We start from the raw sequence: 113,255 nt of genomic DNA, 5'->3' as shown, positions 1-113,255 counted from the left end.
TTGCCTTTGGAATTCTGGTGATTGTTAAAAGATATTCATGTTTGTTTTATGCAATGCAATTGCAACCTCTTTTTTTTTAGAGTTATATATTTTTTTTTCTTTCCATTTTTCCGAAAACTAAAAGGCTTGTAAAAAAAATTTCAAATTACATAATAAATTTGTGAGATTATCTCTGCCTTTATCGTATTATTCATGGAATTGCAAAGCTTCTTTTTGTCTTTTTGTGAGAACAAAGGCCATAAAAGAAAAAATATCAGCCTGCCTAAACAGCGTATTGTTCCACGTCATCGACCAGGGAGCTACTCGACTTTCAGACAATAAAATGTAATCACTCATTATATAATCAATTGCATATTAATCCTCAAAAAATTTCAAAATTAAATAACAACCTCCCTTTTTCGTCAGGAAACAGAAGCAGCAGAAACTCCCAACACTAAGCGCTCGCCAAGTGAAAAAACCAGAACAAGGTTTAAGGAGGGTTTAAGGCGGCTTCACCATCCCCATTTTATACTTTCTCTCTCTATGAATTCTATTCACTCTGCTGCTTTCTTCATCGACCCATTGAAGCTGATCCCACTGCCTTACAGATTACCAGTTTTCGATTTCTTAAAAATTCCACTGTAAAATTTTGATGTCCTGCGCCAAAACCCCATCAATCTCTGCCGATTTCAGCCAGGGAATTTACCATTCCTCCCAATATAGAAAACCCTCAATCGTCCGTACCATCCCATCAACCGTATCCACTCTGATGTGGAGGAACTTTGCCAGGCAAGCCTTTTCGAGAAACCTGAGGTTTCGCCCCGATTCCCACTCTTTTTCCCGTGCTTGTAGCTTTCTCGGAAAGACAGAGCATTCCGAGAAGTTAAAGTTTAGGTCTTTTGAGCTGAGTTCTTGTTCGAGTTACGGGTTTTCGGAGACGGGTTTTTGCCGAAATGGTGAAATTTCGTCCCACGATGACCCTGTGAGCAGACTAGGATATGGGTTTGTGAGAAATCAGGTGGCTGGGAATATTGGAATTTGTCCCAAAGGGTATGCGAGCGTGGCCGAGGCGGTTTCCTCCACGGAGGTTGAGGATGATATCTCGGCTGGTGAAGAAATTCAAGAATTGTTGCAGCAGATGAACAAAGAGGAGAAGAAGGAAATCTTAAATATGCGTAGAAACCATCAAAAGATGGTGAGGGGTATGGGGGAAAAGAAGTATCAGGTACTTAGAAGAAGGCAGGTGAAGATTGAGACTGAAGCATGGGAACAGGCATTGAAGGAGTACAAGGAGCTCTTGATGGACATGTGTGAGCAGAAGCTAGCACCCAATTTGCCATATATGAAGTCTTTGTTCCTTGGTTGGTTTGAGCCTTTGCGCAATGCAATAGCTAAGGAGCAAGAACTGTGCCGGCAGGGGAAGAACAAGCCTGCATATGCTCCTTATTTCGATCAATTACCGGCCGAAATGATGGCGGTTATAACAATGCATAAATTGATGGGGTTGTTGATGACAGGAGGTGAACATGGCACTGCCAGGGTTGTACCAGCCGCTTGCATCATTGGTGATGCCATTGAGCAGGAGGTGTGGAATTGTGAAATTGCTTTCCTCATTTTCTTCATAGTTGTTCTATTTCAAAACCAAACTACTTGGTTAAGTAATTGTAGATTTTTATTGGATTCTAGATGTGCATTAGTTTGTTTGATCTTCTACACATTGCAATGTAATCCTATCCTTAGCTTCTTCTCTTTTGCCTAGGATGAGAGCTGATACGTTGCTACTTGTTCAATGTGTCAGGTTAGAATACAGAGGTTCTTGGAGAAAACTAGAAAGAAAAAGCTTGGTAAAGACAAGGAAGATGAAGGATATGAGGACACCATGATCAAGGAACAGAAGTTGAAGAAAAAGGTCACTGATTTGATGAAAAAACAAAAATTGCGAGCGGTGAGACAAATAGTGAAGAGACAAGATGATTTAAAATCCTGGGGCCAGGATGCCAGGGCCAAGGTTTGCATAGTCTTTTGTGATTGCTAGTGAAAAAAGTTATTTGTTTCTTGTTTATATGCTTTTTTAAAGGGTCTCTTCCCCTCGTACTTCTCAGGTTGGGAGTCGTCTGATTGAATTGTTGACTGAAACCGCTCATATCCAGCCTCCTGCTGATCAGTCAGCAGATGGTCCACCTGATGTACGACCTGCATTTTTACACACATTTAGGACTGTTGTAAAAAATGCAAAGTAAGATTTACGTATATGTCTTAATGGTATGTTTGTATTTTACCCTAATCATCTTGAATAGCTTTTGTACTTTTCTTTCAACAGGAATACTGGCAGAAGGTATGGCGTCATTGAATGTGATCCACTAGTTCTTAAAGGCCTTGATAGAACTGTAAGTAAATTCCATCATTTTTCTATTATATTTTATTTAAATCTTCAGGTTTCTGGTTAGTGGTGTTTTTTTTTTTTTTTTTTTTTTTTGGGTTAAATTTACTGATATATAATTTTTTAAATTTTAGTGACAATATTAAAATTCAATTTGGTCAGCATTCTTGTTTATCTTTTCTGTCGGTGCTTCAGTGTTGTTGGTAGGAAATTAGCTTAGGTACTTATGTATAAGATATCACATGCCTTTCTGCCTAGGATCTTATGGAATTCCTGGAGAAGTTAATCCTTTTCTTTTGCCTATTCTTGAATTAATACTTATTATCTGTTTAAACAGGCAAGGCACATGGTGATTCCTTACATGCCTATGTTGGTACCCCCAGTTAATTGGACAGGGTATGATAATTTCAGCTCTGTTGCAACTGTTGCTGCTTTTGCTTTTTTATTTTTACTTTTTGTATGATTGGGTTCTATATTCAGAAAATTGGTGGATGGTGTGAGATGCATGAATGCTATTTTACATTTTTAGTTGATTGCAATTTTTTCTTTTTGTTGCTAAGATCATTCAGTTGAATGTAAATAAAACAACTCTGCAGTTCATAAACTGAAATGGGTATTAAAATAGCAGTATAATTCTATCGAAGCTTGAAGCTCAGGTAAATTTAAGCTGCTGAATCAGCAATGGAATAGAAAATTAATTCACTTTTTTGTGGGTATGAACTAGTAAATGGGAAATAAGGATTTGAAGAATGGGAAATTTTAGTTCGATTCTCTGTTCCATTTGTGATATTGGAAACCAACGCATTAAAAAGGCAAACCAACACATTCAAAAGGCAAATGGTCCTTTGAGGGTGTTAACTGCTGCTTAAATATTTATGGAAACAAGACTACAGATTTGTTTATTTCTGGTTTTCTCTGGTTGAAAAAATTTATTTATCTTTTGAGATTTGTTTGTTTACTTTTGCAGTTATGACAAAGGAGGGCACTTGTACTTACCGTCCTATGTAATGCGCACTCATGGAGCAAGACAACAGCGTGAAGCTGTTAAAAGGGCTCCAAGAGAGCAACTCGAACCAGTTTTTGAGGTTTGTAAATATGATTGTTGCTGTATGATTCTATTCTTTTCCAGAAACCTCTAAGGGACTCCATGCGGTTAAAAGAATGCGTCCTAGCCTTGTATTAAATTCTCATGTCTAAATTTTCTGTTCTATTGGCTAGGCTCTGGATGCCCTTGGAAATACCAAATGGAGGATTAATAAGAGGATACTTAGTATTGTGGATAGAATATGGGTCAGCGGTGGCCGTCTTGCTGATTTGGTGGATCGTGATGACGTGAGTTGCTTTATGAATTGTTATAACGAACCTGCATTGTATAATAACCTTCCAAGACCTCTGTATCACTTGCAAAATGTTCCTTAGCCTGTTCTGTTTCAGTTTAATTTGATACATTGAAAATGATTGGAAACTTTTCTTATTTAATTTGCAGGTTCCTCTTCCTGAGATGCCAGACACTGAAGATGAAACACTGCTCAAGAAATGGAAATGGAAAGTTAAGAATGTCAAGAAAGAGAATAGGGAGAGACATTCACAGCGGTGTGACACAGAACTTAAACTTGCGGTAAGAATCCTTCACCTTCTTGTAAAGGCAGTAACATTTATGAATGTGCTAAAAGAATGATTAAAAACCTTTCACTGGTGAGCAGGTTGCACGGAAAATGAAGGATGAAGAAGGTTTTTACTATCCGCACAACCTTGATTTTAGAGGACGTGCATACCCTATGCACCCATACTTAAATCATCTTGGTTCAGATCTATGCCGGGGTATTTTGGAGTTTGCAGAGGGACGTCCTCTTGGAAAGTCAGGCTTGCGCTGGCTTAAAATACATTTGGCTAATCTGTATGCTGGTGGTGTTGACAAACTATCTCTTGAAGGTCGAATAGCATTTACTGAGAACCATTTAGATGAAATATTTGATTCTGCAGACAGTCCACTTGAAGGAAAGCGTTGGTGGTTGAATGCAGAAGATCCATTTCAGTGCTTAGCAGTGTGCATTAATCTTACTGAAGCTTTAAGAAGCTCTTCCCCTGAAACATTTATTTCACATATCCCTGTACATCAGGTACTTCCATAGCAGTGAGTAGATAAATCCTCTTCTTATTAACCTCCTAAGATTAGGTCTTTCTATCAGTTATCTGTCTATGATATCTCAAGGTTGGTGAACTAGGTTGGTTATGAGGAATAATTCAGATGTATTAGTTCCCTTTGTAAATTCTGAATAAAAATTCTTTGTTGCTATGGACATACTTTTGAAGGAATTCTTTGGATTCTTTTAGTCAGTTTTTATCTGTATGTTAGAGTTCAATCATATAGGAAAATAGAAGGAAAAAATAAAGGTTCAAAGCCAGCCACTTCTAGTGGGCTAGAATAGTTCATGCATTCAATTTCTAATGTGCATAAACCTGTTCTTCAATGGTGGTCATGCACATATGGCTTTTCTTGAGCTTTTTATGTCTAAACTCTAATGTTACTTATTTGTTATGGCCTTTGCCTCCTGTTGTGTAAAAACAAAGAAAAATGCAACTTAGGAGTGACTTTATTTGTATTGTTCAAGTAGCTAATACCGTTAGTGTTGTTTGAAGTCTACAAAGCATCTATCACGTGACTGCTATTTGCACAGATTAGGAAGCATAAATTTCGAAATGTGAATATTTCGTTTGCTTGATTGTTTCCTTACTCATGTAGCATGATATTGAGTGGTATATCATGTTTTAATTTCTTTTTTGAACTTCTGTTTATCTAGGATGGCTCTTGCAATGGTTTACAACATTATGCTGCCCTTGGAAGGGACAAGGTAATAAATACTCTTTCTATTTATATGGTAAGAGTAGATGCTAAAAGGTTCATTTGGTTAACCAAACCTCGGTTCCACTCTGTTGATCCTCTTTGTTATAAAATAATAATAATAATAATAATAAATAAAAAAATAAAAAAAAAAAACTTTGACACTAAAGTAGACTCCTTATCTTTTGGGAATATCTCTCTTGCCCTTTTGTTTCTAGAAGAAATTCTATGCCAATCTTTCAGATATTTCTGTGCTGTTTTCTCATTAAAATGTCTTCATTCAGTCAGGTGCAGCTGCCGTTAATTTAGTTGCTGGAGAGAAACCTGCAGATGTTTACTCGGGAATAGCTGCTAGGTAAGCCTTTCATAAGTAAGCAAAAGGTTTGCAGTAGGTAGTGGGCACAGATACTCTTCAATTTTACATATAAAGTTATTTCTGATACTGCAATACCCATTTCATTTTCTAAGAAGCTGTCAAAGTAAACAATTCTATAATGGGAGTGACAAACTTTGGTTGCAGTGTTTTGAAGATTATGAAAAGGGATGCAGAGAGAGATCCTGCAATTTTTCCAGATGCATTGCGTGCAAAAGTCTTAATCAATCAGGTTTTACGGCACCTTCCATTGCGGTTTTGGATGCGAATATTTGATAAGAAATATTAGATATTCTTGGAGTTGATACTGTCCAATTGCCATTATCAAATTTATTCATATTCTAGTTGGTTAAGAAACAAAACATGTTCAAAATTTATTCTCATGAATAATTCAAACAACGATTTCCTGTGGGTTGCTGCTTGTCATGTAACTGATAGTTGACTGTGGTGTCTGGATGTCTTTGTGTCACAGGTTGATAGGAAATTGGTTAAGCAGACTGTGATGACATCAGTGTATGGTGTCACTTATATTGGTGCCCGCGATCAAATTAAGAGAAGGTTGAAGGAACGTGGTGGCATTACAGATGATTCTGAGCTCTTTGGTTGTGCTTGTTATGCTGCGAAGGTAAGAAAGAGATGATTCATATTATCGTGCCTCGGTTTTTTAAAGTTTGTAATCGGAAACACTTACTCTCATGTCTCATTTGCGCGTGTCTTAGTATTCTTTACCTGTGTTTGAAGATTTTAACTCTACTAAGACTGCATATTCTGCAGACCACTTTAACTGCTCTAGGGCAGATGTTTGAAGCTGCACGCAACATCATGAACTGGCTTGGTGATTGTGCAAAAGTTTGTACCACATTCCTCGTATTCTATTTGAAGTTCTTTCAATGTTTCATTAATATCGTTTAGTCAAGATTAGTTCTGTGGCTGTTTTATCAAATAGTGTGAATAAAGAGCTTTAATGAACAGATAATTGCATCTGAAAATCAACCAGTGCGGTGGACGACTCCTCTGGGACTTCCTGTTGTGCAACCTTATCGAAAATTGGGAAGGCATCTTGTGAGTGTTTAAACTTTTGCTGCATCAACAAGGATCTCCAATATTTTTATAACATTCATAGAACCAAAAAGCTATTTCGACTCATTAAACTTCTTGTTTGTTGCTTGATGCAGATCAAAACTTCTCTTCAAGTTTTGACATTACAACGCGAAACAGAAAAGGTATGTGCTTAATTTTTTTGATCTAATATATATGCATATATAGTCACTCTCTCATCATAACAAGGACACCAATGTCACGCAACATGTTGCGTATTCCCATTTCCATCAAGGTCCGTCATGAGAGATGCTCTGTATATATATATGTATATATATATGTATATATAAGAATTCTCTAATCAAGGTTCCCCAATTTTAATAAGAAATGATGGTGTGCCAAGTTCTAAGGGTTGCCACATCTCATCTACAGTTTTAAGATTTGAATTCAAATACTAATTATAACTATATTTAATGGTTAAACATTTGCCACATAAGCATCCTAGATTTAACTAAATTGGAGATTCCTTGATAAGTGACTTACTCTCTATATTTATACAGTTAGGCTCAAGTAGTGTGCACTTTACTCTTTAAAGGAAGGTCCAGTCTTCATGGCCATTGGATTATTCAATTGGACTGGACTTTATCATTGAAATGGAAATCAAATGGGCATGAAGGGTGGACCTCACTTAAAAAAGAATAAGGTGCACGTTCTTTGAGCCTATTCCTATACCTTTTTCTTTCTGTTTTTTGTTTTGCCGGATTCTTACATTCTTCTTATGTATTTAATTGGTTGACCTAATGATGACCAACAAGGGAAGAAAATTAGCATTAGACATTGTTAAAATTGTCTGGGCCTCAAAAGTAAAATGTAATTCTTTGCATGTTATAGGTTATGGTCAAAAGGCAAAGGACAGCTTTCCCTCCAAATTTTGTTCACTCCCTTGATGGCTCTCATATGATGATGACTGCAGTTGCCTGCAAAAAGGCAGGCTTGAACTTTGCAGGTTTTGTTTCTTGTGGCCCATCTAGTCTGCTGCACCTTTTCTTTTTGGTCTCACTTCTAATTACACCATGTATTGGTGCATTATACAGGAGTTCATGATTCATACTGGACACATGCTTGTGATGTGGATTTAATGAACACGATACTAAGAGAAAAGTTCGTTGAACTGTATGAGACTCCAATACTGGAGAATGTACAGTATCTTTCTCTTCCTAAATGCTTATTTAAAGTTTCGACTTGTATTGAAATTTATATTTATGCCATTTTGAAGAATTAAGTCCATAATCCTGCCAGACATGAACGTATAAGCTTTATGAGAGCTAATATCATTGATCTAATCCGCCCTATATTCTGTTTCCAGTTACTGGAGAGCTTCCAGCAATCTTTCCCTACGTTGACTTTCCCCTCCTTGCCTGAACGAGGCAACTTTGATTTGAAGGAAGTATTAGAGTCACCTTATTTCTTTAATTGATGAAGTATTGCCTTTGCATGCCACCAACAGTTCCACCTCTGGCAGTTCAATCTACTGCCATCTACAAGAATGTCAAGGAAGGACATCCCTGGTAAAGACTTTTTGTGTCATCTTGTGTATATCTTCGAAGATGATATGACATTCAGCTTTGAGAAAGTCCATAGAGAGTATGGTGCCTTTTCGCTTCATCAGCCTTGAACACAATGCCATTTGCACCTTTTTATAGCATTACAGTCTCTGAATATTGGTACGCCATGTGGGAGTAGAAGTTAGTCTAACGATGACAAAGCAAATCTTCTATAGAGACAGAATCTATCTTCTATAGAGAAAGAATCTTTTTCCTTTTGTTTTTTTTTTTAGGAACCAACTATAGAGAAAGTTTTAAGAAAGAAAGTTAGGACTCTTTAGTGTTTGAATATTGTATGATCGAGCAAGCTTCTATAAGGGAAGTTGAGGAAGTTAAAATTTTACAATGCTTAACATAGAGCCTAAGGACTAATGGTTCTCTATAGGTTTTATGTGTGAAGAATAAAAAGCTTAGGCATGACGCAAAGGTTGGTTATTGATGCAGAATTTTAGCAGGCATTGAGCGCAACCTATTGAGGAGATGTTACATATGATGTTGCCAAGGTTGTCTTATAAATATTTCCATTTTGTATAGACGTGCAGTAAATATTATTGTAATATGTAATTGTTCTGGACACTTTTTGTAGTGAGTTTATATATAATGGCTCAGATTCAATTTTATTTTTTATTTTTTATTTTTTTCCATTGAAAGACCACCATTTTCTTCTTCTCCCTGTCGCACTCTCTCATCCCTTTTTCCCCCTCCCTTCTGCAAAAGAATCTGTGGGAAAAATAGCCAACCTACTTTTGTATGTCTCAATTTAATTCCATCGACTGCCAGACTAACCTCATCAACCTTGCAAAAAACAGAGTGAAAGGAAAAATATTCCAATTTATAACCTGTAAAGTTCTACAGTGCGTCCATTCTTATACGCATCAAAGCCGATGTTTTTAAGGAAAAGTTTTGGCTTTGCTCTGTGTACATAATAGGAAAATCGACGTTTTTTTGAAAAACATGGACTTTGGTACGGTTCACATGTGGAAGATTCATACCATAACTTCACCCTGTAGATATATATATATATATAGAGAGAGAGAGAGAGTGCAATTTGGTTGGCTAAGTTGCTGAGAGAAGGATTCCATTCTTGTCACAAAATAGTGGAATTTCGCGTGCTCAGCATTTGAGTTCCATTTGGTTATCAGGCAAAATGAGGAAAAAGTCAGGCAAAATGAGGAAAAAGTCAGTTCAGGTTTATATAAAAATAAAAATAAAATAAGACGCCACTCCCTACAAATGGTCAAAGAATACACCTTTTCTCTTCTTCCAAATTCAGGTATATACAAAATTGTACATTAGCTCTTACTAAGCTTATGTATATTAATACATGAATCATTGAAAACAATTTGGTCTCCAACTTCAATTTATGGGTTTGTCACTTCTTCCTTGCCACATGAATTTGGGATTAATAGCCATAGCGATCATTCAAGGCCGTTCGTCCATCACCAGATTGTCCTGCATCAAATATACATAAAAAAATGAATTCACAAAATTAAAGGATATACAACAAAAACTTAAAATATTGAAGAACAATGAAATGCTGGGTACATGGAAAAAGAAATAGCTAACCTTCAGGAGGTACCCATGTTTCATAATCTGAATTACTATCAACAAGAAAAGAAGGTTTCTCTGGACCAAGTACTCGTTTAGGCTTCTTATCCTTCCTCGTTTGATGTCCCTCATCAAGGGTTTCTGTTATATTTTCTTCATCCATCCCATGATACCCCTTTTTGTGTTTTAGAAGCAGAGATACAGCATCCTCTGCCATTAACTCAGCTGCAGAAGGGGAAGATGTCATCTGTGGTTTAGCATCATTGCTCTTACCTTCAAATTCATGAACTTGTTTCCGCTTCCTGACAATCAAACCTGGGGCAGCATTTTCAAGCCCAGATTCCATTTTAGTATCTGCATCATTGCCATCATCCAAAACCTTTTTCCTGTCTTTATAGTCAACAAATTCATCAGCGTCATGCACATGTGAAGGCGCTGGTTGTGGATTACTCTCCTCTGCTACCCTGTCATGTACAGCCCCAAGCCATTGTGGCTTTGCAACAGTATATACAGCAGTTTTGCCCTCGGTTGTATCAAGTATGACCTCACCAGCTTCTGGATTCTTACTTAATTTTGCAGTTTCATCTGTAGATCCCTCTTTCTGCATGAATCCATTTTCTGGTTTTCCAGTCCCATTGTTATCCTTTGCTTCTACCGAAGGTTGCTTCTTGATGACACTGGGAATTACAGATCTGTTAGATTTTGGCTCTTTTTCTTTCAAATCCCTTTTCTGTGTGGCTTCACCTACTTGATCAGTTGTCTTCAAATTTCTTTTCTTAGCAGCTTCACCCGTTGGGTCAGCAATCTTCAAAAGGTAGAGTATCCTATCCAGTTCAGACTGGAGAGCTGATATATCCTTCTCGAGTTGCTGAGTTTTATCAAGCACTGACAACAAAGCAAGCAAATCATCGACAGAAAGTGGTAGTATGAAAATATCTTGTGGTCACTGACTACAGAAAAATGAGAAACCAATACAAGGAATATGAGATTGCATAACACAAGATTAAGAAAAATGTTTTATATTGGGCATAAAGGGAGGCGAAGATGCACATGCACCTCCAAGTTAACAATCTTGACAAATTCTTGTACAGAACACACAACGATTTATAAAATGTAGAATTAATATTTGAAGGTACAAATGCATTTGAAGGCCTCGAACTGTGCTAAAGAAACATATAAAAAGGAGCCATAAATATTAAAGCAGCATGGAATTATCTTATGTGACTATTTATTTCAATAATACTAGGCCTCTGTTGCTTTCTGCCCTAGCCAATCACAGCTGCATCTGAACACAAACATGAAGCAGGCATATAGAAAACAAAATAAAATAATTTTCTTTGTCTACGTTGGTAGTGCCATTATTGCCCCCTTTTTTTTTTTTAAGCCTTGCAAGACAATAAATTCAAAACCAAACATGTATAAGATCAAAAAAGAAAATTATCTTCATAGAGGATTCTCCCCACCTAGCTGAGATGAAAGCCCTGACATATAAGCATCAAGTGCATCACCCCCTACAGCTTCCTCTGTAGTTTCAGATGTAATTTTGTTCTTCTCCTTCAAAAGCAACTCTTTCTTGTCTCCAATTTCTCTTTTGATGGCATCTCTCTTATCAATAAGGGTATCAGCAGTTTCAATTGATTGGTTCTCACCAGCCTTTTTACCAGAAGATTTCTTCTTAGTCCGGTCATAAAAATCATCATCATCACTGAACAATGAGAAACAATTATAAGCATTAAGAGCAAATTTAATAGGTATGCTAATTAATTCTTTGGGATAAAAGCATAAGGTTATCATCTTAACAAACTAACAAGGGTAATTCTTAGTCACCCAAAAAAAAGGGAAAAAAACTAACAAGGGGAATAAATCCTTGCAGTAACACATAAACCAACAGTCAATCACAACAATCAGGATTATCAATGCAAATGGCAATCCAACCAAAAAGGAAGATAATCTAAGGTTCAGTTGAACCTTCTATTTTCAGACAACTAATGAATCTGAAAGTATTTTGCTTTCATGAATATTTGCCACTGAAAGGGTACCTCAAAAATTCATCATCATCTTCAGTTGCTCCTTTCTTCTTACCATGAGATATCTTCCCAATGCGTGCACCAAGACTTTCTCGAATGCTCTCGTTTAGTGTCTCTTCTAAATTCTCAAGTTCTTCCATGATCTATTAGTGAAAGGAAGCTGATAAGTTTGTTTTATTATTTTTGTTTTTCCAAAAAAAGAAACAGAAAAGTTTGGCATGGAGGGAGGAAACGTATGCAATTATGCATAACATCTCATCGATCAGAGTATGAAGGAAAACAAGGACAAAACCATACACCTAATTGACCCAACCAATACCTGTGTCATTCTTTGTTCATTTCGAGCAATCTGGGTTTGTTGCCCTTGTGTCAAGCCACCTTGAGATATGTCTTTAGCACGAATAGCGTCTATTTCTTTCTTCATATGAGCTATCTACAAGCAAACCAGATTATCAGTTATATTAAAAAAAAAAAAAAAAAAAATGAACAGAAAAATTGAAAACAAGAACACAGAAAAATTGAAAACAAGAACAATTTTTTAGTTAGTTGGCTCAATCATTTTTACATGGAAAAATTTTCCCGGCTTTTAGGATTTGATTTATGGGACTCAAAAATTTTAAAAAATAATCAAGAAAAAAGCAGGTCAATCAAAATTTGAAGAAACCAGGAATTTGTCATATGCATTAACATGATATAACTAATACAGCCAAGAAATAATGTGAAAAGAACTATAGCATATGAGAGTGATATTGCTGGTATGTTCAGCTAGTTTCTGGACAATAGTGGATAATATATGTAAAAGAATGTGCTTATCCCTTGCTAGGCAGTAATACAAGCCCTAATTAACATATCTTCACGACAGATAGCAAACTTTCCATTTGGCATAGATCATACCGTGCCTTACATGAGGCAACTGGTACTAACCTATCCCCTCCTTCCCCATCCAAAAGAAAGGAAACAAGATTAAGAGAAATACTAATTTCTAGCCTCAACCGTTGTACACTGGAGTTCTTATTTCGTCCAGAGCTTTCTCTTAGAAAATGTTAACCTTTAAAGGAATGCAAATACCACTCATATGTTAACAGATATAATAGCCAAATCCAAGAATACAAGATAGAGATACAATAAAACTAATAAAGCACCATCGATTCAAGCTGTCACTAAAGAATAAAATTAAAAATTTGAAAGAGCACATGCAGCAGGTAAGGTTATTAAGGGTTAAATCTTGAGGAAACTAAAACAATTGGAAACAAAGTGATTTAATGTACAAGGTAAATTATATTACACTGATAGAAAGCAGGTAAAAATAAATCAAACAACTTGCCTTTTCCATTCTTTTAATTACTTTTTCACGGGTTTTTTCCTGCTTCTCTGTTAGTTGTCCTTTGTAGGTTTGCCAAGTTATTTCATCCACATCATCCTACACATCCAAAACCTCATCCATCACTATGTGATCAAAATGAAATAGATTTTCAAGTTAAAAAAAAAAAAAAGAAAAAAGAAGAAAAGGAGGAGGAGAGAAGGGGGGGCGGGGTGTGGTGGTGCAGGGTAATTAAAGGAAAACTTATATCCAAATCACATCCCACTAGGAAATGGCCATAAATCCCAACAAACCTCAGCTTCTTCAATAGCATCCTCTCCCATGCCCCATGAGATACCATCAGCAAGAGATGCTTCCATCCTTGCGCGGCGAAGGGAAGCTTCCCGATCCAGATTCTCTTCGTACATCTTAGCTTTTCTTATAGCCTTCAAGTCAGTTTCCTATTATACAGAATCACATCATTTTTTTAGTCAGAACTACAGAACCACATGATAAAACAAAACTTTTGTTACACCTAACTCAGGATAAGCGAAAAATAGTTAAATAACTACACAGCAAATTACATATCAGATAACAAAATCATTTTACCATGTCTTCCTTAATTTTCCCAAACAAGTAAAGGGTCCTTTTAAATTATGATCAAAGAAGGACACGCTAATGGAAGCAGTAGAGTAGTATCATTTCTATCCATATTAGTTATTTGAGTAAAAATATTATGACAGGAATAAGGAGTAAAATTGAAAAAATAACTAAATAAATTATTTTTTAGTTATTTATTTATTTTTTGGTAAAAAAAATAAAAATAAGCCTTACCGATGGCATCAACTCAGTTGGTCCTTGGAAAATGTATAAACGAGATGAACTGTAACAATAAAAAACATGAAGTGTTAATCAGAAATATTATAAATAAGTCCAGCAATAAAAATATAAAACCTTTATCTTACTGCTCAAAAAAATTCCAACAATATTATACATATAACATTAAAATAAATAAAAATTCATTTTATACGTAAAGCCAAATAATCAAGAAGAAAGATACTAACTGTCCAAAGCGAATGACATCACCAACATGTAAGTCCACATAGACCTTTTTATCCACCTGTTTCACCAATGGCAAGAGAAAATGGTTAGGCAAACAATATCACAATTTCAACAATTTTGGTAACAGAAACAGTGAAAAGATTTACCAAAGAGTCTTATGTTAATATGCGAATGCACGTTTTTGCAATATAATTTAAGATGTTCTAATAAATAATAAATCCACTATCGCAGGTTCAGCTCATTAGCAAGTTACCACAAGCTGAACAAAAACAAAATATAATAACAAGAATCAGTTGCATATTTATACCTGATTCTTGTTAATGAAAGTACCGTGAGTACTGCTGAGATCATAAATATAAGCATCTCCACTTCTTTTGAACTGAAGAACTGGAAAAGTGAACAAAGTTATAAGATCATAGCTCCATGGAAAAATAAATAAAATTAGCAACATATACAAAAGAATTTGGAAAATTTGCATCACATTCTAATACTTCAGGGTTCTCACATCCTATGGAACAACCAAATGCATGTTTTCCAAATAGTATTTGCAGGAAATGGCGAATTCATTTTTTTGCTTCTGATTTCCCTTCATGCACTTCCATACCATATCTGAACCTTTAACGTAGTTTTCATGGTGTTTTTATTATTCTTTTTTAGCTCTCTCATCTGAACCCAAATCCATTTATAATGCCACCTCCATCCTCGGCAGAGCTTTACACTCTCAAGACCAACAAAGCTGCTTAATTAATTCGGAGTTGGAACCAAAATAAATAAAAAATAAAAAATAAAAAAATTTAAATTTTTTTTCTAATCGACATGATAAAGGAAAGAGAAGATAAAAGTACCAGCATGGAAGCGAGAAATGGTAGGATGGTCGAGCACAAAGTCACAGAGATCCACACGACCAAACATGTAAGCCCCTTTCTCATATCTGAATACCCAAAAAAATAAAAAATAAAAAACCAAAGCCATATAAATAAATGCAATTCAATCATAATAAACAAGACAAGACAAGACAAGAAAGAGAGAGAAAGAGAAGAGTGAGTTTACACATCAAATTGATCAATGATAGAGCCATCCTTGAGAACCTCCAGAGAGAACTTGTGGATAGGTGGTCCACTCCAAGGGGGTTTGGTGTACGGAACCGCGATGTTGTGGGGACGAGAGACCTGCTCGGCACTAGTACGTTCAGCAGGCTCGGCAACCACATCGGAGTCGGTGGTGGAGCTCGATTGGAGTTGCTCCTCCGGAGCGGTGCTTTCGGGCTGTGATGGGCCTGCTTCTGGAGGAGGAAGAGGAGGAGGAGGAGAAGGAGGACCCATGAGAGTCTTCTCTGTCATATCTGAAGAAGAAGAAGAAGAGGAAGGCTGGTCTAGGGTTTGGGGTGGAGGGTCCGTGGGAGGTTTAGGACTTGTAGGAGGCGGAGGAGGAGGAGGACCCATTGCCGTCGTCATTGCAAACACACCAAAACCACAGAAATCACAACACAGAGAGAGACAAGAGAGAGATTGAAAAAGTGCTGAACACGGCTCAAGAAAATCACAATAGCTTCGGCGGTGGTCTGGACCAGGCGCGGCGAGTTTAATCGGACTGGACTGGGCTTCTTAGGGAGTGTTCGGCCCGGCTTATAAGCCCACATTAGTGGAATTTAAGAAAGAGAAAACAAAAAAGAAAATAATAAAAATATTTTAAAAATTGGGGACAAAAGTTAACGTTTTTAGAAGGGAAGAGCGTTGGTTTTGTATCCAATTTTTTTTTTTTTTTTAATTTTGTAATTTTTAATTGATTTTTAATTTTTTTTGTTAAATTTAGATTTTATTATTTTGAATAATATTTGTAAAAATATAAAAAAATTAATAAAAAATTTTAAAATATTAGCAGACCAAAACCAACGTTTTTAGGATGTAAGAATGTTGATTTTGGTTTTTCAATTTTTTTTTGTTATTTTTTCAATTTTATAATTTTCAATTGGTCCTTAAATTTTTTTTAAGATTAAGTTTGAATTTTATTATTTTGAATGATATTTATAAAAATATAAAAAAATTACAGAAGAATTAAAAAATAAAAAATAAAATAATAAAAAAGTTTAAAAAATTGGGAGACCAAAGCCAACGTTTTTAGGATGTAAGAGCGTTGGCTTTAGGTCCCACAATTTTTTTTGTTATCTTTTTAATTTTGTAATTTTGAATTGGTTCTCAATTTTTTTATTAAGTTTGAATTTTATTATTTTGAATGATACTTGTAAAAATATAAAAAAAAATTACAAAGGACCCGTATCTGTTCTTGTTGTTATACTCTACATTTCTTTCTCCTTGTTGGTATCAGAGTCATAAGTGTTTCGATCTATGGTTGCTTCTTCTTTTAGCACCCGTAGAGTGTTATATCTATATAATTGTTTCATATTCTAATTTTTAATTCTTAAACCTTTATACCGTAGATTTATTCTGAGTCTTGTCTGCCTTCTAGTTTGCTATAACTATCTTTTGTTTTTTCTTTCCTGCCAATTGTTCTACCATAACTATCTTTGACCCTAGGCTGAACAGTAAGACCGTGGGACTGAACAGTAAGACCCGAGGTGAGGGCGTGAGAGGAGCGGCGTGAGAGGTCTAGTTTTAAGAGAAAAGACGGGGTAGAATAAGAAGTAGTTAGAGGAAAGATAAAAAGAAAAGACAGTAGTGAGTGAAAAGGTTAAATTAAGGTAAAGAATAGATTTATTTTATAAAGATTTAAATTTAAAAATTTGAAAATGGATAGATTATTTAGGTCTAATTCTTCTTCGAGTTCTAGATTAAGTACTAGCTCTAGGTTGTCATCACTTAGTGGTAATAATACCTTAGGAATAGGTAATGAAGAACATATTAATTATCCCTCTTGTAGTGAGTCTTTCTATAGTGAGTCTGTCCTTAGTAAGTCTATTAATATTAAGTCTAGTACATCTTTAGGTTCATCTAGTAATAATCAAAAAATTAGATCTACACCAAAATTAAATAATCAAGATGAAAGCTGCCAACAAATCAACACTAATCAATTAAATACATTAAGCACACCATTTAGACCTAGCTGGACTAAACTATATAAAGAAAGTAAATCTATAAAAAATTTAGATAACATGCTTAATTATCATGAAACATACAATAAAGAACAAAAAGCTAGTATCTTAGCTAGTTGGAAACAAACAATGATCACACTTAAAAAAGACATATTATTCTTTGAATATTTAGAAAAATACCATTATCATCCTTTAAATCAATTTAATATCATAAAAAATGCACCAGTTAAACAATCAAAAAATAAATCAACAGTTGTGTCAAACCACCCTCTAGATACAAACATAATCACACCTTCTCCTTAAGAATCATCCTATAATCATTCTGGTCTAAATACCTTAGATAAAACATCACAAGCTAATCAAAAACCACTCTCTAGTGCCAACCCTGTAGACATTAGAGAATCAAAAAAGAAAAAGATCAAATGCACCAAATGCAAAGAATTTGGTCATTATCCTAATAAATGTACAAACCCATATTCAAATCAAAATTTAAAACATTTTGCTGAACTCCTTTTTCATAATCAACTTTTAGATACAATCACCAGTTCTCAACCAAAACCTCATAAAATCATTCCTATTACCCTCCGAGATCTACAATCTGAGTCAAATCAATCCACTCTAGATAACCAAATCACTAGGTTACAAACTAATCAACCTAAACCAAAATTCACCACTCTTAGTAAACCTTTACCTCCTGAATTTCAAGAATCAAATCCTAAAAATCAATTCTCTGTTAGTTCTGATAAACTATACGAATGGAATATCGATAGTTTAAAAGAACAAGACATATTAAACAAATTGCATCATATGTCTATGATTGCAAATAGTTACTTCACTAATCAAAACATTAATCAATCCGAAATAGTTGAATTACTAGTCACAGGTTTTATCGGTACTTTACACTACTGGTGGCAAAAACATTTAACAGATCAATCTAAATCAGAAATCATTCATGCAGTTAAATTGGATGAAGAAGGATTCCCCATATTTGACGAATCAATAGGTCAAGGTGTCCCAGACGATGTCAATACCTTGTTAGCCACAATAATTAGACACTTTATAGGTACCCCTACAGCTGTCACAGAAAGAATTCATAGTCAATTAACCAATTTACACTGTCCAACTCTTAGTGATTTCGAATGGTATGTACAAACATTCACCACTGGTATCATGATGAGAGATGATAGTAATCAACCCTTTTGGAAAGAAAAATTTATTAATGGTCTACCCCAATTATTTGCTAGAAAAATCAGAAATGTCCTAAGTAATGATAGTGGTCACATAGACTACGATTCATTAACCTATGGAGATATAGTCTCAATAATCAAAAAAGAAGGATTAAAAATGTGCACTGATATGAAAATAGCTAATCAACTAAATAATGATAAAAAGAAAACTAAATACGAATTAGGAAACTTTTGTCAACAATATGGTCTATCTACTATAGCACCCTCTAGGCAAAACAAAATAAAAAACAAACCACATAGGAATACTTTTAGAAACAATAAATATTCAAATCATAAAACTTATTACAAAAACCATAAGTCTAATAAACCCAATTCTGACAAATTCTATAAATCAAATAAACATAAAAAAGATTCAAAAGACAAAGCTAAAATCAAATGCTTTAAATGTAATAAATTTGGTCATTTTTCTAATCAATGCCACGTTAAGCAAACAATCAAACAATTAGAAATACCAGAAGATCAAAAACAAAATTTAATCAATGTTTTAGGTATACACAACACAGATAGTGAACATAGTGAAAACAATATTTATACTGAATCAAGTTCTGACGAATCAAGTATTCACACTGAATCCACTAGTGACACAGATAAGCCTAAAATTACTCTAGGATGTTTAGATGCTTGTTGTCTAGATACCTGTTGTAATCAATCCCTTAGTGTCCTAACTAATTCTACAGAAGATGAAGATATAATTTTAGAATTACTTAGTTTAAAAGAACAAGACATATTAAACAAATTGCATCATATGTCTATGATTGCAAATAGTTACTTCACTAATCAAAACATTAATCAATCCGAAATAGTTGAATTACTAGTAACAGGTTTTACTGGTACTTTACACTATTGGTGGGAAAAACATTTAACAGATCAATCTAAATCCGAAAAATCACATAGGTACACTCCTAGAAATAATCATCAATATTATTCCAAACCTAATGGGATTAATAAACCTAATCCTGAAAAATTTCACAAATCAAATAAATTCAAAAAAGATTTAACAGATAAATCAAAAATTCAATGTTACAAATGTAAAAAGTTTGGTCACTTGCTAATGACTGCAAAGTTAAACAAACCATTAATCAATTAGAAATATCAGAAAATCAAAATTTAATCAATGTGTTAGGATTACACAATACAGATAGTGAACATAGTGAAAACAACATTTATACTGAATCAAGTTCTGACGAATCAAGTATTCACACTGAATCCACTAGTGACACAGATAAGCCTAAAATTACTCTAGGATGTTTAGATGCTTGTTGTCTAGATACCTGTTGTAATCAATCCCTTAGTGTCCTAACTAATTCTACAGAAGATGAAGATATAATTTTAGAATTACTTAGTAAATTAGAAAATCCTGATGAAAGAATAGAATACATGAAAAAATATAAAAAGATAATAACTGATAATCACAAAGAAACAACCCAACATAATAAAAGTACTCAAAAAATCTGTTTAACAGAAGCCTTACAAACATTTAATAAATCCAAAAATAAAACTATAACTGTTCAAGATTTACAAACAGAAATTAAAACAATCAAGTCTGAAATTAAAGAGTTAAAAATGGAAAATCATTTAATCAAACATCGCTTACAATTTATTCAAGATAACACTCATAATCTTAGTCCTAATCTACCTGATGAACAGGAAGAAGGATCTTCCCGTGATAATTGTCTAGCTTCCATTCACAAAATCAAACTTAGAAAATGGCATATCAAAATCACTATAATTATTAAAGATTTTCAACTAACAACAATTGCACTTTTAGATTCCGGTGCAGATTTAAATTGCATTCATGAAAGTCTTATCCCTAATCAATATTACACCAAAACAAAAGAAAAATTAAATTCAGCCAATGGTAGTAAAATGGATTTGCAATATGAAATTAATCAAGTACAAATTTGTCATAATCAAATCTGTTATACAACCTCTTTTGTCCTTATTAAAAATATGACAGATCAAGTCATCCTAGGAATCCCTTTCCTTTCTCTATTGTACCCATTCATCACAAACAATGATGGAATCATCAGTCACCCTTTAGGTGAAAAAATCAAATTTGATTTCTTGCTTCAATCAAATAATGTCCAGACTCTTCAAGATCAATCCATTTCAAAACAGCTTAATTGCATCCAAATCAATCATCCTCCTTTCCTTTATTCTTCTTATCTTACCTTGTCTCAGTCCTTCATTCATATATTTCAAACAATTAAAAATTTATTTTTTGCATATTTCTCCAATATCTGCATTTTTTCAAAATATCTTTTCTCTAATCATCCTCATTACAGCATGTCTCGCCCCAGCGGCTACATGATAATCAACAGCAATTCTGTTCCTATTTGGAGTGGAGAAAATTCTGAAAAGAATTTCCCAACCCAATTTGAACTAGATACCCCCCAAAGAGCCTTAATCAATTCCATTTGGAATAAAACCCATTTTGAATCACTAGAAGAGAAAACAGATTTCATTCAAACCCTTGATAACCTTTGTTTTTATTTACAATCAATCAAACAAAAACCCGATAGTAAATACTATTCCCATTATATCCTATTCACAGGTCCAAACCTTGGCCTTTATAAAACATGGTCCCAAATAGCCCATGAAATAGCAGGCCAAATCAACACCCAATACCGAGGCTATTACAGTCTCAATGAAGCCCTTGAAATCACCCATAGAGAAATAGGGCCAAAAGCGTTTATTCACCCTTGGGTCCGCATGGATCCAGAGTTTTCCAAAACTCTCCGATCTATTCAAAAAATCATCTCTAATCAAGCCTCTAGTTCTCAATCAGCCCAGAAAATGCAACATAATCATCCTCGCCCAATCACTGGCTTTGTCAACCCACAACATCCCAATAATCAACTTATTCAACTCCAAGATCCACTTGATATACTCAACATAGATCATCCTTTAGAATTCCGAGTTCATGAACTCAAACATAAGAATCAATGTCTTGAACACCAAATCCAAACTTACCCAGTGATATTATTTCCCGCATTTGGAAAATCAAAAGAAAACAATTTTATGATGAATTTAACTTTCTTCAAAAAATGTTACGATCCTTTATTCAATCACCCAATACCTGTCCCCGTGGTATGTATGTATATACGGAAGCTGCTTTGCATCCTTCCAATATCAAATGTACCACATGTGACCCTGAAAATATACCCCTCAATCATGTTGGCTGTCCTCACCAAATCAGTTATTATATTTACCGTGTTGGCCTATATGCCCCAACATTCCACAATTTTATTTTCCAAAATAAAACAATCACTTGGGCCACTCTTTTTGACTGGGGATTAGTTGGTACCATTATATTCACCCACACCGATCAAGCCCAAAACTGTACTGAACTAATCAAAATGGCCATTACCTGCCTCTTTTTACCTCACCATTTAGCACCATTAAAACAACAAGGATATATTGCTGTTCACATCACATCCACTCCACCAGAATGGATCCATGGATGGGAACCAGCACGCCACCTAATCACTTTTGAAAAATCAAAATATGCTACTAATCATTTCCGCCAAGACGAACAGGTACGACGATGTTCCAATCCAATCACACGACAATTACGCCACTGGAGAGCTGCAGTGTATGGAGACAACTTTAATCTCCAACACATTACTCAAAAATATTTTTTAGCAAAAGAAAATCAATACACAAAAATATATTTACATCATGGATTCCGTTATGTATGGAATGATGTATTCACATCCTTTCATTACAAAACCATGTATCCAGACCTTGCTGCTATTTATTATAAAATGTTCAAAAATCAGAGAATCATTAATACAGACAATAATCAAGAATCAGAAGAAGACATTGACATTGATTCAAACGAAGACGACACTTACCAGTTTGGTGATGAAGAAGATCACAACATCAACAACATGCTGGAAGCCTGAATCATAATCAACATCAGGAATCTTTGATAGTACAAAGTTGCTTTCAAAATTCCACTCACAAAAGCAGATCACGAGACTTACTGTTCAATCACTATTCATGAACAGTAAAAGGAGCCGAAAGCAGATCACTGTTCAATCAACTGTTCCCGACAGAGCACTGTTCAATCAACTGTTCATCAACAGGAATCGAGTCCTCCTTTGCCTATTTAAAGGAGCCCCATTCCCATTCCAAAATCAAGTTTTTTCTTTGGAAGTTTTTCTCCCAAGAGTTTTTTACTACTGAAGATAGAGAGAGCTTAGAGAGTTTCTGGCAGATTTCTCCTCTTTTCTCAATCTTTTTCTATCCCAAAAAACTCTGTAATCAATTTATTTATTCTGAGTGTATTCTGAGTGTTGAGTGCTTGTAACACTTTGGTTCTTCCTAATCAAGTAAGCATTCATACATTTCATTTCATTATTTTCAATTATTTATTTTAATCTTCATATATATTGGTTGGCTGGTTATACCGCATTCAATATTATTATTTTCATTTAATCATTTATTTTATTTATTTTCATTTCATTTATTTTATTTTCATTTCATATTCTTGGCTGGCTTTGCCGCCTCTATCCTTTATTTTGTCATTTTCATTTCCTTCCGCATCTATATTCATACTCTGCTCTTATCTTTGTTCTTCTTGTTCATAATCTACTGTCTTTCCTTACCCTGTTGGTATCAGAGCCTAACCCCGGTCGGTGTGCCAGGACGGACTCTGGGCCCCAGGAGGGGGAAGGATGGGTGTGTAATATCCCAATATCCCACATCGATTGGAAAGGAGAGTTAAGCACGCCTTATAAGCGTGGGGCTCCCTTTCCCTTCAAGACGCGTTTTGACTATAAAACCTTGAGGCCCGACGGACTGGACCAAAGAGGACAATATCTTGATGCAGGTTGAGCCTGGGCTAGAAATGGTATTGTAAGAGCGTTGACTTTGGTCCCCCAAATTTATTGTTTTGGTATCTTTTCAATTTTATAATTTTCAATTGGTTCTCAATTTTTTTTGTTAAGTTTGAATTTTATTATTTTGAATGATACTTGTAAAAATATAAAAAAAACATTACAAAGGAATTAAAAAAAAATTAAATTAAAAAATTAAAAAAATTTAGAAAAGCGTTAAAACTTCCATAACACTACGTCCTCAAACCTCTTTCTTTGCAGTATTCATTTCAACCCATAACACCATCATCTCAATTTATGTTCTCTGAAACCCCACCACTGTAACTCCTCTATGATCACCTGCTCGTCCCTCACATCTCAATCGAAACTCTCCTAGTAGAAACTCCTCAACCTCATATTCGATAAAGATTGGGGACTCAAGACTCAAAAGAATCCAGCCAAATGAGACTCTCTTATCAAGGCCATAGACGCCATTTCTGCTCTTGGCAGTGTTACAGTCACCATCAAAACTGCTCTCGGCCATGTCGAGACTACTCTGAACCACCGAGAAAGAGCAGCTTTTAATCTAGAGGAAAATGCCCACTTGTTTGGTACATAAGCTGGTGACGTTTTGCAGGTTATTGATGTCATGGTTTTTTTTTTTTTTTTTTGTTCACACTTAAAAAAAAAAAAAAACCAACAGCTCACAAAAAAAAAAAAAAAACAATGGCTCACAAACACTAACCTTTAACCCAAGCTCTAAATGAATTTTGGATTGTCGAGGAAAAGGCCTGGGGCAGTAGAAGCAATAGAAGAATATTTGAGTCCGGAACAGTGGAGATGAGGGATTTTATTTGGGAGTTTTAAAACGATGAGAAATTGTGGATTTTATTTGAGAATTTTAAAATGGCAAAATCTGTGTGAAACAGTGGTGCGAGTGGGAAAGGAAATGATATTTTGAAGCCAGAAGGTTGAAGGAAATTTTTTTTAAAGTTGCAATTTTCTCATGCGTGACAAATAAGTATCTGAGCCGTTCATTAGATAAGTTAAAATCTAATGCCTGGTCATTTTTCCATGTTTTTTAACTGCACTATTTTGATCAGGTCAGACCTAAACTCTATATATATATATATATATATATATATTAGCTTTAAGTTTTAGGAAAATAATTAAAAAAAAATGTTCTTGAAACTAACAGCGTAGCTTTTTCAGAACAATGATGAGAGAAGCCAAATTACTATATGCTATGAAGAAAGACAAAAGTTAAAGAATTATGATGATAACTTTGTGTAACTTATAGTCCGTTCCCTTTTTTCCATTTTGTTTTTCTTGCATATTATCGTTAATTTTAGAATTTCCAAATCTATAAATGTAAAAAGAGGGAAAAGAAGATAAAATGGTTTAATCTAATTAATTTAGCATGGTTTAATCTAATTAGAAATAGCTAGAAGTAATGTTTCTCCACATACTTACATGTTATATATAGCCATGGAAAGGGTTCATAAATAGAGTCCTATTTGTTAATAGCTGTCAACAACACAAGGAAATTGTCCTTTTAAAGACAATTTAGTTCATATAGACTTGTGGTGTGAACCTGTAGATTCTGAATTGGATGAAACCTGAAAATGGACATGTACTGAGCTGCAATAATTAGTGATAGAAAGTGAAGCAGTGGACAAAATTTTTATTGTGCTCACAGTTGCATTGCTTGGATTTTGGTGATGGCTAATTATTAGTGTTTTTTTTTTTTTTTCCGGATGCATTTTCTTTTCTACTATTTTTCTTTTAACATTATATCGTACAAGAAAAAATAGATCGTGTGTCTTTTTGAACCAGTGGTCCATCTAGAGGTAAACTGCTTGGAATTTGATTACTTACAAAGGACATCAAATTTTCTATTCCTTTTTTCTTCTCACTTCCATTTTGTTTTATTTGATTTTCAAATGCTCCATTTTTTCTTTTCTATTTAAAATGATATTTACATGCATAAAAATGATTTTGTGGTGGTCCAATATATAGTCTCTTTCATTTAGCCCAACTTAAATTCTGTGGACAATTTTTACTTCACTTCTAAAAATTCAAAAATATTGTTTTTTGTACAACTAAGTAATTTGATACAAAGATAGGCACTGCTAGTATATGTATATATGTACTTAGCTCCTATGTACTTACCTCTTATTTTTGTACTTAGCTCTTGACTTATATTTTATTTTTTATTTTTTTATTAGATTCTTCATACCCCAACAACTTCAAGGATCATTTTTGAGCAACTTATGTCTCTGCATCTCACAACAGTGAGTGCAGATTCCACTTGGATAGCAACTACTATGTCAATAATAGCAGCTGCACCAAATTTGGTTGATCTCTCTGTTCGGGTAAGTTGTTTTGGGTTTTGGCAATTTTATTTTTTCATCTAGTAGACATTAATATTTTTATGTCTTTTATAGGTGAGTGATGGTAACCAAATTGCACTCGATACCCTCAGAGAAAACTTAATAGGAGCTGAAAACAGAGTGTTGAACATCATACACTAGTGCAGATACTGAGATTGGTGTTAAACATTTTCTGATATAGTGAGGTGATTGATTACTATGATTGGTAGCTTCAAGAAGCTAGCATAGCTAAATCAAGCTAGCTTCAAAAACAGAAGGCGCATGGTACACTATGCGTTTGGTATTAGAGGTGATAATTTGGGTCATGACACGAGGATACGACTTGAAAATAACACGGAATAAATGGGTTTTGGTTTATCATAAATGAATTCGGGTAATAATCAGGTCAATCAGTTTAACATGATTATTAATCGTGGCATTTTGGATTGACCCATTCCTTTATGACACATTTATTAAATGTGTCAGTTTCAACTTGACATGATTATATAACTATCACAACCAATTTAAATTTAACTTCAAATTATAATTTTACCTATAATATATTATTTAATAAATAAAAAATATTATAAATTAAAAAAATTTATAAAAGTAATTTTTTATAAAAGCACATGTATTGAGATTTATGTATTGTGGATTAAGATTTGCAAATATAATTTTAGGGTATATTACTGTAAAATTTAAATATTGTATTTTAATTTTTTAATGTTTAAATTTTTTTTATATAGTTTTTTTAATTATTATTTTAAAATTATTTTCAAATAGGAAACTTGATTTTCAAATTAGTAAAATAGATATATTAATAAACAAGTTAATTTTCAATAAATATGTTACTTTTCAATAAATAGGTTAATTTTTAGGTTAATAGGTCAATATTCAGGTTACTAGGTTAACACATAACCGGTTAAAGTAATCATGCTAAACGAGCCGTGTCGGGTTGATCTGTTTATAAACAGGTTAGATTAATGTTTTAAATATCTGACACGATTAATAAATGGATCGGATTAGGGTTGGATATTTTTTACACGATTATTAAACGGGTTGACACGAACCCGATACATGGACACGAATTGCCACCCCTATTTGGTGTTATCTTTTTTCTATTATATTAATGACACACAAAACAAATACATGGAGTGCTTGTTTGCTTGCTGAGAATTCGGGACAATTGTCTTTGTGTATAAAAAAGTTCATAACCCTTATCTTTGTTTACAAAAAAATTCACATAATAGGAAGAATAATAGAATTGATCTCTTTGAACCAGATTTTCATATGAAAACAACTATAGTGAACTAAGTCTTGAACTAGGCTCTTTGAACCAGATTTTCACTTACAATACACACAGTACAGGTAATTTTTCTTGAGTTTTATTCTAGTTTGCGCTTTAACGGTCATGCGCACATATCTTGTATCATGAGTATTTTTAGGGAATAGCCTGATTTCCCACGGTAGCAACCACACTGCAACCACACTGCAATACTCACTTAGGTGAAACCTCCAAATAACGTCTGTGATCAACTCCCTGCATATGTACATGCCTTGGTTTCATTCAGAGTTATACTCTTCCTATACCATCACAATTTTAGGTACTATCACCATAGGAATGGAGCCAGGAAATTCTCCTCAATTATAAAATAGTGTTTCATAGTCACATTCTTGTTTTGTTTTTACCCATTGAACCTTCTTCATGGGATCTCCAATCACAAAGGTTGAGTGTCCATTGTGGGGACTATATTTGTAGGCTTCAGTCCCATTTCCTCTATGATTCAATAACTCGCCCGCATGCTAAGCTTTTTGTAAGTGGGTCCGCAATATTCTTTTCAGATATAACAAAATCAAGAGAAATAACTCCATGTGTTAGTAATTGTTTGATAGTTTTATGTCGAATGAAATAACACCATATGTTAGTAATTATTTAATACTTTTATGTCGAATCCTTATATGTCTCCTCTTCTCATTATTATTTTTACTCTTTGCCTTTGCAATAGTTACTTGACGATCACAATGCAAAGGTATAGTAGGAATTGGATGAGGCAGAATTGGTATGTCTGCTAGAAGACTTCTCAAACCATTCAGCTTCATTACATGAATTCAGCTTCCATAGTTAACCTAGAAATTATAGTTTACTTTGTTGACTTCCAGGCTACTGCACCACCACCCAGTAAAATATAACCACTGGTTGCCTTAGTTTCATTTGAATTTGAAATTCAGTTAGCATCACAAAAACCTTCCAAGACTGTAGGAAAACCAGTATAGTTAATAGCGTAATTAATTGTACCTTTAAGATATTCAAAGATCCTTTCTATACCAATCCAATGATTACTACTAGGATTACTAGTATACTTGCTTAATCTATTAACAATATAAGAAATATCAGGTTTGATGTAGTTAGATAAATACATAAAAAAACCAATAACTTGAGAATATATATCAGGTTTGATGTAGTTAGATAAATACATAAAAAAACCAATAACTTGAGAATATACTTCACATCAAAAAATTTAAACTTCTTTAATAAATTTTCAACATAATATCTTTGTGTCAAAGTAATACCTGCATCACACTTTATTAGTCTCATGCCTAAAATTATATTAGCAATACCAAAATCTTTCATATCAAAATTCTTAGACAAAAATAATTTTGTATCATTAATGACATTGAAATTTGTACAAAAATGAGAATATCATCTACATATAAACAAAGAATTATACATACATTTTCTAACAATTTAATATAAACACATTGATCAGCATCATTGATAACAAAACCATTAGAAAGAATTATACTATCAAACTTTTTATTCCATTGTTTTGGTATTTGTTTTAAACCATAAAAATATTTAACTAATTCACCGATTTGGGATTTGGGGTGGAGGGTCCATGGGAGGTTGAGGACTTGTAGGAGGCGGAGGACGAGGACCCATTGCCGTCGTCATTACAAACACACCAAAAGCACAGAAATCACAACACAGAGAGAGACAAGAGTGGGATTGAAAAAGTGCTGAACGCGGCACAAAAATAATCACAACAGCTTCGGCGGTGGACCAGGGGCGGCGAGTTTAATCTTACTGGACTGGGCTTCTTAGGGAGTGTTCGGCCCGGCTTAAAAGCCTATATTAGTGTAAATGGGCTTAAGCGGTTAGGATAAGGTTAATATCCACACCCGACCAAACACCCTTCCCATCCATCCACGACTCATTTCCCGACTAGCATCTTACTTTCTACCTCACCGCCAACCTCCTCTCGCCGTCGCTGCTTACCCGCCGTCCGGCTGCCGGCGACTCAGATCTCCGAATATTCTATCGTATTTTAAAGCCATATTTCACTCAATTTTTTACCAATTATATATCTGCAATACCAATACGAATAAGTTTTGGAGCTCCTGTGAGGAAGAAGAAGAAACTAATGGTATTCTTTTTTCTTTTCTTTTTTTAATGATTAATTTATTATTATTATAATTTTTTTTGTTTGGGAACTTGAATTCAATCCTTCTGTGCACAAAAGTTTTGATGGTTTGAGCTAGCTAGTAAGTATTAAAACTTTTTTTTTTTTTTTTTTTTTTTTTGGTTGGGTTCTTGAACTAGGTGGGTTTTCATTTTGCTAAAGCAGGGTTGACTGTTAGCTTCATATTCTGGACGATTATACTAAAACTCCTCCAACCGGTTCATCCTACCAAGGTCTCTTCTTTTTTCTCAAGCGACTTCGTTTCATTGAAGAGCATGCAACCTCATTAGCTTTATGTGTTTAATTAGTATGCTCAACTTGTTTTCAGGTTTTGGAGAAATTATAATGCAGACCTCAGTTTCTATTATGATTCTACCAAATGGGTCCCCACCCCATTCATATAGCTCCTTTAGTTGTGAGCATAGATTTCACTTCCACCGTCTTCATTGCTGTTTGCGTGTTAATTCAGCTCTTAATGCTGGTAAAAAGTATGCCATTTTCAATGCCTTTGGTATGGTTTCCATTTTCTTACCAAAGATGTCCCCTATGAGTTTGATAACCGGGTTCAAAAAGGTGGAAAATCCACTGATTGTTCCAAACATGGTTGCTACTGTTGAATATGGGCTATTTTGTGAAGAAGGGGAAGAAGATGAATTGGGTCAAATAGAGAAAGTGAGATTTCAAAGTCATATTGTTGAGCAAGCATTGCCTCCTTGGGGGAATTTGGCTCTCTGCAATGGCTCAGATTCGGAACCTGTGGTTGTTAACCAGCCCCAGTCTGGTCCTAAAGATAAGGTTATATCAGATGTAAATACCATTCATTATTTGGAGGAAAGGGATGAAGAGATGTTATCGAAGAGGATTTTGGTGCTTAGTAGAAGAAACAAGTTCAGAAGCGCAATGGAATTGCTCAAGTCTATGGAATTGTTGGGTCTTTACCCAAACTTACATGCTTGCAATTCACTTTTATCTTGCCTCTTGAGGAATGGGCTCCTTGATGATGGCCTAAGAGTGTTTGAGTTTATGAAAGCAAAACAGATGACCACGGGGCATACATATAGCTTAATACTTAAAGCTGTTGCAAATGCCAAGGGCTGTGGTACTGCCCTTCAAATGTTTATTGCGATGGAAGGAGATTGCAAAGTTAAGAATAACTTTGATACTATTGTTTATAACACAATGATATCAATTTCTGGTAGAGTGAACAACTGGCATGAGACCCTGAGATTATGGAGATGTATGAAGGCAAATGGCCATGGTGGAACACAAATTACTTACTGCCTTTTAGTGAGCAATTTTGTTCGTTGTAGTCAGAATGATCTAGCTCTTGATGCTTACAATGAGATGGTTGAAAAGAAAATTGAACCACGAATTGATACAATGCAAGCTATAATTGGTGCATGCACGAAGGAGGGGGAATGGAGTTTCGCTTTAAGTGTTTTTCAAAGTATGTTGAACAGTGGGCTCAAGCCAAATGCAATTGCATGCAATGCATTGATTAATTGTCTTGGGAAAGCTGGGGAGGATAAACTAGCATTCAAGATCTATGATATCATGAAATCTCTGGGTCATTCACCCGATACATATACATGGAATGCTCTTCTTACTGCACTCTATCGAGCCAACCGTCATGATGATGCTCTTCAGCTCTTTGCAAGCATTAAGAATGATCAGGATTCTAAGTTGAATTTGCACTTGTACAATATTGCTTTAATGGCTTGCTCGAAGCTTGGGTTATGGGATCGAGCTTTGCAGCTTCTCTGGCAAATGGAAGCTTCTGAAATGTCAATTTCAGCTGCATCATACAATCATGTTATCAGTGCTTGTGAGATGGCAAGGAAACCTGATGTTGCTTTGCAAGTGTACGAGCACATGGTTCACCAGAAGTGCACCCCAGACACATTTATATATCTGTCTCTATTAAGAGTTTGCATCTGGGGTTCTCTTTGGGATGAAGTGGAGGAAATCTTGAATGTAAGTGTCTTTTCTGACCACATGTTATGGAAACTTCCCCTTCTAGTTCTCATCTTGTTATTTGTTGTACGATGCCCAAACTTTTTTGATCTAGAAACTAACAGGAAATGAGTTCTAAATTGGATTGGTGCTTCTTGGTCATTTTAGTACTTTCAGCATCACCTAAATAGCATGTCAATTCTGTTGTTACAGTTTACTTTTGCCTTATCAATTTTCGAAAATTAAGAACTGTTAAGACATTGTTTAGGATCTCAAGAAAGATTGTGACCCCTTTCTTTATATGCTTGTTTGATTTGCAGCAGGCTGCACCAGATGTATCCCTCTATAATGCTGCCATTCAAGGATTGTGCTTGCGGGGAAAGATTGAGTCAGCAAAGAAGCTTTACATGAAGATGCGTAAGAGCAACCTCCAACCAGATGGGAAAACTAGGGCTTTGATGCTTCAGAACTTAAGGAAGGATTCAATCAAACGAAGGTATAAGCGGCCTTTTTGGCACAGAAAAAGAAAAAAGTAGTTTTTTTGTTACTGTATCTAACATCAAAGAAAGAAAGCTGACGAAAGGATAGCAAGTTTACCTACACGGACAATTGGATGGTATCCAGAAGAAGTACATAGTGTTTATACAGACTAATGCCTTGGAATGGGTAAATGTATTATAGTTTAGCAAATTGACTGTTTATATTAATTGTCACATATATCTATCTTCTATACCAAATTCAATAGTCTAAATTAACTTGGATTTTTATTTTTTTAGTAATAAGTATCACAAAACAGAAACATAAACATAGAAAGAAAAGTTTCCCTTACAGAATCCATATGCATTAGAAACTATAAATAATCACAATGCCTTGAAGCGAACTTAAAATCTGTATTGAATCGAATCTCCCTCACTTACCAAATCCCAGTTACTAAATGGATCTTGAGGCATATTTGACTAAGCCTCTCTTATTCCAAAAGTGAGTATGCATCACTATAAATGGCTACAACATTTGAAAACACTGCACCAATGATCATGAACACAGACACAATCTTGTCCTTTTTTGTTGCTATACCATGAGGGTCCCTGCAAAACAGAAAACAGTAAAAATGAAATGCGAAACACAAAAGGAATGGTACTTCTTACATGAATATATAACTTGCTAGTTGCTACTCAATTGCTAAAAAGCTTATCCAAATAGAATATTGTTACCAATTTAGATGGACTTACTTGAGAGTAATAGAAGCAGGAAAGATATATGCGATTAAAACTCCAACAGTTGCCCCAGTGAATTCAAAAGCTATCCATATAGTTGGTATGAATATTGCACCCACAAGGCTAATAGCAATAAGTCCCATGCTGATCAATGCAAATCTCATTTTGTCTGAGGTTAAAGGACCAGCTGAAGGAAAAAGTAGACCATCCAAGTTAAGCCGTAACGGAAAAAATACAATTGGATATACAAGCATGATATGGCCAGCATAGCTGAGACGAATAATGTCATTGAAAAGAGAGCTATGAGGGATGCCAAGGTCCGTGTCAAAATTTGAGAGCAAGTCAGAAAGCGTTGAGTTACCAAACAGAAGGAACCCAAACAAGCCCGTCATTACATACACGGTGGCACAGAGTGCAACCGAAGACAGTACGATTGCTCTCATATCTGAAGAATCTTCAAGCTCGTTTTCTATTGGATGAACTGCATTAGAAAAGGCCAGATCTTCATCAAAGAAATGAAATTTGTAAAGGAAAGTATGATATTGCATATTGCTCAAGCAAAAGACAATTTGCTAAATTCATTTGATCAAACTTGAAAAACTTTTAACATGGGTCATATGGTGCTGCCTAGACGCACAAATTATAATATTTTGTCCCTAAAATGGAGAAATGTTTTTACTGATGATACTAAAGTCAGATTGGATAAATCAGAATATTTTAATTATGCATTATAATAAACTTGCTTAATGTAAAGGGAGAGAATCATCTTTCTCAATGCTTACCATTGAAATGGCAAACATAAGCGAAAACGACAACTGGGACTGCTGTAAAGAGCTTAAAAAACGATGTCCAGTTGGTTATACTAGGAAACCACATTGGCATCTCTATGCTTCCCGTTATTAATTTGTATATGGTGATACCAATCACAACAAGAAGGAAAATAACTGCCAGAGTAATTGATATAGCAGATGTGAATCTCAATGAATCTGCCAAAAAATAAAAAAAAATAAAAAGAAGTAGAAGAAGAAGAAGATAGGTTTCTTACTAAAGAAATCACTCAGAAGTTCTGGGAATAATTACTAAGCTAGCAATTCTATATAAAGCATATCAAAGTACTAAGAAGCACTAACCAATACGTTGAAAGCAGATCAATGGAATGAATATAACAATAGTTAGGACAAGAAGAACAAAGGCACGTCCAGTCCACCAGTGCTCTCCACACCATTCTTCCAAAACACCAGAATTGTGAACCCCACTTGATGTTGATCCAGATAGCACATCCTCTGGTCACCCAAGAATAAATTTATAGCTTGAAATTTGATTGGCCAAATGGACTAAGAATGATTTTAGCAGGAAAACAAATGTGTATACCAATTTTGGAATATAAATAATGCTTCATTGTAAATGAATCACAAGGAAAGAAAATTGAAACACAAGAAGGGAATCGAAGAAAATTACACCGATTATAATCATGTACACGATAAGGCAACCGATGTTGTTGATAATAACACAGATTTGAAGCAAGATCTTCCCGATCTTTCCAAATGCGTCGTCCATCAGATCACTATAAGAAAATGCTAAGCCAGGTTTGCTAAATCTCAGCAACATCTCTATCGAAGTATCAGTCAAGAAAGCAGCAATTACAATCAAAGCCACACCAGGAACAAGCCCCAACACTTTTAATGTTGCAGGCAGGCTCATAATGCCTGAACCAATAACTGTGCATGACAAATTGAATACAGAGCCATGAAAGGAAGCTCCTCTAGTCTTGATAATCTCAGCTGCAACTTCATCATCTTCTTCTATGGGCAACAAAGGTGTCCTCACACCAACTGAGTGTTTCCTTTCTGTTATGTATTCAAACTCACTAGTCATGATCTTATGGTTCAGTATTTAAAACTCAAATTTGGTAACTCACAAATTCACAATACTTCAATGTTTATCACTTACGAGCTGATAATACAAGCTTTGGAAATTAAAAAAAAAAAAAAAAGGGTCTTGCTTTTGAAATTTGCTTCAAATTTCTGGTTTTTCACATCCCAGAAGCTATAAACTCTAACCACAGTGGCAGTGGTTTATTTGACCTAGGCACAGAATTTAAATTTTGAGAATGAAAAGCAGCAAAACATATGTACTAAAATTGGCAATCTAGACCAAACATAAGTATATAAAGAGTAGGGAACCGCTTTTTCAGCCCTATAACTCAAAACAGAGAAGAAAAAAACTCTCTTGTTGAACTTGGTAATTAGAAGTTGAACTCAATTTTATCTTTTATTTGAATAAAATGAATAAATGGGACGTTTGTCAAAATATAAATTATAATAGCTAGTAAAGCAAAAACTCAAACCAGTTCCCAAAATCCAGGGAAAAAAAACAAACATAGACAAAAAAAGAGGGGCTAAGGGGCTAATAAGCAGAAATGAAAGACACAACAGACTATGTAAATTTCAATCTTAAAACATTCCAACGCGAATGTGCAATTAAGCAAAAAGTTTTAGGTTCAGCCGTCAGTCAAACAGAAGTGTATATATATATACATATTCTTACCAAATGGTCTCCAACTCTGGCTGCCAATGCTGGTAGTTGGTAATACAAACAAGTTGAACCTGATGATTCTGACTTTTATGGAAGCTACTCTTATAAATACAGGTGGCTATGAAGATTATCAATGAAGCATACGACTGTTTTTAGAATAAATTCCGGACTGTTCATTCAAAAACTATTTTGAAAAACGACTAAACAAATATATGCTGATTCTTTCTTAGCGTGTGTAGCCAATATCCGTCACTATTAACCTTTTTGATGTCAAAGCTTGTTAAAGAGTTGGTCTCAAACTAATTCCAATACAACTTGCAGTTTGAGTACCAACAAATTTTGAAACTTTTTTACCATATATATATATATATACACTTCACAATTTCATATACCTTGCTTCACGTAAAGTTTTATGCTTTTAAAAAAAATGGTATACATTAGTTTCAGAAAAGAAAAAAAAAAAAAAATGAAAGAAAGGGAAATCTAGATCCCAGACAAATAAAACAAATTAATAAAAGTAAATTGTTTGAATATATTAAATGCAAATCAACCTTTTTCTTTGCAGAAGAAATAAATAAAAGACCATATACAAAATAAAATACAGGCTCTCTATATATGCTTCTATTATTATATTATTAGTTTTTAAAAAAAAAAAAAAATTGTGACCCCAAATTAAAAAAAAAAAAAAAAGTTGATATTTTCATGACAATTTAAGTAACGATACATTTCATACCTGATTTTCATTTTTCATTTTTTTTTTCATTTTAATTAACCAGAAAATGAAAAAGATTTTCCAATTTTTTTAAATATTCCAATGCGATGGCGACCGGTTAAGCAAATGACAAGGGATTCGCTGTCACGACCCAGATGATATAATCCGGGTTTAAAATATTTCTTTTAACCCAAACCGTAACTCTCCTGGGTCGTTGGATCGGGTCCATTATTTAATTTATAAAGAAAAATGTTTAAAAAAAATTAAAAATACAGCTGTTATTTGAAAAATAATAATAAAATAAAATAAAAAAGTTACGTAATTATGCTCTAACAACGATCTTATTGGGCAGGAGCCAAGTGCTCGTCCAATATTCCACTCCGTAATTCGGTGGCGAATCACTTCTTCTCAACTCTGCAATTTTTTTTAATTTTATTTTTTAAATTTTTTTTGGTTTCGTTTATCGGTTTGCAGTGGGAGCATAGAGTTAGTTTCGGCTTTCACGCTGGCGATCCATTTGATTCATTTTAGGGTTTTTGGAATTGGGCGCAAGAAGATGAATGCCAGCTTTGGCGTCGAAGCTTAGTCGGTAGGGCAAGGAGTTGCAGAAGACATAATATATACAAATACATATATACATATATATATATATATATATAGAAATGAAGGCGGGAAGCGCCGCGAAGCTGATCGTGGACGCCCTGCTCCAGCGTTTCCTTCCACTAGCACGGCGTCGTATTGAAACGGCTCAAGCCCAGGTTTTGTATTTATTCATTTAATTTAATTTAATTAATTTTTTATTTTTATTTTCTCTATTCAATATTAATCTATGTACCTCTGTGTAAAATTTTCATTCATTAGCTGTTGTTTTAGTTCCTGCATTGTCGTATGCTTTCCAAGTTCTGGGCTTTTTTTTTTTTTCCTTCTTATTTATGAAAATTCATGTGACTTCCATTTGCTTGGCATTTGGTTGGCCCCTTTGGTTCGTTCATTGAGCCGCTGCATTTTCGGAAAATGAGCCGCGCGAATTTTCTGTTTGGGAAATTTTTGATAATCTTAGTAGAAAGGTTGAATCTCGTTTTGTGCGCATATATGTAGTTTAACTCGGAGTGGTTGGTGGCTAGAATAGTGGATATAATAGGGGAACAACCTTTTAGTGTGGTAGTTTTGGAGGAACAACTTTTTAAATGTTTTACTTCAAGGCTAGTCATAATTCATAATTCATTGGCACAAGTACCTGTATTTTGTTATCAATTTATGTAGGCTATGCGGATTCAGATTTTTATTTTTGGGGCAATGTATTTCTTGTGAATTTCAGCCAATCTAACGTTTGTTTTCTATATTTTTCTTGCTATTTGTGATGATAATGTACAGGATGGACAGTACCTTCGACCATCAGATCCTGCGTATGAGCAAGTACTGGATTCCTTGGCTATGATTGCTCGACATACGCCGGTGCCTCTTTTAGAAGCTCTTTTAAGATGGAGAGAGAGGTTGGTTACTCCTGCTGTCTTTCCCTTCAATACCTTTTTCTTTACTTGTGGCTATTTTTTGCTTGATTGCTTCACGGACTTGCTATGTATTGCCTAGTAGATAAAGTAACATATGTATGGTTACGTCATGAATGGGTTCACATTGTGATACTAAATGTGTCAGCAAGTTTACCGGTCATGGTGTATGTGTTTGTTTTTTGTTGCAACCATAAGCAAGAACAATACAGGGAAGTACCTAGGACTGCTAATTACCTTAAATGGCTACCTCTTATTCTCTCTTGCAAGCATGCTTATCCCTTTAGGAACAAAAAAAAATAATAAAAAATAAAAAAGGTATCTGCTTCACTCGGCAAGTACAAGATACTGAGATTGAAAATGAATGTTTATGATAAAATATGTTGCTTGTAAATTGCTACGAAGAAATAGTGCAGCTTACTTATATTTTGCACATAGAAATGCTATTACTCATTAAACTCTATTGAACCTCTTATTTTCATGATTCATAGGGTAATGCTTTTAAATGTATTTGGTTCTGCTGTTGTCTTCCATAAAACTTGTTAAATCAAAGCATCATTCAAATTAAGTTAGTTATTATCTTATCATAAAATTTTCTAATTCTTTGGTATTAATTTCTTGTTGCAGCGAATCCCCAAAAGGTGCTAATGATGCATCCACATTCCAAAGGAAGGTTTGTACTGTGATATGTTTTTTATATGCAAAGATTATTCCTCTTATCAGATGCAGTAATTCTTACAGGAGCTAGTTGTGGATATCCATATTCTTTTTATGCGTATGAAATAAAAAGTGTTCTTTAATAGTTACAAGCATTTCAATATGTTTGCATGGGCATCAGCTTGCAGTGGAGTGCATTTTTTGCTCAGCATGTATTCGCTTTGTAGAGTGCTGTCCACAGGAGGGACTTACTGGTTAGGTCATTTCGTTGTCATGTTAGTTTTCATTTTGATTTTACATAAATTAGTATACAATATATGTGTATATATTTATCATTTGAACGTTGTTGTCTTTATTGCAGAGAAGCTCTGGTCTGGGCTTGAAAATTTTGTTTTTGACTGGCTAATCAATGCCGACAGGTAATGCTGCTCTAGGTTGTGTATGAATTTCTATCGTTTGTGGAAAATTAAGCATCATACTTTGTTTTTGAATTATGAATATCTTACATACTAAATGGTAAATACCAAAATCAAGTAATTACCTTCTCCACTTGAACTCAGCATACTCTCATTGCAGGGTTGTTAGCCAGGTGGAATATCCGTCATTGGTTGATTTGAGAGGGCTTCTTTTGGATTTAGTTGCTCAACTCTTAGGTGCCTTATCTCGTATCAGGTAATTAATCATTTCTCAAGTTGATGGTAACTGTACTATGATTCAGAGAATTTTCTTCTTATATAAGTGAATTTGAGATCATTTAGATTAAAATTTTCATCCTATTGAGTGTTCTCTCTTCTGGATATATTAAATACGTGCACTTTCTCTTCTTGAACTGGAATCAATCATGTTTTACTCAATTGTGGCAAACATGTTATTAGTTGTTTTTTTCTAACCATCTATCCACCATCAAGTGGTGTGTGCATTAAGCATGCGAGTAAAATATATGTCCTGTATGGCCATGCGAACTTGTTTTAGTCTTACTAATATTTTTATAATCATCTCTCCCTCGATTATGTTCGAACTTTCTCAGTTGATTCCTTGTAAGTTTAATTACTACAGCTATTCTTATATTCGCTTGTAGACTTGAATAGTTGAATATGCCCTAAGCGCTTTCACTTGCTGGATTGCTAATGCCTTGGCATGGCACCCAGTGCTGGTAGGCCATGTTGCTCTAACAATACACACACAGACACACACACACAGTCACACATCAATTTGGTGTAATCTTCTTATTGAGGGGCTTTCATTGTGTTAAAAGACTTGGGTATTATGTTATGCAAGTATTGTACTACCATCATCGATAGTACTGTTGGCTTCTGGTGCTGATTTGGGGCAGTGGTAGAAGGTATGATATTCAATTAATGTCAAATCATCAAATTTATTGTTAAGCAAAGATTCTAAATTATAAGCTTATAATGGTCGTGTACAATACTAGTGAGAAAATGAATTTTCTCTAGTTGCTTGCTTATATTGCAATTTCCTATCCCAAATGATGGCTGGATTATGATGATGGGTTTATGACTAAAGTATGTGATACTGCATCTCTGTTGACAGTCCCTTTGTATCTCTAGACTAATAAACATTGTGCTTTGTGTTCTCTCACAGGTTTAGTTCTGTGACAGAACGTTTTTTCATGGAACTCAACACTCGTCGGATTGACACTAGTGTTGCCCGAAGTGAAACACTTAGCATCATTCATGGAATGCGCTACTTGAAATTAGGGGTAAGTGTAGAAATATATTCTTGGAGAGAAAATGTAGAAATATTGTAGAGAGAAATGTTATTGAGACATCTTATAACAATAATGTAATGGTCAGGTGAAAACTGAAGGTGGACTAAATGCATCTGCCTCTTTTGTGGCAAAAGCAAACCCTCTTAACCGCGCTCCTCATAAACGTAAAAGTGAGCTTTATCATGCATTATGCAATATGCTCTCAAATATCTTAGCACCATTAGCAGATGGTGGAAAAAACCTGTGGCCACCTTCAGGTGTAGAGCCTGCACTTACCCTCTGGTATGAAGCTGTCGGAAGGATAAGAGGACAGCTGATACATTGGATGGATAAACAGAGCAAGCATATTGCTGTAAGTTTGATCCTAGATAGCTGTCTTTCGTTTGTTGTCTTGTAGTTTGACATGCTGAAAATGCTTTCTTTGCTGGTTTCATTGCGAGATATTTCTCCCTATTAAACATGCTAAAACGTTGCTTGAACTAGTTTGGAACATGAAAAAATTTATTTATTAATTTGTTTTTTTTTGCAGCATCAAGTTTCTTGACTTTATGTGATTTTTTTCTTACTTTAATGAAATGCTTTTAAACTTATATTGTTTTTCCTTTTCTTGGGTTGGCGGTGGGTGGGTGGGGTTGGAGTGTTGGAGGGGTTGCTTTTTGTAATACTTGTACATTCTAGATCAAATATACTACTAGTTTATTATACTTGTCAAATTATTGCTGTGTTCAATCCTTTTGGAGGACACTGATGGATAGCTTTTGAGTATGTCATGGATGTCCTTAGGAATTTCTCATTATTGCCCTTTTCTATTACCTTCTTGGAAAAGAACGTTACAAATTAGCTCCACATGCTTTCATGCATATGGCCAAAACGTCAAAGCAGTTATTAAAATAGGTTGTAAGCTTCTCTACTATAAGAATTGTGGTTCTATCCTAAACTTTGTATTTGTTGCTTGTCTATAAAAGGGTCTTAATGCTGTTTTCTCTCTTTTTGCTTTTAAATTTTAGTTGACCGTTTACTTTATATTTTTCTTGCTATGTTGCTAACTGTAATATGATGTCTGCATCAAATTGCATTGTGTTTTACCGACTCCACACCTTGGATGTTTATAGTTGCTTACCTGAATTATTCTGTGTTAGGTTGGTTATCCTTTGGTGACACTTCTTCTCTGTCTTGGTGATCCTCAAATATTCCACAACCACTTGAGCCCTCACATGGATCAACTCTACAAGTTTCTTAGAGTAAGTTCCATAACTAAATTAAAGTGTAGGAAACAAGAATGCATTTATATGGTTGATTGTTTGTTTTCTCCCAGGTCCAATCATGTTTTGTCATGTTGGTATATTGAAGGATAAGAGCCATAGCCTTATGCTCTTCCCTTTCAGGTGCTAAGTTATATGACATGATGTGGTTTAATCGTTCAGGACAAGACCCATCGTTTTATGGCCTTGGACTGTCTTCATCGTGTTCTGAGGTTTTACTTGAGTGTCCATGCGGCAAACCAGGCTCCAAATCGTATTTGGGACTACTTAGACAGTGTAACCTCACAACTCTTAACAGTTCTGAAGAAAGGGTTGCTTACACAAGATGTCCAACATGATAAACTTGTTGAGTTCTGTGTGACCATAGCTGAACATAACCTTGATTTTGCGATGAACCATATGATATTAGAACTACTGAAGCAAGATAGTACTAGTGAAGCAAAGGTGATTGGTCTCCGTGCTTTGCTTGCAATTGTCATGTCACCCACAAGCCAGCACATTGGCTTGGAAATATTCAAAGGTAATTGCATTTGGTCATAGGTCCTGAATTTTTAATATGTGGCTCTGTTGTAGAAGCTTTGCTTTTCACTAATCTCGATATAATCCTTTTGCATTACCAGGTCATGACATTGGCCATTACATTCCAAAAGTGAAGGCTGCAATAGAGTCAATTTTGAGGACATGTCATAGGACCTATAGTCCGGCTCTGCTAACTTCTTCAAAGTCCACTATAGGTATTTTCTTATATATGCCACAACGACCAAGTAAAAACGTAAAAAATAATGGTGCTAATATTTATTTTCCTTTTATAGAATAATGACATTGTTAGTCATTATTATTTGTTCTGAATTAATCTGTCAGAGCAACATCCTATAATTTATACACCTTCCCAGGCTGTTAAGCAATCTGGCTGGTATGTTTGGATTCAAAATGTTTTGAGGATTTTTAGCACTTTTCCATCATGCGAATCTTCATTAAATCAGCTGCAAAGCTGGTTGTGAGCAATTGTAATTTTACTCCCCCACGACTTCTTTTTCTTCTTCTTCCCTTTTTTTTTTTTTTTTTTTTTGGAATGATACTAAATGATTAAAGCAGACTGGCATGTTCAAGTCTGATGCGTATGGTAATTGATGTGATGGTGTTTGACCTATTAGGTGCAACATTAGTTACTTCGAGCAAGTCATAATTGGTGAGAGTAGGGTTTTCTTGATGATTATGTTTCTTGAGCTATACAAAATGCCCACCTAAGAATAGTCAGTAATTTATTTTGGGGTTGGGGGGTGTAGTGTGTATGTTACTGTTTTGTGTCATTTCATATTTTTTATTATGTTTCTTCATCTACTAAGCTACTCTATTTGTCCATTGAGAGTTGTGGATTCTTGTGTTTTGCCTTTGCTGCTGGTGCAAGACATGCTAACTGAATTGCATACTTTTCTAGATGCTGTAACCAAGGAGAAGTCTCAAGTTTATCTATTTCGGTCTGTGCTAAAATGTATTCCATATCTGATTGAAGAGGTTGGCCGAAATGATAAAATCACTGAGATAATACCTCAACATGGCATAAGTATTGATCCTGGTGTTCGTGAAGAAGCAGTGCAGGTACTTAACCGTATTGTAAGATATCTTCCCCACCGCCGGTTTGCAGTTATGAGAGGGATGGCCAACTTCATTTTGCGACTTCCTGATGAATTCCCTCTTCTTATTCAAACATCATTGGGACGCCTATTGGAACTCATGCGTTTTTGGAGAGCTTGTCTAATTGATGATAGGCTGGAAAACAACGCTCAAGATTCAAAGCGTGTGGGATCTGGGAATGAGGGATTGAAGAAACCTTCTTTCCGTCAGTCAGGAGAAGTTATTGAGTTTCGGGCATCAGAGATAGATGCTGTGGGTCTTATTTTCCTGAGTTCTGTGGATAGCCAAATTAGACACACTGCACTGGAATTACTCCGTTGTGTCCGTGCCCTGAGGAATGATATACGAGAACTTACAATACATGACCAATCAGATAATAACTTGAAATATGAAGCTGAACCAATATTTATAATCGATGTCCTGGAAGAGCATGGGGTAGGATATTATTCTATCCAGGGTTATTTCCCTTATTTTTAGTTTTAATAAAGAAAAACCCACTTGATGGGTAGCATTTCTCATTTCATCTCAAATATGAACCTCTTAATTTACAGGATGATATTGTTCAGAGCTGCTACTGGGATTCTGGGCGTCCATTTGATATGAGAAGGGAATCTGATGCTATTCCTCCTGATGTAACACTTCATTCTATAATATTTGAGAGCCCTGATAAAAACAGATGGGCTCGGTGTCTTAGTGAGCTTGTTAAATATGCAGCTGAACTTTGCCCTAGCTCTGTTCAGGAAGCAAAGTGAGTATATATCGTTTAAGGAGTTTATTTATGATTACACATTTTTCACCACATATATGTATTTCTGTCTTACACATTTTGGCTGGAACTTTCAGCATTCTAGGAGTGGTTTAACTCATATCATAGCATTTTAAACTTTTGAAATGACGGTTAACTTAACATGGTTTCAGTTGGTTCTGTTGTTACCATTGAGAACAGCCAATTCTGCTAATTTCTTGGTTATGCTTGTGCAATACCTGTATTTGGTCCAAAGTTATTGAATAGCATACAGAGGAAGGGGCGGTTTCTTATTAAGTTATACATACATTCTTTGGGCTCATTTGTAGGATTGATTGGTAACCTAAAAAAATGAAGCAAGAAACTTTCATCAAAACTAATTTCACTCGGAAAATATTAAATCTTATGAAGAATGGTTCATTTTTAGTTGTTGTTTAGGCAGGAAGCTTGAGTTCTCTCTCAATTGGATTGCTCCTGTTTTTCTTATTGCCTTCAATTGCACCTTTTCAAGTGATTATGTGACATTCAGTTAATCAAATTTCCAGATGTGGGATTTCTTGGCCTAGTCACGGTAACTGAGTTTTTGTTTTCAGGATAGAGGTTATGCAACGTCTAGCTCATATTACTCCTGTTGAGTTGGGTGGGAAAGCTCATCAATCACAAGATACAGACAACAAACTCGACCAGTGGCTTATGTATGCTATGTTCATATGTTCATGTCCACCTCTTAGTCGAGAAGCTGGTGGTGTAACGGCAACCAAAGATCTTTACCACCTTATTTTCCCCTCGCTAAAATCTGGAACAGAGGCACATATAGTAAGTACTTGTTAAAGGAATGTTCCATTTTCAGTAAGTTATGATGTATAATTAATTGTCTTAGATGATTAATCTGCACGTACTATATTTCAAACTAAGCACGTTATGAAGGTGAAGCAAGTGTATATCAGATATCCATGGTTATGAGCTTACCAAACCATGCGTATCTTCTGTAGCCTGAACTTCTTAACTTCCTTTGCAGTTCTACTGCTAGTAGAAAATACCTATCATCATGAGATTTGTACCTTTTTCTTCCCAATTTTGTAAAGTAGTATGGGAGAGTGAATAAGCAATGAATGTCTATGCCCATGTGGATTGAGAAAAAGCTGGGGAAAAATAGAGATCTGTAATGGTGTAGACTGAGAAAAAACTGGTGACGTGGTTATTGGTAGTAATACTTGTATAAGTGAAATCCATGATGTTAGACCTAGTTTGAGGTGGTTTTATTTCAGAAATATGGGTTTAGTCTAATTATAGATCTCAATCTCTATGTATTTTATCATTCAATGTTTTCTTGATTTGATTTTTTCGTTGACATATTCTCTATTCTAATTTTAGCATGCAGCAACGATGGCACTTGGCCACTCACATCTAGAAGCATGTGAAATCATGTTTCGTGAGCTTACATCTTTTATTGATGAGGTTTCTTTGGAGACGGAGGGAAAGCCAAAGTGGAAGGTATCTTTTTTACATCAGATTGGCTGAAGTTTATTTAATTTTATGAATGAAGCCTCATAACGAGAATAGTAGCAGTATCATGAAGTTTGATTTGAAAAGTGCTTTTGCATTCAATTGAACAGGGCATGTGCTTCCAACCCTAGGATAATTAGTGGGTTTTTAACAAGATGAGAATATCAATGATCATACTTGTGCTTTTAATACTTTAAGTCCCTAAGCCATCATGTGTTACGTTGCCCTCTAAGTATAAAAGTCCTGCCCCTTTAGATATTATTTTATTTTGTATTAGTTTAATCATACAATTCTGTTACATGATGAAATTAGCCATGTGCATCATTACAAGAATAAACTGAAATAGAATAAAATTTTTTCTTTAAAGGAGTTAATTGAGGTGTGCATGACTAATTTCCATCAAATTCATCAAACGAAATTGCATGAATAGACTAATTTAATATAAAGGCATAGATTATGAAGCAATTTGAGGGCTTTTGTAAGTTAGTTTGCAAAGTGTTCAATACTAGATGGTTTGGGATTTATGTTGTAATGAACCCTTTAATTTTTATGAATGCTTAGGAGTGATTAGGTAGAATCATTGCTAGGTGGAATAAGGGAAGACAATGCATATGATTTGACATAACTAGAACATCAAAGCAAGAACCACTAATAAAGTAGATACAGTACATAAATGATAAATGGAACATGGCAATCATTTTTATGGCTTGCAACCCTTTTTCAAGGATCATACTTGGGAATCAATCAGCACACATGGGAGGTCCAAAGGGGAAAAAAAAAAATCAGCACATATGGGGATATCTGTGATGAATGTAATTCTAACATCCCTTTGACTGGTCATATTTGAATTGTAGTATTGTGCATCTCCCGTATGAGGCCATGGTTTATTTGTATGGAGGCCCTTGGTGCATAGGAGGGAATAAATTAAACACTTTCTTTATTGTTTTCCTTAAACACTTTCTCTATTGTTTTCCTGTTTATTCTGTGATTTGTACATCATTCAGTATTGCATGGTTTTGTGGTGGGAAAGAGTTCAATCAATCTAACTTGGTTAAGAAATTTATCGAGTATTTAATTATTATTTATTTCTTTAACAATTACCGAACTTTAGGTCCTAAATTGGACTTCTGTTCAATGTAAATAACTCATTGTCTCACTCCTGTGGATGCAGAGTCAAAAAGCACGGCGTGAGGAGGAGCTACGGATTCACATTGCAAATATATATCGTACTGTCGCTGAAAATATCTGGCCTGGCATGCTGGCTCGTAAATCTGGTTTCCGCCTTAATTATTTAAAGTTCATTGACGACACAACTAGGCAGATCCTACAATCACCTCCTGAGAGCTTCCAAGATACACAGCCTCTCCGTTATGCACTTTCGTCTGTGCTGAGGTCACTAGCCCCTGAATTCGTTGAGTCAAAATCAGAGAAATTTGATGTTAGATTTAGAAAGCGACTATTCGATCTTCTTCTCTCCTGGTGTGATGAGACAGGCAGTACATGGGGTCAGGATGGTGTTAGCGATTATAGACGCGAAGTGGATCGTTACAAATCTTCTCAACATGCCCGCTCAAAAGATTCTGTCGACAAATTGTCATTCGATAAAGAACTGAGTGAACAAGTTGAGGCAATCCAGTGGTCCTCCATGAATGCCATGGCTTCACTCTTATATGGGCCTTGCTTTGATGACAATGCAAGGAAAATGAGCGGTCGTGTAATATCATGGATCAATAGTTTGTTCACTGAGCCAGCACCTAGGGCTCCATATGGTTATTCACCTGATCCAAGAACTCCATCTTATTCCAAGTACACAGGAGAAGGTGGTCGTGGAACTGCAGGTCGTGATAGGCATAGGGGTAGCCATCACCGTGTTTCTTTAGCAAAAATGGCTCTAAAGAATCTTCTACTTACAAATTTGGACCTGTTTCCTGCGTGTATTGATCAGGTAAGATTAACTTCTTTACTCTTTTTGTTTTATAACGAAGACACTTATAAATCAAGAAATCACAGTATGTAGGATGTGAAAAATTACTTTACCCTTGAAGTTTGATTAGTCTATACCATAAAATGAATACATTCAAGGAAAGAAGGGGAGAAATACATAAAGAGCCTTAAACCTTCATCGGTGCGAAAGTTATCCAAACCTGAGTCACTTCTACTTAAGTTGTGACAAGTAATAATTTTACAGGGCTTGCAGATAATTGTATGTACACGTCATCTGAAGTGAATTGTGGCTATCTTTATATAATTGGGAACAAACTAGAGAATTGAACTAAAAAAGGTCTTTTTTACAAATGAAAGGTCTGCCAAGAAAATAAGCTTTTTTTTTTTTTTTTCCCCCCCTCCCTTTCATTATGTTCGCTGCTTTGGAGGCAGATAACTTTTCTTGTTTTCAATATCTCATGCCAGCTTCCTCTCTATGATCAGAAATGTAAATGAGTTCACTTTTTGTTTTTTCCTTAACTAACCTAACTTTGTTAAATTTGTGTTGGTGTGTCGCCATTGCTATCTTAATCTAAAGGCCAAGATAGTGGCAATTGTTTCCTCCATCTTGAAAACTTTGTAATATGACATTGCTTGACCTCTTAAAAGGCATATTAAGATGATTTAAATGTAAAAGGTTTATTGGATGCTTCTCAGGTATAATGCTTTTAATCATGAAGAGAAAGTCCTCTTCAGATTTTCTGGTTTGAGCCATTTTTTGGTTTAAGTTCACTCAATGTCTCGGGCATCTATCTACTAATCTCTGTTATTAGACTACCTAGCTTGGTGGGAAGTGTTGCCTCTTTATTCTGTGTGTCTTAGTTTCTAACTGATGGTATCTATTTGGGGACTAATTCATTGTACATAACATATTTTATCAGTGCTACTACTCTGATGCTGCTATAGCTGATGGTTATTTTAGTGTGCTGGCTGAGGTCTACATGCGCCAAGAGATCCCAAAATGTGAAATCCAGAGACTCTTGAGCCTAATCCTCTATAAGGTGGTAGATCCAACTAGACAGATTCGTGATGATGCCCTTCAGATGCTGGAGACACTTTCTGTTCGTGAATGGGCTGAAGATGGCATTGAGGGAACAGGAAGCTATCGGGCAGCTGTTGTTGGTAACCTGCCTGATTCCTATCAACAATTCCAGTACAAACTCTCATGCAAACTTGCCAAAGATCATCCTGAGCTGAGCCAGCTACTCTGTGAAGAGATTATGCAGAGGCAACTTGATGCTGTTGATATAATTGCCCAACATCAGGTCTTAACATGCATGGCTCCATGGATTGAGAACCTTAATTTCTGGAAACTGAAGGACTCTGGTTGGAGTGAAAGATTATTAAAAAGCCTTTACTATGTAACATGGAGGCATGGAGATCAGTTCCCTGATGAAATTGAGAAACTCTGGAGCACAATTGCTAGCAAACCCAGGAACATTAGTCCTGTTTTAGATTTCTTGATCACAAAAGGCATTGAAGATTGTGATTCAAATGCATCTGCTGAAATTAGTGGTGCATTTGCTACATATTTCTCTGTTGCAAAGCGGGTAAGTTTATATTTAGCACGGATATGTCCTCAGTGCACTATTGATCACCTGGTTTATCAGTTGGCTCAACGGATGCTGGAGGATAGCATAGAGCCAGTTGTACCAACTGCAAATAAGGGTGATGCAAGTGGAAACTATGTCTTGGAATTCTCTCAGGGGCCTGCAGTGCCCCAAATTGCTTCTGCCGTGGACAGCCAGCCACACATGTCACCGTTACTTGTTCGGGGCTCCCTTGATGGTCCACTGAGGAATGCCAGTGGGAGCCTCAGTTGGAGAACAGCAGGTGTGACAGGCCGAAGTGTATCAGGCCCATTAAGCCCAATGCCTCCTGAGTTGAGCATTGTTCCTGTAAATCCAGGGAGATCAGGTCAGCTGCTTCCGTCATTGGTAAACATGTCAGGGCCACTGATGGGTGTTAGAAGTTCAACAGGAAGTTTGCGGAGCCGCCATGTTTCCAGGGATAGTGGAGACTATCTTATTGACACTCCAAACTCTGGTGAAGACGGCTTGCATTCTGGGGTTGCTATGCATGGTGTTAGTGCTAAAGAACTACAGTCAGCGTTGCAGGGTCATCAACAGCACTCATTAACTCATGCAGATATAGCATTGATTCTGCTTGCAGAAATTGCATATGAGAATGATGAAGATTTTCGAGAACACTTGCCTCTTCTCTTTCATGTTACATTTGTCTCAATGGATAGTTCTGAAGACATTGTGCTGGAACACTGCCAGCATTTGCTTGTCAATCTACTATACTCACTTGCAGGCCGACATTTGGAGCTTTATGAGGTGGAAACCAATGATGGAGAGAACAAGCAGCAGGTTGTTAGTCTGATAAAGTATGTCCAGTCAAAGAGAGGAAGCATGATGTGGGAGAATGAGGACCCCACAGTTGTAAGAACAGAGCTTCCTAGTGCAGCGCTTTTGTCTGCTCTGGTTCAAAGCATGGTAGATGCTATCTTCTTCCAAGGAGATCTCCGTGAGACATGGGGAGCTGAGGCGCTGAAGTGGGCTATGGAGTGCACATCAAGACACCTTGCTTGTCGCTCACATCAGATTTACCGTGCATTGAGGCCTAGTGTCACAAGTGACACATGTGTCTCATTGCTTCGATGCCTCCATAGATGCCTAGGAAACCCAGTACCACCTGTTTTAGGATTTGTTATGGAAATCTTGATGACATTGCAAGTGATGGTGGAAAATATGGAACCAGAAAAGGTGATACTCTACCCCCAGCTCTTTTGGGGTTGTGTGGCAATGATGCACACAGATTTTGTTCATGTCTACTGCCAGGTGCTTGAGCTCTTCTCCCGTGTGATTGACCGCTTGTCATTTCGAGACAGAACAACAGAAAATGTGCTTCTTTCTAGCATGCCCCGAGATGAGCTTGATACTAATGGTGACCTCGGGGACTTCCAGCGGTTGGAGTCTAGGTTAGATTCCAGGAATAACTATGATATGCCACCATCTGGGGGCCGTCTGCCAACATTTGAAGGAGTGCAGCCTCTTGTACTTAAGGGACTTATGTCAACTGTTAGTCATGGTGTTTCTATTGAGGTCCTCTCACGGATCACAGTGCATTCATGTGACTCTATATTTGGAGACTCAGAGACAAGACTCTTGATGCACATCACAGGCTTGCTTCCCTGGTTGTGCTTGCAGCTTAGCAAGGATCCAGTGATGGGGCCTGCTTCACCACTCCAACATCAGTACCAAAAAGCTTGCTCTGTTGCAGCTAACATCTCTGTTTGGTGCCGAGCTAAATCGCTGGATGAATTAGCTACTGTTTTTATGGTTTACTCTCGACGTGAGATCAAAAGCATCGAAAACCTGCTTGCTTGTGTTTCACCTCTACTATGCAATGAATGGTTCCCAAAGCACTCAGCACTCGCATTTGGACACTTGTTACGACTACTAGAGAAAGGGCCAGTTGAGTATCAGCGTGTGATACTGCTCATGCTTAAGGCATTGCTCCAGCACACTCCCATGGATGCTGCTCAAAGTCCTCACATGTATGCAATCGTCTCTCAGTTGGTGGAAAGCACTTTGTGTTGGGAGGCTCTGAGCGTGTTGGAAGCCCTTCTGCAGAGCTGCAGTTCGTTAACCAGTTCTCATCCTCATGAGCCTGGATCTTTTGAGAATGGGATTGGTGGGGGTGAGGAGAAGATACTTGTGCCTCAGACCTCATTCAAGGCGCGCAGTGGACCCTTACAGTATGGAATGGGATCAGGGTTTGGGACTGGTTCCACAACTGCACCAGTGGGCTCAACTGAATCCGGATTGTCACCTCGGGAAGTGGCCCTGCAGAACACACGTCTTATCCTTGGACGTGTACTTGACAGCTGTGCACTAGGGAAGAGAAGGGATTATAGAAGACTCGTGCCGTTTGTGACTTGTATTGGTAACCCATGACTTGCATGTGCCCTATTTATGGTATGCCTTTTGTACTATAAAACGAATAGGTGAAAGTTTTGATGCTGAATTTGTATATAGGTAGTGTTTTGTGTAGCTAATAGTCTAGTTTCTTGTATAGTTCCAGCAATTAGAGGCCCTTATCATGGCTTTCATGTCATGTATCAATTATTTTGTCTAATTAAAAAAACAGTAAGCCCATTTTGTTTCATCCTTTTTAAAATTGGATAAGTTGATGGAATTGCCATGACCTGCCACATGTGGTCTTTGGCAGTGTTCCATGCTAGATAATAATAGCTTGAAATGATATGTCGTTTCTTCAAATGCATTGTTTTCTCACTCAATTATCTCTCCTGAACTAAAGCCTAGAATAACTTTGGGCAATTTTTCCAATTTGAACTTCCCACAACTTATGAATTCATTAGAGGACAAATAATTCAAAGTAAGAAAAAGATAGGCTGCATTATTTGTTTGACACACATAAACTACAGCTAACACCTATTGCATGATCAAAAAGGGATAGCAACAGACACCAGGAAATATAAACTAAGGAGATTGCCAATGCCTCCCATGAAATTCTACCATAAAAGTACAGAGCAATACAGTAACACACACATAGAGGAGAGCAAAGAAATTACAGTTCAAAGGCAGCTCCTTGCACTTTTGAAAAGTGACTTTTTTACATCGTGAAGCATACTTTTTTTTATTCTACTCATTCAACCCTCTTAGCAAACACAGATTTTCTAATCCACTCATTGCCATTCTGCTAAACGGTGTCTTCATTTGAAAGCATGACCACACCTCTGAGCATCTTTTCTGTACATGGCAAGGACCTTGAGAGTTCACTCAAGCGAGTGGTGCAGCATTTTTCTTGAACAAGGCATAGGCATCGCTATAGATGGCCACCGCATTTGAGAAAACAGCAAGGACAATCATAAAGATGCACAATATCCTGTCCTTCGTTGTTGCTATGTTGTGACGATCCCTGAAACAACCAAAAAAGAGTAAAAAGTAAATTCCAAAACAGACCCAAACCAAAAAAAAAAAAAAAAAAAAATGGTAGTCATCACAAGTCCATTTAACAAAACAGCTGAACCCAGTCAATAATATTTTTAGAACGTTTTTGGCAACAAATACCAGCACCACATACTCTTTTTAAGTTTTATCAGATGGAAGGGGCATTTATGCCACCAGGGTCACATGCTCGAACTCTTAGCAGCCTATAACAACAGGACAAGCACTCACCTAAGAGTAATTGCAGCTGGGAAAATGAACCCAAGGCAGACTGCTGCTGTGGCTCCAGTGAATTGGAAAGCATCCCAGATGCTGGGTATGAAGTTTGCTCCCAAGAAGATTATAGAAATGAGCCCAATAGTAATCAATGCAAATCTCTTGTTGTCCAGAACCAAAGCTCTTGAAGAAGGGAATAAAAGACCATCCAAGTTGAGCCGCAATGGGAAGAAGACAACTGGAAACACAAGCATGAGATGGGCAGCATAGCTAACACGAACAGCATCATTGAGAATGTTACTGTATGGGATTCCAAGATTGGTGTCAAAGTTGGCTAGTACGTCATCTAGAGTTCCATCACCAAATAGAAGGAACCCAAAAATGCTCGTCATTATGTATACCGATGAGCACAAAGCAAGTGAGGTTTGCACAACTGGTTTTATCTGTGTGGAGTCTTCGAGTTCATTGTCTATACTGTGAACTGCAGATGAACTTAGGAAGATTAGTACTCAATATTTTTGCCCCCAATTTGAAAAATGCAACAAAACACATTGAAAATGGTCTTTGAGGACTAGTGGCATATGACTTCTGGCAAAATATTAAGAGATGAACTTAATTTTATTCCCATTATATATCAACATAAAATTCCCCATTTAATTCTTATAACAGGCCAGCTTGTAGGCAAATGAGCTCGATTAAGTAAATAGTTGGCATACCATTATAATGGCAGATGTATGCAGTGACCAGAACAGGGACTACTGTGAAGAGGCTGAAAAATGACGACAAACTGGTAACATTAGGCAACAATCTAGGCATCGCAACACCGCCACTTATCAACTTGATAATTGAAATTCCAATGGTAATAACAAGAAATACAACTGCCAGTGCAACTGATAAGGCCGACGTGTAGCTCAATGAATCTGCAATCAGACAAATAGTAATCAGAACCTCCAAAATATGCCATCCCAAACGCAAGTAACAAATAAATAAGATTTCCACATAATCAGACACAACATGCAAACACTGTTAAAAGGTACTAAGGCCCTGTTTGACAGAGCTTCTAGGAAGCCAGAAGCAGCTTTTGAGGCAGTGTTTGGGTACTTTTCACGAACCACTTCTGGCCTCCAAAAGCACTTCTAACCGAAGCAAATGAAGAGTGGCTTCTTCAGGAAGCACTTTTGGAGAAGCAGAAGCAAAAGTAAAAGCTATGCCAAACAGGGCACAAGTTTTGCTCAAAAACAATGAAGGCTGGAGAATAAAAGATTAAATTGCAGCTTGACCGAATCATTTACAATAAAATGAAGGTTGACCATGATAAATCCATACGTGTAAACAAGAAGCTATGGAAGTACAGCGCAGAGAATGATAAGAAAAGCATGCAAAATATTTTCAAACACAATCATATGATTAAAATCTTACCACAAACAATAATTTAGACGTACAATAACCTATCTTCCATAATTAATTTGTATCAGATATCAAATTTATGACATGAAGTCATGACATAGTAACTTTTTGTATATGGCCATATGCGACAAATGTTTCTCATGAGCTGGAAATTAAAGGATGGAATGCAAGACTTCACATGTAAGTATCTTAAATGATCAAAGTATATTTTCAAATCGAGGGAGATGACAAACCAATTCGCTTAAAGGCCGCCAATGGAGCAAATATTCCAAGGGTTGTGACAACAAGAACGAAAAAACGTCCATTCCACCAGTGTTCTCCAAACCATCCTTCAAGGACACCCGAGTGGTGAATCCCACTAGAAGATGTTCCAGAAAGCACATCACCTTCAAATTAGCATACAAACAAGGTGAGAAAATCATAGATTTCGACTTATAAAACGCCAATAGAAACCTTCATTTGAGCAGATACAAAATCAACTAAACTTAAGAGGGAATGAAAAAAAAAGAAAAAAAAAGAAGAATATTAGTTTTCACATCGTTTGCAAAATGAGAGTCTTTACCAATAATAATCATGTACACAACGAGCACACCAAGGTTGTTGACTAGAACACATACTTGCAACAACATTTTTCCATATTTACCAAAGGCATCCCCCATGAGGCTTCCATAAGAAAGGGTTTTCCCTGCCCTGCTGAATCTAAGCAACAATTCAATCGAAGCCTCTGTCAAGAAAGCCATAAAAATGATCATGATAACCCCAAGAACAAGACCCAGAACTTTCATGGTGGCTGGCAAAGCCATGATCCCTGCACCAACAATGGTGGTGGATAAATTGAACACTGCCCCAGTAAAGGAAGCCCCATTAAATTCATCAAATCCAGCATCTTCATCTTGCCTTTTAGGCAACAAGGGAGCATTCTCGTCAACAACTGCTTTGTTCCTTCGAGATTTCCTCTCCTTCTTGGGTGCAAGATTTCCAATGGTCATCTTTTTACCTCAATAATTCTCCAAAGAAAATGTTTTGGGTTTTATGGAAAATCTATAAAGTAACTCAAACCAGCAACTAGTATTTAATTCAATGAATAACTGCGTGCACAAACAACAAAACTAAAGATTAGATTCCAAACTATATAAATCTTTTCGTTTGATAAAAGAAAAAAATAATAACAATAATTTCTAACCTGTCAAAAAGAGAAAACTTGGTAATAGGTACAAGATCAAAGCGACGGCTTTACAGAAAAAAGATCCAATTTTATCAATAAAAGATGTGAATCTTTTGGAAATGGTATCAAAGTAATTACAAGATGTATCAAACAGATTGCGACTTGGGCTTTGCCCCCCAAGAAAATCTTTAAAAAAAAAAAAAAAAAAAAAAAATTGAATACCCAGAAACAAAAAATATTGCAACCAATTCTTCAGTAGCTGACAGATGATATTATCAACACTAGCTTTTCAGGTTGACAGAAGAAGAGCAATTCAAACCACTTCCCCAAACAGTGAAATTCAGAAAACCAACAAGCACCAAAGACCAAAAAACCAAAGATTTGGGTACAATCCAATAGAAAGAAACCCAGAAACAAGGCGACCAATACGAAGTTTAAAAATCAAAACTTTGCAAGACCCAGTAATCAATGAAAAAGCGAAAAAACGTAAGTGAATTATTGAGGTTCGTTTTTTATTTATAGAAGAAGAAATAAAATCAAAGAAAGGGAAAGACACACGCAAAAAATGCTGGTGTATTTTACAATTATGAGGGCGGAGACAAAAGCATATTAAAATATTGATTTTTTTATTTTTTTATTTTTATTTTTTGGTTCCTTTTTCCGCTGTGAAATTACTAAAGGTTGGCTGGTGGTGAGACCTGAATTGTGAAAATTATGGGTGTAAAGAGAGAACAAGCGCGTCCATTGACGTCTGTGTCAAAAAAAAAAATCTTTGTCTGCCAATGGGGATGAAAAACCAGAATAACCCCAATACTTGGTTGAAAAACTTATTATGGTTTAGACTTTACACAAACAGAACTTAACCAAATAAACCGTGATGAATAAGAAAAGAAAAAATGGAAGGTTGAGGTGAGATTTATATAATATATATATATATATATATGAAAAAGTTTTAGTTTTGATACGTGATTAATTTTTTCATTATCCTATAAAAAATTTAATAGGTAGGTGGGAACAATTAATAATTATCTCATTTATTTTCAACAATTTAAAATTTTATATATTCTTTTTTATTTTATAATATATTCATATACTTTTCTTTATCTAATCCATGCAACAGTAAGATTTTATATTTTAGCCTGTTTGGGTTTTTCGTATAATTTTTTTGATGTTGCAGATAATCAAAAAGTACAATAGAAATCCCTAATTTTGGATTGTTATTGTTATAAGTGTCAAATTTGACATTTTTTTGTAAGGAAAATGTGGTTCCAAAATTGAATGGGATGAATAACTTTCCTATGACTAATAAAGGCTAGTTTTCATTCAACCACAAGAAATGTATGAAAATAATAATTATTTTAATTAAATCAAAGCTTCTTGTAATATTAAGTGTGTGAATGTCTGAAAGATGGATTATATTTGTTTCTCACATCTAGGAAGTCTATGATTTGGGCCTATGAATTGTGATGTGATGCCATATTGACGCACAAAATGACGAGATATAACAGAAGTTTATGATGATTTATGATGAGAAATTGTGAAAAATAAATTTATAATTGTGAAATATATTTGCATGATATGTATAATATAATGATTTATATTTATCTCTCACGGTTCCTTTTTACAAACGTAAATATATATATATATATATATATATATTTTTTTTGTTTAATAAAAAGTTGTTGTATGTAGTTTATGTTATCCGGATGGTCCATGGTCATTGGTCAAGTTTTCCTTTATTTTTTAAATTGTTATTATTTTTTGAAAGTAACAAGTTTTCCTGATTTGAGAAAGGAAAATTGAAAGAAGAAAGATTGGAATTGGAAAATTTCATTGGACTTTCTGTGCAGAAAATGTTCAAGCATATCGGCTTGAAACCATGAAGCTCCTACGGCTTCTAACATTAGCCAAAAAATAAAATATTATTAATATTTCATTCTTACATGGAGGCTTCAATTCTTATCATTTTTTGCCTTCTTTTATCATTTACTTTTCCTGATATTAAGATGAGTAATTCTAATGATATTCCACTGCTTTCTGTTCAAGGCTGTTTTAATATTATTAATTATTATTATTATTATTATTATTATTATTAATTATTATTATTTACAATGTGATATTTTAATAAGTCAACCAATACATGCCTCTTTTTTATTTTTATTTTTTCTGATAATAAGTAGTTGTTTTCATTAGTATTATTATTTTTGGCTAAGAAAGTAATTGGGTATAGTATCAACTGGCTAACAAACAGAGAGACAGCACATTTTGTTGGGGTCCAATTGATATGTATAGCTGTTTGATATGTACATATAGAAAGAGTGTGGAGCAGCCATCTACAGTGGAAATGAAAGATAGATTTCATTTTCTTGTCACTTGCCTATAAAATAACAATGCAATGGCCCACCACGTTTCTGGTATTCATCAAACTTTATATTTTTCCCTTCAAACAAACTAATCTAATTTGGTCCTCTTTATTAGTTTTTTCTATTAATTCAACATATATATATTATTTTGGTGGGGGCATCCATGCCAGTATGATACACATGGATATTCAATGCCTCTTTAACATATGAGCTTTTTTTTTTTTTTTTTTTTTTGGTAATTTTGTTTAATATATGAGTTGTATCTTATTACCAAAAAAATTATATATATATATATATATATTAGTTGTATTTTAGGATAGATTTTTATTTCAAACTTATATTCTCAAGAGTTGCTACAACGTGTGTCTATATAATAATAAATAAAAAGAGGTTTTTTCCCCCTTGATTTTTCAGTTTTTTTTTTTTTGTGAGGAAAAAAACAAAAAAGAAAAGAAAAAGAAAGTGGGTCACATACATATATAGTTGAACTAAGTAAATAAGTTTTGTAATTAATGAATTCACTTATAAGGTTATCATGAGTGTATTAGGAGGACAACAGGATATTCGTTCCCTCCCAAGTTGAAAATTACATGACCAAAAAGCAAATGATATCAGGGTGGACTAATATTGGAACAAAGAGCCCTTTTTCCCCCTTTTATTCAAGTATTCATAAAGAACCAATGATCTATTTATAATATTTTCATTTTAAAAAATTTATGATTTTAAATCCAGAATTTATAATCACATCTATTAATCTTTCAAAGAAAAATATTATTTTCTCACCTATAAAAATTGTATACCAATGTCACAGCAAAACTTGATTGGTTTCAATTTCCTTTTCATTCTTATGTAGACAAAATGATAGCAACTTTGGCATCATGCATGGAATTAAGACCTCCCCAACAAATCTATCCAGAAAAAAATTTCATGGAAAAACAGACTCATGCAATGTGGCCTGCCAATGGTTGATGCAACATGTTTAGAACCCCATTAGCAAGTCAATTACCATCTTCAATGATGGTAACACAATAATTCATTAGTAACAATAAGTAAAAAAAAATTAAAAATTTATTATAAAATAATATTGATAAATTTAATAATCTTTTAAACATGAGGCTCTGGTTACACCACCTGTCCAATTGCTGATTCAGAAAGTCCAATGAATCAAGCCCTAGTAACTCATTGGCTGTTGTATACTATTTTTTAACTTCTTTGATTAAATTAGCTAACCTGTGATTTGTGGGAGATTAAAATATTAATTCAGTTTTTAATTGGTTAATTGGAAATGGATCTGAATCACAAGTTTTTTTGTCTTGCACAACTTTGAAAAAATGTCATGACAATAACACAAAAATAAACAAACAAACAAAAGTATATATTATGATGGGTTGTGAGTCTGCAGGGTTGTGGGCCCATGAGCCCAATAGCCCACCAAGAGTCAGGGGTCACACTCTCGGGGTATCACCGTCAACAGTCCTCGGTGACCCGGAGATTTGACATTTGATGTGAGGATGATCTTTGTTTGGTTTATTAATTAGAAACCAACAAGATTTAAAAATTCACGCACAAATAGATAAATAAATAAACCTTTCTAGATTTGAAAGAAGACACATTTTGGTTATTATTTTTGTTTGATGTTCCGTAAAAAATCTATGAGAATGCTTGGGTTAACAATTTATATAACATTGATTAGTCTAATGGTAAGTTTACTATTTTCTTAAATATTGATTTTGAATTCAAATTTTTATTATAAAAACAAAAAAAAGAAATAATGAAGTATATATGACTGTTCATAAAATTTTTAAAAAGTCCAGTTAACACTAATCACTGATCCTAATCAATCTGAATTCAAAATTTGATGTTAAAATTTACTTTCTTTACATTATCCAAAAAAAAAAAAAAAAGAAGTTTTTTTTTTTCCTTCCTAGAGATGAAAGTAAATGTGTTTGTTTTAGTAGTTAAATTAAGTGGGTAATTTTAAGTTGTGATGATTTTGAACGTTATGTCAGTTGGGTGTAGAGTGGCAATTGGATGATTGAAGTATAATAATTAAGCCTAAACAATGACATATTGATCTAGTAATGCAAGTTGGCTGGGGTAGACCTATACTATTACACAACTTGGAGCTCAATAAATACAAAAGTGCGTAACATCTTAGTGCAATATATAATTTCAACATCCTATCAAAACAATTTTTCAAAATTGATAAAATTACCATTTTGAAGTGTTTTCTCATAAAAAAAGATTAGAGTTTGAATTCCCATATCGTAAAATACAAGTTGTAGAAAAAAAAAAATGAAAAAATGAAAAAATAATACAAGCTCAACTATTTATTATAGAGCTTGTGCAATAACATGATTCCAAGCCCATATGTAGAAAAAAAAATAGGATAACTATTCCATATGATTAAATTTATATTAGGTTAGTTTTTATATCAAAGAATATATAATTTTTGAGAATTAACTATTCTCTCATTTTAAAGAAAAAACTTAAGGAATATCCATTCCTTAACCCAAATATGGTAAACATTTATTGTAATACAAATAAGGTAAACATAAAATTGATAATTATTGAGAATCTTAAATTTAATGTATTATTTATTTAAAATATGTAAATAAAAATATAGACTAAACTTATAAATAATAAATTATATGTTTCTTAAACATATACAAAATTTTTAAATAAAATATAGAGAAACATAAAAATAAATATTAATAAATAATAAAAATTAATTTTATAATTTTTTATTTTGTATCTATTTCATTGATAATAGTAATTTCTTTTCCTTATATTTTATTTCTTGAATTGATTTCCTATTCCATCGCTAATAATTATTTTATATACCAAATGTAAAAATTTTGTAACGTAATAATAATAGCAAGAAGATTAAAGAAAAACAATATGTTGATGAACGTTTAAATTTCAAAATTGGTTGGTTGGCCGTCAAACATATTATCAATTGAAATTTGAATTTCACTCAAATATTGAGACGAAGGAAAATAAATGACCATGTCCAAAGGACCCCAAAACCCTTTTATGGATCTTGTTGGACAATGATCCAAAAAAGGATAATTCCAAACCCAAATCCAACAGTACACGCGAAAAGTCCACCGACCCAACTCAACGAAAACTGTAAAGCGAGCAAAAACAAACTCACGCGCTCCACCGTTTACGTTAACCCCACTCGCTAATCTGAGATTAAACACTTAAATCACTTTGAATTCTACAGCTTTTTTTTCACTCCCTATTCCCTTTGAAGACGAATCGTTCTTTTCTTATTCCTGTGCTTTTAAAATTTTTGGTTATAGAAACCCGCGAAATTTCGCTTAAAGGTACAATCTTTTTTTTTTTTTTTTTTTTTTAAATATTTTCATTTCGTTTTCCCCTTGGTACTAAATTGTGGCTTTTGCATATATTATGTGATACTAAAAATAATTATTTTTTCCAGTAAAAACCTGTATGTGCTATGGAAATACGAGATGGGTATTCTTGATTTTGTGTTTTTCCGATCAATTTCGCTTCCTTTAGCTGATTTATTGGAATATTTTCTCCGGGTTTTTGTTCATTTACATATTATTTGTTGCTGAAAGAATTTTGCTCTGTTATAGGACAAAGAACTTTCAGTTTTTTATTTTTATTTTTATTTTTTGCCCCCTTCATTTTAACCAATACAAATGAATGAAAATGTGGTTAAGCTACTATGTTTTATTGAACTTTGTATACATTCCAGTTGAGAAATGGATGTTCTGGATCATAATTTTTGTTATAATTTAAGCCCATGGTGAAATTCTTTTGGTGGCGATTTTTTGTTTCTTATGCTGGGTGTTTTACATTTTATGGTTTTGTTCCACATTTAGAGTGTTTGATTAGTGGAATATGCGGAATTCTATTCTGGATGAAGGATAGGCTCAAACTTTATAGGTCGAAATGGAAACAGAACTAGATACTTAGTTGTGGATGGCAAGGGTGGACCACCTTTTGTATTATTGTATCTGTCATAAAATGCAAGTAGAAATTTAGGGTTTTTTGATTATTGGTTAATTCTTTGCAAAATTTGCTTAGGTTTGTGTAAACCATTTTCACTAACAGAAGAGACACCCAAAAGGGACACCAAGAAAGGGAAGTGCGTTTTTTTAACTTAATCCTGCACGTCTTTTGCGATGGGATGTCTTGCAATTCTTTTAAAGTGGGTCTTGGGATGACAAACTTTCATGTCGTGTTTTAATGTAGAAGTGAACTATGAAGTTTACAATGGTACATTTATCTTTCATGATATTATTCTCAGTCCTCTTACTTGAATCCCTTTGGTTGATTTAGTCTTCTCTCTTTCTTATAGTTTTGAAATGATGGATTCAAGATCAGAAGAACAAGTGGACGTGGAAATGGATTCTAATGATGGTCATGAAGCAAGTTTTTCTGTTGATCATGGTGATACCGGTTACCCAGAGGCAGAGTTGAATAAAGTTAACTTTGTCGAAAGACTTTCATCTAATGGAGAGTCTATTGGAGAATTAGGAAAAGTTAGCGAGGTTATAACCAGACTGGAATTAGATTTAGCACGTTCTTCTGAGAAGTTGGTTAATTTAAGTGTGCTTATGATGCATGTAGCGACAAGGGAAGGTGATTTTGAAGCCCTTGCTTCTGACAAGGGTCATACATCAGTTGAATCTGAAGAGAAGGCTTTGGAATTTGATCTCTTATCTGGAATTTTAGATTCAGAGGTGGGAGAACTGAATAAATTCCTGGCTGTACTTCAAATGGAGTTTAGTGATGCTTGTGAGCTGCTGTCTTCATGCACTCGCTTGGAAGAAAATTTCATAGAAATTGAAAAAAGGCTGCATGATTCTGAACAATCTTTGAAACAATCACAAGATCAGCTTTCTGAAATTAGGATGCAATCTACAAAGTTGCAGAGGACGTTGTTGTGTTTCAACAGAGAAGAAAATTGTAAGCCAGATGCCACATTGAGTAAATTATTATTGTTATACATCGAGTAATGTAATATCATGATAGTTACCTTCTTGATGTGCCCCCCACCTCGTCCCCCTTCCCCCAAACCAAAAATAAATTAAAAAAAAAGAAAAAAAAATGATCCAATAATGACTCTAATTTCCTTCAAAGATTTTTTTTCCTTTTAGGGGCTAAGCTTGCAATAGTAGACAAGTTAAAAAGTGTTCATTTTATTTTAGTATCCCCCTTTTCTAATGCATTAACATTGATAGGGATTGGTGACAAAGGTGTAGGCTTTGTTGAGGCTGAACAATTTTTGGATGTGAATGCAAAGATAAATATGCAAACTGCTGAACAACAAAGACATATACTGAGGATGCTGGAGAAATCATTGGAAAAAGAGATGGATCTTGAAAAGAAGTTGACTGAATCAAGACAAATTGAAGAAGAGCTGAAACTAAGGCTGCACTCATCTGAAGAAGAGGTATACTGCATGGAGGATGAAACAGCAAATGTTTGGGAAAGGTGGCTTGAGGCAGATAATGCATCTGCAGTTCTTATGGGTCTTTCAAAAGAACTGTTGGGTCGACTGCAGATTCTCCAGCTCAACTTGAACGGTTTAGCCAAAAAAGAGGCTGAACTTAGATCAAAGCTTGAAGTTTCCATGCAAGAACTGGAAGCTAAGGAAACTACTTCAAACAAGTTTGAAAGCAGCAGTGCTGAACTTAATGACTTCTTTCTTGCACAGACAGACAACTTAAAATCCAGCTTGAGGGAAGCTGAAGATAAATTAATTCTTGCCAATTCCGAGGCCTTTACTTTAAGAGAAAAGTTAAGTTCACTTGAGAAGCAGCTTAAGGAATCTGAATTTCAGCTCCTAAATGCAAAGGTTTCTGTAGATGGAAGTCATGAGCAGCATAATGCTCTACTATCTAAAGTTAGTGGAGTGGAAAATGTTATTGCAGATTTAAAAGAAGAAATATCTAAAGCTGAATGTAGGGCTCAGAGCTCAGAGGCCAAGTGCAAATTATTAGCAGAGACTAATCTGGAACTTATTCAAGAGCTGGATCTTCTTAAGAGCAGCGGTGATGCCTCTGCAAAGGTGGATTCTCTTGAGAGGCAGCTGAGAGAATCTGATATCAAGCTACAGCATGCAATTGCATCAGCTGAAGCAGGTCAGGAGAAGCAAAAATTGTTGTGTTCTACAATTGGTGACATGGAAAATGTTATTGAAAAGCTGAAGCATAAGGCTTCAAAAGCTGAAAGTCTGGCGGACAGTACAGAGGACAAGTGTATCATATTATCTGAATCTAATGCAGAACTAACTGAGGAACTTAACTTTTTGAGGGGTAAAGTGGAATGCTTGGAGGGTTCCTTGCAACAAGCTGCTGAAACAAAGAGGGCTACTGCAAAGGACATTGGTATCCAGACCGAAGCAATTACAAATTTGGTCATGCAACTAGCTCTTGAAAGAGAGCGCCTTCATAAGCAGGTATTGACCATTCACATACATGAGACATTTTTCAAGTGCTAATATTTTATTTTCAAGTCTCTTTTCTGTCACTTGATACAGCACTATGGGTCTTTTTCCCTAACATCTAGTATTTTAGGAAACAAAAACAAAGTCTCAATTTAAGAAGATTCAAGAAATTAGCAATAATTAGCTGTGCTGAACATTTTAAAAGATATTTGGCACTTTGATGAGCAATTACATTTGACAAATCGTCTGATTTCAACACAACATGGGAAAACCTTGGACATTGTGGTTCACCATATGGATTTTGTGCTACAAATTCTTTTACATACATGAAATGACATAGACATGTTAATGTTCCAAAATGCAAGAATACGTATATTAGCATTCTTGGCAGTACATGTGAAATAACTGTTTTACTATAGGTATACATATTTCCTTGTGGCCATAGCTTAGCTAGTAAAGGTGGGGTAATGGTTTGTAGGGATAGGTCTTCGATTCATATCATACCAATCTAAAAGAAAAGAAAAATTTTAAGGTAAACATTGTCCTCAATTTTGAAAAGGCTAGTAGAAATAAGTTTTCCACAAAAAGAGGCAAATTTCTTTTGTATAACTACATTAGGACTTGGGTTTCTTCTTTTTTACAAATATATTGTTGTTTCAAGGTTTTTAATGGAACTCATAGATGAACATGGAGAACTATGGTTATAGTATGTTTAAGTCTATACTTAGGCATGGCTGCATGGGTAATTAATTCTGCAGGTGATGTAAAATGTTTACTGTGTGTTTTTGCAGATTTCTACATTAGCAATGGAAAATAAAATTTTGATACTGAAGGTACAGCATACCAACAGCCATCCCTCTGTAGTTGTGGGCCACAGTAATATACGAAATGATAATGAACTTGTATTCTCAAAGCATGATTTGGCTTGCACAAACAAGGAAGAAGTTACAGAGTTGTCTTCTGCTGGTTCTAAGGTAGGTGCGCCTGTTTCATTGATCTACAATTTAAGTGGCATGTTAAAAGATTAGGGACTGTGAACGTTGTTTATAGTAACAGACAATAAAACCCTAGTCAAAGAATTTCCTTATTGAAACTGATGTGATTTTTACATGTAGCGAGTGGCATGATGGACACAAAACATGTTTATTGTTTGTAATTGGATGGGTTAATTAATTTGGATCTAACTCAAGCAAGGAGATGCTTTCACATCATAGATTTAGACTTCTTAAGTGTGTTTTATTGGTTCAACATACATAGTTGGATCAAATTCCTAAATGCTCAAGCATTTGATTGTTGGAAATTTCATTGTTTTATCACTTTGAGAAAGCCTGCTAATAAATTTAAAACTAACCTAAAATCTTTTAGACTAGTGACTACTGAAATTTAGGTATAGAAAGCTGTCTTACTACTTTTCCAGAATTTCCATTTCCTGTCTTTCTGATGTTAATTCTTTTGACTTGTTGCTTGGAATTGAACATTATTGAGATGTTTTGCTACCTTATTTGTGTGTTATCAGATGGATAAGAGTCAGAAAAATGTACCTTTTGGTGAGACTGAAACGGGACCTGTAGATTCTTCGTCTGAGCTTGAGACCGTGAGAAGAATTGATGCAGGACTCTTGAATTTTAAGCATCTTTTCTTGGCATTCCTCATTGTAATTATTTCGGCTGCAGCTTATGTGTTACAACAACAGAACTCCTCATTCTGATTGTGCTGCGAAAGTTTTGCATCAAGCCGACTGTGGGGAGAGCCTGAGTACCCATTTTGATGATAATTGATGGTTTTCCTTTTCTCTGATGCCAATTCTCATCTATTTTCAGTGAATGCTGAGTACCTACTGGATTATTCTGCACCTCTGTGATAGTATCTACAAGTGTCGGCGATCCTAATAGTTGAGGAGGAAATTTTGCTAGGGTGAAGGAACCAAGATAAATGGAACAATTTCAGAGATACCTGTACTATATAGGAACAGCTTCAATAGTTACAGAATTCAATGATTTCCACCTCTCTCACGTCTATTTGAATTTCCATGTGGTTGTCCATGCATGTTAAGCAAATTGATATCCTCCTACGTTGTTCAACCTTAATCTAGTTTCCGAAGCTGTATTCATTTACTACTAGTTATCCTCAACTCATGCTAAAAGTTCTCGTGTTTAGATGTTCTTCATACTTTACTGAATATCTTCACACTTTTAGATTCTCAAACTCTACTGAATTCTTTGTACTTGTAGATTTTCAAGCTTAAATAAATTCTTTATATTATGTAGAAATTCAGTAACTTTCATTTCATGCTGAAATTATGAGAAAAACGTGAGGCCATCATCAGTATCTGATAAATTGTGAGCTATATGGTAATTTTTCTATCGATCCCTAATTATTCTCTGTTCCTCGATGATTATAAAAACAACAAATGGTTGTTGGACTAGACATTATGTATGAAAGTTCTCAGCTGTTCTTCATGCTCTTGTTCTTCCACCACATTAAAATGAACAAATGGCATATATCCATCAAGCTTCATCTCATCAATTAGGAGATGGAGTTTCTCATATATCTCTTTGCATCTTGGATGAGCCTTGTCCCCAACAAAAAATGCATGTACCTCATCTTTGACCTCAATCCAGCTGCAACCTGGTTCTTTCCTTAATTTATTAGACCTCATTGTTTCCCTTATCTTAGACATCTCATTCCACATTCCAGAATCAGCATAGATATTAGATAAAAGAACATAGGCAGCAGAGTCTTCGGGGTCTAATTGCAAAATAGAACTGGCTGCTTTTTCTGCTACTTCTACATCCCCATGGACCTTGCTTAGGTTAAGCAGAGTTTTCCAAACAATAGCATCAGCTTCATAAGGCATCTCTTCAATAATCCTTAAAGCCTCCCTAACTTGGCCTGACCTCCCGATGATATCCACCATGCACGAGTAATGCTCCAGTTTAGGTTCTAAACCATAGTCACTTTGCATCGAGTTCAAATAGTGTAACCCTTTTTCAACCTGTCCAATATGTGCACAAGCTTGGAGGACTGAAACGAAAGTTGAATGGTTTGGCTTCACGTTCTCAAGCTGCATACTCTCGAAAACTCTTAGTGCATCTTCTCCAAGACCATGGTGGGCATAGCCGCAAATCATGGCATTCCATGTCACAGTATCATGCTTAGGCGATTTCTTAAACATTAGATGAGAATCTTGCATGTTTCCGCACTTTGAGTACATATCAACAAGAGTGCTGGATATGAACACATCTGATTGCAACTCTTGCTTGATAATTTGAGCATGGATTTGCATCCCAAGTCCAACAGTAGTCAAATTGGCACATGTATCAAGAACCGTCGCATAGGTGAAGTTATCAGGCTTGACACCCATCTGCAACATCTTGGAGAAAAATATCTGTGCATTCTCACTCTGCTTTTGTTGTGAGAATCCAGAAATAATTGCATTCCATGAAACCATCGTTGGTTCTTCTGTTCTATAATGGATCATTTTGGCCTCTTCCATCATTCCACACTTGCAGTACATATCAACTAAGGCACCTCCAACAAACAAGTCCATGGCCATTGCAGATTTAATAATTCTGCTGTGGATCTCCCTCCCATGGTTTAAAGCTTGCTGACCTGCACAAGCTTTTAAAACACTACCATAGGTGAACTGATCAGGTTTGAGCCCTGAATGGAGCATGGAAACAAAAAGCTGAAGCGTTTCTTCTTCTTTTTCATTCTGTTCATGAGCTGCAATAATTGCATTCCAAGACACAGCATCTTTTTTCTCCATCTCTTCAAACACATTAGAAGCTTCAACCAGACATCTGCATTTACCATACATGTCCAAAATGGCATTTGCCACACAAATATCGGCCCTTAAATTACTCTTCACTGATAATGCATGTATCTGAAGCCCCTCCAAATGCCCTTTGGTCACTGCACAAGCACCAAGTGCACCGGATAAAGATATTTCATCAAAACCAAGGCCAGAGTTCCTCAGCAGCTGAAATAACTGCAAAGCTTCAAACCCTAGCTCACTCTGAGCATAGCCAATGATTATGGCATTGTAAGATTGCAAACTGTGGTTTGGCATTTGGTTGAATAGCCTTCTAGCATCAGATATGCTATCACTTTTTGCATACATGTCCAGCATTGCAGTTCCTACTATGACATCAGAACCAAAGGCTGCCTTTAAGGCATGCCCATGCAACTGAGTCCCAAACCTATACGCTGATAATCCAGCGCAGGACCTGAAGACGCTAGCATAAGTAGATTGACTCACCCCAACCCCTGCTTTCTGCATCTTCCTGAACAATTCTAAACCCTTGATGAACTGATTATTTTGAACGCAACCAGCAATTACAGCACTCCAAGAGACCAAATTCTTCTCAGGCAATTCATGGAAAACTTGAAGAGAACAATTTAATCTCTTACACTTTGCATACATATCTAATAACGCACTTCCTGTTACTACATCAGCATCAAAACCCATCTTGACTACAAAACTATGGATTTTAATCCCCAAACCAAAATCTTCCATAATTGAGCAAGCTTTCAGAACAACAGCAAATGTAGTACGGTCAAATGCCTCACCAAAACTCCCCATTTGCAAAAAAACATCAATCGATTTCCGATGGTCGCCACTCTGCAAGTAACCTGAAATTAAAGAATTCCAAGAAACCGCATCTCTTTCAGGCATTGCATAAAAAAAGGAGCGAGCAAGTTCCATCTTGCCACACCCAGCACACCCAAAAACTAGGGTATTCCAGGAGACAATATCTCTCTGAGGCATTCCATCGAAAACTTTAATAGCATATTCCAAACTACAACATTTTACATACAATTGAATCAAACAGTTAGTAACAAAGACGGTAGGCACGAACCCAGATACGATAAGGCGAGCATGGGCTTGTTTGCCGGGACTCAGAGCACCAACAGTGGAGCAGTGTTGGAAAATGTGGGAAAAGGTTTTGAAACTCTTTGGAGTGGGTGTAGGAGTTTGTTGTTGCGTGGAAACAGAGAAGAGCCTTGAAGAGGAAGAGAAGACCATTGTTAACCAACGGTGAGAGATTTGACGATGACCCATCAGCTTCAGTGCTCATTGTTTGGTGGGATTTTCGACCGTTGCTGTTGCAAACAGAATTACTACGGAGGAAAAAGTTTGAACGTTCTTGTTCTTGAGCTGCACTGCCATTGGCCAGCCAGGCCAACCACACACGGCCTTACCGTCCCCCTCCGTTAGTTTTTTGGTAATTAAATTAATCCCTCCGTCTCCGTCAGTTAATTATCTGGATTTTAAACTAGATCCGAACGAGACAAAACGACATCGTTTCGTATTGGGCTTTACCAATAGGCCAGGCTTCGGAAAAGTGCTTCTTTCTTTTTCTTTTATTTTCTTTTATTATTATTAATTTTTTTTTTGCACTACCAAAATTTCTCTGTACAATCAAATTTTTGTTTGGTTATGTACATTTTTGTTTTTTGGGATGAATGTTTGGTCATCGTATTTTGTCAATGAAAATGCGTAGAATGGTCGATCATGAAAAATTTGATGATTTTAGAAGAAAATCTGATTGTGTCGAGTAGAAGTTCTTGTGTTTTAAGTTACATTGGATAATGAAGTTTTTATTTTTTTAATGAACCTAATTAGCATAATTTAATTTTGGTTTGGACTTGGTATGTATGCCAACCCTTGATTTTGGTGGTTGAAGAAACCCAAAAAATAAATAAAATAAAATAAAAAAAGTCTCATCACTAATTAAAAAGAAGTAAAGCATAACCTCAAAAGAAAAAGGGACCACCACCCCCTTTTTTCTTCAAAGGTGGTTAAAGCTGTTGGAACTTGGAAATTTCTTGGCATGCACTTGGAAATGCAAGTGAAAAAGTTTGGTTCACCGTCTTTCACGTCTTTTCCAAATGCAAAGCTTTTTCCCATCCCTCATCCTTTAAGAAAAAACAAAGAAAAAAAGGAAAATATACTTTGTATAGAAAGAATGGTTGATATGGTGCACAGAAATACTCATTAAAAATAATCCTCAATTCGTCTCTTCTTCCTCATCCCCACCTCGATGCTTCTCATAACCATCCATGAAAAACCCGCCCATATATTTTATAATTATATTTGTTGATCATATTATATATATATATATATATATATATAAAGAGCTAGATGTAAAACCAGTACTAGAGTGTGCAACAACAACGTATAGCTAGGAATTGAAATCAACTCCATTTTCCAGTACCCTTTTCATCATCAACATTATTCTTTAACATTTCAATCTTAATTAGTAATATTATTCATATAATTTCTAATTTTTGTTGATTTTCAAGTATCAAAGCTATAGCTTAATATGGTTCTCATGATGACTACTACTTCATCATCCGAGAACTTATTGCAGCAGCATCAAAAGCAAGTGGTACTACAAGCACGGCATTTAGAGGAGTTCATATTCACTCTAACATGCATGACAGGGACTATGCTCTTGACCCTGCCCATGAAAATGGTGGATGGTAATATGGTTCCAACCGCTATATTCGGTGGCCATCTCTTCTGTTTCCGTGTCTTCATCTTCTGCCTCTACGCGGCTAACTACACCAGCCTTTGTTCCATTCTTTTGCGGGATAAGCATCCCAATTTCGCTTCAATTTGCCGCTCTTTGGCCTCTGGTGCTCTGTTTCTCACTACTATCATCTTCACTTGGGCTGCTGCTCTTTTGGGTGGGTTTTCATGCCTTGTTTACTTGCTTCGTTACTTTCTCAGGGTGGGTTTTGTCATGTTCTTGGTGTATTATGTATAAAACTGTCTTAATTTAGTTATAATTTCAGTAATAATATTAATAAAATTAATCTCTTTCCCTTTATGGATATAAAAATTTTTGGCGTTTCCGCAACAGTAGCTATATATATATATATATATATATATATATAATTTTATTTTATTGCACGTCTAGCCTTTGTTGGCTCCAGTTTCTGAAAAATCCAGTGTGGGCCAACTTCTCCAGGGCTCCCGATGCCCACTATAAATGAGTTAGCTATATATATATACATACTCATATTAATATGATAGTTTTAACATTAAATTTTTTTTTATCAATTGTTAAATTATTTTGTATGCTTCAAATTAAATATTAATTAAAAATAAAATATGTACTTACTAATATACTAAAATCTTATTAAAAAAATGAACTGAGATCTGGGCGTTAATAAATAATGAGATGCTAAAGGTGTGGGAATCGATGTGGGAAACCTCTCTGCCATCTGAGTCTGTCTTCCCCTAAGAGCCTTATAGGAATCTTATTAATAATAAACACATTTTTAAATCTCAAATTTTCAAATGTTACATGAATTAATTATAAAAAAGGATAAAGAAAAAATCCGTTACTAAAACTATTGTGAATCGGCTTGATATATACATATTTTGTTTAAAACATCATGTAATAAAACCAGCAAGCAGACTATAAAACCAAGCTTGCTTTCTCGGATCAAGAGCTAGCATTAAGGCCTCTCTCCTGATCCAAAGTATCCAAAAAATAATTGCAAACAAAGAAAGGATCCACACTCCCTTCATAATTAAATCGGAGAGCCAACTATCACAGGGAATGTACAAGACAATTTGACGACATGGGAGTCCAGGCAAAGGAAACAGAAAAAAGAACAACAACTTAATATTAAAAAACAATAGGTTTTGCAGACCAATGTAGTATTCTGCTCATCTCACTCAAAGCTAAATGATGAATTTTGCATCGCTTTCATAGCAAATCGAATTCTAACCCTAATCAACTGCCATGAAAATAGCTTATAAATAGCAGATAGCTCAATGACTTCAAGAGAATCCATAAAAACCTTGAAAGTTTGAGCTTTAAGTATAGCACCTCTGTTGTTACAGCTACCATAGCAGCAGCAAAACAGATATTCTTATTCATGATAACGTCATAATTGAAATTGGTAACACCTGGATCAAGAGGTATTCATCAAATAAAATTCATTGGATCCCACTCAAATTCAAGGGTACTATTGCCCTGTAGGGAAATAAATTCGGCAAACTTAGAATTCAGTTTCTCTATAATGGCAATCAGATTAAAGGCATTTCTTTCATGAATCCAATCATTGCGAACTCTCCAAACTGTATCCAAAATAAATGCTGAATAAAGGAAGAAATTTTGCTCGTTACCTTGGTGAACAGGAAGTTTCACCACTAGTGAGCTTAATAACAATAGCATGTTAGAATCCTCCCAAAGTTACCTATTAGAATATTAGGATAGCCTGGCTAGGATTTGAGCAACGATTGATTTCCAAACTATAAATAGGTTTAATCGAAAAATGACCATCCTTGTTTCCTAACCAAACAAATTTGTCATCCAAATCATTATTGGCCCAAAACATTCCATAAACATTCTCATAAGTGGCATCAACGAATAAAGCATTAATCAAAGCATTAACCAAAGCATCATTCCAAGAACCATCCGCCAACTTTAAAGCATTAACCATTCCAAAAAACTGCAAACTAGCTTCCTACCTTGAATAAGGTTAATTTGAAATCAACATTATTGGGAACAAAGATCTTCCCAAATGTTGATGGAATCACCTCTATCAACTCTATAATAGAGGGCCTAAAAAATAACAAATCTGGTCTGCAATATGCCATTCCATGACCAAGAATAACGCTTCTTTCTTGTGCCACTTCATAACTAAGGATGCAAGAAAATACTTAGCCTTTTATATATATATATATATATATATGGAAATTCTATGGTGAGGACGGTCTGTATGAGTACCACAGTATTAGTGACGGTTTTTCATAGTATTAACGACAGTTTTTTAGAAAATCGTCACTAATACTATGAAAAACTATTACCAATATTGTGGTCCGCACCATAGACGGACTGTATATATATATATATACATGGAAATTCTATGGTGAGGACGGTCCGTATGAGAACCGCAGTATTAGTGACGTTTTTCATAGTATTAACGACGGTTTTTTTAGAAAATCATCACCAATACTATGAAAAATCGTCACTAATACTGTGGTTCACATGAGAACCGTCCGCACTATAAACAGACTGTATATATACATATATACATATATATTTAAGGAAATTTTATAGTGTAGACTTCAATATTAACGATCATCATCAAAATTTATTTTTATATGATAATATTAATGATAATTTTTTCAAAAATTATTGTAATACTAGATCCATATGATTAAAACATGTGGACGTCCGTATCATAAATAGACCATATATATATTTATATTTATATGTATGTATTAATATATATCCGCTTCAATCTTGTTTCAGGCACTGGTCATTCGAATGCGACTTTTCCCTTGGTGTGAGTAGTCCATTTAAAAAATGTGTGCAAGTAGCTTTTCAATTTCGATATTGGACAAACCCTCTCCCTTTATAAGAATTGAGTGGTTTATACTGTGACCTTTTGTATCGTTCATCGGATTTGGATCTAACCGACCATTGCTCATGTTCGAAAAAGAAGATAGATCAGGGGAAAACTAGTGTTTACTATAGGCTATAGTTTATTTACTACACATGCATACAAAAAAAAGAATATTAATATATGTGCCAACAAGGAGAGACTTGATAAAACTCATCAAAAAGAAAACCCAATGAGAAAGCAAAAAAGCTAACTCGTCTTTTGATTAAAGCATCCTATTCGCCAAAAAGATTAACTTTTCCTCTTTTGTCTTGACTTCTCAAAAAACACACACACACGTACACACACACATCCGAAAGGATGTTTCAAATGTTACACGAGACATTTATTCGAAATTAATTAATTATTTCCTTTTTACAAAACAGACGATCAATTAATAGATCAAATAAGATAAAAATTCCTTTGGAAAAAAAAAATCAGATAAAAATTGTGAATATTAGTAAAATCTATAAATTTGAAGAAATAGTAGTCCTATGAAATTTTTTTTATTTATTTCAGAAAGAGTAATCTCCAGTTTAGTAAACCGTTTTGTTGATTTAAAAATCTTATTTTTTTTTTTATTTTTTTGACTTGAAAATTTAAAACTCTTCTTTATTTGGATAAAGTTAAAATTAATAAAATTTAATTTTTTTTAAAAAATAATAATTTTTTTATTTAAATATTTATTGTAAAATAAAAAAAATATAGATTCGGAGAATTAAATTGTCTATCATTTTAAAAATAAAAAAAAAATAATTTTAAATTTTTTTAATAAAAAATATATATTTATTTTTAATTTTATTATATAATATTAAATTTAATTATTTAAAATTCTCAATTTTACTATTACTTATTAGAAAAAATAATTTTAAAAAAATTAAATTCTGAAAATCAAATTTTCTTTTAATTTTAATTTTGATGTTTCCGAACACTTTCCGAACACGAATTTTTTATTTTTATTTTTTATAAAAATATATATTAAAAAAAAAATTCAGTAAAATGCGAATGGTCTCCGACTTGCGTGGTAAGAAAATTCCAATTCCAAAACCTCGAAAGCGGAACCTGAACGAAAGAGCCCTAATATATATATAAAAAATAAACCAGAAGAGGGCTCAAACCTACTTTGAAAACCCAAAGTTTCAATTTTTATCTGAATTCTGCAAGAAAGAAAAAAAAAGAAAAGAAAAGAAAAAAGAAAAAGAGAAAGTGTCGATTTTTTGAAAACCACGATGGGGGAGATTTCGTCCTCGGATCATCATCCTCAAGCCCTAGATCCCCTTCCGCACTGGTCTTGGCACCCGGATTGCAATCCCTTCGCCTACTCCACCTCATTCGTTCGCTCCCCTATTTCCCTCGTCGACGCCGTCGGTCCCGGTAGCTCCGATTCCGATTGGTTCTCCGACACCGATTCCAGTTCCGACCGCGACGTTAGCTGCTTGGTCACCGATCTCTTCGACCGCAGCGGCGAATCGGACCAAACAACAACCACCCAACAGTGGGATGATGACTCCGATGATTGTGGTGGTGGTTCCGCTTCCTACGATTGGGGCATTGGGGGTTTCGAAGACGCTCGCGAAATTGGGCTGGTCTTCGGATTGGACTCCCAAAGCAACGGCTCTGTGCATGAAATTGGTGAGAATTCGGGTTCTGATTTTTGCTCCAATGGGCTTCGGATTGTTGGGTTGGATTCGGATTCGGATTCTGATGATGGGGTTGTTGAAGTTCTCGGTGTTGATTCTGGGAATTATTCGGTGGTCAACGATTCGAATAGACATCTGAGGTGGGATAGTGTTTGTTTTGAGGAACAGAGGTCTATCTATGAAGATTTTGATTGGGAAGAAGTGGAAGGACGGAACAATGACACAGAAAATCTTGGAACCGTGTTTGACGATGAAGTTGAAGAGCAGCTATCTGTGGCATCTGGGTACTCCACCATTGTAGAAGAGCCGCTAGAAGAAGCTGCTCGAAACCTTGAGTGGCAAATCTTATTGGCTGTCAATAATCTAGCTCTGAACACAAGCTTAGAACGTGAACGTAGTGGTGGTGGTGATGTAGATGTTGATTCCTACTTGGCTGTTCAGGATGAAATGTATACTGTAGAATATGATACCCTTTTTGGGCAATTCATCGAAAGTGAAAATGCTTTGAAGGGTAGCCCACCAGCGGCCAAGAGTGTTGTTGAGAATCTTCCTTTTGTTAAGTTAACAATGGAGGAATTGCAGAAAGATGATGTGGTTTGTGCTATTTGCAAGGAAAAGATTTTGCTGGAAGAGAAGGTGAAGAAGCTACCTTGTTGTCACTATTACCATGGGGAGTGCATTGAGCCCTGGTTGGGAATTCGTAATTCGTGCCCGGTTTGTAGGTATGAGTTGCCCACCGATGATCCAGATTATGAGCGAAGGAAGAGTCAAACGGCTTCTCATGGCATGTCAAGGAACTCACAGTCACAGGTTAGGCTGAATTTTGAGATGTTTGCTTAAATTCTGTGGATGTTTTGTACATTTTCTCCATGTAAATAATCGTTTTTTGGATGGAGTTGATATCGTTGTAATGATTTTGAAATATCGTATAGGTTTCTGATAATGGTTGTATTTATTTGCAAATTGCAACTCTAATGGAAATAGATTGCGTTTGTTATGAGTTCAGGTATTAGAAATGCTTATGCATCAAGACGATATTGAAGAAATGTATCGTTTATTTAAATATATTCTGTTCTGTGAAGTAAAATGTTATTCTGCTCCTTATTCCAATTCCATGGTAAGCAAAAAATGTTTCGTAAATTAGTTACTTGAATCGATTGTATCCTTGATATAAATTGCATTGTGTATATGCATGTATGTGTGTGTATGTTTGTATATTTACCAGTTAGTTCTTGAGGGATACCTTGGTTGACAAATCCATCTTAGATTGGGTCCTGGTCTTAAAAGTTTATGATTAGCTACTTGAATCGATTGTAGCCCTTGATATAAATCGCATTGTATATTTGTATGTATGTATATATATTTCAGTTAGTCCTTGGGGGATACTTTGGGTGACATATCCATATTAGATTGGGTCCTGGTCTTAAAAGTTTATGATTGCCAAGTTTTTGGCTTTATGTGATCGTTTCTGATGATTTTTGATTGGATCTAAAAAATGTTATTTTGTCTTAAGATAAGATTCAAAATTAACAAGCAAACTGGAAATATAAATACCCACCAATGGAAGAGAAAAGATGCACGATGAAGACTTATCAAATTTGCATGGTATTACTGAACTTGTATATAGTAATTGTAGGCTATAGATGTTTGTGCTATTCTTTATAAATGATCAATACAGATTTAGATTTACTTTATTTCAGACCTCAGAATTCCTTTAAAGTGTATTGATATACTGAACCATGGCTTTCTTTTTAAGTTGCTGGAGCTGAGTGAGAACTCTGTTTCTATTGCTTAGTGGTTGTGATTTGTTTTTCCATGGTCATCTATGCCTTGTGCCAAATCCGTTGCTGCATAATGCGATTGCTAACTAGAATTGTAGTACCTGCCTGTTTGCATATTTACCATCCTCTGTTCTGTTTTTCTCTCTATGTTTGGTTAACTCTCTCGTTTTCGTGTTGAAAGTCTGAGAAAAACGAGAGGCTAACACAGCTGATGCTTCTAAGCACTTGGCTCTAGTCCTACTACTACTAATCTTTGATTTAGAGTCTTCCTTCTAATGGAATTAAGGGGGAGCAAAATTTACCATAAACAGTCTTGCTAACCTGAAAATCTGAGACTGAGTTCAGGAACCATCATAACTGGGAGTAAAATTCATATAAATCACATTTTCTTAGGTGAAATTTCAGTAAAATATCCTTTAGGATTGGTATAGTGAATTTTTTTTTACTGTTGTTTCTGAAGTTCTTATGTTGGTTTTTATATCATTAACATGAATGGTTTAATTTCATTGAAGAATCCATCATCTTTAGTAATAAAGGAGGTAGACTTTTGATACAAACGTGGTTTCTGGTAATTATGCCAAATCATGTAATGATTCTTTAACTGACAAGCATTTATGAAAAAAAATTATAAAAAAAAATGTCGAGTAAGATCATCATTAATAGGTAAAGAACCATCATTACGTGCGTCAAAAGTGTTAAGACACCTATGATATTCACACGGTGACGTACGTGTCAAGCACTCGACTTTGCTTCACCAGAGGAGGCTAAACGTGTTGAGATAAATATTATATTATAGAGACTTAATCCATCGATTTGATTGCCAAAGAAATCAAGCATTTGATAAACCATTGACGTATGTTACCAAAATAAAGTTTTGGTTTTTTGGCACCAATGCTAGTTATAACATTTTTGCACTTTACCCCTTGTAGTGTTGAATTAGAATCAATACCCCATGAACCCCATGGATTTTGTAAATGGTACAGCATCAATCCAAAACCTTCAGCATCAATCCGAAACCTTCATACCGTGACCTTCATGCTGTGACATTTTAGCTATTAAATTGTATTAATCAAGAAAAAAAAAAAGTTCTATTCTGATGATACATTTTCAAGAATGGGGAATGTATTTACAGGTAGTGTACATGCACTTTAATAGTTAAAAGGTCATAATATAAAGCATCCTTAAAACAAAAGGGAAAAAGAGTTGACGACAAGGAGAAGCAAGAAACAGTAAAAACTAAGAAGGTTGTAACTCAGGGGGGTTGTTTTGCATTGGATAAAGCTCGGAAATGGGTTTCAACCAATTAATAAGGCCCAAACTCATTATGTTACAGATCATGTCCAGGTATGGAAAGTGGAAAATTGAGGAAGTAAAATGCCGTACAAGCAATTCCAATCTTATTAATCATTATTCTGCTAAGCGGCCATTAACAACCTTTCTTTTCAGTAAAACATGAACAGCCCTTTTGATTATGTACCAAAAAAGACCAAGGTAATTAATCTATGATTAAGGACAACTTTGTTCCCTGTCTCACTGCGTTAGACGAACAAAAACATCTAAAACATGGCATTTTTCATCGTTGGCATAGGAACCCTCACTTTGCCGCAAAGTGAGACTCGGATTACCTGCCAAGAGTTGTCTCATGTTAAACAACCATGAAAAAACCTTTGTACGAAGGAAAAGCAGTGTGTGTTTGAGACAAACATTATCATATGGTTAAATTCTAGGTACAAATACAATGCCCGTCTTTTTTTTTTGTTTTTGTTTTTTGTGCTGCTAGAAAATTTGTGTTTTATAAACAAAAAAGCCAACAAAAAGGCAAATATGAACCGAGGATCAGCATCACGTCAATTCCTGGTTCACAATTTCTCTATGGACCGGTACAATGCCCCTCTTATTCTTTTATTTATTAATTTATTAAAATAATAATTAAGTACACAATGTGCTCTAAGTTTTAGGTTCGATGCACGATTCGTTTTTTTATTTGTAAATGGATGAATTTTTTTATATACCACGTGAATATGAATGTGCTCAAACTTCAAATCCAAATCAAGCTAAGGAAAAAATATCAAGCTCTGGTTTTATTTATTTAATAATGGGGCCTCTTTCAACTCTTTTGAGTATCCATGTATATATATATATATATATATATAGCCCGGCGATTTTCGCAATTTAGCAATTTAATGGGCATTTTATCCTAAACTCCTTTCTCAACTAATGCATATCATTATAATATAATCTCAAATCATGATGACACCAACAATTAGAAATATGTACTTTGTTAATCAATGTTCTCTCTCTCTCTCTCTCTAACTTCTAATAAAGATTTGCATCAATATGAAAATAAAGTGGGATTTGGGTTCATAAATATAATATAAAGATCTCTACCTTCCCGTTGTCCCCATAAACATTTAATTAAGATGGATAATAAATCATATGTAATACATATTTTTTTTCATATATAATATGAGCTATAATCACAATATTCTAACATGATAATGGCAGTCATTTTTGCAACATCATATTATATATATATCTAATCAAACTGATTTCTGAATGGCAATATATATATATATATATATGGAACAGAAAATTTGCTTCTGTTTGAGATATTGTGCTCCATATCAGATTGTTTTGGATCCATGAGAGTCAATTAAAGAGAAAATGGTGTAATTAACCCACTAATTCGTTTTAATTATCTATGAATTGATGTTAATTACATCATCAACAAATGAAAACCCCCGCAAAACAAAAAGAAAAACGCAAAGAAACAAATTTGTCATTTTCAGTAATGGGGAGTTGGGAGCCCTCCTATATGGCTCTCATAGAGTCCACAGAGACAATTATCAAAAAGGGCACTCAGGCTAGTCCCTAGAGAGAGAGAGAGAGAGAGAGAGAGAGAGAGAGAGAGAGAGAGAGAGAGAGAGAGAGAGAGAGATGAAAAAGGAAAAAAGAAAAAAGAAAAAAAGAAGAAAAGAACTTTATATTGGATGTTGCCCTTGGTAAGTGGCCTTGGTTCAGGATTTTCTACAAACACCCTCTTCTCTGATTTCACAAGGATATTTTTTATAAAACGAGTGGGGACTTTTGAATTATTACTTCAATCATTTTGGATTTGAAAATGATAGCAAAGGCGATTATTTATTTTAATTTTAATTTTAATTTTTTTGGTCAGTGTAGCACCTTTTATTTTCTTCTTTTTTTTTTTTTCTCCTTACTGAGTATGCTTTTAATTCCTTGTTCATTTTTAGTCCAAACCTGTTTTTTTAAATGGTGCTTCATATTGGGTTGCTTTCTTTTCTTTTCTTTCTTTTACTTAAAAGCTTTCCCCAAAGACAAAGGCAAAATATTTTGCAGAAATAATGGACAATCCAAGAGTTGCGTAGCATACCCAAATTTCATTGAGAATGGGGAACAATTCCCCATAATAACCAGTGCAATCAATTTTTGCTTTGTTTTTTTCAATAATGAAGTAAACCAATCTCATCTTTTTCTTTTCTTCAAGATTCCTCCATCATTGCTAATGTTCCAAAGAAGATTATATACATAGCTTGTAGGGGCTTGACAAGAAGATTTTTGTCAAGCTAGTATTGGATCAGGAACAAATTTGGTACAGATCATTGGTTGGTGTTAGGGTGTATATATATATATATATATATATGTATATGGGCAAGAAACAAAAACCAAGTAGCAGAAAATGGGACAGTAAAACATGAGAGACTAAGCAACAAGTAGTGAAAGAGTGTCTCTACATAGAGGTACATATATATCATAGCATGCTACATAAAGAATATAAGCCTATATAAATTTTCCGACATCGTATTCGTAGTTTTAGACGGCTTTGTCTTCCAATGATGTTATGATCATCCACTTTCTTTGGAAGGCCTATTATATATACACTTGATATCTCTATATTGATTCCTACTCTATATACTTGAAGATTTTTTTCAATTATTTGTGATATGAATTAATCCCACCCATTTATTTCAATTCACCATATATTCACAATCATTTTTATGATTGTATCAAAGACTACCTTGTGGGTAGTACACAAATATTTATTGTTATTACTATGCTCTTTAACCATATAAAGAATGTACTATCGTTGAAAGTATATATGATGGAGAAATTAGCTAGTTTAGATTTCAATGACTTCTTTGAATTTTTTTACATGTTAGTCAAAATCCTTTATGACTACAGTACCATAGGATAGAGCTAAAATTTGATAAATAAATTGTACGTAGACTGCTTTATTTCAATCTCACCAATTTTATGCTATAAAGGTATTTATTATCGCTTAACTATTAGTGAATACTCTAATTAAACAGCAAATTTGTCTGATTGTGAAAACTATTCTAGGCAAAGAAAATCCTTTATAAAATAATTAGGATTCTCATACTCTATCATGCTCTTTTATTCTCATATAGAGAAAATAAAATAAAAATTTGGTTGAACAGATAGGAAAGTGTTAGTTCAAACTTCCACCTCTGTCTGTTTTCTTACAAACCTTGAGGAAAAAGATCATGATTTGAGAGGGTGGCATGGCTTTTGGTGGGCTCCTTTGAAAAACCATGTTGTTAAAATGCATGCTAGTATCATGGAGGAGAAGAAAATAACATCAAAATGGTCTCCATTTTGTATCTATCAAGATTTAGACCGAAGCCAAATCCTAGACTAGTATATATAGCCAATTAAAACCAAACGTAAATTTTATTTACCCACAAAGATTTTCACAACCTATTAATGTTTTTCCAAATCATTTTCTTTTTTACTTTGTTTTTGCCATGCACTTAAGAATCATTTAAACTAATATTTAATTTTTCAATCTCTTATTGGGTTTAAGCAAATGATTAGGCCTAAACTAACCAAAAAGCAAATATTGCCTAAGCATCGACAATACGTATATAAATTATTTATATAAAAAGGGATTAGATTTATTAAACTCGATTTTGATCGTCGTCATCTATTTATTATTAGCAATTGGATACATGGCAAATGCTGAAACTATATATTGTTGGCTGATCTATATTATTAGCAGCAACAGCAGCAATAGTACTAATAACAACAATATTGATGAGGTGGATTAGTGCATGTTAACTCCTTATTATAATTAAAATTTAGAATAAAACAAATAATATTTGCTTAAAACTAATCCACCCCAACACCTTTATTATCCACATTGTTAGTGCACTGAGAACTTAATGTAAGCACATAAGCAAATATAGCTATATGCGTGACTCATTCTTACTCAAATATGCACTATCCTACATATATATATATATATATATATATATATGCATATGTACAAGGCACCAAAGATCATATCCTTTATTAAATTAAATAATCTAGAAAATAAATAAATTTTGAAGTGCCATTCAAACTCTCATATAAAAGTGTCTCTTACACGCTTATGGCATTTTATTATGATTATAATTATTTATAAGACAAAATTGCCTTGATTTTAATAAACGACTAGATCTAGAGAGTAATTTTTTTATATTATATGTATATATGTTATATTATTTTTTTTTAAATATTAAATTCTTGATAATTTTGTCAGTTGTCTTCTTAAATAGTTATTTATCACCTACTTGAATTCACTTTTGTCGGGGTGAAAACAATTTTTCCTTTATTTAAAGGGAAAAAAGAAGAAGCTAAATTGTATTTTTAATATAAAAGGCATTAATTCCATATTAATTATAACAATAGTCAAGTTCAACGAACCAAATGGCACAACCAGTGTAGGAATCAAATTGTTCAAGACACGTCTCCTTCCCTATCAAAAAATAAATAGAAGAAATAGAACAGTGGCCTAATAATCCAAATAGATTTTTTAATTACGCATGAAAAATGAAATCTTTCTATTAATACTTTAATAGAGTAAAGTAAAAAATATTTATAAAAAAAAAAGGTTATATACAATATATACTAATTTAAATGTGAAATATAATCTCCATAAAATTATTTTATGATCAAGTAATTACCTAATTAAAAGTGGAACAAAGATGACAAATGATGGAGACTATAGGCCGTGATGGGTTTATCCCTTACCGATCGATCTCTTGAGATGGCATGACCTCATTACCAAAAAAACAAGAAAAGTAGAGAAAAAGAATGATTTTTTTTCTTTTTTGGGTAAACAGAGAAAAAGAATGATTTGCTTGTGGAAGGAGGTACTAAACATTCATGCTTTTAATTTTTGGATCTTAATTTGTCAAGTGTGCCAATTAAACGCTTAAGTTGTACAAATAAAATTGTCAAAACCTCAATCAAAAGGAAGGGGGAAAAAAATTTAATAATGTAAAATGCCCTTTAATAGTCCAGCAAAAGATCTATTTTTGTTTTCAATATGTTGGGGCCATTAAATTTGTCTATCAAATTTTTTTTGTCAGATCTAAATATTATTACTAGGTTTACTTCTATGAATTTAGAATATAGGTTTTTTTTTTTTTTTTTAAACTAACTAATAATCACTAATATATTATCACATTTATCAAAAAATTATATATCATCACATTATTTGATAAATAAGACATAATAAATAAGATTTTGGGTATAAATTTGGTAACCCTAATAATATTTTTTCTTTTTCCAATGAAAGAATGTGGTACTTGAATTAAAACATATATATGAAGCAAAACAAATTAATTTATGTGGACATCATTAAGTAATATCCCATTAGAGCATAGGATGGTACCGTTTATAATATGGTTGGTTTTTAATTTTTGTTTGTTTCTTCTCTTAACCTAATTGTATATGATTTGTTTATTTCAAATGTAAGTTAGAATTATAGTTATAGTTCAGTTAATTATAAAATTGAGAAGGAAAAAAAAAAAAAAAACATAAGCATCAAATTTAACACAATTTAAATTTTATTGAATTTATGTTCAATTTGGTTTTTATGTTTTTTTTTTTTCCTTCTCATATTTATAATTGTTTAAAATATTTAACAAACTATAAGTAATACTAACTAACGTTGAAATAACATACAAGATAGTAGATTGAACGTAAAGAAGTCGGACCACTAATAACCTTATGGGTCCAAGATTATTAGTTCGATCCCCAACAAGTTTCATAAAATCTTTGTTCGATGCTCAACAAGTATAGAATCTTAGTTTGATCCTCGATAAGGCTTATAGGCGCTTATACGAAGGTTGTATACTCTACCATAATGTCTATTTTTATACCCAAAAACAAAAACTAACCTTGAAGTAAATAAATTACATATAATTAAATTTGAAAAAATAAAAACAAAAACTAAAATTAACCTTGCCAACAAATGACACTGGTAATCCTCTTTTCAGTTTCTATTATTATTATTATTATTATTATTATTATTATTATTATTATTTTGGAGGAGAATAGGGTAGCAATCTAATACACACTAACACACATGTCATAAATTTGACCTGATGGGATGAAATCCCCATACCCAACTTAGAGAATATCATCGTTCAGTCCAAACAAAAACCAATAAATAAATTAAAAAAAATTAGAGAAATTAGAAAGGTCACCTTAGTGGGGTGCACACATTCTACCAATTAGGAACACCCTAAATTTTTTGTGAGCCCTAAATGGGAGGGGAACCTGAACAAAAAAAAAAAAAAAGAAAAAAAAAAAAGAGAAAAGAAAAGAAGAAAAGCCTTTCCCAAAAGGAAAATTAAGAGAACTCTAGAAAGAGAAAGTAAAAGAGAGCGAGAGAGAGAGACAGAGAGAGAGAAAAGCCTTTAGGTTGAGTTGACAAGCTGAGCAATAGGGATAGGGGGTGGTGCACTAAGCACCCACGCGCGCTTGTTAGCAAGGGACCCCACAGGTGACATCTATCATGCGCTAGCGTTTTTCTCGTCTCTCTCGCCTACCTTTGTTGTTAATTATTATTTTAATATATATATAATTTTTTATTATTTTTATTTTCTGGTAAGTAAAGAAATTGGCAGTTGTTCAATCAAGTACCCTTCCGTGCATAACCTCGACCGTTATTCTAGGGCACTGTCCCTACTCTTTTCCCAAATTACCCTTTCTCTATGTCTTGGATTTTAGTCATTTTTGCATACCACGTGGATGGGTATCATGGGAATTTTACCGTAGATATGGTGAATAATTTCTAGTGGTAGATAAGATATGTAAGTTGGGTGAGGAGAAAATTAAGAAAGAGTTTTTATCCACTACTTCCACGTTCCATGTTGGAACGAACTTCTTCAATTCTCACCACTTCAACAAATTTTCAAAAAAATAAATAAAAATAAAAATAAAAAAACAAAGAAAAGAAAAACAAAAAAAAAAAAAAGTTCTAAAACTGTTCTTTAATGTTTTTCTTAATTTCATTGCACATAAATATATTAGAAAGAACATATATGTGACTATTCATAGTTTCTAGATTTGGGATAAGAAACTCCTAACAACATGATAAAAATTAATTGCTAAGGAATGATTTGTATTGGACGCAACCTTTTTATTAGGTTTTGAAAGAAAATTTTTTTTTTGGATAGTTTCGGAGTTTGTACTCCTCTTTTTAGAGCTAGGATACATACTCCCGATGAGCATTTTAGTAATTACAAGTTGAAAAAGACCCCAAAAGCTGTTGAGGGGCCGCCTTAATTAAATGAGGTAACGACAGGCAGACCTCTAAGGATTCGGTAAACAGGTTAGCCTTAGGTACGCTTGGGACTAGATTTCATTCTTTTCCTTTGTTAGAGATAGAGGCAAGCTTGTAAGTCAAGTACGGAATGAGCCTTGTGTGCCCCTCTCTTTACTATAGTCCTCCTTCAACTGCCTTGGCTGGAAGAGATTATATTATGACTAGCATAGTTTGAGGGCTAGCCGAGGAAGAGCCTACAAAGAACCATAGCTTTAACTAGGGATTGATCAGTCTGATGGTTCCTAATCTAATTGGCTGCTACAGATGATTTCACTTCTTCCTCTGTAACTGTAACTCGAATGGTTTTTTTCTATTGCAACTTATATGGCATTGATTTTAAAAAATATTCATATTGTATTATTTCTATTTAATAGATAATATTTTAGATAATTTTTTTTTCAATGAATTTTGTTTATAATGTCTTAAAGTGTTAATGTGTAATTTTTTATTTTAAAATTATATATAATTAAAAAAACCAAAAACCTATGCAAAAGTTATTTTTCTTTTAACAAAAATCTAATAGAGCTTTTAGAAGTAGACAGTGTCTTTCACAGCTTGTATATCTTTTATTGTCTTATCAGCTTGACAGAAATAATGCACAGAACTATTGAAGATAATTTTTTTAAAATCTTATCTATTTATTTGATATGGTAAAGAATTTTTAAATGGACAGAATCGATATAGTCATTGGATATGCTCTTAATAGAATTGTGGAATTTAATGGACTCTACTATTATATTAGAGGGAGGAGTACAAACTTTGGAAATTCCACCATTATATTAGAAGGAATACAAACTCCAATTGTATTGAAAAAATTTCTTTGAAAGAAATACCTTTTTCTCCTTTTATTCCATTGTAGTAATTAGAAATTTGCAGCACTGGACAAAATTCAAAGGCATATTGTTAGAGTTTAATTTGAAATGTCAAATTGTACATGATTAGATTGAAGGGGTTTACTCCAATAAAAATTTGAAATAGTTCAGTCTACAAGTCAAACGAGGCCAATACTTTAAAAAAAAAAAAAAAAAAAAGAAGGAATGCAATACTTGTTTTATTATTAGTAAGAGAAAAAGGTTTAACAGGTTGATTGTTTTTTTGAAAAAAAATAAAAAATAAAAAACTGAGATAAGAGTATGGCAACTCAGTAAATGGGAATATCATAATTCTTCATATGTGTTGGAACTGAGTCTAAATAGTAGCAGCGCAATGATCTTTTTTATTTTAATTTATTTGAAAATTTCCTAGTGGAACAACATTGACCAGCGAAAATGCAGATTATCTATACCATGTATTACATTACAAGTACAATTGTACAGAAAGACATACTCATCCACCTGTCTTTTACACTCTTCAATCCTCCACCACAATCCAAAAGATGAGAAAGAAAACAAAAAAAAAAAAAAAAAAAAAGGGGATATAAAAGAAAAAAAGGAAAAAAAGAAAAAGAAAAAAAAAAAAACATAAACAGAGGAAGACCAGTCACAAGACAAGAAAAGAAACAAGAGTCTGAATCTGTCTAATGACATTGTTGACTTTTGAGGCCACTCAACCCTGAGTTCCTGACCCAGCACCCCCTCAAGTATAGGGGAACAACACCATTAACTTTGCTTCAACCAAGTTTATTAATTAGTGGAAACCTATTGCATTTCAAACTTCAATTCCATAATAAATATTCATTTGTTGCATTTCCCACCACCATATAAACAACAAATCTTACATCCACTCAATCACACTAATTTCGGCTATTATATATATATATGTGTATAATATATTCAGTTTTTATTAGAATATTCCGATAAAAATTTTTATCATAACTATTTTATTAACTTTTATATTTTTTTTAAGATTTAAAAATAAATTTGATATTTATACAAAATCCAATCCAATTCAGTTTTTGACTTTTTAGAATTTTAGTATTTCATTACAATCATATAAACATGAAATCCATTTTTAAATTTTTAGCCATTAAAAAAATTTAAATATTGATAAGAAATATTTAAATAAAAAATATATCAAAATATTTTGATGAAAGAGTGACTATATATATTAAATTTTGTTACAATAGACATCGCTCCTCTACCGTAATATACCTTAAGTTAGATAATATATCACTTAATGTCTTCATCTACTATCAAATGTGAGGTACCCATGTAATAAAAAATGACAGATATCTATTGTAGCAAATTTGTATATATATTTGCTCCGATTTTGCAAGCCCGCTACACCACTAAAGAAGAGGTTAACAAAGTTTTGAAAATATACATACATACTAAATTGCTTAATCAGGTAGTGGGTAAAAACACAGGATCAGCATGTAAATTCTTTCAACTTTGCACTTTGATTTTTCTTATTTATACCATGTTAAAACTTAAAACTAATGGGTAAGCTATAAATAAGTGTTCTAGCCAAAAGAGGAAAAAAAAAGAAAAAAAAAAGCTCTAAATAAGTGGGGCAAAAAAGAATCCATTGGCTAATCAAAATTTATAGAAGCTTTGGACCACTGGAAAAACCAATAAAATTCAGTTACCTTTTCTGCAGTACTACTGTATTAGTGTTGTTATATCTAACCCAGTTCATGGAATCCAAATAAATAAGCCTATTTTACTTACAAATCTGTTAAGTTAGAACCTGAGCCACATACTTATCTTTTTTTGCAAACGACAAAATCTGGGTTATTCTCCATACTTTTATATTAGCTGAATACTTTTTGTTCGAATACGCAAGTTAAAAAAATTATTTCATTTACCCAAAAAAAAAGTTTCTATTATGAAGCTCCAGTACCTTTAAACTATAATGATTTGTCTAAAAATGGCTGTGGAAACAGGAAAGTTAATGGTGTAAATTGTTATGCACATCCTAAGCAAATTGTGCCTTTTATGTGCTTAAAGATCATAATCTTTCCCATTAACCTTTTCCATCTGACTAATTAGAACAGATTACAGAATTTTCATTTTTTCTTTCCAACAAAATAGAAGCCTAAAAGCATCCCTAACAGATTTTCTATATGTTTAATTTAAAGAGTTAATATGTAAAATCACTCTCCAATCCATTCTGTATTTTAACTTTTTAAAATATAGAATGGATTTGTCTTTTCAAATTTAGAGAGTCAAAAATATTTTTTATTATTTAATGATAATCAAATTTCAAAACAACTATAATATATTTTACTTGCTAAAAAACCAAAAAATCTGCAGAAAAAAAAATATAATAATAAATATTTATTAAAAAAATAAAAATAAAGAATGAAAATAAAAAATGTTGTTGGAGAAGATTTTAAAGCTTAACTTTTTAAACATAAAAATACTCTCTATTTAACAAAAAATATTCTTTATTTTTAGAAAATCTTTAGGATGCTCTAACACTGATTCGCTAATGAACTTTCTAGGGTAATTCACAAAATTTTGCCTTCCTAATCCTCGGTGGCAAAATCTTATTGGTATCTACGAAGGGTCCCAAAGGGTCAGTCTTGTTTGATAAATCAGAAAAACCAAGGCCAAGTACTTTTTAATTAATTATATCGTGAAGGGTCTAACTATAAGTGGTTGATGAGTCATTAACTCCTTAAACAAATATTGAATCTGTGGAAAACTGAAAAAAAAGGTTAGCCTTTTTTCTGTAGCTCTTTTCTCCTTTGTATTTCCTTACGTCACAAGGTCCTATTGGCCAGGGTACATCCAAGTTAATAATAATACCAAAAAAAAAAAAAAAAAAAAGAACACGAACATCCACATGGACTTGACAATGGCACACCAAGAAAAATTTAAGATTGACTTTCTTAGAAACCCATTTTCTCCACTGTTTTACTTTTGCTAAAACATTCCCTCATTAAAATAATTATACTCCCCACGATATGAACTCCTATTTCTCTCTGATGTAAGCAGAATTTGATCTGCAAAAATGATTATCCACAAACACAACTTGTAATTATTATGCATATATGTAAAGCGTTTCATTCATGATATGCATACATGTAAACCATTGAAATATCATGTATAGTAATGGATGACATAGAGAAAGACTTCATGACCATGATCTGCCTGATATTCGAATGGCCTGAAGGTTAAAAGCACTTGCTCATTGCTGTTACTCAAAATTGCCTATAGTGGGGGCCAAATCAAACTCCTTTTTTTCCCTATAAAAACCCTCTTCTTCTCATGCCACCATCCCACTTGTAAAACAAACATAATCCAATCCATCTTCCCCCACCAAGACCCTTCAAAAAAAAAAAAAAAAAACACATTCATTTAACAGGTTTTTTCAAAACCATGCAACCTAATGAGGTCACAGGTCTCCATTTCCTTGTTCCTTCAAATCCATCTCCTTATCCATCTCATTTTAGCATAAACCAGAACAATACACCAACGTTTCAAGTTAACCGATTCACTAGTCCATTGTACAATTTCCAAATCCCATCTCAAGTTCAGGAAATCAATCCACAGTCATCATGTTTCAGCAACAATTCAACTTCTGATGAAGCTGATGACCACCACCACAGCCTCATCAATGAAAGGAAACAGAGAAGGATGATATCTAACAGAGAGTCCGCACGCAGATCACGTATGAGAAAGCAGAAGCATCTAGACGAGCTGTGGTCTCAGGTGGTTTGGCTCCGCAATGAGAATCACCAGCTTATTGATAAGCTGAACCATGTCTCGGAGTGCCATGATCGAGTCCTTCAAGAGAATGCTCAGCTGAAAGAGGAAGCTTCTGAGCTTCGTCAAATGCTCACTGACATGCAACTGAATAGCCCTTATCCTACCTTGAGAGAACTGGAGGATTTACCTTGTAACACTGCTTATCTGAGAGCTGAGTCTTCAAACCAGTCCATCACAACATCTATGGGTTTGCTAGGTTAAGATGGAGAAAACCTTTTTTGTTTTGTTTTTCCATTTTACCACCTATATGAGCCTTTTTGGTGTATGTTTTTATTGAAAAAGCCAACCAGCCTTCTGCCTTCACTTTCAGGCTGTATGAGATTCCAAGAAGATTGGTAATAACATGTTTTTTTTTTTTTTTTTTTTTTTTGAGCATTTTTGTTTGAATACTTGCTCAATCAAAAAAAATCATGTTTTGTTTTAATGAAAGGTGTAGGACTTTTTTTAGATTATTCTGTAAGTTAAATATGATCATTACATCAAAAGGAGTCTTAATTCTACTCTGTATGAGCTTAAGATAAACTTACAAATTCAAACACATAAATTTGTTCTTGGCACTTTTAGCGCAAAAAAAAAAAAAAAAAAAAAAAATTGTTCTTGGCACTACAGTTCAAAACCGGCCAGAGAATCGATCATGATCCTTACATAGAGATCATTTTGGAAAAACTTAACCATGGTAGTATCACCATAATACATAAACAGTAAAACAGATAATTGACAAGCCTGTTTAATCTTTTTAGAGAAAAACAAATTACTGAACAAAACATTTAGTAGTAATTATATCAGGTGTACTAGATAGAGGGACGAATGAGTTGGCAATGACGATGGTGGAGCAGAATTGAACATGACACAGAAATAAAGGTGGAAGTGAGTGGATGATGGTTATTGATACAAAAACTACCATAAAAAGAAAAGATCTAGGAAAGCCATTCACTAGAATACCACATATTATTCATAGCTTTTGAGAGTTGTATTGACAGAACATAATTGGACAATTATTTATTATTTATATATATTATTTTTCGGGTTTTTGGTTTTTTGTTAATTAGTATGTGGTTTGGAAAGGATCCAGCATAGCAGTGTCTTGGCTGCTTCTGATAAGCTGCATCTTCCTTTTGCCTGCAATGTCTTGGCAACTTCTATGCCACTGCAGTGTTTCTTTTTCTTTTTTTCATTGTCCACTCTAATTATTCTCTAATCGCATTAGAGATTTCTGGTACAGACAAGATTCCTCACACAGTTGAACCTGAATTATTTTCAGTTTCAAAGCCAAGGAATCAAAAAATTTCTCATAAAGAGTCTTATAATTTACAGGATTTCTAGGAAAGAGAACCATTATATCCTCCAAAGTTATCGTTTCAATTTGTTTTGTTCTTATTCCAAAGGAGGAAAAACAAAACCATCTACCTCAATCCCTAAACTGGTCTCATTTTACTTTAATTCATTAAAAATATCATGAAGGGAGGTTTAAAGGAACATGTGCAAACACTGGCAAAAGACCAACCAAGGCTCAAAGACCTGGGGTGACCTTTCAGAGCTATTTTCTTACTTCTAGATACTGTAACAGAAAGAATCAATATTAGGAAGTCTTACTGTGTAGCCACTCTAAATGCTATATATATATATATATATATACACACACACAAAGAAGAAGAAGAACGAAAGAAAGAAAAAAGAACACAATATTCACGTATCTCCATCCCCATATACTATTTCATTCAACAATCAGTTAAAGCAGAAGAAATCCTTAGGATATCAAATTAATTGTCATTGGAAGGGAAGCAAGTGCTTCATATCCCTGAAATAACTTGTCACCACAGTCTCTTTCTAATATAATGCATGAAAATATGCCAAGCTGACACGGAAACCTTGTGCTACTCTATTTATGCTTGCTAACAGTGAACATTCCAGTAAGTCTTATGAGCCTCCCATAAGACTTCTCAACCTACAAAAACCAACCTCAAGTTATCCACCCTACACACGTAATGAGCAAGCTCTCTCCTCTGTAACTCAATCTCAAGAGATCCTGCGAAAAGTGCCATTTATTTTTCACTGCTTCATGTTCCCCAAATTTAGACACTGCACTTTCCAAATTGACATGTAATGTTTGTGTTTGGAATTACTTTAGCTATAACGCCCATCTAATTGGGTTTCGTAACTATAAGAGGATCATGAAAAACATAATAAGACTTTGGGGAGACTTTCACACACATAGTAGATCAATTTACAAGCACATTTTTCTGAACTTATATTTAATATAGATTCCATCATGATGCAGACATATTGTGTTCAAACCAACAGGTTCAAAGATATATTTCAATTGCAGAGCAGACACAGCAATAACATGTTTTAAAACGTTGGTGGGATGGGGTTGCAAACCATGCAGACAAATTGCAGAGAAATAGTTTTTTGAGGTAATTTATAATCTGTGGCACTTTGATCTTCATCTTTGTACATATTATTCTAATTAGAGATAGTCCATCTCCATTTTTTTTGTTTCTGAATTAACTTTTCATTATGATTAATAGGTCCTGAAAGAATATACAGTTAGAATAGACTTTTCATTTTCTAGTTATGGATATCAGATTGACATTATACAGTTGGAAACCACATACTTGTGCACCAGTTATTCAATAGATAACTGGAACATGACCACTTGGGTCAGTGGTATAACATCTCAGCTTCTAGAGATTCATGGCATAGTTTGGGCACTCAATTATATTAATTAATTAATTAATCTGTCAAACCACAAGATAAAATTAATTTTTATCAAAGTAAAGCAACTCAATGGAGGAAACAGCCAGCAAACACCTTCAAGGCTTTATTAAACAAGTATGACCACAGTCAGTTATATTTGTAGGTTAGATCATTTTCCTTGGAAGTTAAAAGGATTATGGGTGTCATGGGCTGTTATGAGTTCTCTGTCACTCTGGTTTTCTGGCTACCCAAACAAGTCATTAACCAGAAGGGGTAAAATCTTCTGATATCAACTATTAAAATATATATTCATAAATTCCATTATATCACTGTTTCATCAAGAAATTATTATCCTGAATGTGGATCTAAGGGATATATAAAGAATACTGAAAATGTATATCAACTGACATAATCTCATTTATAGTTATCTTTATTCTTGGAAATTGGGAACGTGTTCCTCACCTACTACCCCTATATAATCAATGATCTCATATAAGAGCTCTCTTCTAATTCTAAAAAAATAATTTAGCAAGTGCAATTGGATTGAAATAATGCTAATCCATTGTCATTTTTATTTAACTTTAGCTTTTGCATCTTCTACTATTTCATTGCAATAAAAGCAAGTTCTGTTCTGCTTTCAACAAGTCTGAAATCCATCTGTTTCAAATGTTTCTTTTTGTGAAGTCCAGCCGCACCAACCAACCTCACCAACCACAGCCGCACCAACCTCACCAACCACAGCCACCATTGTTGACAGCCACCATTGTTGACACCATTGCTGCACCAATCAACAATTGTGGGCTAAGATGTTGAAAATTGTGGCCTTGTAAGCCTATAAATAGGCTCCTTCCCGTTCCATGAAAATCAAGCCAAGAGAGCAATCTCAATCCTCCCAAGTGAGGAGAATTGAGAGAAAACTCCAAGAGAGAGAGTTGTTTAAGTTCCAGAGAGAACTTGAGAGAAGAGTGAGCAATTCCAGAGAGAATTGGAGAGTGCAGAGAGAGGTTCCACGAGAGAATCCTCCATGAGAGAAGTTTTTATTTTTGTATTCTATTTTTAAGAGATTAATAGAATTCTTTTATTTTCTTCTCATATTTCTTCTCTAAAGTGGTCAGAGAACCACAACAAGTGGTATCAGAGCCCCAGATCGAGAGCTTGGGTTCAAAATTTGAAGAAACAGAGCCACTGTTCTTCAAGTTGGTGTTTCGGAAAGTTGCTCAAATAATTAATTTGACAATCCCAGGTGAAAGTACCCGACGAGAGGAGAACAACGAAGTTCGCCGGAGAGAAAACGGACGTCCCACGCGCCCGCACGCGCCGACTGAAATTTTTCTGCAACTGTTCACGCGCCACACGCGCCGTCTGGAGGTTGAAGACGACCACGTCAGCAGCCATGTCAGCGAACCTCTGCCACGTCATCTGCCACACCAGCGACACGTCATCTGCCACGTGGTGCCACGTCAGCACCATCTGCCACGTCAGCAATATTTTCTGAAATTACGGAACAGCCCCTGAAGTTTCGGAAATTACGGAACAGCCCCTGAAGTATTGAAAATTACAGAGTGACCCCTGTAGTTTTCTGAAATTACGGTGCAGCCCCTGAACTATTGGAAATTACAGATTGACCCCTGTAGTTTCTGTATTTGCAGGTTGACCTAGAAATTTTGTGAAATTACATTTTTTGCCCCAAAATTTCTGGTAATTATATTTTGACCCCAGAAGAGTCATGTCCACCATTTTCGGCCGTTCCGGACGCAACGGTTAACTCCGTTTTGCCAAATTCAGCTCCATTTTTGGTCAAGCCATAATGTCAATGGAAGAATCATCTTCGGGAGCTATGGTTAAGCTCACTGCCACAAATTATACACTTTGGAGACCTCGGATGGAAGATCTCCTCAATTGTAAGGATCTGCTTGATCCTATAGAAGCTAAAGGCGAAAACCCCGATCCCAGCAAAGTAGCAGAATGGAAGAAATTAAACAAGAAAACGATCGGTCAGATCAGGCAATGGATCGACCACAGTGTCTTCCATCATGTAGCGAAGGAAACGGATGCATATGCCCTCTGGACAAAATTGGAGGACATGTACCAGGCCAAGACTGCTCGGAACAAAGCCCTATTGCTTAAGCGATTGGTACATCTCACATTACAGAGTGGAACTTCTGTAGCCGAGCATACCAGTGAGTTCCAGAGCTTGGTAAATCAACTATCTGCTGTGGATTACCAACTAGGGGATGAGGATCAGGCCCTCCTACTTCTAAGCTCTCTTCCAGACAGTTGGGAGACATTAGTAGTCTCTCTCAGCAATTCGGCCCCGAATGGCAAACTTACTATGGCTATGGTTAAGGATGCCCTATTTAATGAAGAGGCCAGGAGAAAGGACATTGGCATGGATCAGTCACATGCCCTCGTCACAGAAAGAGGAAGACAGCAAAGAGGTGGTCGAGATAGGGGGAGAGGCAGGAGCAAGAGCAGAGGCAGATCTACAGACGGCAGAAAATCATCGTATAAGTGCTATCATTGTGGCCTGGAGGGTCACATGAAGAAGAACTGCAGAAAGTTGTTGAGAGAGCAGAGACTCCAAGGTAATCAGCCGAAGAAGGATGGAGAGACACTAGTCACTTGTACAGGAGAAGTGGCGCTCTGCTCCACCGAAGAAGAGACATGCCTTCATATATCAACCCAAGATGTTGAGTGGGTAGTCGATACTGCAGCATCCTACCATGTCACTCCACACAGAGATTTCTTTAAAAACGTACAAAGCAGGAGACTTTGGTACAGTAAAGATGGGAAATTCCAGTTTCGCAAAGATTATGGGAACTGGTGATATTCAGATAAAAACGAATGTTGGTTGTACAATCACTTTGAAGGATGTCCGTCATGTTCCAGACCTTCGGCTTAATCTACTTTCGGGAGCAGCCTTAGACAAGCAAGGCTATGACAACTACTTCAGCAAAGGCACATGGAAAATGACGAAAGGTGCCATAGTTGTCGCCCGAGGACATATTTGTGGAACGTTGTACAAGACTCATGTGAAGATATGTGCAGACAGCCTCAATATTGCAGAAGGAGAGGCGTCTCAAAATCTGTGGCATCAGAGACTCGGTCACATGAGTGAAAAAGGATTGTCCACTTTGGCAAGGAAGAAGCTTATCACTGTTTGCAAGGATGCTGTGCTAGATCCTTGTAATCACTGCTTGTTTGGTAAGCAACATAGAGTCTCCTTCAGTTCCTCTGCATCGAGAAGATCAGAGTTGCTTAGTCTGGTGCACTCTGATGTTTGTGGTCCCATGGAGGTGGAATCATTAGGTGGCAACAAATATTTCCTGACCTTCATTGATGATGCTTCTCGGAAGGTGTGGGTATATTTCTTGAAGACAAAGGACCAGGTATTGGATTACTTCAAACTGTTTCATACCATGGTAGAGCGTGAAACAGGAAAGAAGCTGAAATGTCTCCGCTCAGATAATGGAGGCGAGTATACTTCCAAAGAGTTCGATGCCTACTGCAGAAGACACGGCATTCGACATGAGAAGACGGTCCCTCGCACCCCACAACATAATGGAATAGCCGAAAGAATGAACCGAACCATTATGGAAAAGGTCAGAAGTATGCTCAGTATGGCTAAGCTGCCAAAGCCATTCTGGGGAGAAGCTGTTCGTGTCGCCCGCTATTTAATCAACAGATCACCGTCAGTACCGTTGAATTTTGAAATTCCGGAGAAAGTGTGGTCGGGTAAGATTCCCTCCTACTCTCATTTAAGAGTGTTTGGTTGTATAGCTTATGTACATGTATCCAAGGAGCTCAGACAGAAGCTCGATGCAAGATCTACTCCATGCATCTTTATAGGATATGGAGACGAAGAATTCGGATACAGGTTTTGGGACCCGAAAACCAAGAAGGTTATTAGAAGCAGGGATGTAGTATTCCATGAAAACCAGAAAATGGAAGACATTGCAAAGCCCAGAATGTCTCCTAATTGTAGTTCTAGTGCCGAGAATTTTTGTCCTAATCCAGCACCAGCACAAATAGCCACAGAGGATAATGAGGTGCATGAAGATATACCAGAAGCAGACCAGGAGGAAGAAGGGGATAATGAGCAGGGGGAGACTCAATCCTCTCAAGCAGCTGCAGGGCCATCACAGCGGTCAGATGATGGTACACCTCCTGAAACCAGTGGTTTACAAGTTCGGAGATCTGAGCGAGGCCGAATTCCATCAAAGAGATTTCCAGAATCTGAGTATATTCTGCTTACTGAAGAAGGGGAGCCAGAGAGTTTCCAGGAAGCTGTTTCTCATCAAGAGAAGGAAAAGTGGCTGCAAGCAATGCAAGATGAGATGGAATCCTTGCAGAAAAATCATACTTATGAGTTGGTTAAGCTTCCAACAGGAAAGAAGGCACTAAAGAATAAATGGGTGTTCAAGCTCAAGAAAGATGGCAGCGGAAGGGTGGAGAAACACAAAGCCCGATTGGTGGTCAAAGGATTTCTTCAGAAGAAAGGAATTGACTTTGATGAGATTTTTTCACCAGTGGTAAAAATGACTTCAATTCGAGTCATTTTTGGTTTAGTAGCAAGTCTAAACCTAGAGCTTGAGCAGATGGATGTGAAGACAGCATTTCTTCACGGTGATTTACATGAAGAAATCTACATGGAGCAGCCAGAAGGATTTGAGGTTTCAGGGAAAGAAAACCTCGTATGCAAGCTAAAGAAGAGCTTGTATGGCCTCAAGCAAGCACCAAGACAATGGTATAAGAAGTTTGACTCGTTTATGGTGAGTCAAGGCTATAAAAGGACTGCAGCAGACCAGTGTGTTTATATTCAAAAATTTTCAGGTGGAAACTTCATTGCACTTTTGCTATATGTGGACGACATGTTGATCGTTGGACAAGATGCAATGAAGATTAGTAAGCTGAAGAAAGAATTGTCTAAGTCTTTTGATATGAAAGACTTAGGACCAGCTCAACAAATTTTGGGAATGCAAATAATCCGAGACAGGAAAAATAGAAGGTTATGGCTATCTCAAGAGAAGTATGTTGAACGGGTGATAAAGAGATTCAACATGGATAAAGCCAAACCGGTCAGCATTCCACTTGCAAATCATTTCAAGTTGAGTAAGAGATTGTGCCCCTCATCCAAAGAAGAGATAGAGGAGATGGCTTCAGTACCATATTCTTCAGCGGTAGGAAGTCTGATGTATGCAATGGTGTGTACCAGACCAGACATTGCTCATGCAGTAGGTGTTGTGAGCAGATTTCTTTCAAATCCTGGAAAGAAACACTGGGAAGCAGTCAAATGGATTCTCAGGTATCTTAAAGGTACATCGAAGCTGTGCTTGTGCTACGGGGGAGGTGATCCAATCTTAGAAGGCTATACAGATGCAGATATGGCCGGAGACCCTGATAATAGAAAGTCTACATCAGGTTATCTCTACACTTTTGCAGGGGGAGCTGTGTCATGGCAGTCAAGATTGCAGAAGTGTGTTGCTTTATCCACTACTGAAGCAGAGTACATTGCCGCAGCGGAAGCGGGTAAGGAAATGTTGTGGTTAAAGCGTTTTCTCACAGAATTGGGCATCAAGCAAGAAGACTACAAGATACATTGTGATAACCAAAGTGCCATGGATTTGAGCAAAAACTCAATGTATCATTCCCGTACAAAGCACATTGACATTCGCTATCATTGGATACGCGAAGTAATAGGTCAACAGTTGCTGAAACTGTTGAAGATTCACACAAAAGAGAATCCAGCAGATATGCTAACAAAAGTTGTTGCTCAAGAGAAGCTGAAGCTATGCAGAGACATAGCTGGAATAGATGGCAGATGACCATCAGTTTTAAATGCGACTGGAGGGGGAGAATTGTGAAGTCCAGCCGCACCAACCAACCTCACCAACCACAGCCGCACCAACCTCACCAACCACAGCCACCATTGTTGACAGCCACCATTGTTGACACCATTGCTGCACCAATCAACAATTGTGGGCTAAGATGTTGAAAATTGTGGCCTTGTAAGCCTATAAATAGGCTCCTTCCGTTCCATGAAAATCAAGCCAAGAGAGCAATCTCAATCCTCCCAAGTGAGGAGAATTGAGAGAAAACTCCAAGAGAGAGAGTTGTTTAAGTTCCAGAGAGAACTTGAGAGAAGAGTGAGCAATTCCAGAGAGAATTGGAGAGTGCAGAGAGAGGTTCCACGAGAGAATCCTCCATGAGAGAAGTTTTTATTTTTGTATTCTATTTTTAAGAGATTAATAGAATTCTTTTATTTTCTTCTCATATTTCTTCTCTAAAGTGGTCAGAGAACCACAACACTTTTAAAGATTATAGGAGAGATAAAACTTGAAGATTGGTTGGTTTTATATGATTAACATTTGCCTTCTAGATATGTTATTACGGTTTGCTGAGAAAATAGATGGGAAGAAAGAAAGAGAATACAGATTTCAACTTTCATTCCATGAAAGAGAAAATAATGTATAAAATTCCTCCACTCTGATCTCATCAAAACCAAACTGGAAATTGGAAGAAAACCCATATAATAACAAGGGAAACAGAAAAACTCCATAGCAGCCCAGAAAGGGAAAAGATGTGAAATTTCATACCTCTTGGCTGACAAAGTGAGTATTGTCAGCAAACTAAAACCAAAAGCCTTCTGATTTCCTTCTTTTTTTTTTTTTTTTTTTTTTTTTTTTTTTTGTATATGTGCTTATGCGAGAATCAACTACAAAAGTTCAAACTTCAACGAAGCTCCTGTGCACGTGGCTAGAAGAACACACAAGGACATATTGGGCTCCTGGTATGTATAATGTAATTATCCATATGTTCATGATCAATATATATATATATATATATATATATGTATATATTTTCCTGCTGTGAAATTGCAATGTATTTTATTATTATTATTATTATTATTTTCTAAAATAAAAAGAAATCTTCTAGTAGTATCATATATAAAGGAATCTTCTTCATTTCTGTAGTATTTTTGTGTATTCTATTAATTTGATTCTTCCATAATTTATCACCATATGTATTTTTTTTGGGTAAGGGCCATATGTATTTTTTTTTGTTTTTTGATGAATAAGGGCCATATGTATTTTGTTGCATGTGTATAAATATTGTAAATGGTTAATGAGAAAGTAACGTCTTTGCACTATATTATGCGATGGTCAGTCAATTTCTTTTTGCTAAGTTGTCATCTTTGATGATGAATCACAAGGCATTTCTATGTGCTTTGCTAACATTTTCCATTCATTTTCACAATATTCATTTATTTGTCTGGTTTTCTAAACCATGTTTTCCTGAATCTTGATCTATAAATAGAAACTTTTCATTCCGACCTTTTTAAGTGATCCTTGTCTATAAATTACCCTGTCTTGTGATTTAATGAGATCAATGGTGACCAATTTCATGTTAAAAATCACAAAAAAGTTTTGTATTTTCCTCTGCACATTTATTTTTTCCAAGGCTACAAAAATCTAGAATTTTTAAAGCATTTAAAATTTTAAATAATAAAGAATGGGATTTTTCATTCACCTCTAAGATATTTTTTATAATTACTCTTTATTTTGCACTCCTCCATAAATAATTATTTACATTTTGTTTCTCTTTCCTATGCCAATGTAGTATTAAAAATATTGAAATATGAAATTATAATTAGCAAATCAATTAAAACGGTGCATAGAATATTATTGTATAACAATAAATAGGGTTATTAAAAGGTTTATACAGAGAGTAGAGAGTGGTATTTTCTACATATAAAAAGCTAAGTTTTATTTTTTTATTTTAATTTTTCAATTTAAAAAACCTATTAATATTATGAAAATGAAAAATGAATTTTTTAATATAGAAAAGAAATGGCTTTTAAAAAGTTTGTTGTCAATTTTCTAATATGAAACTTTTGTATATGGGTCTACACTCACCTAATAATTCTCTTCTTAATAAATGTTGGTGTTATTTATTTATATCTATATATATATATATAATTTTTTTTTCTTTTTTGAAAACAGAAAATAATTATTGAGGTTCAAGTATGAGGTCTTGAACACCATTGGATCTGAGATATATTTATTACAACTTCCTAGTGAATTAGGCGAGCACTAACCAGTTATTCCTACATCACTAATGGGTTTTAGCAAATCAAATGGTTTGTTTATAAGGTTTTGATTAATTGAATATGGTTTCCTTAACTTCACCATGCTTTTGATATACAAACTAATGAAAGATTCATCATTTGAAATTGTTATCAATCAAATCAAAACTATCGAAATTCACCAGAAACTACCATGCCAAAAAAGCGTCAGAAAAATCCAACAAGTATGAGATATATTTAAATATATTGTAAGTTGATTACTGCTTGTAGAAAGTTCTCAAAGGCAAAAAATTTGGTGGATTATTTTTAAACAGAATACATTGTGCTAAAAAGAGAAGCCAGTGAAATGTGTGTAGCTTGGCTTGTTTGAAAATTGGGTGGAGGCTTCTCCTTCTTCTGCTGAAGCAGATGCTTTGTTATGGGTTTCAAAGGTTTCAACTGGGTCTGCATAGGATTGCACACATGGGAACCTAACCCAACACCTGATCAATCATGAAAAATAAATAACACAATGCCATATTTAAACTTTCTTACCAAAAAAATATAACAAGCAGATAATCTGAAAGGAGATGAATAATGTCAATGTTATTGTTAATATTATTGCTGGTAATTAGATTACCTGCTTGACCTTATAATTTCATTGCCTATCACTGTTTCCTTCTCACAGATTTTACCGTAACAGTACTTTCATAGGAGATTATTAATCTTCACCATAATTTAGAGGCAATTAATTACTCAGTCAGTATATGCATAATATATATCCACTACAAAAAAAATGAGAATTAGTGACCGAATCTTTTGCAACCAAAAATTTTTGGTCGTTAAAGGTGAACATTAGTGATCATATGATGGTCGCTAAAAATTTTGGTATCTCACATTGGAAAAATGCTAAAAATTTTGGTATCTCACATTGGAAAAATGGTAAGGTACCAGTTTTAGCAACCAGATATTAGTAACTACATCTTAGTTTTTAGTGACCAATTAAATTTTGGTTGTGAGAGCGGGAAATTTTTCCCTAGTTTTTTCTAGTGGGAAGAAGAATTTTCAGTGACCAAATATGTATTGGTCACTAAAATTAATTATCATTGACTAATAGTTTGGTTATTAATAGTCTAAGTAATTAAAAATGAAAATAAATATAAATACATGAGATTAGTGACCATTCTTTGGTCACCTAAAATTTTGTGTTAGTGGCCGATAAATCGATCACTAATACTAATAACGGGTGAGGAGATCTAGGTTGGTTGCTTAAAAAAAGCATAACTAAATCGTTTACTAGATGCAACTTTTGGTGAGCACATAATTGTTATATATAGTTCTAGCAATTAAAATAATGTAACAAAAATATTAATATAAGACTTTTTTTTTTTTGGATAGAATATGAATATAACATCTTTCGCGACCTAAAAGCTTTTATTGTTAAAATGTTGCATGAGTGAACAAAAGGTTGATGGTTGAAATTTTTTGAAATAAAAAAAAATGATGATTTAGTACACCTTTGACGACTAAACTTGAGCAACCAATTGATAGTATAAATAGTTTAAAAAAATACACTTAAAATAAAAGATAATACCTTTTAGTGATAAAAAAATTGGCCATTCGAAAATTTTCTTTTATTATTTAGAATATAATATAAAAAATATATAACTACTTCTCTCTCTCTCTCTCTCTCTATATATATATATATATATATACATATTTGTAATTGGTACTTGTTTATTTGAATTCATATATATATGTATCTGTGGACATGTATATATTATCGTATATATATATACATAGATTTATTTATACTTTAAATATAGCTATAAATATAAACAATATTATATAGAACTTTGATAAACTAGTAACTCTCCTCCACTTTATTATAGAAGCCAGATTTGATATGTGGAAGTTGTAAGTTACCAATTAACCATATAGCTTAGTGTAACAGTCCAGACCAACCGCATGCGACATTGTCTGCTTTGGGCCCAGCCCGCACGGATTTGTCAAAACGCGTCCCAATGGTTAGGAGTCCCACCCCCTCACCTGCCAATCCCATTGGCCCGGGCCTCCTAGACCCAATCACAATATTATTCGCTTTGGAAGCTAGGTGGTGAGCTCAATCCTACCCTTCACGGTTTTACTTTCCCTCATGAGAACGCGTCGTAAGGGAAAGGTATCCACACCACCTTATAAGGCATGCTTCGTTTCCCTTTCCAACTAATATGGGACTTCACAATCCACCCCCCTTAGGGTCCAGTGTCCTCGTTGGCACACCGATCCGGGTACTCGCTTTGATACGAACTGTAATAGCCCAGACCACCCGCATGCGATATTGTCCGCTTTGGGCCCAGCCAGCACGGTTTTGTTAAAATGCGTCGCAATGGTTAGGGGTCCCACCCCTCACCTGCCAGTCCCACTGGCCCGGGCCTCCCAGGCCCAATCACGATATTGTCCGCTTTGGAAGCTAGGTGGTGAGCCCAATCCTACCCCTCACGGTTTTACTTTTCCTCATGGGAACGCGTCGCAAGGGAAAGGTATCCACACCACCTTATAAGGCGTGCTTCGTTTTCCTTTCCAACCGATGTGGGATTTCACACTTAGTCTTTAATCATTTGCTTAAATGTTCTTTTGGGACAGTCTATATAATAATGATCATTGATGATAACCTTTAAATTTTAAACTCAACTACATTTAATATTAAAATGCCCCCTTTCTTGGTTTATAAAAGAAAAAAAATGATATCATCATGATATACCCATACAAATAAAGATGCACTATTTGCCACCACTAGTGATTAGTGGGACCTGCGCTAAGTTGGCAAACATTAATTGATTGTAAGAGTAAATTCAACAATCATTAATGATGTGTAAGAGTAAATTCAACAATCACATTTAATCGGTTTAGTTTTTGAATGGAAAATTTTGATTAGTAGGTTACTCGATAAAAAATCAATTTTGGTATTTTGAAAAGCATCCAACTATTGGTTGATCAATTTTGGTTTTCTGTTTTTTTTTTTTTTTATTGGTTCAGTTAATTATTGTCTTTGAAAAATCAATACGGACAATAATTGCCTATATTTTGATTGGTTTAGCTAACCTATTGATGGCATTCAACTTTTTCAATTTTCAATTGGGTTCGATTTAATTGGTTTTTTTTTTTTTTTCCCAACTTATAACGAACATCCCTAATAATGGTCATCATTGATTATAAATAATATTTTTCATATTACTATAATTTTCATTATAAAGATATTTGTCAGCATAGTAAACTATATAAATTTTATTCAAAAAACATTAATGGCATAGTCATTATTTTTTTATATAAATATTTTAATTTGATTTCTCTAACTCATATAATGAAAAACTATATATATATATAGAAAAAGAGAAAGAGAGGGAATATTTTACCTTAAAATATAATGCATTTTTCTTTTATGAAAGAGTGGACTTATTAAAGTGATCTTATTTGATATATGATTAAAAATTAAAATCCTTTTGGAATAGGACTTAACATGTCATTATTATAGCCAATATTACACGTATACATATACATACATATATATTAGTAATATATACTTAAACACAAATATATGCATATTAGAATTGGTGATCCGAATTCTAATTGATCCGATTTGAAAAGCTTGTGGTGCGATCCGTTTAGTGAAATTTATTTTGTGGAATTTTTTGGGGCTCTATGGTGGTAGCGGAAGTCTCGGTGCCTCGCCCTTGTGGTATGGATCGATCAGATTTTAGATTTATTCCATACTAAATATTTAATAATAATTTTATATATAAAGATTAACCACTTTTATAGCGTTAATACTATGTCAATAAATTAACAAAGTCAACTAATACTATTGTTGAAAGTCCATATTATATATATAAAAAAATTATATTAATTTATTTATGATATCAAAAATAAAATTTTTACTTTTAATTTTGGGTTTTGCCAAATAAATGAAATTTTCATTTTGGCTTGGCAGGAAATTAGCCGCCCTTCCCCTCCTTCCCTTCTAGTTAAAACAACATTTTTATTTCTCTTTTCCTTTTCCCCCCTCTATTTCTCCGTCACCCCCAATCTCTGCAACTTGGCATTTCTTGGAGCTCTTCTTCTGCATAAACTCGTTATCCACCGTGCTTCCTTCCAAGAAACCTTCTTCTTCATCTTTAGGATGAGAACCGAGCTCTATGCTTGTGCCTGTGCCTGAGAACTCGATGATGACGATGAAGACATTTCAGGGTTTTCTAGGGTTATGGTCGTCATCATGCTTGATGATGATGTGGCAACCGCCGATCTTGCTACTCCGTTTATGGGTCTCGCCATGGCCTCTGGATTACCCAAAACCCCGAATGTGATAAATCTGAATTTTTTTAGGATCTGAAAGACTGTTGGGGATTTTTTTTTTTTTTGGCTGATTGGTTTTTGGGAAATTTGGGGTTTATTTAGAATCATTGATGGCAGAGGTAGTGTTTATTCATGCTATGAAATGTGCCTTCTGATCAGGTTTAAGTTGGTAATAACTTTTCTATTTATCTTCTTTTAAATTGTGTTGTTAGCTCTATTTTACATAATAAGCATGTTTTAAATTTTGTGCGATTTATAGTTATCTGCTGCTTGCTTATCAAGCTTGATTTCTATTTGTTTCTTTTATGGTTGTTTTGATTTTTTTGGGTTGCTTGAATAACTATTTTTTTTTTTTAATGGTTATGGTGAATGCTTAATGCTATACTTGTAGTGCAAGCCTGAAAGGCTTGATTGTTGACAATTTACATGAATCTTGTTCATAGGAACGTTTATATGTTTATATCAATTCCTTACATTGAAGTCTCTAGTTATATGAATAATGAATGTAAGGTGGATTGGTCCATGTAATAGGAACAATGTGTCCCTTGTTGCAAATAATGGGTTAAGGCTTGTGAACAAGTTATATTGATTGCCTTGTTGAAAGTTATGTGACAAGACTTTTTTTAATAAATGATCTGTAATTTTCACCTCAATATCCCTAAATCTTCATGCATTGTACAAATTTATGAATAGTTATTATATTTCCTTTTCAAAAATAGCATATAATGATAAAGTAGAATGTAATATTCTATTTCGAAAATGATATATCAGAATGAAAGTTTACCATGTTATGGCTTGAATGGTTTTGGATTGTGATGCATTGGAATAGTGTTGAATTCTGTAAACTATCTACATGTATGTGAATTCAGATATTGAGTGGAAATATCATAGTGATTTTTCTAGTCTTGATAAAAGGATGATGATATATGGAACTGATAAAATTCTTTATTGACTTATTGGAATTTATAGGTAGTTTAAGCTTTATATGCTCCTTTTTCTCTTCTCATCTTTTTCATTTCTCATGTAGAATTGATTTTTGCCTTTTGGCAAAAATACTTGGATACATGCAAGAAAAGAGAAGGACTTTCATATTTTAGTGGTCTGCTTTGAATAACCTATTGTGTTTCGATTTTTGATAAATTCTATTTCTGCATGTCTTGTTTTTTGGTATATTTATTGCTCCATTGAATCATGTCGTTCTTTGGTATATTCACAATTCTATATTATGAATCTGAAGTGAAAGATTTAAATAATGACATTTGTTGAGAATAGATTAGATTAGTAGTTAGTTATATGCAACTAGTTTGCAGTTTTCTTAATGGAACTTGTGTGGTATCTATAAGGAGCTCCTTCTTTAATTTCAAAAACATAGTTACAAAGGATTTGCTTTTCTTGAAGAAAATTACTTTCTTTCTTGGATTTCTAGTGTACTATGTAAAAACTATGTCATAGTACCTTAATTTATTAGCTTTTTCTAATGTGTTTTATGAGAATGGTGATTTCTAAATTGTTCCTTTTTTTCGAATTTGTTTCACTGATACATAAAAGTTTAGATTTTTTGTTTATCTTTTACTGCTTTTTATTGCTCATAATCTGAATTATCTATGTATCCTTTTAACTTTTACTGCTTCTTATCTCTCATAATTTGAACTATCTATATATCCTTTTAACTTTGAAACAAGCTTAAGTTTTTCTTATGTGTATAATTTTGTTGAGGTGTGAATGAATGGTCCTAAGACTCATTTTAATGGGATGCATAGACAATTATCCCTGAATCTCTTGTGAGTGTGAATGCTGCCTTTGCAGAAAGATAACTTCAGCACAAAGTAGAAGCTAAGAAAAAAGAAATTTCTCGTAAAGCTGTCGGGCAGGGCTTAGGAAGATTCCATTCTTGCATAATGGCCAGAAGTATGTTTACCCACATGAGAGCATTTATCATCGTATTTTTATGGTACATTAGCATTAGATTTTGCTTCAATTTGGCATAGTTTAGTGGGTGTAAATTGTAAGCATTTGCAAGATAGATATTGTCAAGTATGATGCAATAAAGAAAATTTATGTTCTTAAGATAATCAAAATGAATGATCTTGATAGTGTAGAATGTCCTAGCTAAAAACTATTTCAATTTCCTATGTTTTTATTCAAAGTACAAATTGAAGTTCACTCGATATGGAAATTCGCTAAGGTCATTATAGTTTGAATAAGATGTATTTTTGTTAACTTTAATAAAACTTATGGTATCGTTGTATTGCCAGGTATAAATACTAAAATAACGAGGGAAGAACCTCTACTCTCTCTTTTCTGTCATTATCTACTTTTATCTTCTTTCATTATTTTCTCTCTGTAGTTATATTTGTTGCCTTTCAAAGTATGCAAGAGTAAAAATTGTTGATTACAACATTTCTAGTTCATGGTTCTCTATATTCATGCATTCACTCTTTGATCTAATGGCCATCTTGTTGTATGTAGAACCAAAGGGCCTGTTTGGCCAGCTGTTTTCAGAACAGTTTTCTGTTCTTGAAAACAGAAATTTGTTTCCAAAACAATTTTATACCTGTTTGGCCATTTGTTTCTAAAAACAAGTTCTGAAAACAAGTTAGAAAAAAAAACAAAATTGGGAAAACATCAAAAAGATGTTTCCACCTGTTCTCTCACCTTGGCCTCTCTTGTCTCTCACCTTCGTCGCTCGACCAGCCCCCACTGGCTTGCTAAACATTCACCGCTCCCAGTAATGTCCGACACAAATAACAACAGCATCAAAATACTCTTCCATGATCGCTTATCCACATCTCTTTCTGGACTTGACCTTCCACTTCCCACTCTCCACCATTCCCACATACACCACCTCTGTCTCCAACCTCACTAACTCATCGATCCCGAACTCTCTCGCGAAGTCCTGCAGATACATCAACACCTCTCTGTGACCCGAAAATCTTCTTGTGTCTCTTGATCTTTCATGATCATCGTCTTCTCTGACAACGAATGGATAGTCCCTGAAACCCATTACTTGTCTGGGAAGGTTGGTGCGAAGGGACTCATAAAGGCTGCAGTGGACAAAAGCCTGATGTGGGTCCACCCCAAGTGTGTCCGACTCCACCTCAGGGGTATAAACCCAGACACCACCAATTTTATTATATACTATCAACTACATTTTATTATATAATAATAGACAAAAAAATTCAATGGAAAAAAAAAGTTATATTAGATTTCAATATATATTTTATATTATATATGTATATAATTCATTAATATGGAAATGAATTAATATTATGTAAATATATATAAATATATTATAGCTACATATATTATATATAAGGTTCTTTGTATGAAAGAAAAATAAATAAAAATTTTGTATGTAACCCAAAAAAAAAAAATAATAACAAAAATTTGTTTAAAAACATGTAACCAAACATATTTTCTGTTTTTTGGAATTGAAAATTGTTTTCAAAAATCAATGGCCAAACGCTCTTTGTTTTCATAAAACAAAAGAAAACAATTTTCTGTTTTCATTTCTGAAAACAATGTTTTAAAAACAGAAAACAGAAAACATGGCCAAACAAAAGTCTCTGTGAGATTGCAAAGGTTTAACTGGTTGATGTATTTTCAATGAAGGTAATGATTATTTTACCTTGTTACATTGTATTAAATTCGTTAGACATAAAATTTCCCTAATATATTAGATAAACATAGAATTATTGGATTGAATTTTATCTTCTTACAAACGATTATTTATATAGTTAAACCATAAAATGTTAAAACTCTTTACTTGATTATGTGCCTTCGTTTGTATGAGTGGTGCAAGTCTTCTTTGTTAATATGGTTTCCCAAATTGGTTTACTGCATGAATAGTTATGAAAACAAATCAATTTTTTTATTTTTTTATTTTTTGTAATTTTTTAGCTGCCAAATTGATCTGCTACATGGATGCTAGACAGTTTATCTACTGAATTATGTTTAGGGCATAGATTATCATTGTAATTATAATATTTTACTATGTTTTGTTTTAATTTTTATGGATGTTATCTTCTTGATTGTGTTGTGATTTTTTACTATGTTTTAATGGACTTATCATGCTCTTTCCAATTTTGGAGATTGTAAGGGTCTTTTTGATGAGAATAGATTGTAAGTGTCACGTTAGCTATTCCTTTGAAAAATGAAATGCATAATAAAATAAGGAAAATTTTGTCAAATAAGAGTGTATATACAGTCTACTTTTATTTTATTTTATGAAATATATTTACAAAAAAATTTGTACACTATTTTCCTGGTTCATAGTATTTTTTTTAGTCTAATAGGGTCTCTCCAAGTTCTTATTTTGGATATACAATTCTTCTGGCTCTCTTTTTATGAAAGAATGTTTTGTTTTAAGATAGTGAATATGAGTTTACACCTTCACTTTTGAAGTCCTCAACATGCTGAACAATTACATATATTTCTATACATTTCATGTAAATTTTTTTATGCTTTATATATACATATATATATATATATATATCATTTTCTATACAAAAGGGTATTCATTTAAGTTGTATGGTTTAGGATTGATGACGTAGAGAACAACTTTTGATCAATAAATGATAGTCATATCCAGACTTTCCAGAGAAACCAAAATCCTAGCCATATGCTTAAGAACCAAGGTTAGGCAGTTAGTAACTAATTGGAGATTTTGTGTATATCAGTATTTTATATTATTAATATTTGTTATGAAATTTTTTAGAGCTTTGACTATTGGAAGTTTGGCCACCTTTATTTATGTAGAAAAAGACCTCTGTTGAGAATATTTTGCTATGTTGAGATAATGGGCATTATATTTTCATACCATCTATCTTTTGGCTTCTGTTTAACCAAATAGGATATTTGTGAACATGTTGCTACTCCCTTGTAATTAATAACTCTTTATATATAACTTCATAAGTCTGGCATATATTCAAATGTTATATGATTAACAAGTTTTAGGGATTGACTTATGTTTTGGTTTGATTGCCACCTGGTCATTTTATTATCACTTGTCAGGTTTTTAAAGACCAAGATCAAGCTAGCCTCCAACTAGACCATTGCCCACCACCCCCCACCATCACTAAAGTTAGCTACACTTATATCTTTTATTGTTTATGTTTGTACACATTTTTTTATTTTGGTCAAAATGTTTTAAATGTTTATGTACGCATTTGAATCTTGTTTTTATTATGCAATGAAAATTATTTATGTAATGACAGTTATAGTTTTTTTTAAAAATATTTATTTAAAATTTTGGTGTTATAAAAATGTATTAATTTGCTTTATATACTGTTTGGAATATTTGATTTAGAAAATTTTATAAATTGTAAATAACTAAAATAATTGGCTTTTAGAGACCAAATTTTGCTTGTTGAGGGTTTGTGCAAATTAGTTGCTAAATATTTAATGTTTCATGATCAAACATTGGTTGCTGAATATAGGGCCAGTTCTTGGTGATTAAAATTATTTTCAAACAGTGTGGACCACAAGTGCCAATGTTTTGGTCAACGTAAGTGATTTTTAGTGACCATGAAATTTGGTTTCAAAAAATTATTTTCCTATGACCATTTTAATGGTCGCTAATAACTATAAAATTGGTTGCTTATATGACTTTAGACTACCAAATATTAATCTAAATCATGGTTTTTTGGGTTTTTTAATGACTAAATCATGGTCACTAAAAAAGTAAAACATTTAGCAACTAATATTAATTGGTCACGAAAGAAAATTTGTTACAACATTTAGGCGACCACGCAATGACCATTATTTTTTGGTATCTAAAGACTAATAGTGATCAAAATACGATGTTATGCAACCAAATTAATGGTTGCTAAATGGCTTTTTGTTAGTAGTGATCTTAGATTCTTTACTGTGAGTTCTGATCTAAGTATCTACAAATAAATAGCAGCAATATTAATTGCTTGAGGAAATTATATATATATATATATATATATATATGTATAATCACCTAAAAGCAGAAAATTTAAAAATATATAAAGGGTTGATTAGCAGTTTGAGAAATGAGAATAACTATATATATATATATATATATATTTTGCCAAGAACAATAAATTAAGAAAGATAGGAATTTTGGTTTTCTTCCATGAATATTCTTGCCAGAGAAATATTTTGAAAGTAAATTCTGAGAAGATACAGCTTCATATTTTTTGTACTTCTCCTTATCATTAATCAAATTCCTACCAAGAAAAACTTATATATATATATATATATATATTTACATAAATTATCAGAATTTCTATATGCTCGTTTGCTAGCTCTCTGAATGCATAGGAATAATAACAAGTACAAATTAAACATATATAAGTAGATTATTGTCTCATAATTAAACAATAAACACGAAGGAAATTGTAGAAATCACATCTGAATATTGGATCAAAATGAAATAAACTTATGGACTGTAGACATGGTTTCAGAACAAGGGAATTGTAAGAATCACCCTCTCTCCACCAATGTGTGTAATATAATATAATATTATTTGAATTTTCTCTTATACACAAATTTTTGAATTAATTTTATTTCAAAAATGCGCGTATTGTTAAAAGAATACGCCTATACTATCTTTAATTCCTGGATAAAAGAATTATTCATAATATATATGTACATTTTATGCTTCGAATAGAACACGTTTTTAATGTACGTACATTCTTTCTCAAGTAAATTTTTGTGTGTATACACACATACATACATATGTATAAATATATAAAGATTATACAATTTTAAGGATGAACCATTAATAAACTCCAGTCCACGGGTCCTGTTTCTTCACAAAATACCAAAAACGTGTTGTGCATGCAAATCTTTAATCTTCTTTAACACACACGTATTATTGTTTTACAATTCGTCACAAATATCTTAAAATTTCCATTCATAATATTTTTGACAAACTAAAATAGAAATTAGGTTAAGTAACTATTTATATGTATTACTAAATTTCTTATTTTTTTTTTGGCTAACAATATAAAATATTTACCCCTTTTTTTTCTTTTTCTTTTTTATAAATATAAAATATTATTATTTATCATCAATTATTATCAATAATAAACATCGATAGCAATAAAGATGATTTGATATCATTTAAAATTATTATTTTTGTTTTAAGTTTTTATATTGAAATAGGGGATTTCTTTCTTTCTTTTTTTTTTTTTAAACAATAGGCGATTCCAAATCTTAAAGTATTCAATTCATTAAAAAACAAAAAAATAAAAACGTATTCAGTTTTTTTTTTTTTTCTTATTTTCATATAAAATTCCACCTTATATATATATAATAGTAAAGATGATATTATTATTATTATTATTATTATCATTATTAATTTTCTTGATAAAGTAAAGATTGTTATTATTATTAAAAAAGTAACGTGGCCAAAAATTTAATCGGCATCGGGAGTTGGAGTTGGAGAGAGCCAAGTGTCAATCTTTCCTCAATAGACCGCTACTTGAATGCAAAATTGACCCAACGCTACCATGTTGCACTACAGCTCCGACGATCAGAATTTTCTATGCATCAACAACTATATTTTTTATATATAAATTATGTATATATATAAAATATACAATGGAAAAAAAAAAAAAATACAGAGAAAAAGAGTGTCATTGGTCACTACCGACGCGGATTGGATCCTTCCTCCATTATGATTTCGTCCACACTAACTAGCCAATCTCAGATCTAACCCACTTCCATCATAGCTTTTTTATGAGCTTTCTCTGTCACTTTGCTCCTTCTTACTCTTCTTCGAAAACCCAAAAAAATCTCTCACTGAAAAAGCACAACCATCCTTCTTGATTTCTTTGATATATTAGATTATTGCTATTATTATTGGTTGGAGCTCAGGAAAGGTTGTTTCTTTTTGCTCGCTCCAATGGCGGTCGCCGTCCGTGGAAGCCGAGGCGGGGGAGGTTCAGTTTTCGGTGGCCTTGGTCTCCGGAGCTTCTTTTCGTACCGGATCTTCGTCTCCGCTATGTTCTCCCTTCTCTTCTTTGCCACGCTCTCTGTTCTCCTTACTACTAACCCAACCACTCCGCACCATGACTCTGTAAGTACTCGTCTAATCCTATTCTTTTTGTAGTTTTTGTTTCTATTTGTGATAAGGTAGACCAGGATGAAAATTTGAGCAAATTGGATCGAAACCCATTTGAATATTTTGACATTCTAACAGAACCCACATCGTAATTTTTTTCATAATTGAACGAAAATCCTTCATGACAAATTTATTGCTTTTTGGAATTACAGACACTTCCGACCACCGGGAATGCATACGTGCATAGAACTTTTCTGGCTTTGAAATCTGACCCTCTAAAAACCCGATTAGATTTGATATATAAGCAAGCAAATGATCATATAACCTTGGTGAATGCTTATGCCGCTTATGCGAGGAAGCTTAAGCTTGAGATCTCTAGACAGTTAAAGATGTTCGATGATTTAGCTAGGAATTTCTCGGATCTTCAGATGAAACCGAGTTACAGGGCGTCTTTGTTTGAATCAGATGATCCTGTTGATGAGGATGTTTTAAGGCAGTTTGAGAAGGAAGTGAAAGATAAGGTGAAAATTGCAAGGTTGATGATTGTGGAATCAAAGGAGAATTATGATAATCAGCTGAAGATTCAGAAGTTGAAGGACACCATTTTTGCAGTTAATGAGTTGCTTGTAAAGGCAAAGAAGAATGGTGCATTGGCAAGCTTGATTTCTGCAAGATCGATTCCAAAAAGTTTGCATTGTCTGGCTATGAGGCTTGTGGAAGAAAGAATTTCGCATCCGGAGAAGTATAGGGAGGAGGAGCCAAAGTCTGAGTTTGAAGATCCAAGTTTGTATCACTATGCTATTTTTTCAGACAACGTAATTGCTGTATCTGTGGTGGTGAGATCTGTGGTGAAGAATGCTGTAGAACCGTGGAAACATGTCT

The 113,255-nt window shown here is 34.3% G+C and overlaps 11 protein-coding genes and 1 long non-coding RNA gene across 27 annotated transcripts in view; 8 read left to right on the top strand and 4 right to left on the bottom strand.

Annotated features, from left to right (window-relative positions):
- The first annotated feature begins 370 nt into the window (after positions 1-370).
- Positions 371-8,843, top strand: LOC107416513 (DNA-directed RNA polymerase 2B, chloroplastic/mitochondrial). Of its 2 annotated transcripts, none has more exons than XR_001581303.4 (19): positions 371-1,564; positions 1,778-1,987; positions 2,082-2,215; positions 2,300-2,366; positions 2,697-2,755; positions 3,327-3,444; positions 3,578-3,691; positions 3,846-3,977; positions 4,063-4,479; positions 5,161-5,211; positions 5,486-5,556; positions 5,722-5,806; positions 6,047-6,199; positions 6,349-6,423; positions 6,547-6,636; positions 6,750-6,797; positions 7,173-7,315; positions 7,504-7,618; positions 7,707-7,728. XR_001581303.4 is itself a non-coding variant. In XM_016025000.4 (19 exons), the coding sequence occupies exons 1-19, from the start codon at positions 632-634 to the stop codon at positions 8,087-8,089; spliced, it is 3,087 nt and encodes a 1,028-aa protein (XP_015880486.3). In that variant the 5' UTR covers positions 372-631; the 3' UTR covers positions 8,090-8,843. The 2 variants fall into 2 exon arrangements, 1 of the variants encoding a protein (XP_015880486.3); XM_016025000.4 differs by lacking the exon at positions 7,173-7,315 and adding an exon at positions 7,979-8,843 and having other exon boundaries at positions 372-1,564; positions 7,707-7,810.
- A 542-nt stretch (positions 8,844-9,385) lies between these two features.
- On the bottom strand, positions 9,386-15,715 carry LOC107416514 (uncharacterized). The gene is made up of 12 exons (XM_060816450.1): positions 15,204-15,715; positions 14,999-15,084; positions 14,461-14,540; positions 14,156-14,211; positions 13,926-13,974; positions 13,406-13,552; positions 13,112-13,211; positions 12,111-12,220; positions 11,804-11,934; positions 11,228-11,469; positions 9,783-10,649; positions 9,386-9,668 (listed from the first exon to the last, which is right to left on the bottom strand). The coding sequence occupies exons 1-12, from the start codon at positions 15,605-15,607 to the stop codon at positions 9,619-9,621; spliced, it is 2,322 nt and encodes a 773-aa protein (XP_060672433.1). The 5' UTR covers positions 15,608-15,715; the 3' UTR covers positions 9,386-9,618.
- Positions 15,716-28,796: 13,081 nt separating this feature from the next.
- On the top strand, positions 28,797-31,835 carry LOC107416524 (pentatricopeptide repeat-containing protein At3g29290). Of its 3 annotated transcripts, none has more exons than XM_016025020.4 (4): positions 28,797-29,069; positions 29,271-29,338; positions 29,434-31,079; positions 31,379-31,835. In XM_016025020.4, the coding sequence occupies exons 3-4, from the start codon at positions 29,451-29,453 to the stop codon at positions 31,592-31,594; spliced, it is 1,845 nt and encodes a 614-aa protein (XP_015880506.3). In that variant the 5' UTR covers positions 28,797-29,069; positions 29,271-29,338; positions 29,434-29,450; the 3' UTR covers positions 31,595-31,835. The 3 variants fall into 3 exon arrangements, with proteins under 3 accessions (XP_015880506.3, XP_015880507.3, XP_015880505.3); XM_016025021.4 differs by having other exon boundaries at positions 29,246-29,338; positions 31,382-31,835; XM_016025019.4 differs by having other exon boundaries at positions 29,246-29,338.
- Positions 31,836-31,843: 8 nt separating this feature from the next.
- On the bottom strand, positions 31,844-34,966 carry LOC107416525 (amino acid transporter AVT6B). 6 transcript variants are annotated; one of them, XM_048471821.2, is made up of 6 exons: positions 34,820-34,966; positions 33,733-34,119; positions 33,403-33,555; positions 33,055-33,258; positions 32,288-32,753; positions 31,844-32,143 (listed from the first exon to the last, which is right to left on the bottom strand). In XM_048471821.2, the coding sequence occupies exons 2-6, from the start codon at positions 33,971-33,973 to the stop codon at positions 32,026-32,028; spliced, it is 1,182 nt and encodes a 393-aa protein (XP_048327778.2). In that variant the 5' UTR covers positions 33,974-34,119; positions 34,820-34,966; the 3' UTR covers positions 31,844-32,025. The 6 variants fall into 6 exon arrangements, with proteins under 6 accessions (XP_048327778.2, XP_015880511.3, XP_060672442.1 ...); XM_016025025.4 differs by lacking the exon at positions 34,820-34,966 and having other exon boundaries at positions 32,288-32,459; positions 32,634-32,753; positions 33,733-34,760; XM_060816459.1 differs by lacking the exon at positions 34,820-34,966 and adding an exon at positions 34,223-34,756.
- Positions 34,967-35,830: 864 nt separating this feature from the next.
- LOC107416511 (cell polarity protein mor2) lies at positions 35,831-50,717 on the top strand. 5 transcript variants are annotated; one of them, XM_016024997.4, is made up of 17 exons: positions 35,831-36,277; positions 36,894-37,012; positions 37,655-37,700; positions 37,866-37,938; positions 38,046-38,103; positions 38,261-38,356; positions 39,287-39,404; positions 39,499-39,765; positions 40,553-40,654; positions 40,838-41,195; positions 41,296-41,409; positions 42,114-42,745; positions 42,862-43,058; positions 43,649-43,871; positions 44,430-44,549; positions 45,733-46,506; positions 47,426-50,717. In XM_016024997.4, exons 1-17 carry the CDS (start codon positions 36,182-36,184, stop codon positions 50,504-50,506), a joined length of 6,474 nt encoding a protein of 2,157 aa, XP_015880483.3. In that variant the 5' UTR covers positions 35,831-36,181; the 3' UTR covers positions 50,507-50,717. The 5 variants fall into 5 exon arrangements, with proteins under 5 accessions (XP_015880483.3, XP_024928795.3, XP_024928796.3 ...); XM_025073027.3 differs by lacking the exon at positions 35,831-36,277 and having other exon boundaries at positions 36,917-37,012; positions 37,866-37,943; XM_025073028.3 differs by lacking the exons at positions 35,831-36,277; positions 36,894-37,012 and having other exon boundaries at positions 37,674-37,700; positions 37,866-37,959.
- A 232-nt stretch (positions 50,718-50,949) lies between these two features.
- Positions 50,950-54,831, bottom strand: LOC107416520 (amino acid transporter AVT6A). The gene is made up of 6 exons (XM_048471495.2): positions 54,327-54,831; positions 53,706-54,231; positions 53,377-53,529; positions 52,453-52,656; positions 51,752-52,217; positions 50,950-51,491 (listed from the first exon to the last, which is right to left on the bottom strand). The coding sequence occupies exons 2-6, from the start codon at positions 54,130-54,132 to the stop codon at positions 51,353-51,355; spliced, it is 1,389 nt and encodes a 462-aa protein (XP_048327452.2). The 5' UTR covers positions 54,133-54,231; positions 54,327-54,831; the 3' UTR covers positions 50,950-51,352.
- Positions 54,832-59,844: 5,013 nt separating this feature from the next.
- Positions 59,845-65,371, top strand: LOC107416518 (WPP domain-interacting tail-anchored protein 1). Of its 2 annotated transcripts, none has more exons than XM_016025009.4 (5): positions 59,845-60,003; positions 61,008-61,618; positions 61,894-63,113; positions 63,893-64,075; positions 64,618-65,371. In XM_016025009.4, exons 2-5 carry the CDS (start codon positions 61,015-61,017, stop codon positions 64,807-64,809), a joined length of 2,199 nt encoding a protein of 732 aa, XP_015880495.2. In that variant the 5' UTR covers positions 59,845-60,003; positions 61,008-61,014; the 3' UTR covers positions 64,810-65,371. The 2 variants fall into 2 exon arrangements, with proteins under 2 accessions (XP_015880495.2, XP_024928453.2); XM_025072685.3 differs by lacking the exon at positions 59,845-60,003 and adding an exon at positions 60,103-60,925.
- A 152-nt stretch (positions 65,372-65,523) lies between these two features.
- Positions 65,524-68,346, bottom strand: LOC107416517 (pentatricopeptide repeat-containing protein At3g02330, mitochondrial). 3 transcript variants are annotated; one of them, XM_016025007.4, is made up of 2 exons: positions 67,964-68,346; positions 65,524-67,863 (listed from the first exon to the last, which is right to left on the bottom strand). In XM_016025007.4, the coding sequence occupies exons 1-2, from the start codon at positions 68,180-68,182 to the stop codon at positions 65,524-65,526; spliced, it is 2,559 nt and encodes an 852-aa protein (XP_015880493.3). In that variant the 5' UTR covers positions 68,183-68,346. The 3 variants fall into 3 exon arrangements, with proteins under 3 accessions (XP_015880493.3, XP_015880494.3, XP_024928452.3); XM_016025008.4 differs by having other exon boundaries at positions 65,524-67,736; positions 67,964-68,125; XM_025072684.3 differs by having other exon boundaries at positions 65,524-68,130.
- Positions 68,347-73,527: 5,181 nt separating this feature from the next.
- Positions 73,528-75,152, top strand: LOC107416522 (uncharacterized). Its single transcript, XM_016025017.4, has one exon. It carries the CDS (start codon positions 73,742-73,744, stop codon positions 74,990-74,992), a length of 1,251 nt encoding a protein of 416 aa, XP_015880503.1. The 5' UTR covers positions 73,528-73,741; the 3' UTR covers positions 74,993-75,152.
- Positions 75,153-88,466: 13,314 nt separating this feature from the next.
- Positions 88,467-89,726, top strand: LOC107416508 (basic leucine zipper 43). The gene has a single exon (XM_016024994.4). The coding sequence runs from the start codon at positions 88,837-88,839 to the stop codon at positions 89,425-89,427; it is 591 nt and encodes a 196-aa protein (XP_015880480.1). The 5' UTR covers positions 88,467-88,836; the 3' UTR covers positions 89,428-89,726.
- Positions 89,727-107,890: 18,164 nt separating this feature from the next.
- Positions 107,891-109,564, top strand: LOC125421764 (uncharacterized). Its single transcript, XR_007240063.2, has 2 exons — positions 107,891-107,950; positions 109,352-109,564. It is a non-coding gene; the product is annotated as an uncharacterized LOC125421764 (long non-coding RNA).
- Positions 109,565-111,838: 2,274 nt separating this feature from the next.
- Positions 111,839-113,255, top strand: part of LOC107409338 (probable galacturonosyltransferase 9) — a 2,751-nt gene continuing 1,334 nt past the window's right edge. Inside the window, exons 1-2 of the mRNA XM_016016773.4 lie at positions 111,839-112,388; positions 112,586-113,255. The exon at positions 112,586-113,255 is cut by the window's right edge and continues 569 nt beyond it. Of these exons, the coding sequence (XP_015872259.1) occupies positions 112,215-112,388; positions 112,586-113,255 (844 nt within the window). The 5' untranslated portion in view covers positions 111,839-112,214. The remainder of the gene's footprint in view (positions 112,389-112,585) is intronic.

The sequence above is a fragment of the Ziziphus jujuba genome, chromosome 4 (assembly GCF_031755915.1).
Source record: "Ziziphus jujuba cultivar Dongzao chromosome 4, ASM3175591v1".
In the NCBI taxonomy this organism is placed as follows: Eukaryota; Viridiplantae; Streptophyta; class Magnoliopsida; order Rosales; family Rhamnaceae; genus Ziziphus; species Ziziphus jujuba.
Note: the sequence above shows the minus strand (reverse complement) of the source record. Positions and strands in the feature narration are given on the sequence as shown.

What these genes read in the sequence shown, in the direction of transcription:
- LOC107416513 (XM_016025000.4), top strand. Translation starts at nt 632, where the DNA reads ATGTCCTGCGCCAAAACCCCATCAATCTCTGCCGATTTCAGCCAGGGA. An exon ending in GTGCTTGTTATGCTGCGAAG is followed by an intron (nt 6,200 to 6,348) that starts GTAAGAAAGAGA and finishes CATATTCTGCAG; the next exon opens with ACCACTTTAACTGCTCTAGG. An exon ending in AGACTCCAATACTGGAGAAT is followed by an intron (nt 7,811 to 7,978) that starts GTACAGTATCTT and finishes TTCTGTTTCCAG; the next exon opens with TTACTGGAGAGCTTCCAGCA.
- LOC107416514 (XM_060816450.1), bottom strand. Translation starts at nt 15,607, where the DNA reads ATGACGACGGCAATGGGTCCTCCTCCTCCTCCGCCTCCTACAAGTCCT. An exon ending in TAAAAGAATGGAAAAGGCAA is followed by an intron (nt 12,221 to 13,111) that starts GTTGTTTGATTT and finishes GCTTGTAGATAG; the next exon opens with CTCATATGAAGAAAGAAATA. An exon ending in AGGGCTTTCATCTCAGCTAG is followed by an intron (nt 10,650 to 11,227) that starts GTGGGGAGAATC and finishes CTTTGTTGTCAG; the next exon opens with TGCTTGATAAAACTCAGCAA.
- LOC107416524 (XM_016025020.4), top strand. Translation starts at nt 29,451, where the DNA reads ATGCAGACCTCAGTTTCTATTATGATTCTACCAAATGGGTCCCCACCC. An exon ending in AAGTGGAGGAAATCTTGAAT is followed by an intron (nt 31,080 to 31,378) that starts GTAAGTGTCTTT and finishes TTTGATTTGCAG; the next exon opens with CAGGCTGCACCAGATGTATC.
- LOC107416525 (XM_016025022.4), bottom strand. Translation starts at nt 34,147, where the DNA reads ATGACTAGTGAGTTTGAATACATAACAGAAAGGAAACACTCAGTTGGT. An exon ending in CGTGTACATGATTATAATCG is followed by an intron (nt 33,556 to 33,732) that starts GTGTAATTTTCT and finishes TTGGGTGACCAG; the next exon opens with AGGATGTGCTATCTGGATCA. An exon ending in GATCTGCTTTCAACGTATTG is followed by an intron (nt 33,259 to 33,402) that starts GTTAGTGCTTCT and finishes ATTTTTTGGCAG; the next exon opens with ATTCATTGAGATTCACATCT.
- LOC107416511 (XM_016024997.4), top strand. Translation starts at nt 36,182, where the DNA reads ATGAAGGCGGGAAGCGCCGCGAAGCTGATCGTGGACGCCCTGCTCCAG. An exon ending in AACTCTACAAGTTTCTTAGA is followed by an intron (nt 40,655 to 40,837) that starts GTAAGTTCCATA and finishes TTAATCGTTCAG; the next exon opens with GACAAGACCCATCGTTTTAT. An exon ending in TGGCTTGGAAATATTCAAAG is followed by an intron (nt 41,196 to 41,295) that starts GTAATTGCATTT and finishes TTGCATTACCAG; the next exon opens with GTCATGACATTGGCCATTAC.
- LOC107416520 (XM_048471495.2), bottom strand. Translation starts at nt 54,132, where the DNA reads ATGACCATTGGAAATCTTGCACCCAAGAAGGAGAGGAAATCTCGAAGG. An exon ending in TGTGTACATGATTATTATTG is followed by an intron (nt 53,530 to 53,705) that starts GTAAAGACTCTC and finishes GCTAATTTGAAG; the next exon opens with GTGATGTGCTTTCTGGAACA. An exon ending in GGCGGCCTTTAAGCGAATTG is followed by an intron (nt 52,657 to 53,376) that starts GTTTGTCATCTC and finishes GTCTGATTGCAG; the next exon opens with ATTCATTGAGCTACACGTCG.
- LOC107416518 (XM_016025009.4), top strand. Translation starts at nt 61,015, where the DNA reads ATGATGGATTCAAGATCAGAAGAACAAGTGGACGTGGAAATGGATTCT. An exon ending in GAGAGCGCCTTCATAAGCAG is followed by an intron (nt 63,114 to 63,892) that starts GTATTGACCATT and finishes GTGTTTTTGCAG; the next exon opens with ATTTCTACATTAGCAATGGA. An exon ending in TGTCTTCTGCTGGTTCTAAG is followed by an intron (nt 64,076 to 64,617) that starts GTAGGTGCGCCT and finishes GTGTGTTATCAG; the next exon opens with ATGGATAAGAGTCAGAAAAA.
- LOC107416517 (XM_025072684.3), bottom strand. Translation starts at nt 68,130, where the DNA reads ATGGTCTTCTCTTCCTCTTCAAGGCTCTTCTCTGTTTCCACGCAACAA.
- LOC107416522 (XM_016025017.4), top strand. Translation starts at nt 73,742, where the DNA reads ATGGGGGAGATTTCGTCCTCGGATCATCATCCTCAAGCCCTAGATCCC.
- LOC107416508 (XM_016024994.4), top strand. Translation starts at nt 88,837, where the DNA reads ATGCAACCTAATGAGGTCACAGGTCTCCATTTCCTTGTTCCTTCAAAT.